A 144,179-nucleotide genomic window follows, 5' to 3' on the forward strand; every position below is an offset into this window, starting at 1 on the left:
TGACCCAATCAGAGAGAGAAACACAGACAGTGGGCAGGGCCAAGATGATTATATGATTGACATCAAACTGTAGCAGCAACGTTAGTCATCTAAGTTCTGTGTAGATATTAAATTTAGGTATTAATACCAGATTTATGTATCACATCACATTTTTTGTCAGCATGTTCTGCACAGAACCACCAAGTTTAGGTGCATATGACTCTTATTATTATTAATATGTTTGAGATAAATACAAATTTTAGCACACATTAATTGGCAGCAGAAGTTGATATAAAAGGCTGTCCCAAACACAATCAGTACATTTGGGACTTTTGATACATTTTAGGTTTTTGTACGTTTAAATAAAGCTATCTTTTTCCAGATTCTGATAATGTAATGTTAGTCAAAAACGGTTTGGGAAGTGATATTCGATTCAAATAAATGACATGTGCCGTAATGTGTTTAAAAGCTTTAAAGCTGCAGTAAAACCCCATTCTAACTTGTACAATGTGATTGGTTGTATTAATGAACATGACAGTGGCATTAGGAGGATAGAGCCTGTGGAAGCTTTGTTGTGATGGCAGCAATTATTTCCTTTGCAGGTTTAAGGCATATGAGGTGTGCTCATCTGTCCAACACACTTCATTAATGACAACTCGCCCGCACACAGTTTTGTACACGCACTGTGTGTATAAATGTCAGAGGTTCTCCTCCTCAGAGGTAATTAAGTAGCTGCTGCAGTCACTTGGCTGAATAACAAACATGTCCATCCAGTCTCTTGTGTGTCATGCGAGGTACAGTCCAACACTGATGATTGTGATGATGATGATAATGCTGAGGGTGAAGATCATCTGGAGGAATCAAGTCCTTCAATGCATTATAATTATCTCTTTTTAGTCTTTGACTCTGGCGGATCTTTCTTTGCTTTTTGCGATGAGGCTGATGTGTGGGTTTTGCTCTTTTTGGGGGTGGAGTCCTGAGGTTTGGATTTGGACTGAGACGGGCAAGGAGGTCTGGGCTGCGTTTCATTGGATGCAGGCTGTCGGCGAATGCGCTGAGGCGAGGGGCTGTCGGTGCGAGAGGAGGCGTGGCCCCGAGGGGAGGTGCTAATGCTTCGGGTGGCATTAAGAGTTAAAGTACGAGTAATGGTACGTGTGGCGGTCCGACTTCCCTGCGAGTGGGAGGGGCCTGAAGTTGGAGGACGGGGTGGAAGTGTTTTAGAGGGGCGGAGCTGAGGTTTAGGCGGCTGCTGATGGATATTTGTGTGCAGACTTGCAGACTTTTGAATCCTGGGATTGACAAAACTGTTGGTTCTGTTGGAGAGAAGAAAGAATGAGTCATATCACTCAGAGGTATTATAAGATAAGCAAAATCTGAGGTTCAGTATACACAATTTTACCGTTCACATTACGAGCAAGAAATGGCAAGAATGAAAGCATATTTTATAAACGGACATCCAAAGGTAATGATGATCTTGCGAGGGACCTGTCCTAAAATATAAAGGCACCTACACTACCAGTCAAATGTTTGGAAACATTACTATTTTTAATGTTTTTGAACAAAGTCTCTTATGCTCATTAGGGCTGCACTTATTTCATAATAAATACAGAAAAAAACAATAATATTGTGAAATACTATTACAATTTAAAATTATGGTTTTCTATTTTAATATACTTTTAATATAATTTCTGTGATGCAAAGCTGAATTTTCAGCATCATTACTCCAGTCTTCAGTGTCACATGATCCTTCAGAAATCATTCTAATATGCTGATTTGATACTCAGTTATTAGGAATGTTGAAAACAGTTGTGTTGCTTAATATTTTTTGGAACCTGTGATACTTTTTTCAGGATTCTTTGATGAATAAATGGTTACAGCATTTAATCAAAATATAAATCTTTAATATTACTTGTTATCAGTTTAACACATCCATGCTGAATAAAAGTATTAATTTCTTTCAAAAAAAAAAGAAAGAAAAAAATGACTGACCCCACAATTTTTAACGGTAGTATATATATTGTTACAAAAGATTTCTATTTTAAATAAATGCTGATATTTTTTAACTTTTTTATTCATCAAAGAATCCTGAAAAAGTATCACAGGTTCCCTTTCAGTCGGTCACGTTCGACGTACGTCAGTAGTGACCGACGAATTGGGATATCGCTTAGAGAGCCCTATCATCTTCGTGTAAACTAAAACAAGCCAATGGAATTGGCGTGCAATATTTGCATAATGCGCACCGCCCCCGACAGGTGTATATAAATAGGAAGCAGATGCAATCGCACTCTGTCATTCGCTTCGGAGCCATTCACTGGTGTCCTGTTCAGAAGACTCCTTTCTTCGTTTGTTTTATTCTAAAACATTGCCTCAGAAGAGGATTTACAGCGAGCTTTCAGTGCTGGTGAAGAGGGCACGTTCAGCGAGGTCGCGAGTGTCCGAGGAGCTGAGCTATAAGCTCTAAAACTGCTGTTTTCACAGCAACACAAAGAGTGTGTGTGTGTAGCGATTTGGGCCGGTTCCTCTGTGTGTCAGGGAGTGGTGTACCTGACACATCGCGTCGCTCCCTGGGTGCTTCAGCACGAGTGAGTTGACTTCCCCTTCTAAAAGAGCTTTACAGACGAACCCTGACAGTATGTCATTTCGTCTGTGCGTTACTGGGTGCGGTCGTTCCCTGGTCCCTGCTGATGGGCACAATCGCTGCATCTCGTGTTTGGGCATTCTGCACGCTGAAGCAGCTTTTGTGGATGGTTCATGTTCCCATTGCGGGAACATGACCATCGCGGTGCTGAGGTCGAGGCTCTCCTTCCTGAAGTCTCAGGAAGCGGGAGTCCCCTCTCCTATGCCGCGTACGACCGTTTTTTCCGGCCCCGGGAACCGGAATGACGGTACGGCGCTGTATAGGGAGGGCGACCTGAGGATAACCTCGGGCCCCTGCCGCCTCATCAGCACCGCAACCCATCATGCCACCGTTGGTTTCCGCTGGGCCCTCTACGGACTGTCCAGCCGTTACCTTTGGTGTGCCGGCGGCGGATCGGATGTCGATCGCTGCATCGGAAGGTGAGCCTGAGTCCTCGGGGGAGGAAGATTCGGACGCGCTGCCGCCCGGGACGGTAGCGTTGCCCGAGTTGGATCCCGAGCTCACGGCTGTGCTCTCCCGGGCCGCCTTGTGCGTCGGGCTTGAGTGGAACCCTCCACCCTGTCCCGGCCCATCTCGGTTGGACGACTGGTACTTGGGGGGGGGGTCGCGCTGGTCAAATCCAGCGTCCCGCCCCAATGCCTTTCTTCCCGGAAGTACACGATGAGGTGACCGGGTCTTGGCAAGCTCCGTATGGGGCTCGTACAGGGCCTGGTCCCTCGTCCGCCTTCACCTCCCTGGACGGCGGGGAAGCCAGGGGATACGCGAGCGGTCTGTTGCGATGCAGTTGTGTCCAACGGCCGCTGGCTGGCGCGGTGAGCCGCGTCTCCCGTCCCAGGCCTGTGAATTCTCAGCCGGTCTGACTGAGAAAGCTTACAGTGCCTGTGGGCAGGCTGCCTCTGCCCTGCACGCGATGGCCCTTTTGCAGGTCTATCAGGCAAAAGCGCTGTCGCAGATGCCCCAGGAAGGTCCTGACCAACAGCTGCTTGGGGAGCTGCGCACTGCCACTGACCTTGCCCTCCGGGCAACGAAGGTGACAGCGCGTTCTGTTGGCCAGGCGATGTCTACTCTGGTAGTCCAGCAACGCCACCTCTGGCTGACCTTGGCAGACATGAGGGAGACCGACAAACATCGGTTCCTGGATTCCCCCGTGTCTCCGGTCGGCCTTTTCGGCGACGCGGTGGAGAGCTGTGCCCAACAGTTCTCCGCTGCACAGAAGCAGGCTGAGGCTATCAGACATGTCATGCCACGGCGGTCCGCTGCTGCCTCCACCCAGCCGCCCGTGGCTCAGCCTCAGCCCGCTCGTCGCCGAGGGCACCCGCCTGCGTCTTCCTCCGCCCCTGCTAAGTCGGCAAAGCAGCAGCCTACACCAGCCAAACAGCAAGGTGCCGGTCGCGGACGTGGTGCCCAGCCCGTCTCTGCCAACCCAGGTGGCAAGTGGTCGGGGAAAACTCGGCCCTGAGACGGGCGACCTGGAGCGGAAGGTTCCTGCCCTTTGGGAGAGTATTCCATCTGCTCTCCCACCCCCGGAGGAGGGCCGGGGGGATTTTGTGGCGGCTGTCCATCTACCGCCGCTGGCTCTCCGGAGTCCAGCGGTACCCACTTTGCCACAAAAAAAAAAGTTTCCTCAAACTCCAGGTCACAACTAGGTGTGTCTGCCAGTGTGCCAGGCCCTGCCTCGACGCTGGCAGCTCCCTCCCCATTCGCCAGCAGGCGGCAGTGTGATGGTGCAGACCGCGTCCCGTGCGCCGTCTCCCATGCACACTGCTGCCTCGCAGAGTCCGACCCCACTCCGGGCCGCTCCCAAGCCGTCCGAGTCGGGTCCCTCTCTGCCTTGCTGCCCCACCCCCGGTGCGTCTGTGGTGCCTTTGGTCCCGCTGGCTCAGTGTCTGGAAGCGTGGATAGCGCTCCCCAGCCTGTCCAGTTGGCTCATTCGTACTATCAGACTCGGCTATGCGATTCAGTTCGCCCGGCGTCCCCCGGTCTTCAGGGCTGTCCACTTCACTCAGGTGTCGTTGGACAGTGCACCTGTTCTCCGGGCGGAGATTGCTGTCCTCCTGGCGAAGGATACAATCGAGCCGGTCCCTCCAGCCGATATGAAGTCGGGGTTCTACAGCCCCTACTTCATTGTACCGAAGAAGGGCGGTGGGCTACGGCCAATCCTGGACCGTCCCCAGGATTGGTTTGCAGCAATAGACCTGAAGGACGAGTACTTTCATGTCTCGATTCTGCCTCGACGCAGACCCTTCCTCTGGTCTGCGTTCGAGGGTCGGGCATGTCAGTACAAAGTCCTACCCGACATGGTTTTAGCTCCCAGCCGGTTGGGTCTTCAGGTCAACTGGGACAAGAGCTAGACTCGGTCGCACGGACTGCGCGTCTCACCGAGGCGCGCGTCCAGTCAGTGTTGAACTGCCTGAGCTCGGACAGTGCAGGACAGCGGCTCCACTGAAAGATTTTCAGAGGCTCCTGGGGCATATGGCATCTGCAGCCGCGGTAACGCCGCTCGGATTGCTTCATATGAGACCGCTTCAACACTGGCTCCGCGGCCGGGTCCCGAGATGGGCGTGGCAGTGCGGCACGCTCCGTGTCCCCGTGACACCGAGCTGCCGTCGCACCCTTGTCCGGTGGTCGGACCCTTCGTTCCTGCGGGCCGGAGTACCCCTCGAACGAGTGTCCAGGCACGCTGTGGTCTCCACAGATGCCTCTGCCAAGGGATAGGGGGCCACGTACAACGGGCATGCAGTGACAGGTCTTTGGACGGGGCCTCAGCTGCATTGGCATATCAATTGCCTCGAGTTGCTAGCGGTTCGTCTTGCGCTGGCCCGCTTCAAGAAGCTGTTGTCAGGCAAGCACGTTCCAGTCCGCTCACACAGCACTGCAGCCTTTGCGTACATCAACCGTCAAGGTGGTCTACGCTTCCGTCGCATGTCGCAACTCGCCCGCCATCTCTTGTTGTGGAGTCAGAAGGATCTGAGGTCCCTTCGGGCCAGTCGTGTCTCAGGTGTGCTCAACCGTGCAGCCGACGAGCTGTCACGGCAGCCTCCACTTGCGGGCGAGTGGTTGCTCCACCCCCAGGCGGTCCAGCTGATTTGGCAGCATTTCGGCGAGGCCCAGGTAGACCTGTTTGCCTCCCCGGAAACTGCCCACTGCCAGTGGTTTTATTCCCTGACCGGCGGCACGCTCGGCACGGATGCCCTGGCACACAGCTGGCCCCCGGGTCTGCGCAAATATGCGTTTCCCCCAGTGAGCCTTCTCGCACAACTCCTGTGCAAGGTCAGGGAGGACGGGGAGCAGGTTCTGTTAGTGGCTCCGTACTGGCCCACTCGGACCTGGTTCTCAGACCTCATTCTCCTCGCGACAGCCCCTCCCTGGCCGATTCCTCTGAGGAAGGACCCCCTGACTCAGAGACGGGGCACCCTGTGGCACCCGCGTCCCGATCTATGGAACCTCCACGTGTGGTCCCTGGACAGGATGCGGAGGTTCTGAGTGATCTCCCGCAAGCGGTCGTAGACACATCACTTCCGCTAGAGCTCCTTCCACTAGGAGTCTCTATGCGTTGAAGTGGAACCTGTTCGTCGAATGGTGCGCCTCTCGTCGAGAGGACCCCCGATCATGTTCGGTCGGATCCGTGCTTTCCTTTCTGCAAGAAGGGTTGGAGGTTTCTCTCCCTTCAGAGATCAGGTAGTGAACCTGCAAGCGCTGCCCTCGGAGGAGGCAGACCCAGCCCTAGCTTTGCTCTGTCCCGTCCGCACCCTGCGCGTTTACGTGGATAGAACGCAAAGCTTCAGGACCTCAGATCAGCTCTTCATCTGTTACGTAGGCCAGCAGAAGGGAAAGGCTGTCTCCAAGCAGAGGATGGCCCACTGGATAGTGGATGCCATCGCCTTGGCGTACGAATCCCAGGGCGTGCCTTGCCCGCTCGGGTTGAGAGCCCACTCCACCAGAGGGGTGGCCTCTTCCTGGGCGCTGGCTCATGGCGCCTCGCTGACAGATATCTGTAGAGCTGCGGGCTGGGCGACACCTAACACATTCGCTAGGTTTTATAGCCTACGTGTAGAGCCGGTATCCTCACGTGTACTCGCATCCACTAGTCGGTAGACGTGTTGTACCCACTCTAAGTGTCGGCTTGCAATGCCATTCCCGCCACTGGCCGGATACGTGCATACTTTCACTCCAGTCGTGTTCCCCGCTTGGCGAACCCTGTCGAGTTCCTCCGCCTCCCCCTTCGGCTCGAACATTGCGGAGTGTCTGATGCCAGGCCTACATCCGTCGCTGACGCTGTCTGTTGGCTGGGGCCCATATGTCGTGACCCCTCTACGTGAGCGGTCCCATATGTGTATTTTCCACGGTTTAAAACTCCCTACGGGCCGAGTCCGTGTCTTTCCCCTAGCAGAGCCAGCTCTGCTGTCACCTGTCAGATGAGTCTCCCCCTACCAGGTGGAGCCATCCCAGGGACTCCATATGCGTACTGCCCCCCGGGCCAGTCCATGTGTGTATTTTCCACGTAAACTCCTCCCCCATTGGGTAGGTAGTGGTCTCCGCAGCGTCCCTTACGGGTTCGCTTCCCCAGTGTGTCTAGTTTACTTAGTGGGTATTGGTTAGACAGCAGTAGACTCTCTCGGTGTAAGCTCGCCCCCTTCACCGGCAGCCGGTGCTATGGGCGGCTGAGCTTGCGCTGGGCACTGGAAGGGGTTTCGTAACTGTGGCGCTTTAGTTGGGATCCCAATTCGTCAGTCACTACTGACATACGTCGAACGTGACCGACTGAAAGGGAACGTCTCGGTTACGTATGTAACCCTCATTCCCTGAAGGAGGGAACGGAGACGTACGTCCCGTCACCACAGTTTCTGTACCCTCGCTGTAGCGCGGACACCAGTTGTCTCCTCAGCGAAAAACAGAGTGCGATTGCATCTGCTTCCTATTTATATACACCTGTCGGGGGCGGTGCGCATTATGCAAATATCGCACGCCAATTCCATTGGCTTGTTTTAGTTTACACGAAGATGATAGGGCTCTCTAAGCGATATCCCAATTCGTCGGTCACTACTGACGTACGTCTCCGTTCCCTCCTTCAGGGAACGAGGGTTACATACGTAACCGAGACGTTATAAAATAATATTAAGCAGCACAACTGTTTCCAACATTGATAATAAATCAAATCAGCATATTAGAATGATTTCTCAAGGATCACGTGACACTGAAGACTGGAGTAATGATGCTGACAATTCAGCTTTGCATCACAGAAATAAATTATATTTTAAAGTATATTAAAATAGAAAACCATAATTTTAAATTGTAATAATATTTCACAATATTATTGTTTTTTCTGTATTTATTATTAAATAAATGCAGCCTTAATGAGCATAAGAGACTTTGTTCAAAAACATTAAAAATAGTAATGTTTCCAAAATTTTGACTGGTAGTGTATATATTTTGTATATATTTATGTACAGTATGTTTTTTTTACAGTTTATATGTGTGTAAAATATTATCCTGAAAATGTTTTCTTTCTATAAGTTACTATAACCCACAATTAGAGAGTACTGTTAAACCTGGAGAGAAACATAAAACTATAGCTAATACTTATTTAGTTATATATTAATCATACATTTTGGTATACGTGTATTTATTTTTTATAACACTCCAATGTGACCTCCTTGACTCCAGTTTACAAAATAATGTACACTACCAGAAATGTACAGTAATAGTCAAAAGTTAGGACACACCTACTCACAAATAATTGGAAAAAAGGAAAGGGAATTATGTACTGACAATAAAGGGTCTGACAATCAAACTGCACTGCCCACAAGGCTATCGGCTCTGACTGATATATAAATACATATATGACAAACACATATTCATAGGCCTTTAGATGGAAAGGCTTTTAAGATCATAAGAAACTTAAATTCAGTCAAGTGTGCCCAAACATTTAAGTGAGATTCAAATGAATCTCAGATTCAACTGAATCATTATAGATAGATTCAAATTAATCATTTCTAAATTGCAGTTCTGTTCCACCAACCTGTATTGAATGAAAGACACGGATCTCTGGGTTTGCGGGGCGGTCGTGTCCCCCAGTTGGTCAGAAGGACCGCTGATGGGTGTGACTGGCCGAGGGATTCTGCTCTTAATTCTCCCGTCTGCTCCTCTCTCTCCTCTCACAGAGTCGTCTGACTGGTGGGTTTCATCCTCAGATGCAGTGGTGGAAAGTGTCGGGGAGTGCGAGGAGGCGGAGCGAGAACGAATCAGGTGCGTTTGTTTACGCTCCAAAACAAGGCGGGCCAGCTGTTGTTGTCGGCTTTTGCGAGTTCGCTGAAACTGCTCCTGACTCGTCTGTGATGACTTGTCTGAGCCCGTTTCCTCCTCCGACATAAGCACAGGAATACGGCTCCGCCTCTGTGCGAGTGGCTTTCTATTGGGGGACTCCACCTCTGGTGGAGACATGTCCTTCTCATCCTCCACCTCTGCATCTCTGTTTTGTTCAGGGGTGAGAGATGGACACTCTTCCTGCTCCTGTTCCCTTTGCAGGTCTACTCCTGGCACAACACCTTCTGGTCCACCTTCCATTTTGGTTTCTCTTGAGACTTCTTCCTCAATAGCTGTATCGTGTGGCTCAGCTAAAAACACAGTCTCTGCTTTTTCTTTTGCTTTTACTTTTTCTTCAGCCTGTCTGCCATTCTCAACTTCACTTTCTTCCTTTTTCCTCTCATCCCCTTCCCTTTCCATTGTAATCCTTTCACTTTTGCTCTCCTTTTGCTCTCGTTCACTGACCGCTTCCCTCTCCTCTTTCTCTGCACCAGTCTCTTCACGCTCATTAGATATCAGCTCATCCATTCCGGGCGGCCGGTGTCTGGCTGTCATGACATTGAGATGTGACGTCTCAGCAATATGGATGAAAGTGCGCTCCACCTTGGTGAACGGCGGTGAGCAAGAACCGCTGGTGATTACGGCTGCAGACGTCATGACGATAGGCCTGGGCTCGGACTTAATAACAGAGGAGAGAGTCCCGGGTTCAGATTCATCCGGCACGGGTCGCTCTCCCTGCGGCGTCAATGCGGCCAGTGTTCCCTGCCCGTCTCCAGGTGATACCTGCCCGTTACCAGCAGACACGAGCACCAGCGTGCGTGAGCCCTCTTCCTGGTCGTGGTCCCGGTGGGCAGGTGCAAGTAGGGTAGACGCAGCACCCTCTGGGCTTCCCTCACTACTGCGAGGGCTTCCGTCACTGCCAGAACCTCCGGTCTTTGCACCCTCCTCTCTCAGATCTTCAAACATCAACACACCAGACACAAAGTCGACTCGCTTCATACGCGTCTGAGAGGAAGACGGAGAAGGTACGGCCACTGCAATCTCCTGTAGCAATGCAAGAAAAGAGATTTAGTAAATTAGTAAAGTAATTATAAAAGAGCTGGAGAAGTTGTGATACAGTTGTGGTTAGGTTTTCAGTAAATGTTTACATTAATAAATGCTGATGGATATTTGTTCCCATCATGCACAGTCTGGGTTTTTTAAAAGAATACAGGTTCAACACCATTGTCAAATGGTGAAATTAATTTAAAATGTAAATTTACTAAAATTTTCATTCTAATATGCTGATTGAATGAAAACCATTGTACTGCGTAATATAACTGAAACTGAAAATATAACAGAAAGAACTGCAATGTAACTCTACGAACTGTGATTTTTTTTTTCAAGTTTCTTTGATGAATTGTTCAAATAAGTATTAGTATTTGAAAAACAAATATTTTGTAACACTATAAATGTTTTGATCAATTAAATCCTTAATGCAACTTCATATACAACTTTTAATTAATTTAATGCATTATTGCTGAATAAATGTAAAAAATTTTGTTCCTCCCAAAAAAGTCTCATCAAGCTGGTATGGTAGTGTATCTATCTATCTATCTATCTATCTATCTATCTATCTATCTATCTATCTATCTATCTATCTATCTATCTATCTATCTATCTATCTATCTATCTATCTATCTATCTATCTATCTATCTATCTATTAAAAATTATATACAAATTTTTCATATATTATATATAATCAGTTATTATAATACATAATAATTAACCTTAATTATTTATTATATATTAACATTAGCATTAAAATCACCATCATTTAATCATTAAAAAATTTTACTTTTGATGAAATTAATGCATCCTTGTTGAATGAAAGTATTAAATTTCTTTAAAAAAATGCTTAAACATTTTGAACGACATTATATATATAAATATATATATATATATATATATATATATATATATATATATATATATATATATATGGTAGTATCTGTCTATCTCTCTATCTATCTCTCTCTATCTATCTATCTATCTATCTATCTATCTATCTATCTATCTATCTATCTATCTATCTATCTATCTATCTATCTATCTATATATATTGAAAATTATATATACAATTTTTTCATATATTATATATAATCAGTTATTATAATACATAATAATTAACCTTAATTATTTATTATATATTAACTTTAACATTAAAATCACCATCATTTAATCATTAAAAAATTTAACTTTTGATGAAATTAATGCATACTTGTTGAATAAAAGAATTCAATTTCTTTAAAAAAAAAAACATTTTGAATGACATTTTATATATATACACAATGTATATGTATGTGTGTATATTATATATATATATATATATATATAATTAATAATATAGTTTTATGGCTGTAAAATAAGACTACAGAATGTAAAAACAAACAAAGAATTTTGTTTCAGATTGTGAGAGAAGAGACCACTCACTCATCAATCAGATTATTTACTTGTGATTTGGTTGTATACAAGCTTTGCAGGATTGTCTTTTTTGAATAACATACATGGTTAAAAAGGCACAAAAGTCCATTTTACAGTGTAATTATTTTTTTTTTTTCAAATGATTTAGCCCATTTGTGATTTCAAGTGTAGACTCAAAGACAGTGCTCAGCCAACAGTATGTACAGCGATGGACACACACAGAGCCAATGAAACAGAGGAATGTGTTAGTACAGCAGCATGTTCAGCTGTCCAAAGAGTTACGGTTTTACAAAAGCCTAAAATACATGCTTGTTCATATTACAAGTCTACTATACAGTCCCTATTGCGTTTATTGCACTAGCTATTTCGTGAAAGACTCTTGCTGTTGAAGTTTGACCCTGATTCACACATGTAATGCTTCTATAAGCAGGTCTGGGATAAGCTGATGATGACTAACATTTATCAGCAATAAAAAGTCCAGCGTATGATAAAAATTTTGACTCCGAAAATTCTTTAAAATTGATTCATAACAATACTGATCTGTGAGAAGCTATCTAAATGGTTTTAGACTTTTCTCAATATGTTATTAAATAGATAAAAGAATACATTTTAACATTTTTTTCTATACAAATAGTCGTTGCTAAACACTGTTGGACACTGCTCAGAGCTCAAGGGTCGTCTCTGGGGAGTTCTGACAAGCTCATATTTTGACTCAGTTAGAGACAGAGAATGTGAGAGGTCATGAATGTTGAATGGCATGAAGCAGGACTGCAATTAAAAAGACATTTGGCTTGAGTGAATAATGAATTTAGCATAAAACATGGTATGACATGTAACACCACTAAGATTCAGAAGTAACAGACAACATTATTTACAGTCTCTCAGTAAAGCAGAGAAGAAATCTGTGAAACTTCCTCTAACCTTCCTCAAACTATATGTTATCTCACATTGTGAAAACCGGTACTCTTTAAATTTTGAACAGTGTGGAAACTACATTTTCTGGGCAATTATTTTCTTCATCAGAAATGTACAGAATTTAAATACCAATAAAAAGATATTTGTCATGTCAAGATTAAATGTGTATAAACACTGCCTTTCAAAAGTTTGGGGTCAGTGTGGTCAGTTAATATTTTTATTCAGAAATAATGCATTAATTGATCAAAAGTGACAGTAAAGACATTTATAATGTTACAAAATATTTCAATTTTAAATAAATGCTGTTCTTTTGAACTTTTTATTCTTCAAAAATTCCTGAAAAAAAAATGTATTACGGCTTCCACAAAAATATTAGGCAGCACAGCTCTTTTCAACATTCATAATAATAATAATAATAAGAGTTTCTTGAGCACCAAATCAGCATATTAGAATCATTTTTTTAAACATGTGACACTGTGTAATGGCTGCTGAAAATTTGGCATGTCATCATATGAATAAATTACATTTTACAATATAATAAAAAACAGTTAATAATTTCACAATATTACTGTTTTTACTGTATTTTTGATCAAATAAATGCAGACCTTGTTGAGCATAAAAGACTTCTTTCAAAAACATTTGAACATATCACCAACCCCAAACTTTTAAACTGTGGCTTGCCCTCATTAATTCAAAATCTTTGGGATGCAGAAATCCATTTGCTAACTATTCAGTTAATTTACAGCTGAGGCTTTTGTGTACATATGTACAGTCATTCAGTCTGTGCTCATCTTTTCCGTTAGGAAGACATTTGGATCAGCTGTCTCACACAATTCAGACTCTTCTGAACATACACATTACAGTACATTGGTGATTCCAGATAAACAGCGGTTGGGGTAAATTGCATTAAAACACCCAAAGCAAAGCAGCACAGATGGGAGCCAACTGCTATGAACACTGAGTTCCAATATTACATTAATAATGAATGGTATCTTCATTCATGTGTTTTTTCACCATGTGTTTCAACATTCATGTGTTTTTGTTTGTTGCAGTTGGCCCAGCAAGGCAAAAGAAGATGATTCGCATATGCATCGATATCCAGCATTGAGTCATATAGCATTTCTACAGCAGGAAATTCAAGTGAAACATTAATACACTGACAAACAATCAATCTTTTGAGTTCCTCCCAACAGATATGTATATATCTCAACTAAACTGAGGCTGGAGGACTTTACAATACAGATAAAGCGATGATTTCAATAATGTGTTAATGCTACTTTATTTTTCATAGGAAGTATCTAACACTGTGTCCTAACCAGGCACAACCAACGTGTATGTCTGTGAAAATGTGACACAATCAGCCAATCAGAGCTATTGTTTTAATGTTAACTAAAATTAAAACTATTCAAATTAGAAATAATGATAACTAATAGAAATAAATGTTTAAGTTGAAGTAATAAAAAACTAAAATGGAAATAAAAAATAAAGTTGAATAGAAATACTTAAAAAAATCAATAAAAATACATAAAATTACTAAAACTTAAACAAAAATTTAAATAAAAACAGAAAATATTAATATAAGAGCTAATTCAAAACATTAATACTATAATAATATGTATGTATGTAAAAAATGTCAGTTTATTGCATCGAGCCTGATTACAACACAATGTATGATCTAATTTCTATGACGCCTACACTGCACTTCTGCATTCAAAAGCTTATTTATGCATTGATTAATGTGACTATTATTATTTTAAACATAAACACTAATGTAGAATGTCAAGTCTAGGGCCAGGTACAATAATGGCAACATTCATTTGCTGAATGATAAATTATAGTCAAGTTCAAATATCTGCATATGTGCATCAAACCGCTAATGCATGTGTGACAAAACCCAAAGAAAGAGGCTCAGACTTTCTTTTACGCTCCTATTGCCTTGAGCTCTATTGCACTTTGATATATAATAATATATTTACTGTATCTCTATTCCAGAACTTTAATAATTTCTCAACTCACTATTAGTCAAATGTCTTAACATAGAGGATGTTGTGTTTATGTCTTTCTTGCCCTCAGATAAGCACTGCTTAAGTTCACATAGAACCTAATATCGCTCTGAAAGCAATATGCATATGTTTCTGTAATACTGACATAAAATAATTATCTTTAAATATCTTTTTATAGCTAATATGGAAGACAAATGTGATATCAGAATTAATCTACATGATCAAAAGTATGTAAACACACACCAAACCCACATTCATTCGTTAAGCATATAATTTTTTTTAAACCATGGCCATTCATCAAAAAATGTTTGGGAGGATTTTGTACGGCTGTATGCTTGATTTTATAAACCTGAGCTGCATTTAACTCCACTTTTAGACATATATTAGAAAACTTCCTCTTGGGGAAACCCTGCCACCATTTTGAAACTTCATCAAGTGAGTGAGGAAAGTGTACAACAGCCAAAGCATACATACAGGCCTATAAAATGGTGCGTAAAACAAGTTCATTAGGGGGCCAAGCACCTCAGAAGAAAATTAAAAGAAAGGGGACATCAAACCAACTGCAAAAATGAGTAAAAACATTTGGAGACGATTTTGAGCAAAATCGTTCAAAGCCCATAAATACAATCACTTGTATTGTGACATAATTTATTATTACTTTTGACCAATAGGTGGCGCTGACACCAATTTGATCAGGTGAGGTCAATGTTGAGTAACAATTACACACATAAAGTTTGGTGTCAAATCTTTCCAAAGATACAGCCTCAGATGCAGTTTGGAATTATGCCATCAAATTTATTACGGTATATGAAAATGGTTTCGTCTTCTGACAATAAATCCATAATTAATCAAAAACTATTAGCATTTTTTGAAATTTCATTATACTTTTTGACCACAAGGCACTGTCTTAAAACTCTTTGAGTACCTCCAGGGAATGGTGCCGATGACACATACCATGATTTGTGGACAAAATGGACAGAAGTTATAAGCAAAAATATCCAATTTTAATACCTCCTGACCACTAGGTGGCACAGTGGCAAAACACTGTAAGTTATGCTTGTGATTGAACAAGCCAAGGAATCAGAAGAAAATATAATTTTGTTTCTAGCCCTTACGATTCAAAAGTTATTAACATAAATGTGAGTGCAAATTTTAACAGTTGGTGGCGCTAGAGAGATTGAGTTATAGACTCTAAAATTGGTGTGGTTAATGTTCAGATTGTCCTCCATCTGTGTGCCAAATTTTTTACCTTCTGGTTCTATGGGTTGCCATAAACCCAAGAGCAGAGGAGGAGGAGAAAGAAGAAGAACAACAACACTCACGAATACAATATGTGCCTATGCACCTTTGGTGCTTGGCCCCATTAATAAAATCAGCTCCACGGCGGATTCCAAGTGATTAAGGGCTTAGGCCATTTCATTTAAACACATTGCAAGGGTTCCGCCAGTAGTGGGCACTCATGAAACGTAAGCAATGACATACATCCGAGTGAATGAGGGCATAAAAAAGTGGACTTAAATGCAGCCTTGTTAGAAAAGGATGTAGCTGAAACAGCAAATTCATTAAATAGAAATGTGTGTCCACATACTTTTATCCATGCTGAGCATTTAATTCAGGCCTATAACTCACACAATGGACAACTCTTTCTCTGTCTTTCTTCACTCATTTTCTCTTCTATAAACTGAAAACACTCAGCATGAAATGCCATAGGATCCAAGCAACTGGATTATTTTGTATGTCCAAACCCTTTGAATCCTGTACATGCTGTATATGATTAATGTCACACTTACTCTCGGCTACACCAAAAAGAATCTCTATATTAAGAGATCCATCAGTTCACATTCTGCTTGCTTAAGAAAGCCATTCATCCCGCCTGGAGGTGCATGTTGTGGCATCTGACAGGTTCTATATGTGCTGAAATCATATTGATGTGAACAGACTTTGCAAAAATAGCTTAGCAAGCACTCACTGTCCCTCTGCGAACACACAGCAGGTGACCGCACCCTTTTTAAGGATCTGCTTTTGACCGACATTCAACCTTGAAAACACAACACTATCCAGCCTGCATTACATCTGTCCTCTTACACAGAATATGACGGTGTCCATGAGAATCTAAGAGGACAAAGCAATTAAAAAAAAAGATATTCTCGTCACTTTAGTCAATGTGCCCGTTCCACCAAACAGCAGCTCTGCAAGAAACATCCTCCAAAGAGGTAAAAATGTGTTTTTGTCTTCGTGTTAATTTGTTTTTATGCTTTTCTTTTTTTACAAAATATTTAGTGTACAGTGTCTCTATGAGTAAATACATCTTACAGCATTGTTTTGGAGAATACAATATAATACAATATCATTTCTCTTTCTCCAACTGTCCCGAGACAATTCTGTCATCATGTCTTTCCAAACCTGTTTGACTTTCTTCTGTGCAGCATAAAAGAAGATGTGAAAAACTTTGATTTTGTCCATGCAATGGAATACAACGTGGTCCAAAACCTCACTGACTTTTGGACATTTTTCAAAATATCTTCTTTTAAGTTCCACAACAGTCAAAGGGGTTGGAACAACACGAGGGTGAGTACATGATAACAGAATTGTAATTTTAGGGTGGACTATCCTTTTAATTTAAAATATCCAACAAAACATTTCAGTGTAGATAGAGAGCGTCTCATATCTCGCTTATACACACACTCTCTCTCACACACACTCAAATCTCATAATCACAGACCAAGTTTATTGCCCAAGCTTCTGTAGTGATTTTTTTTTTTAATCTATGGGCACAAAAGTGGGCACCATGCTCCTCTTCTATTAAAACGGCACCACATGTGTGCATCTGTGTACGTTGATGGTGGGGGAATCACGTCTTGTTCATAAGTTTGGCCAGCATTTGCTGAATGTGTAGGCGTGGTAGGTTTAGTACAGAATGCCGGGCTCTGGGGTTGCCAGGCAACAGGGGCATGTGTCTGCGATGGGCGTGGCGGTGGGCGGGGCTGCTTTCAGCTGAGCGGCTGCGCTGAATGGCCGCTGCCCCGAGGGCGGGGTCGTGGGGGAAGTGCTCCGTGTCCATGGTAGCGGAGGAAAACACGTACGACGCCAGTCTTCTCAAATGGGCGGGCCTCGGGAATGAGTGATGTGGGTGTGGCCTGTCCTCCTCCAACTGAAAAAGACCAATAAGAGTGGAGGAAAAGAGGAATCAGGCTGAGGAAAAACTAAAACGCGAAGTATTGAAAAAACGTGTTTTTTGTATTTTTTATGTGTGATGTGTGACGCACACACAATAACACACCAATAAAAAACAAGAGATATATACGATACATTATATCAAATGGGTGGTACAAACACATAGATGTGCTGTAACTCGTTCAGAGGACAAGACCAGCCCACATCTGTCCGAACGCTAAAGACAGAATTGATTAAGCTTACTTGTGGGTGAATGTATGTTCTACAAGTTGTGAAAGAGCCAATGTGTGCACACAGACCCCTGGACCACCAAGGTGAACGTGATTTCATCAAGTACAACAGGTTCCTGGATCAACGTATTTGTTGATCCTGGAACATTACTTCTGCACCAGTGTTATTCACCTATCATTTCCCTATGATTTTATGGATAAGATATGGGTAGGGTTAGGTTTAGGGGTAGGGATAGAGTTAGGACTAAATTTTCAGACAGAAATGTTGTTCCAGGATCAACAAAATATGTTGATCCAGGAACATGTCTTACTTGGCAAAATCACGGTGATCATATGACCAATGAGCAAACTAAGCTTGGCTGTGAACTGTTGAGCATGATGCGCACACACACACACACATACACACACACTAGAACCCTAAAACATGCAACTCAACACGAATGCATAAGCTTACATAACACACATATACTGTACATCTGGGGGGCGTACAAACACTCATATACAAACAATATATGCTCATTTTTTTGCAATACAAGTTATCAGAAGCTTAAAAAAGCCTTTCTTGTACTGGTGATGCCATTATGTAAAAATATTCAGCAGCTAGGAGCAAATGCTAGTAGTATATCATAACACTTCTGGCTTAAACAACACAACCTAAACACAAACACACACACATATATAACAGCTCCTACCTAGTAAGGGATATTTGCGGTTTCAAGTGACTTTCAAGATGTCAAAAACTTCTTAACAGAATCTTGTTTAAATAAGGTTCTGTTTATTAAAATTAATGCATTAGGTATTATGAACAACAACACTTCTATGTTTTTTTCATAATAAATTAATATGTATGAGGTCAGTAAGATTTTTTTTTTATCAAACATTCAGCTTTAGAATTAAAGTATTGTTCATTGTTAGTTCCTGTTACCTAATGTAGGTAACAAAGGTTAACAAATGAAACCTTATTGTAAAGTGTTACCATATACAGTCGTGCTCAAAAGTTTACTTTACCCTTGCAGAATCTGCAAAATGTTAATTATTTTAACAAAATAAGAGGGATCATGCAAAATGTGTGTTATTTTTTATTTAGCACTGTGCTGAATAAGATATTTTGCATAAATAATGTTTACATATAGTCAAAAAAATAGCTGAATTTATAAAAATGACCCATTCAAAAATTGACATACCCTTGATTCTTAATATGACTGTTTTTATGATTTGTGATGGTTGTTCATGAGTCTCTTGTTTGTCTTGAACGGTTAAACTGCCCAACATTCTTCAGAAAAATCCTTCAGGTCCTGCAAATTCTTCAGTTTTCCAGCATCTTTCGCATATTTTAACTCTTTCCAGCAGTAAGTATGATTTTGAGATCCATCTTTTCACACTGAGGACAATTGAGGGACTCAAACACAACTATTAAAAAAGGTTCAAACATTCACTGATGCTGCAGAAGAAATCACAATGTATTAAGAGTCGGGGTGTGAAAACCTTTGAATTTGAACATCAATATAAATTTTACTTCATTTGTTTTTTCCGGGAAAAAACAAATGAAGTCTTCTGTAGCTTCCGATGGGCAGTACTAAATGAAAAAGTTAGATATTTAAAGGTGCCCAAGAATGCTTTTTCACAAGATGTAATATAAGTCTAAGGTGTCTCCTGAAAGTGTCTGTGAAGTTTCAGCTCAAAATACCCCATAGATTTTTTTAAGTTAAATTTTTTAACTGCCTATTTTGGGGCATCATTAACTATACACTGATTTTGGCAGCGCCGCCCCTTTAATTCGCCTGCTCCCTGCCACACCAGCTCTCGACTATATTACAGTGCATTTACAAAGTTTACACAGCTAATATAACCCTCAAATGGATCTTTACAAGATGTTCGTCATGCATGCTGTATGCATGCTTCGAATTATGTGAGTAAAGTATTTATTTTGATGTTTACGTTTGATTCTGTATGAGTTTGAGGCTATGCTCTGTGGCTAACGGCTAATGCTACACTGTTAGAGACATTTATAAAGAATGAAGTTGTTCATGAATTATACAGACTGCAAGTGTTTAAAAATGAAAATAGCGACGGCTCTTGTCTCCGTGAATACAGTAAGAAACGATGGTAACTCTAACCACATTTAACAGTACATTAGCAACATGCTAATGAAACATTTAGAAAGACAATTTACAAATATCACTAAAAATATCATGCTATCATGGATCATGTCAGTTATTATTTCTCCATCTGCCATTTTTCACTGCTGTTCTTGCTGGCTTACCTTGTCTGTGCACAGATCCAGCCGTTAATACTGCCTTTCCTTGTCTAATGCCCTGAACATGGGCTGGCATATGCAAATATTGGGGTCATACATATTAATGATCCCGACTGTTACGTAACAGTCGGTGTTATGTTGAGATCCGCGTGTTTTCCGGAAGTCTTTTAAACAAATGAGATTTATATAAGAAGGAGGAAGCAATGGGGTTTGAAACTCAATGTATGTCTTTTCCATGTACTGAACTCTTGTTATTTAACTATGCCAATATAAATTCAATTTTTGATTCTAGGGCACCTTTAAACAAAATAAGACAAATTTGGACATCTTTATCCTGTTCAAAAGTTTTCGCCCCCAGGTTCTTAATGCATGATGTTTTCTTCTGGAGCATCAGTGAATGTTTGAACCTTTTTAATAGTTGTGTTTGAGTCCCTCAGTCATCCTCAGTGTGAAAAGAAAAAAAAAAAAAAATCACACAGTCACTGCTGGAAAGGGTTCAAATATGCAAAAGATGCTGGAAAACTGAAGAATTTGCAGGACCTGAAGGATTTTTCTGAAGAATATTGAGCAGTTTAACCGTTCAAGACAAACAAGAGACTCATGAACAACCATCACAAATCATAAACAGTCATAGATCATCAGGTAACCACACACAGTATTGAGAATCAAGGGTATGTCAATTTTTGAATGGGTCATTTTTATAAATTCAGCTATTTTTTGACTATATGAAAACATCTTTTATGCAAAATATCTTATTCAGCACAGTGCTAAATAAAAAATAACACACATTTTACATGATACCTCTTATTTTGTTAAAATAATTAACATTTTGCAGATTCTGCAAGGGGTATGTAAACTTTTGAGCACAACTGTAAAACATTTTTATTTTTATTTTTATATTTTGTAATATTTTTTTACATTACCTTATTGACCCAAAACCTCTGAACTATAGTGTATGTACAAATTAACATTAAACTTGATTAATAAATTCTGTACCAAATGCATTTACTAATGTTAATCCTTATTTTAAGTTGTTACCATTTTATTTTTGAACCAATTATTTTGTATCCGTGAATTCTGTTATCCCAGAAAATGTCATATTTGACATGTTTATTCACACAGATGAAAAACAAAAAACAAAAAAAAAACAAACACAATTCACTAATTTTCTCAACGGCAGTTATAACCATGCCAGTGTACAGATTAGCCAGGTGTTGGGTACTTAGAAGCATGTAGTCTTTCTCTAAAAGGCTTTTAAAATCAACGTGAAATAAAAAAAATTACCATATTTGCTTTTAATACTTTAAAGTATTAATCTTGCATGTTATTCTAAAAAAGCCTACATAATATGCAATAAATAATAATTTGTTTATCCTCTGATATGACATTCTATTTATTCGATTTGCTACAGATATTTTTTTTTTGTTAAATATCCTATTTTACTCAGATACGCCACATCACAGAACTAAAATGAGCTGTGTACATGTTGACTTTGACGATAACAAGGATGTACTCGCAGACCACTGGAGTGTGATAAAATGCGATAAATTATATATCAAACTAGACTAGACAGGTCACCCAAAAAAAAAAAAAATTCACGTCTTTCCAATCCAAACCCCTAAGACTTTTATCCAAGTCTTTTGAAAAGATATGACTGCTTTATATGATGAACAGATTTAATTTAGGCTTTTATTTACATATAAACATATATACATACTGCACATTACATATAATAAGCATGGAAGCTCATGCGTCAAGCACTAGAACAAACCTCATTGGTTCTTGTGTGTGCAAGATGCATGAAAACCAATAAATTAAAATTAAAATAGATTCATTCATCCTAAATTAAATCTGTGAAATCATATAAAGCGATCATATCTCTTCACAAGACTTGCATTAAACAGCTAAATTCATATGGTTTGTTTTATGACCCCTTAAAGGGTTAGTTCACCCAAAAATGAAAATAATGTCATTTATTACTCACCCTCATGTCGTTCTACACCCGTAAGGCCTTCATTCATTTTCAGAACACAAATTAAGATTTTTTGATTAAATCCGATGGCTCAGTGAGGCCTGCATAGACAGCAATGAAATTTCCTCTCTCAAGATCCATAAAGGTACAAAATTTTATACATATTTAAAACAGGTAGCAGTTCTACATTAATAATATAAAGCGACGAGAATACTTTTTATGCGCAAAAAAAAAAAAAATATATATAACGAATTTTGTTTCGAAATCGGCCCATTATTATATTGTTGAAAAGTCATTATTTAGTTTTTTTGGTGCGTAAAAATATTCTTGTCACTTTATAATATTAAGGTAGAACTATTGAACTCACATGAACCGTTTTAAATATGTTTTTAGCACCTTTATGGATCTTGAGAGAGGAAATGGCATTGCTTCCTATGCATCGGATTTCAACAAAAATATCTTAATTTGTGTTCCGAAGATTAATGAAGGTCTTATGTGTGTGGAACGGCATGAGGTTAAGTAATAAATGACATTATTTTCATTTTTGGGTGAACTAATCCTTTAATAACTATTTTGGATCTGAAGTTTTGGTTACCTGGCATTTCAACCGAGGGACAGAAGCCTCTCAGGTTTCATTAAAAATATCTTAATTTGTGTTTTGAAGATTAACCAAAGACTTAAGGGTTTGGAATGACATGAGGGTGAGTAAATGATGACAGAATTTTCATCTGTGAGTTCCCTTTAATCTTTCAGAAGGCTGTTATCAGGGTGCTAACGATCATCAAACATATAAAGTGATCAGGTTCACTCGTACACGCACACGTCCACATATACACACTCTGGTGTGACTTACCGGTCCATCAGGTCCAAACGGCTCCGACTCCCTCCTTCTTGGGCAGGTATGAGGCAACGTGTGACAAGGTGAATGGATGGGGCTCGGTCCCGCCCCCTCCTCCTCTGCTACAATCATCATCCCACGTTGAGTTTTGGGTCGTACCACAGCCTCAGCTCCACCCATCCCGTGCACTCCTCCTCTCCTTCTTCTCTCCTCGTGATCCTCAAGGGGGCGTAATTCCTCTGGTTCCTCATCTGTGGTGCCTGAGGTGGTGGGCTCTGCCCCAGGATGGAAGTCTTTCAACTCTGTTTCTTTATCAATCATCACCCACTCCCTGCTGTCAAAGTCCTCCTCTTCTGCCAGCGGGACTGAGCGGATAAAGGCATTGCTGTGGGCCTCCTGGTCACCGTCTGCAGAGACATCATGGCGGCCACCAGCAAGTCTTTCTCCCTGTCCAGCGTCTAAAGAGAGCATCTGAGCAGGCTGGGAAGAATAGACATGCCTGGATGGAGAACCCAGCATGTCCAAACGAGAGCTGCCACAAAACACAAAGACTGAGAATCAACTAAACAACAATACATTTAATAGTATTTAACTACAGAATACTACTGTGTAAAGGTTTGGGGTCAATAAGATTTTTTGATTTTTTGGAAAGAAATTAATACTTTTATATTTAGCAAGGATGCATTACATTGTGTTTAATTTAAATTGCATAAATCAAAGGTCACAGTAAAGACATTTAAAAATGCTACAAAAGATTTCCATTTCAAATGAATAGAAAGAATTCATCAAAGAATCCTGAAAAAAAAGTATCACACTTTCCATAAAAAAGCAGTATAATTTCTTCTCAAAAAGCAGTTTCAATTCACAGATGCTGCCCGAAATATCAGAAAAGAATGTTATGGTACAAAATTAAAACTTTACATTCTCATTCTTCACATTAGATTGAGTGACCTTAAAGGGTTAGTTCACCCAAAAATGAAAATTCTGTCATTAATTATTCACCCCTGTAAGACCTTCGTTCATCTTCGGAACACAAATTAAGATATTTTTAATGAAATCCAAGAGCTTTCTGTCCCTCTACTGAGATCCAATGCAATTACCACTTTCAAGGTCCATAAAGGCATGAAAGACATCATTAAAGTTCTCCATGTGACTTCAGTGGTTTATGAAGCGATGCGAGTGCTTTGTTTGTGCAAAAAAACCCATAATTTATTTTGTTATTACAAAATAATATTATCCAAAGAGTGTTCATCCAACAACGTGAGCTCTAGTGTGACCACAAAATGCATACATCGTGATGCTCTTGTGAACACTCGCGGATGTACGGGTGAGTCTGAATACAACACGCATGTCGTGATGCTCTCGAGAACGCGCTTGCAGATCAATATTTTCATAAATAAAGTGATACCTTAAAAGTGGTAGTTTGCATTGGATCTCTATGGAGGAACAGAAAGCTCTCAAAACTCATTAAAAATATCTTCTTTTGTGTTTCGAAGATGAATGAAAGTCTTACGGATGTGGAACGACACAAGGGTAAGTAATTAATAACAGAATTTTCATTTTTGGGTGAACTAAACTTACGCTCACACTGTCAGTTCAAATCAAATTTTTAGCATATCTGATTGAAATCTGATCAGATTTAGCAAGTGTGAACAGCAAAAAAAAAAAAATTCACATGAAATGCAATTTTTATAAATCCTTTTTAAAGGATTTGTTCACTTTCAAATTAAAACTTCCAGGATTATTCTCCTTATAATGGACTTCAATGGCCTCCAAACAGTTGAAGGTCAAAATAACAGTTTCAGTGCAGCCTTAAAGGGTTAGTTCACCCAAAAATGAAAATTCTGTCATTTATTACTCACCCTCATGCCGTTCCACACCCATAAGACCTTCATTAATCTTCGGAACACAAATTAAGATATTTTTGTTGAAATCCGATGCATAGGAAGCAATGCCATTTCCTCTCTCAAGATCCATAAAGGTACTAAAAACATATTTAAATCAGTTCATGTGAGTAAAGTGGTTCAATATTAATATTATAAAGTGACGAGAATATTTTTGGAGTGCCAAAAATAACAAAATAATGACTTATAAAGTGATGGCCGATTTCAAAACACTGCTTCAGGAAGCATCGGAGCATAAATGAATCAGTGTATCGAATCTGCTGTTCAGAGCGCCAAAGTCACGTGATTTTAGCCGTTGGCAGTTGGACATGCGATCTGAATCATGATTCGATACACTGATTCATTTATACTCCGATGCTTCCTGAAGCAGTGTTTTGAAAACGGCCATCACTAAATAAGTCGTTATTTTGTTTTTTTTGGTGCTCCAAAAATATTCTCGTCGCTTTATAATATTAATATTGAACCACTGAACTCACATGAACCGATTTAAATATGTTTTTAGTACCTTTATGGATCTTGAAAGAGGAAATGGCATTGCTTCCTATGGAGGCCTCACTGAGCCATCAGACTTCAACTAAAATATCTTAATTTGTGTTCCGATGATGAACGAAGGTCTTATGGGTGTGGAACGGCATGAGGGTAAGTAATAAATGGCAGAATTTTCATTTTTGGGTGATCTAACCTTTTAAAGAGTTTTAAACGATACCAGACGAGGAATAAGGGTCTTATCTAGTGAAACGATCTGACATTTTCTAAAAAATTTTTTTAAATTTTATACGTTTTAACCACAAACGCTCATCTTGAACTAGCTCTCTTCTTCTTCTTCTCTATTAGAATTCCGGCAGTGTAGACACTGCTAAGTGTATTACTGCCCTCCACAGGTCAAAGTTTGAATATGCTAAATATGCTTGTGCAAGTATATAACAATTAGTTCAAACTTTGACCTGTGGAGGGCAGTAATACACTTAGCAGTGTCTACACTGCGGGAATTCTAATAGAGAATAAGAAGAAGAGAGCTAGTTCAATATGAGTGTTTGTGGTTAAAACGTATATAATTTTAAATTTTTTTTAGAAAATGACAGATAATTTCACTAGATAAGACTCTTATTCCTCATCTGGGATCGTGAAGAGCTCTTTGAATTTTAATTTTGACCTTCAACCGTTTAGAGGCCACTGAAGTCCACTATAAGGAGAATAATCCTGGAATGTTTTCCTCAAAAACCTTAATTTCTTTTCAACTGAAGAAAGAAGGACATGGACTAGGGTTAGTTCACCCAAAAATTAAAATTCTGTCATTTATTACTTACCCTCATGCCGTTCCACACCCGTAAGACCTTCATTAATCTTCAGAACACAAATTAAGATATTTTAGTTGAAATCCGATGGCTCAGTGAGGCCTCCATAGGGAGCAATGACACTTCCTCTCTCAAGATCCATAAGTACTAAAAACATATTTAAATCAGTTCATGTGAGTTCAGTGGTTCAATATTAATATTATAAAGCGACGAGAATATTTTGAAGCGCCAAAAAAAACAAAATAACGACTTATTTAGTGATGGCCGATTTCAAAACACTGTTTTATGAATCATGATTCAGGTCACGTGTCAAACTGCGAACGGCTGAAATCACGTGACTTTGGTGCTCCGAACAGCAAATTCGACACACAGATTCATTGTGCTCCGATGCTTCATGAAGCAGGGTTTTTGAAATCGGCCATCAATAAATAAGTCGTTATTTTGTTTTTTTTGGCGCTTCAAAATATTCTCGTCGCTTTATAATATTAATATTGAACCACTGTACCCACATGAACCGATTTAAATATGTTTTTAGTACCTTTATGGATCTTGAGAGAGGAAGTGTCAATTGCTCCCACACCAAAAATATTCTCGTCACTTTATAATATTAATATTGAACCACTGTACTCACATGAACCGATTAGAATATGTTTTTAGTACCTTTATGGATCTTGACAGAGGAAGTGTCCATTGCTCACGGAGCCATCAGATTTCAATAAAATATCTTAATTTGTGTTCTGAAGATTAACAAATGTCTTATGGGTGTGGAACGACATGAGGGTGAGTAATAAATGACAGAATTTTCATTTTTGGGTGAACTAACCCTTTAAGCTACATTCAGAAACAACGGCACGGAATAAAGCCACACATACAAGCTTATACTACATTTCTGCTGCTGCCTCATAAGACACAGTAGTCAAACACAGCAGCTACACATTGTCAAGTTGTTAATAAGACAACATCTGTATTGCAAACCTCTCCATGTTGTGGCTGTTGTTGTTTTTGGCAAATGCCTACCAACACAACGCCCTTGCCATAAAAACCAATGCAGATATTCCAGAAAATGAAAGAGCAGCATGGACACACAAATCGGATCTGGACAGTTGCGGTACAATAATTTTAGATCATATTTCAATCAGATACACAAATAATTGGATTTGGACTGACAGTTTGAACATAGCCTTAGAAAGCCATTTTAAATGTCAGCCAGAGGGATAGAGTTATAAATGTTACCGTTTATCTCCACCGTCTCCTCTATCCTCTGCAGCAGACAGGCGGTCTGATTCTGGGCTGTTTACTCTTCGGTACCTTGGAGGGCGGGCCTGAGCATCTGCTTCTCCACCCCTTGCTGGGGAAACTGACCTCCCTCCTCCTGCAGGCTCCTCCCCATCCTCTGATGCTACTTGCGTCTGGGAGGGAAAGCAGTTTTGAACACTAAATTGATCTAAAATCATGTTTCAAACTAATTAGAATAAAATTAATTTGAATAATTGGGCATTGTACATAAAAAAATAGTACCTTACTGATGCTGATCCTGAGTTTGTTACGATTGAAGTCCGTTTCATCCCATCCTTCCCCAACAGGTGGGGCAGGAGCAGGTTCGCTAGGCCTGCTGGGTATCAAAGCAGGCGGGGCGTTCTCTTGGTCACTCAGGTGTTCATCTTGCAGAACATCATCAGTGTTTTCTCTTGGTAGCTCACCAGGTACCGGTGTCACATTCACCACCCTAAGAGAGACAATTCAAAGCCATATCAGAATCACAGTCAAAACAGAGTCAATCCAGTTTCATTTCAGAGTCCAGAATCCCTTTCCACTGAGGAAATGGTCTGATACTGTTGTAAGCGTGTGTACATAATCTTACCCCACGATGGCAGCAGTCTGCCGTGTGTTTTGTTGTGGTGGTGTGTGTGTGCTGGTGGGGAGGGACGTATCTGTTCCAGATTTTTCCCAGTCATATGGCTCATTTTCTGTTATCACCCTCTCTTTCATGCTGTTCTCAAATACTGACATAAGCAACTAGACCAGAAGAAGGAAAGAAATTTAGGAATTCATTTTTCACTCAAAATAATACATTTGTAAATACTATGTGTATAAATATAATACAATTGAATCAATATGCTCAATAAACTGTGTACAAACATTCAGCAGTTGCAACTGTTGCCACACACTCACACACTTGTATATGTGGTTTACGGGAACTCTCCATAGGCGTAATGGTTTTTATGTGATACAAACTATATTCTATCCCTTTAGACCTACACCCCTAAACCTACCCATCACAGAAAACTTTTTTGAATAAAAAAAAAAAAAACCTTCATTTAGTGTGTCCTTGTAAACCATGTTTACGTTGTAATACCCATGTCATTGTACACATTTGTGTCCTCATAAACCATTTACAAGAACACAGACACACACAAACAAAAATCCACTGAGGAGGTAAGGCCACAAGTGGGTTATTAGAGATGTGTGTGAAGGGTTTACCTCATAATCAGGTTTGGTGTAGTAATCTAAATCCAGCACATGGTCATAGAAGACATGAAACTCAGCAGGCATGTGTTTCAACAGCATCCTGTGCTCATAGCGCTCTTTAATCTGTCCCACCTGCTCCTGTTCATCAGACACACATTACAGACACAATTAACAACACTGAAATATGTTAAACAAAAGCTCTCAAGGCTGAGAAATTAACAAGGGTTAATTCACTCAATTCAGTTCCATCATCTTCATAGTCCCTGGATAAAATGAGTGTAATCTTACCTTATCTTTTATCTTTCGCCATGGTAACTGTCCAACAGTAAACTCTACCAGCATATAAAACAACGACCACAAATCATCATGACGACCCATTTCCTTTTAAGAAGAAAAAAAGAGTTCTTGTTGTAGCTTATTCTAGCCCAGAATCATCCACTTAGACACTGCATAAAGCCAATAAATAAGTTTTTAAATTGGCAAACACAGCCAGTGCTTGCCATTTATGTGCGTGATATGCTTTAGACAGTAAGTGATGGAGTGTGTTCAGTCTGTGGCCGTCCCCTCTGAAGCCGACACTACACTTACCTTGTTTTTATGAGCGTTAATCGAAGCGTAGCGTACTGTTCCTCTGAACCCAGCCACTGTCCTGGGCTAAAGCAGAACATTTAAAAGAGTCTCATAATAAGAATTCATATCACTTTCATTATACACTTTGGTTGGAATAAGTAAATACATAATAAAAACAAAGCAAACATGGAAAGGAACGTGGAACGGCAGGAATCATATATGTTTTAGCTATGTTTTTATAACTTTTTGGGGATTCTTAGCCTCAGTTAATTGAAGACATGTACAGAAACTTTATTACATAGAGGAAGTAAATGTGTAGGATGCAGGTACAGTGAGAGACGGTACGGCATGGGTGTGGATATGTCCAAAGGGGGTATGTTGCAGGATTCAGCATTTGAAATTTAAGGGCACAACCGTTAGAGAAGAGTGTGTAATTTTCAAGATAATCTTTCCAAGATCTTAGAAAACTCACAATATGACTGTCGCTATGGTAACAGGGACAAACATCTTGCGGGGGAGCATGCGATTCAACATGAGCCAAAACAGAACTGCAAAACAAAACTGAGAAAAGTGAAACATAAAAATGAATTCAAACACACAAATAATAAAATTCATTAGTGAAAGGCAAATTAAAAGAAATAATAAATAAATAGGGATGCATGATATATTTTGCACCATATCAGTTGAGATTTTTATTTATTTATTGGTATCAGTCAACATTGGATATGTAATTGTGCTTGCTCATCTCTCATGTTTTTACAATTAGATTACCTTCGTTGCTATTTATAAAAACTCATTTAATAACACTGTCAAATGTACACTTAAGCAAATCTTAAAATGAATGTCCATTTTACTATTTTACATTATTATGTGATGCCTAAGTTTATTATAATTTTTTAGCCAGAAATGTAATATCAGTGCATCCCTAGAAATAACTCCGGAAACATAAAGAATCACAACTAAATATAAAAACTGCACATGCAAGAAACAAATGGGGAAAATGTTGCTTTTTATAAGTTTTGTGCTATTTCCACTGAATTATTATTATTATTATTTTAAATTGAACAATTTTTAAGTGAATACAAAGAAGGAAGAAGAAATTAAACGGAATACCTACCGGCCGCACCTCCCCAGTTGTATTAGTGTACTGTCGTGCCAAACCAAAGTCCAGCATGTAACACTTCCTACAGGTAGACGGCAATCGGCCCATGGCAAAATTAGACTAAGGATAAAAGAGAAACCAGCATCAGCTGACAGAACCCAGGTCAATTGATTGGGAAAGAGAACAGACGCTAACAGCGAGCCGTACAGGTTTAATGTCTCTGTGCAGGAAGCCCACAGAGTGAATGGCTTCAATGGACTCCAGGATCTGTTTCCCCAACCGTAGAGTCGTGCTCATACTGAACGTCCCTCTAGGCTGACTCCTCCTGAGATCAGCGAGATTCCTTCCCTACAGAAAGAGAGAATCATCTGCAGTTTCTTTCACACACATATAAAACAGAAGAAAAAAAATACTGTACCTGCAACTGCATGACAACGTAATTGAACTTGTCGTTTCTTCCACATCCAATAAATTTGCAAACATGATTCTTTCCTGCACAAATACAGAAAGCAGTAATGTCACAGATACAACTTTTTTGTGTAGACTGTGGACACACACATAGGAAACACATTCAGAATGCAGGTACAGACAGAGGCGGTGACATTTGGAATTCCAGCGTGTTCTCCATGAAGGTTATAAAGACACGTGAGAGCGAGAGAGTGGAGAAAAAGAGAGGGAGGGAGAAAAAAGTGTGGTAATCCCACTTTCCTTCAGTTCTTCACGCTCATTAATTCTACAGACTCCCAGTGGTATGCCTGAACTACAGCTGAGGCAAACTGCCTTGACAGGCATGAAAGTCACAGTCTGTGTGTGTTTCATGTGAGCAGCACATCTGAAAACATTATGATGGGCATATTAACAGATGAACAGTCATATATTTTTACAGATCCTGCTTGATGCCACATTATCTAAATACAAATATGTACTATACCATTCAAAAGTTTGAGTAAGATTTTTGTAATGTTTTCGAAAGAAGTCTCTTCTGCTCAGCAAGGTTGCATGTATTTGATCAAAACTACAGTAAAAAACACAAAATTGTGAAATATTATTAAAAATTAAAACTTTTTCCATTTTAATATCATTTAAAATATAATGTATTCCTGTCAGGCAAGGTTGAATTTTCAGCTATTAGTGTCACATGATCCTTCAGAAATCATTCTAATATGTTGATTTGGTGCTCAATAATTATTTCATTTCATCAATGTTAAAATATTTTTTTCAGGATTCTTTGATGAATAGAATGTTTTATTCATTTATTTGATGCTAATAGAAATCTTTTGTATCATTATAAATGTCTTGATCAATTCAATGCATCCCTCCTTGCTGAAAAAAAAATCGTACTGACCCATACTTTTGAATAGTTACACCTCGATATATATATGTGGCATATGCAAGTAAAAATTAGCTTTGACATATACATAGAACAGTCTCGCCAACTGGCCGGTAACTTGAGAAGGAACAACATTACCACAAAATACACTGTTTTTATTGAATTGCAAGAATGATAATGTGACCACTGCAGATATTATATGAACAATGAATAAAAAACAAAAACATACTGTTATGTATTCAATGGATTTGTGTTTAGTGTGTTTCGTTAACTGGACTTTTAATTTGATTTTACCCTGTTTCTGCTCCTGCTCCCTGTCCTGTGTGCCAGTTTTGTAGTTTTTGTAGTTTTTCTTGTTGATTACAGTTCTTTTCAGTTGATTGTAGTTCTATGATTGTTCCCAGGTGTATCTTGTTTGCCAATCACCCCCTTGTGTATAATTACCCCAGTGTTTCTCATGTTTTTTTTCTGGTGTTGTCTTTAATGGATATATTGTGTTTTCAGTTCTGTTTTGCCCCTGGTTTGGATTTACTCCGGTTTTTGCCTGTGTCTCCTGTTGCTTGGATGTTTTCATGTTATTTTGTTAATAAACTGCTATACTGCACTTGGATCCTCCTCTTCCTCGTTTCTGAAACACTCTGCGTTACACATACTGTATACAAGCTGCCTACTAAAGAAAACAGTGAAACTCAGCCCTGAATCAGAAGAAGTTTGCCAAGGATACCTAAATGTTGTTTTATGACACATATGTTGAATTTTCCTTACATTAAACCACTAAAACACAAATATAAGGAACAAAATCACAAAGTGTCTTGGAGATGGATGAGAAGGATGCTGGCTCGACTCACATACAGTATGATGCTGCAAGTGACACAATGACCTGTGCTGTTTGTCAATAGCTGACTTGAATATAAAGGACACAAAATGCAAACACATTCTCTCAGTCTCCTCACCTTGTAGTTTCTTTAGCACAGCAACTTCCATCTTTAGCACTTGTTTGGGCTGTTGGGCGGATTCCACTTTAAGAGCCACATTCTCCCGTGACAACAGGTCGCAGGCCTCATATATCTCCCCGAACCCGCCACCCCCAATCTTCTTCAGCTGAATACACAAACAATAGCAAGGTCAGTCATGGTAGAGCATTGATTTAACCTGTGTGTCATCTATCTATTCCACATGCTTTTGAGTCAGAACTGGTCTCGCACAATATATGCTTTTAAATACAAAGGTTCCAAAGGTGGTTTTCACAGAAATGCCATAAAAGAACCATTTTGAAAGAAATTTTTCAAAGTGTGAAGTACATATTAATAACCTAAAGAACATTTTTCCACTATAAAGAAACTTTTGTGCAATAAAAGGTTCCATGAATGTTAAAGCTCCTTCATGGAACCACAGATACCAATAAAGAAGCTTTATTTTCAAGAACACTATGAAAAATTCATAAAAAAAGCTTTTGTGGATTGTAACTGGCTGGACTTGTTTTACATGCATAAATTGAGAGTTATTTGAGCTGCTCTAATCACTGAACATATTACTAAACTCAAGAAAGATATAATTCAATTCCATGCAATTCAATTCTAGTAGCATTCACTAAACATATTGATTAAATTTGGTTTTTAACATGCTTTAACGCATGAGTTATGACAGGATTAAGTTTAAGCCACTAACGAATGAGTCACACTCTGTTTTAAGGACTGCCACAATCCCCATCAAAGTTATTATTACAGTAAAACAGCCACAAATCATTTCTGAGGACATCTGCTTGAAGGAGAAATGCTATGAACTGGCGCACAACCAAATGGTTTGGGAGAATTTTGGAGAGAAGCCAGACTGAGTTGATTTGAAAGCATCTGCTGTCATATGTGGACCATTTTGTCCTGTGCGATTAAGCTACAAAGGCAACTTTGGGCATCTTTATTCCACGAACACACTCACACTTAAATATAGACAAATGCACACTTACCACTTTCCAGCGCTCTTTCACCAAGCAGTTGGAGGGCAGGATGTCGACCTGCTCCCCCGCCCCGTTCATGTTTTCGTCACCGTGGACAACGGGCCCTACACACTGCATCGGCTAGCCAGCACTTTACCAAACCCTGCCATTTACCTGAAACACAGTGTGCACAAACACAACTGCTAAACTCGCATGCCAAAAAAATTGCACAGTGGAGTCCAAATACAATTTTTTTTTCATTAGAAACTATAATTTGAGTGAAAATTTGAACAGAAAAAATGACATGGATTTGAAAACGCTTTAGTATTTGGTATATTCTCATTTTGTGCAAAAACTATGCAAAATCGTTCATATTCCTCATTCATTTTACATAATAACTTTTCTATATTTTAACATAAACTTTCAGAGTATTTCCAAGTTTAAACCCTGAAATGAAAGTAATAATACATTATAAAATAATGATGAATTGAAAATGGAAACTTAAGGAAAATCATCATCTTTAAGCTTTGAATGCAAAATAAGTATCCACAAACCCAACACAACTGACAACCTAACAGCACTGTGTCCATCAGAATGAAGAATACAATACAGACACGAGAAGGAACAGACATATGTTTCTCTGGAGGTCATTATCTGGGCTTGGGCTTTTTTCCATAATCAATGATCCCCTTTTAAGGTCATACAAAGGCGTGCACTGCAAAAATGTGGTCAAAATGACATACAATTCATTCAAACAGTCTTAAACCATTGTTGAACAGGCTGTTTACCAAAACAGGAATAAAATTCTCTACAGCCTCTTGGAGATTTCTGTAATGTCTGCAGAGTATCAGGTATCCACTAGAGCTGGTCAGACACAGAGGCCCTATCTGTCAGAACTGGACTACACCCTTAGGCACGCTCTCATTATATTACAAGCACTTATTAACCTTATAAAATGGAAACAGAGCTAATTTTTGACTTGAGTCCAGTTTATATTTGCATGCTCTGTGTATGCTTAAATCCTTAACACATTTCAGAACTTTCTCTCTGTTTACCGTTATAAAACACAATCACTCTCACCTTCTAAATTGAAGCTTATCTCGAAGGAATGCAATGGGTTATAAATGGATCTAATTAATAAAACTGAAAAGACTCTCACCTTAACCCTTCTGACACCTTCATCTGAGAAAGTTAATGCATAGCCATGTAGGTATTTTAGGGAATACCGCGTCTTATTCTCCACCCTTAACATTCAGAACAGCAAATCAGGATGGCATTTCAGTATACATAATTATTCCAATCTATTGACTTATTTTACGATACAATGGATTGCTCAAAAACACATATAAGGTAAACATACATATAAGGTAATGCTTTAAAAGTCAGATAAATGTATCATTTATGCCAAGAATGTACACTAATGTTATGGCAATGTAAAGTAAAAACTAGCAGCTGTGGTTGCCAGAACTTACAAACATAAAAAGGTGATGTTACAAGCACTAAGGGAGGTCATGATGGTCGTTGTATTTTACTCTCCCTAATTATATGGCATTACATCAAATAACTTTTATAGTACGCATTAAACAAGTAGTAAACATTAAGTAACAAATAAGCAACAAAAGCATGATGACCTTTCTAAATAAAATCTAAACTACTGAGACATTCATGCAAGGAATTATGGAAATGCCTATTTATTCATAAATTATTAAAAATAATAATTTTTAACAATGCATTACTGCAAGAACACAAGTATAACAGAGTTATATATAATACAGAATTTCACTGTAAATCATAAGATAATTCATACTTTTTACTTAAAAAAATTCAGTATTTTAAAATAAAATTACATATATTGTCTTTTAAAATATAGTAACTTTTTTACATTATAACTTAGATTAAATACATTACATTATATAATGCTATAATGTTCAATCAAATGGTTTGAAATGTCTTTAATTGTGTTTTATGTTGTATATCTTATACATAGACACTTGGTAAAAAAAAAAAAAAAAAAGAAGAAACTGACTTTATTATTATTAGATCAAGTGCAGGAACCAAACCAAAGGATAAACCTCAGTCTCATGGTGCAGCAGGCTCTTCACCTGTTAGCATGGAAAACTCATAGCCTACACTTTAACTAAATGATAATGAGATTCATATTGCATAAAGCATTTGCTGACAGCACTTCATTATTCTGACTTAACTAAATGTCAGGAGCACAGGACTGCGTGGGCTCAGCCTCCTGACATCTTCAGCTTTCTCCGCAGTGCCAAAGGATCCGTCTGAACGGACCCCACCCAAACACGGTCTGGTCCAATGAGCAGCCCTGACGGCTAAGCCCCGCCCCAAACCATCCATTGATCACCGTCCATTGGGGCAATGTCTAACCATCAGCAGAACATTCCCCTGCTCGAGCCTGAAGCGAAAAGCACTTTGGGATATGTCGTTCATCAATGAGACAATAGACATAAACGGCATTGGTCATTGTCACCTGAAAAACTACAACTCCCACTGACAGGCCACGTTAGCTATTGACGTACAGCTGCATTATGTGGCATGTAAATGTAAATTATTCATGATTTTTCTTAAGCATAAATAATATATATAAATATGGGTGAGTTTCTATTTTTGACTCGGGCCCAAGTGTCTTAATAGTTTGTCAAGACCGTGACAGATTTTGTTTTCGCGTGCCCGGTTGGGCACCTGCGCCAGCGCAGCATCACTATTGACAAGGTGCCAACATACACGGGACAAGCTGATTTCTACTGAGCAGCGCTTTGTCCAAAAAATCACTTGGCAAACAAAAAAACAATCTACTAACCTGTTCTTCTGTCGTCGGAGTAAAATCTCAAACTGAGAGTTTAAGGAGAGCCGCATAATTCCGTTGGCGCGAGCGATGCGCCTTTCCCCCTTGTTGATGCTGCACCATTTTCAGCCTCCTCTGCTCCTCCGCTCCTGCACTGATTCAGCATCGCACGGATACTCCCACTATGCACCGCGCACATGCGTGACAGAAGACGGCTGTTGCGTAGCAACCCAAAAGGCGTGAATCCCCTCATCTGCAGACTTCAGCCATTGAGGAAACTCCTTCAGAAACGTCTTAATAGGCCTACTAATTATAAAGAAAACAAAACTAGTTATAAAGAAAACTTAAAATATATGTTATGAAATTGGTGTTAAATTATGTTAGTTGAACAATGGCACAGTATTTATCGTGCTCTTGAAAGGTGATCCTGAGAAATGCCCTTCAGAATACAGAAAATAAACAATAGGAATGTTTTCTCTAGAATATGAAGAGAAAAGACACTGAATCTGGCAGTCTGTAATCATCAGGTCACCTTTATGGAAAGAAAATATATTTCCCTATATATGAATGATCAATATGTTACATGATTTAACAGTCTATTTAAAAATATACAAAAAAATATATTGCGCAAATATAGCTATCACAATATACTGAATAATACATAAGGAATTCCCGCTTTTCATATATTGAAAAAAATATGATTATATATTTACTAATGTATCATAATGTATGTAATTTTATATTCAGTAATATACTTCATAATATATAGATTTATGATATGGCACTGCATGCATAATATATTGCAGATATATTAACACACATATGGTAAAATATATTATGTAATACATTTCTTATATTTTATAATAATTTACATTTTAAGTGTTTCATATTTTCAAGTTAGTTAACAAAAGCACACCTGCATGTACTAAAGTTTCTACCAAAGAGACTATCACTAAGCTATAGTGTACTTTAACGGTATTCTTATCGGTACTTTTTGTTTATATATACAGTAATATAATATAATATATAAAAAGAGCTGAATTAACTTTGCTTTATATTATATAGTGTCCGGCATTTTTGGTCTTTTATTTAAGATACAGTAAGAACATGAACAAAGAAACAAAGTAAAACAAACTGAGAAATACAATAAAACAAAGATACAAATGAAATAAAGTGCTTTAATTTGTTCATGTGTTCAGGTAAGTAATATAGGCCTAGCCTATAAAAGAAATCTAAGTAAAGTAACCACTGCATGGTTTTCACAGTATAAATTAATAGATGAATGCCTATTAAAGCTAACTATATTCAGATGAAGAGCTGTAAGTGATTTTCTCTTTGCATTTTGTTGTTTGATTAACACTGATGGCACAATCGTCAGAAGGTGACTGCTGTCACTTTAAGACAATAGATATTAACACACATCGGATTTTCTCCCAGCTGTTCATGTACACTTACGATATAAACATGCTTCCACATCTATCTGATCTCAGCAAACACATGGAAAATTTACTGACAAATGAAAAATCTAATTAATGAAACATAACAATGATAGCTTAAGGGTTACACTTCTGATAACTTGGATTCTAGCTGGACTGCTGGTCAGTTTTTGGTCCATGATGATCCATCAAGCTAAACATGATCAAAAATTGCATCAAATTACATTTAAAGGTGCCATAGAACGTCTTTTTAAAAGATGTAATATAAGTCTAAGGTGTCCCCTGAATGTGTCTGTGAAGTTTCAGCTCAAAATACCCCATAGATTTTTTTGCCTATTTTGGGGCATCATTAAATATGAGCCGATTTAGGCTGCGGCCCCTTTAAATGCTCATGCTCCCCGCCCACGGAGCTCGCACTTGCCTTAAACAGAATAAACAAAGTTCACAATAAACACAGCTAATATAACCCTCAAAATGGATCTTTACAAAGTGTTAGTCATGCAGCATGTCTAATCGCGTAAGTATGGTATTTATTTGGATGTTTACATTTGATTCTGAATGAGTTTGATAGTGCTCCGTGGCTAAAGCTAACATTACACACTGTTGGAGAGATTTATAAAGAATGAAGTTGTGTTTATGAATTATAGACTGCAAGTGTTTAATAATGAAAATAGCGACGGCTCTTGTCTCCGTGTATACAGTAAGAAACGATGGTAACTTTAACCACATTAAACAGTACATTAGCAACATGCTAACGAAAAATTTAGAAAGACAATTTACAAATATCACTAAAAATATCATGATATCATGGATCATGTCAGTTATTATTGCTCCATCTGCCATTTTTCGCTGTTGTTCTTGCTTGCTTACCTAGTCTGATGATTCAGCTGTGCACAGATCCAGACATTAATACTGACTGCCCTTGTCTAAAGCCTTGAACATGGGCTGGCATATGCAAATACTGGGGTCATACATATTAATGATCCCAACTGTTACGTAACAGTCGGTGTTATGTTGAGATTCGCCTGTTCGCCGGAGGGCTTTTAAACAAATGAGATTTATATAAGAAGGAGGAAACAACGGTGTTTGAGACTCACTGTATAACATTTCCATGTACTGAACTCTTGTTATTTAACTATGCCAAGATAAATTCAATTTTTAATTCTAGGGCACCTTTAAATTACATCAAATATTATTTTAATGTGTTTTGGGGTTGTGGCACTACAAAAACAAACAAGGCTGAATGCATTGCTTTTATCAGTCCTCCATAACATAGTCTATCTACCAAAAACTGGTCCACTTTTGCAGTTCACCCTATTGATGTAGCCATGTCTCTTATTATCTCCCTTCCTCAGACCACAGACATTACAAAAGTCAAATGATAAAACATGCCTTTCCATACCAGACATATTCAACTTTTAGTTAGTATATACGTTTTAAACTCATGAAGATAAATAACAATTTACCTCCTGAAATTTCTAATGGGTTTTTGGTTTCTGTGGCTAACATTTCTTGTTTTGACCCTTTTCACAGACGGTCATGACGCTTTTTAACGGTCATCAATATCGTAAATTCTTCAAAGTTTTTTATATTTTCATTTTTTTAAAAACGTATGTAGGCCTACATTTATAAGACTATACTTTGTATTATATTACTAGTTAACGCTGCTGTGAGGGTGTGACGGTAAAAATAACATCTTTCTCTCTTCTGACTGCCGTTATCAATCGCTCTCTATTTTTTTTCCTCTTTTTTTGTGAAAAGTGTCGTATTTTGGTATTTTGGAGCAGAAGTGTTTTCTGAACAAGACCTACAACGCTTATCGTTGTGGTCGATGTAGTCTTAGGCTACTTTAGTTGGCCTACAAATTGACGTCACGCTCGCCCAGCAGGTTACCCCCAGGTCACGTGATTGCGTTCACACGCGTGTTTCCTCCTGCAGCTGCGTTCCAAACGCAACTGTGGCTGAACGGAGGTGAACATGGCCGATGTGTCGGAGAGGACGTTACAGGTTGCTTTAGTCGTTTCATTTGCGGCGGGTTTTGTCGCAGGCTGGCAGGCAAACAGAATGCGAAGAAAGTTCTTGGACTGGCGGAAAAAGCGGTTGCAGGACAAACTCGCAGAAACACAGAAGAAGCTAGACCTGTCATGACAGATACAAATTATCACGCAACCGACCTGGTGAGACATGCGCCTTTCATAATTTTAGAATAAATGGCTTACGTTGTTCGCTGTAACCGGTTTGCTCTTTCATTTTCTAGTACCTTTGGTCATCAAGGCCTTGAGTTCACAAACAGAATGAGTCTGTAGCAGCACTTCAGAGCGCTCAACAGGAATAAGCCTGGGATCAAAGACGGGCTGGAGAAAAGCAATACAACTTTCAAGGACTTTAAACACTGAGCTAAATGTTGTATTTAAAGGTGTTCCTTAATTTTTGTTAAAGCCATAAATCACACTGTTACCATGTCTGTGCTTTCTCCTTGTCTGTGGCAGTTCAAATAAATTGAAATATATTTTAATAACTGTTGACTCAGTATAAAAACTAATATGCACATTGTCACATTTAGCTCACTTTTGAGACATATCCAACAAATGTAAGCTGAAAAGTGAGCAACTGTATTTCCTTTATTCATTGAACTGACAGAACTTCAAACCAAGAAATGACTTAGGGAAGTTACTGGGACATTTTTGCGTATTTATATTGTCTATAGAAATTTCCATGTCTTTTCCACAAGCTTGTAATATTTTATTACATAACTTTTAAGACCTGGACACAGTTCAAATTCCCTGATATTTTCAAGTTTAAAGGGAAGCTGTTCATGTAGAAACTGCATGTTAAAGTCTATAGTTTTCCTTTCACTTCATTTCCTTCAGCTAAATGGCAGAGCTGTCAGTCCACTGCAAGTTTTACAAACAAAATATTTTAGTCACATTTGTAGATTTATGTATTTAAATGTGGGTCTTAAAAGAAACCTGGGATGTGGAAGACATTTTCAGTAAGCATATTATTTACTAGGCTATATTATTTAGGCAGAGCCATGGGTGGAGCGTGAAGTACAGCGAGCTTTCCCTCTCCTGATGTAATTTGGGTGTAATGGGTGGAGCTGGGAATTCCAACCACACCCTAACCCTACCCTAACTATAGACTGTAACTGTCCCTCCACCCATTATATCCATAGAGGTGGAGCTGGACTATATCATGTTCAATCCTCGACGTCCATGTGGCTCTGCAGTGATCACCACTTGTTTTTCCAGGAAACCTGTTTTACCAGATTAGACAATCACAGTCGAAGCAGGAGGTCCTGTCATAATGAAACTGTACTGTTTTCTGCATCACAAAACGAGTTTATAATAATATACATGCAAAAACGACTTGGGAAATGCTTTCTGTTATCCTATTTTTATGTATAAATGCTTTAATACTCACTTTACCTCACTTTAATCAGTCACCACTCCTATTTAATTAAAACAGCATACAAATCACAGATGAATCGTGGATTTGTTTAAGATATAACAACCAAAAAAAAAAAAAAAAAAATGAATGACTTCTTACTCTTCAATTATATTGAACTCTTTAGCAAATAGTAGATTTTGATTTGTTTTTATTGATTTTTAGGTATAAAAACATTAAAAACGTGGTTTAGACTAGTCAAATTTCTTTTATGCATATGAAAAAAATAAAAAAATAAAATTAACAGATAAGTCTTCAGATGATTTCAACCTGCATTCCCTGGACTCTCGCGCGCAGTGATGAGGTAACAACAGCGCCATGTAAATGTTTCCTAGCAACTTTTCCGGAGCGTCTGTCATGGCGTCGCCGATGCGTTTTGTTGCAGTAGATTTGAGCACTAGTGATATGTTTCTTTAAATCTCGCACTAAAAATATCGTGTATGATCAAACTTGTTGTCATATTGTGTTGAAGACAAATAGAAAATGCCTCCGAAAAGGAGAGGACCACTTCAGACGGTCCAACGAGAGACGGATGACATCAAGAGAAAGGTTGATATGACCGGAGCGAATGTTTGTTCGTTTGCTAGTGCGCATTAGATTTTTTTTTTTTTTTTTTACAGTCTATGGATTTAACATTAGATGTCTACTATTGTCTGTCCTGCAGGTGGATGCTTTGGTGCAGCAGGCTGCCAAACCAGACGCGTCAGATAGGACGGAGACCTTTGAGAGGTACAGAAGACTTCTATCTGTTGTTTTTGAACGTTTACATAAACTAGGTTGAATAACGAGTAACGTTACTTTGATTTCTACATATATCCAAGGTGATTTGCAATGCTGTTTGTATTTCAGGTGCAAAGAGTTACAACGTGCAGTGGATGAAATTATAAATACTCTGAAGAAATTATCAAAAGTAATATCTCTATTCATGTTTGTGAACTTGGATTGTCAATACATCTTACACCAATTGATATATAAATATATAATACAGTGCTGGGTAGTAACTGATTACATGTAATCTGGATTACATAATCGGATTCCAAAAATGACATTTAATGTTATATTTCAAAATACTCATAATCAGACTATTTTATTGATTACATGTTATTCCCTCAATGGCAGTAAATTATTCCAAATTCATTGATTTTCCCCAATACTTTTTTTTTTTTTTTTGATATTTAAAATTTTTCTTTCCAAAAAGGTCTACTGCTTATATATAATCAGAAGGTCTTCCAGGTTTGTGGAATTGCACAGACAGACCATGTGACTATCACTGAAAACCGAGACCCACACAGCAGTTAATCACTGGATTTACAGTAATCGTTTCACTTTTAAAAAGTGTTTTCTCAACATTGCAGCATTGCATGTCTAATCAGCTCCTGATGAACACATTTCAATTATTATTTGAATGAATCACTCACTGAGTCATTTAATCATGTATTCATGTCTTTGGAAGTCTTTTGTCATTAAAACTCATTAAAATGTACAAATTTACATCATTTTATATTTACATGCAATGCAGACATTCCCCAACTTTTTTTGTCAGCTGAACCTCCTGAAATTTTAAGTTAATAAGTTAGGCCAATAATAAAATTAAAATAATAATAACAAAATTAAGTTCACGGTTCTCTGATAATGGTCACATGACATGCAGGTGATCAAATAAAATCTATATTTTTATCTTTTTCATTAAGTGTTTTATTTTGATTGCTTTTTATTTTAAAATAATTTATTTCAAATGTTACATTTTTATGATTTAATTATGTAATGGCTAAACTCACAAAACCCAGTCTGGGAAACCCTGACTTAATGTAATATTTAATACACTTCATGTTGTTGACATAGAATGAAATATATTTTCTTTTTCTTTGTATTTTTAAATCAATATGGTACAAGAATATCCTATTCAGATCAATGTGATAAATGAGTTTAGTTAAAAGTAATCTAAAAGTAATCAAAAAAGTAGATTACATTACCATAATTATGTAATGTAATGGATTACGTTATTAACTACAATTTTTGTCATCTAATTTGGAATCAGTACAATTTGTAAGTAATCTACCCAGCTCTGTATATATATATATATATATATATATATATATACATACATAAATCTGTGTTTCCAGTAGAAGTGCTTAATAAATTTCATGGAGTTACATCACACACAGTAATTTAATAAATAATTATTAAATTATTTTATTAGAGAAATATATATTTTATATATATATAATATATATAATATTATTTCGTGTGTAGGCAGATGAGCCGGCTCCAGTGGGGAACTATGACCAGTGTAAGAGGGACGAGGAGAAGCGTTTGTTGACTTTACATGAGCGTCTACAGTCTCTAGGTTTTCAGCTGCAGCCTCCGGATGATGAGTATGTAACCTCATCCATTAATTCTAACAGAACTTACAGCCTTTTCTTGCATTCTATTACACAAACCATTAAACCATATTTAGATCTACCTTTATGCTTCTGAGAAGTTTTTCCAAACAGTACTAGAGTCTATGTTTCCTGGTCATAGGATGGCCGGACCTAGTTCTTCCCAGACAGAACAGGAGAGCGATGAGGAAAATAGTGATGAAAAAGATGAGATCTCTGAGGATGAAGATGCAGATGAAGAAGTGCATGATGATGATGATGATGATGATGCTGACAGTGATGACGAGGATACAGAAATCGGTCAAACTAGCACAGGACAGGGACCTGTTTCCTATGTTGCTATTAGTGCGTTTACAGGAGAAGAAGAAGGGGACCTCAGCATCCAAGTAATAATCTTAGCATCTTTTTTCTAGTTGTTAAATACTTGAATATAAGTTATTTTCTTGCACTGACAAATGTGTCTTTATTTTTTTGTGTTGTTTCAGAAAGGAGAGGTTTTGAAAGTTCTCTCTAAGAATAAGGATGGATGGTGGCTGGCTCAGAACTCAAATGGTCAGAAGGGCCTGGTGCCTAAAACCTTTCTGAAGGTCTGTATAATATCACATATAACATAATTACATATAATTATAATATAATTATCATATTTGATACATCAAGCATTTATGGCTCATATAGTCTGATATGGAGAATATGGAGCTCACACTCAAGGTGGGGAAAAATAAATCATTTTTATTCAGTAGCAAATATGTGCATTTGGTGCAGTTGCTGATAATTGTATGGCCAAAAATAAGATGCAATTCTGATAGCTTATAATGTTAATCAATGAGATTTGTATAACTACTTCCATGAAATGCATATAAATATCATTTGTAGCTATATATCTCCCAATAATATGTCTTAGTGAGATAATATTTAAATGCATATAAACAAGTTTATCAGCATTTTGTTTTGTCAGTTTATTTAGTGTAAATTTGGACATGAAGATTAGAGGAAAAACGCATTTGAAATCTTATATTATTTATTTATAATGTCTTATGGATTTTATTGAAATGTTCACATTATGCAGTTTAAGTGTATTTATATTGTACTTTTACTTTGTCTGAATCATATTCCAGAACAGTCAGGGGTTGGTGTAGCTTGTGCACTTTTATAAAAATTCTAATTAATTAAATGAAATCAAAATCAAATTAATTCAACTAACAATTAATTCAAAAACAGTTTGCAATCAGATAGCAAATCAGACTCTGTGTTTAGATAATTAACATGGATGAAGTAGATCTGTAAATGTATTTTAACTGTGCATTTTCAGATGTCTTCTCCGCAGGATAGTGAGAGAGAGAATGAAGATGATGGGGAGAGTGAGGAGGAACCGGAGGAGTCTGACATAACGTCCAGGTGATATTCCCTCTCTCTCCACTAGATAGCAGCATTGTTTTCACATTCTGTTGTGTTTTGTTGCATGAATGTGCTTTTTTCTTTATTAAAGAGCAGTGACTATAGCTCACAATATCTTTGTTTCAGTTGAAATGAATTAAACATAAGTTTGAGTTAATACAGTCATTATTAAAGAAAATTATTAAATGCTTTAATCTCTTTTCCAACTAGCAAAACATCCAACTGGAACACAATCCGGAAGGCTGTTACTGAGGTATATTCTGTTTAGATAATTACACCCTTAAAGTCAACATGAAATCAAAATAGACATTTTTTTTTAAATGGAATATTGCAGTATTTATTATAAATATTTTATCGATGCATATCATTTATTTAAATTAATTTTCCCCTGGTAATCTTTAATTAAATAACTTCCCCTTTTCTCTGATGACGTGTTTATCAGCACGGGGGCGGGACAACCTGTCACTCACATGAGATCACAGCAATAGCCAAACACAACGATCCAATGAATACCCAATGTCAGAATCAAGTCATGCACTACATTTTTTCTTGTTTAAGAAGCCATTTTACTCAGATATAATTATGTCATAGTAGTTAAGGCCACTTAATATAAAGTGGGACTGAATTTTCTTCCCTATTATGTACTTACATTTAAATTAATCATTTAATACAGTGCACTTATTGTGTACATACATGTCTTTACATTGTACTTATATTTTAAAAAACACCTGCATTTAATTACATCTGTAATTAATTTCTGTATTTACATTTAATAATTACACTGTTGACCCATCCCTTACCTTACCCCCACCCTTAAACCTAGCTTTATCACCAAAGCTTTCCCTAACCTTACCCGTATCCCACCTCAATAGCAGCAAAAGTGTTTTGCAATTCAATATGAACCCAATAAGTACAAAGTACTTATTTTTTGATGTAAGTACATAGTAGTTAAGGCCACTTAATATAAAGTGGGACCGAAAATTCTATCGCAACTTCCATTATTATGCCGCCTTTAATAACCTAAATATTAATACACCCATGTTTATAATATATTATTGTGTGTTGTGTCTGCAGATAGATGCTACTGATGTGCTGTCAGCGATGGGTGCCATCCCTCCAGGCTTCAGACCTTCCACTCTCTCCAGACTCCTAGAGGAAGGTCACTATCTGTGTCTCTATATTTTGCAAAACCTATAAATGGAAGCTTAGTTACCTATAATGCAGTTTGTGTGATTTATACTACATTATATTATAACATCTGGTAATAATTCATATTTTATAATAATCTATTATACTTGTATTATACATTGTACAGTTTGTATGTGTGTTTGTTGATCAGGGACATCTTACAGAGCAAGCCACTTCATTCAGCCCAAGCTTAGCCAATCACAGCTCTCCTTTAAAGATCTCCATATGGACCCAGACACAGGCAAGGTAGCATAGCTAAAAATAAAGCCTAAAATAAGACCTGTAGCTGTAGTTCGCCCTTTTTTAAAAGAATGAATTTTGTCAGATAAAAACCTTAACTAATTTGATTTTTTTTGTTCTTCCCTCATATTTAAAAAATATAACAGATCTTCTTCATATTTTGATGGTTTAATCAAACTTGTCAAAGGGGATATTTGTTTTTAATGACCCTACATCACTTTTGGTCACAAATATAAGGAATGTGTTTGTGTCCAGGTTCACGGGCGCCCGTCTAGAGTGAGTTTAACCCTGACCCTGTGGAGTTGTAGAATGATCCCACCCCCCGGGGTCGGGTTGCAGGTGCTCAGCAGGCACGTTCGGCTTTGTGCTTTTAACGGAACCCAGGTAACACACACACACACACACACACATACTGGTGGACCTATAACCAGAATGATTGCCCCTTTATGATCTTAAAAGAGAGATATTTACATACAAATGGAAAAGCTTGAGCAATGATTCTGACATCATGTGTTACTCATGTGGAACAGTAATTAGGGTGGAACCATTTGAAACAAACAAAAAAAAAACAAATAACAATGCATCATGGGATTAATGGCTGGGGTGCCTGAATTAAAACAGTTTCAATCCAAAAGCATGAGTGTACAATACTTGATGGCATATTTGAGTGTAAACAATTTAATCATTTTATTCCTTGGTGTCTGGGAAGTATTTGTCTTTCGCAACTCTGGATTTTTTTTCTGTACACCATAAAAGTTCATTCTGTTTGATTACTTATCAAGAATTTAAAATATTCTGTAGAGGTGCATGTTTATAGAAAATAATTGGAGTATTATTGTGTAATGTCCTACATTCACTGTGCACAGTTCATCTTTTCTTTGACGTTTCTGAATGAGTCAATTAAGTCATTGTAAATGGCAGAACAATTATAATGCACATTCAAAACCCTTTTGTCTTCCCAACATTTATTGTAAACCGATGTCGTGTGACAAATGCTGTGTACATGGTTCTATTGTCTCTATCTCTCTCTCTCTCTCTCTCTCTCTTTTCCACCTGTTATGTTTACTTTAAAATCAGGTTTTGAGTAACATTCACACAGTCAGAGCCACTTACAACCCCAAGAGCCCCAAGACCTGGAGTTTTTCTCCACGGGTAAGACTAAAGTACATTTAAACACACATAGACGCGTGTCCAAAAGTCTGATGCCACATAAAAAATATGCTATATAAAATCTAATTGAAATTTGGAATTAAAGGTTAAAACCTTAAAATCTTAAAAGATTTAACAATTTTGAAACAAAGAAATGTTGTAAATTACAATTAATAAGACATATTTAAGGTTTTGCACTACGTCTAGGTCAGTAAGTAAAGAAGTAAATATGTGATATTGATCACGTGACTCTTTGTACAAACTGTAAGATGTTATTGCTTCTATTGAATCACAGATGATTCACAAAATGGTTGTGAAGTTTGCGTAAAAAAAAAGGACAAGCCAAATACAAAACCATTCTAAAATTCATGTTCATTTTTCAATTAAACTTTTCAATCAAATTGTTATACTGTACAATACAGTTCTGTAATCTAACAGTTTGTCATTTTGTATTTATTCCTGTATGTGTGTATTGTAGATGACTGGGATGCTTCCCTGCCTACTGGATGGAGACTGTTTTCTACGTTGTGACTCTGAATCTCCTGATCTTGGAATTCTGTTTGAATTGGGTGTAACCTACATAAGAAATGTGAGCAGCAGTATATTGCAAGAATCATTCTTATCATTTAAACAGTCATATGGCAGTACCACCCAACTTGATCTAACCTCAGAAAGACAAAAGAACTCGTATCTCTTACCCTCTTAAATATTTCCATAAATACACACAACAATCTCTATTAAAGAGGCCATGTTATGCCCTTTTACAAAGTCTTGATTTTGTTTTGGGGGTCTACTAGAATAGGTTTAATGCTTGAATGTTCAAAAACATCATTTTTCACAGTTTTTACATTGTTGCAGCAACACTTCCCAGTTTGTCATTAACTCTGTTTAGTTTCTGTCTCTATGAAGCCCTCCTTCTGGAAAGCACATTACTCTGACTGGTCGTTTGGACCAACGAGTTGTGATTGGGCAACCGCTTTAAGTCTGAAATGTTAGAGATGCCACGCCCCTTACCACAACAGCGAGTTTTTAACACACTACTAATGCAACTCAACCAGGAATCGCCCCTTTTTTGCTTATTCCATTGGCAGTTATTATTTAAATGGGGGATATTATGATGTGTATGTTACCAGAACAAAACTCAAGACAAGAAACGAGGTGGTTCAAGGAGTTCAGAAACAATGCTTACTGATATAGAAAATAACTCAATTTGGAGTGGACTTTGTGCTTTGTAACTTTGCAGTCCATTTTCATGCCTAAACAGAAACATTACACACTAAAGTTGAAAGTGTAAAGAAGCTTAATAGGTCCTCTTTAAAGGGATAAAATATTAAACTTTGGGAACCAAACAACATTGGAGCCCATTGGCTTCCATTGTATGGACAAAAAACATTGAGACATTTCTCAAAAAGATCTTATTTTTATTTCACAGAAGAAAGAAAGTCAAACAGTTTTGAAACAACAAGTTCTGCTGGGGTAAAAATGTACGTGCTCTGTTTCAGTCCACAGGGGAGAGAGGAGATCTCAGCTGTGGCTGGGCATTCCTTAAACTGTTTGATGAAAGTGGAGCCCCCATTGCTCTACGGTACACACACATTCACTTATTACAATATGATTGACCCACATTAATAGTTCCATTGTTTCATTACATACTTGCTCACAAACTATACGCATGTGTGCAGGACACAAGAGCTCACTATTCATGGTGGCACACCATTTGAGAGAGACACTGATATGGATACCACATCTACCAAGAGAGGTAACATTCTCTCACAAAAATACTCACACACTCTGTCACACACACTCTTTCACACACTCCTCTCCTCTCCTCAGGTTATCCCACTGGTGTGTTTCAGCAGATGTTGCTGTCCAGGAAGATGCCTAAACTTGTTGTTAAGATCAAATCAGTAAACACACGCAGCAGACTGCTTCTGAAGTAAGAATGCCTTCACATTAGAGTAAACATTCATGTTCAGAAGAATTTTTTATGTTTTTGATGCTCTTATGCCCACCAAGATTGCATTTATTTTATTGAAAATACAGTACAGTACAAACAGTAATATTGTGAAATATCAATTTTAATATAACTTTCTATTTGAATATATTTTAAAATGTAATTTATTCCTGTGATTGGAAGACTGAATTTTCTTCTGCCATGATTCCAGTCGTCAGTGTCACATGATCCTTCAGAAATCATTCTAATTTGCTGATTTGACGCTCAAGAAACATTTCATATTATCATCAATGTTGAAAACAGTGCTGCTTAATAATTTTGTGGAAACCATAATACATTTTTTTTCAGGAATTTCTGATTAATAGAAACGTCAAAAGAACAGCATTTATTTGAACTAGAAATTTTTTGTAACATTATAAATGTCTTTACTGTTACTTTTGATCAACTTAATGCATCCTTGCAGAATTTAAGTATTAATGTCTTTTAAAAAAATTGTACTAACCCCAAACTTTCAAACGGTAGTATGGATACTTTGATTTTTATTGCAAACTGTAGGATTCCATATTGATTTTTTATTATTCATGAAAAAGCAACTATGTTCTTGTATCTAATATTTCTTTTCCTAAATGTTTCATAAGTCTGCTGCCAGACACTATAGTAGGAAGTCTGTCCACAGTCCACCTCCTGGCAACATATAGGCAAATACTCGCTGATGCTCTTCTACTGGACAGAGTAACCATGTGTAATGCAGGTAACGCACACATACACATTCCGTTGGATTTATGTAGTTTTGTCTTTATGTGTATCTAATGTATCTAAGGTTCCTGTGCACAACACTATATGCACTTTTTTGGGTAGGAAAGGGTCTGGCATGAAAGCAAATGTAAATGCAAAACATACATATAAATGGAAATAAGAATGTAAAAGTGAATGTAAATAACTAGCCTGGTTTTGTGTTCTGCAACCTAGATCTGATCTGCAGCTCAGTTCTAGCCTCCTTCCCTGATGTTCTAGATCAGCCAGACCTGATGGATGCGTTTAGGGTGAGACTGGTCACATAAACACATGTTTACTTAGCATTTACTAAATGAGAACACACCATAAACCTTTATTTTCATTTCTATATATATACAGTGCCTTGCGAAAGTATTCGGCCCCCTTGAACTTTGCGACCTTTTGCCACATTTCAGGCTTCAAACATAAAGATATAAAACTGTAATTTTTTGTGAAGAATCAACAACAAGTGGGACACAATCATGAAGTGGAACGAAATTTATTGGATATTTCAAACTTTTTTAACAAATCAAAAACTTAAAAATTGGGCGTGCAAAATTATTCAGCCCCCTTAAGTTAATACTTTGTAGCGCCACCTTTTGCTGCGATTACAGCTGTAAGTCGCTTGGGGTATGTCTCTATCAGTTTTGCACATCGAGAGACTGAAATTTTTGCCCATTCCTCCGTGCAAAACAGCTCGAGCTCAGTGAGGTTGGATGGAGAGCGTTTGTGAACAGCAGTTTTCAGTTCTTTCCACAGATTCTCGATTGGATTCAGGTCTGGACTTTAACTTGGCCATTCTAACACCTGGATATGTTTATTTTTGAACCATTCCATTGTAGATTTTGCTTTATGTTTTGGATCATTGTCTTGTTGGAAGACAAATCTCAGTCCCAGTCTCAGGTCTTTTGCTGACTCCATCAGGTTTTCTTCCAGAATGGTCCTGTATTTGGCTCCATCCATCTTCCCATCAATTTTAACCATCTTCCCTGTCCCTGCTGAATAAAAGCAGGCCAAAACCATGATGCTGCCACCACCATGTTTGACAGTGGGGATGGTGTGTTCAGGGTGATGAGCTGTGTTGCTTTTACGCCAAAAATAACGTTTTGCATTGTTTCATCTGACCAGAGCACCTTCTTCCACATGTTTGGTGTGTCTCCCAGGTGGCTTGTGGCAAACATTAAACGACACTTTTTATGGATATCTTTAAGAAATGGCTTTCTTCTTGCCACTCTTCCATAAAGGCCAGATTTGTGCAGTATATGACTGATTGTTGTCCTATGGACAGAGTCTCCCACCTCAGCTGTAGATCTCTGCAGTTCATCCAGAGTGATCATGGGCCTCTTGGCTGCATCTCTGATCAGTCTTCTCCTTGTATGAGCTGAAAGTTTAGAGGGACGGCCAGGTCTTGGTAGATTTGCAGTGGTCTGATACTCATTCCATTTCAATATTATCGCTTGCACTGCTCCTTGGGATGTTTAAAGCTTGGGAAATCTTTTTGTATCCAAATCCGGCTTCAAACTTCTCCACAACAGTATCTCGGACCTGCCTGGTGTGTTCCTTGTTCTTCATGATGCTCTCTGCGCTTTAAATGGACCTCTGAGACTATCACAGTGCAGGTGCATTTATACGGAGACTTGATTACACACAGGTGGATTCTATTTATCATCATTAGTCATTTAGGTCAACATTGGATCATTCAGAGATCCTCACTAAACTTCTGGAGAGAGTTTGCTGCACTGAAAGTAAAGGGGCTGAATAATTTTGCACGCCCAATTTTTCAGTTTTTTATTTTTTAAAAAAGTTTGAAATATCCAATAAATTTCGTTCCACTTCATGATTGTGTCCCACTTGTTGTTGATTCTTCACAAAAAATTACAGTTTTATATCTTTATGTTTGAAGCCTGAAATGTGGCAAAAGGTCGCAAAGTTCAAGGGGGCCGAATACTTTCGCAAGGCACTGTAAATGTAAGTATAGTAACTACAGTCTAACTTGAACCCTATCCTTAAAAGAAAACTTTTTGCATTTTTAGAATTTATTAAAACATTATATTATTATTAAATTGATTAATTATTAAATATGTATTATCATTAAATATAATAATTATATTAATTAATAAGAATTACTAAATATAAATTATTTAAAAACAATAGTATGTAATAAGCAGTGTTGGGGGTAACATATTACAAGTAACGTCTCGGTTACGTATGTAACCCTCGTTCCCTGAAGGAGGGAACGGAGACGTACGTCAGTAGTGACCGACGAATTGGGATATCGCTAGAGAGCCCCTATCAGCTTCGAGAGAACTAAAACAAGCCAATGGAATTGGCGTGCGATATTTGCATAATGCGCACCTCCCCTAACAGGTGGATATAAAAAGGGGGGCAGATGCAATCGCACTCTGTTTTTCGCTGAGGAGACAACCGGTGTCCGCACTGCAGCGAGGGTACAGAAACTGTGGCGACGGGACGTACGTCTCCGTTCCCTCCTTCAGGGAACGAGGGTTACATACGTAACCGAGACGTTCCCTTTCAGTCGGTCACGTTCGACGTACGTCAGTAGTGACCGACGAATTGGGATCCCAACTAAAACGCCACAGTTACGAAACCCCTTCCAGTGCCCAGCGCAGGCTCTAGCCGCCCGTCGCACCAAGGGGACGGAGAAGGGGGCGAGCTTACGCCGGGAAGTCTACTGCTGTTCCGATATACCCACTAAGTAAACTAGACTACACTGGGGAAGCGAACCCGTAAGGAACGCTGCGGAACCACTACCTACCCAGAGGGGAAGGAATTTACATGGAAAACATATGGACTGGCCCGCAGGGCAGAACGCATATGAGTCCCTGGGATGGCTCCACCTGAGTAGGGGGAGACTCATCTGACAGGAGAAAGCAGAAGCTCTGCTAAGGGAAAGACACGGGCTCACCGTAGGGAGTAACCGTGGACAATACACATATGGAATCACTCACGTAGAGGGATTGCAACATATGGAACCCAACCAACAGACAACATCGAAGATGGATGTTGGTCTGGCATCAGACACTCCGCAATGCCCGAGCCGAAGGTGGAGGTGGAGGAACTCGACAGGGTTCACCGAACGGGGAACACGACTGGAGTCAACAGATGCACATATCCTGCCCAGGGGGCGGGAGTGGCATTGCAAGCCGACACAAGCACAGGTTCAACGCGTCTACCGGCTGGTGGAAGCGAGTACACGGGAAGAACCAGCTTACACGTAAGCTAAAAACCCTAGCAAACGTGTTGGGTGTCGCCCAGCCCACAGCTCTACAATCTGTCAGCGAGGCGCCATGAGCCAGCGCCCAGGAAGAGGCCACTCAGGTGGAGTGGGTTCTCAACCCGAACGGGCAAGGCACGCCCTGGGAACATAAGCCAGGGCGATGGCATCCACTAACCAGTGGGCCATCCTCTGCTTGGAGACAGCCTTTCCCTTCTGCTGGTCTCCGTAACAGACAAAGAGCTGATCTGAGGTCCTAAGCTTCAAGTTCTATCCACGTAAACACGCAGGGCGTGAACTGGAAAGAGCTAAGCTAGGGCTGGGTCTGCCTCCTCCGAAGGCAGCGCTTGCAGGTTCACTACCTGATCTCTGAAGGGAGTGGTAGGAACCTTGGGCAGATATCCAGGCCGGGGTCTCAGGAAGACGTGAGAATCCCCAGGCCCAAATTCCAGGCACGATTCGTCGACCGAAAATGCGTGCAGGTCCCCTACCCTCTTAACATGAGGCCAATACAACCAGGAGGACGGTCTAAGAGACAGTACTTTTAACTCGATTAATTGCAAAGGCTCAAGGGATGACGCCGAAGTTAGCTAAGAACTAAGGTGAGATCCCTAGAGGGTAAGGAGGGTGGGCAAGGAGGAATCAGTCCCCTCGCCCCCCTCAGGAACCTGATGGTCAGACCGTGTTTCCCCAGGGCTTGCCATCAACTGCATGGAGATGTGCAGCGAAGCGGCAACATACACCTTGAGGGTGGAGGGAGACAGCCTTCGCTCCAAGCCCTCTTGCAGGAAGGAAAGCACAGATCTGACCGAGCAAGATCGGGGGTCCTCTCGTCTTGCGAGAGGAGCACCATTCAACGAAAAGGTTCGACTTCAACGCATAGAGGCTCCTCGTGAAGGAGCTCTAGCGGAAGTGATGGTGTCTACGACCGCCTGCGGGAGATCACCCAGAACCTCCGCATCCCGTCCAGGGACCACACGTGGAGGTTCCACAGGTCGGGACGCGGGTGCCATAGGAAGCCCCATCTCTGAGTCAGGAGGTCCTTCCTCAGAGGAATCGGCCAAGGAGGGGCTGTCGTGAGGAGCATTAGGTCCGAAACCCGGGTCCGAGTGACCAATATGGAGCCACTAACAAGACCTGCTCCTCATCCTCCCTGACCTAGCACAGGAGCTGTGCGAGAAGGCTCACTGGGGGAAAACGCATATTGCGTAGGCCCCGGGGCCAGCTGAGTGCCAGGGTATCCGTGCCGAGCGACTCGCCGGTCAGGGAAAACCACTGGCCGAGGGCAGTTCCTGGGGAGGCAACAGGACTACCTGGGCCTCGCCGAAGTAGTGCCAGATCAGCTGGACCGCCTGGGGATGGAGCCGCCACTTGCCCGCAAGTGGAGGCTGCCGTAAGAGCTCGTAGGCTGCACGGTTAAGCACACCTGGGACATGAGTGGCCTGAAGCGACCTCAGATGCTTCTGACTCCATAGCAAGAGATGGCAGGCGAGTTGCGATATGCGACGGGAGCGTAGACCAGCCTGATGGTTGATGTACGCAACGGCCGCCGTGCTTGTCCGAGCGGACCAGTACATGCTTGTCTGACAGCAGCTCCTTGAAGCGGCCCAGTGCAAGACATACTGCTAGCAACTCGAGGCAATTGATATGCCAATGCAGTCGAGGCCCCGTCCAAGACCCGAACCGCATGCCCGTTGTACATGGCCCCCCATCCGGTGGTAGAGGCATCTGTGTGGACCACAGCGTCCAAGGGGTACTCCCGCCCGCAGGAACAAAGGGTCCGACCACCGGATGAGGGTAGGGCGGCAGCTCCGTGTCACGAGGACACTGAGCGTGCTGCGCTGCCATGGCCATCTCGGGACCCAGTCGCGGAGCCGGTGTTGAAGCGGCCTCATATGGAGCAACCTGAGCGGCGAAACGCGGCTGCAGATGCCACATGCCCCAGGAGCCTCTGAAGTCTTTCAGTGGGGCCGCCATCCTGCGCTTGAGCGAACTCAGGCAGTTCAACACCGACTGGACGCGCTCCTCAGAGAGGCGCACAATCCAGGCGACCGAGTCTAGCTCGAGACTGAGAAAAGAGATCCTCTGCCCGGGGGCGAGTTTGCTCTTGTCCCAGCTGACCCAAAGACCCAACAGGCTGAGGTGAGCTAAACCATCTCCCTGTGTACGCACAACTGCTTCGCGAGCTGGCCAGGAACAACCAGTCGTCGAGGCAGTCGAGAATGCGAACGCCCTGTTCCTTGAGGGGAACAATGGCCACCTCCGCAACCGTGTAAGGCGTGGAGCGACAGGGCCAGCCCGAAGGGTAGGAGTTTGTACTGACATGCTCGACCCGAGCGCAGAATCGAGACATGAAAGTATGCATCCTTCAGGTCGAATGCTGCAAACCAAACCCCGGGACGGACGCACTTGAAAATGCGCTTCTGCATGAGCACCTTAAACGGCAGCCTGAAGGTACCGGTTCAAGACGCGCAGATCCAGGATTGGCCATAGCCCACCGCCCTTTAGGGTACAATGAAGTAGGGCTGAACCTGACTTCAAATCGGCTGGAGGGACCGGCTCGATTGTATCCCTCGCCAGGAGGACAGCAATCTCCACTCGGAGAACAGGTGCAATGTTCAACGACACCTAAGTGAAGTGGACACCCCTGGACGCCGGAGGACACCGGGCGAAATGAATCGCATAGCCGAGTCTGATAGTACGCATGAGCCAGCGGAACGGGCTGGGGGCACTAACCAGGCCTCCAGACACCGAGCCAGCAGAACCAAACGCACCACAGACGTACCGGGGGTGGGGCAGCGAACCAGAGTACGGGGACCCGACTCGGGCGGCGTGGTAGCGGCCCAGAGTGTGATCAGACTCTGCGAGGTAGCAGTGCGTATGGGAGACGGCACACGGGGCGCGGCCTGCACCAACACACTGACACCTGCTGGCGAGGTGAGAGGGGGCTGGGAGTAGCAACGCGGGGCGCTGCACATCGCCAGCCACACTCTTGGGACGTAGAGGATCGGAAAACAGTTCTTAGTGGGTACCGCTGGACTCCGGAGAGCCAGCGGCGGAACAGACCAATTCTCCACCCGGCCCTCCTCCGGGGAGAAAGAACCGTTTACGTCAGCTCCAGGTCGCCATATCTCCAGGACCGTCTCCCGCTAGTCAGGTGACTGCGGGTTGAGCGGGCTGGGTTCAAGGCCAGTTTGTGAGATGAGCGCATCGAGAAAGCACACTTTGACGACGGCACATCCCAGCAAGACTCGCCAGGGGTGTTTCTGGACCACCATGGTGGACATTGTCTGGCCAGGGGCCTGCGCTTTGATTTGCATCCTGCGTAGCTCAACCCCGACTCAGAACTACCCACATGCAATGAGTGCTTTGACCTACTGCAGACTTGCCAGGGGCCAAGACTCATGCAGGGCAGAGGTGGTGTGCCCGTAGCACTGCCACCCCACCCTAGGGGGTAGTGAGAGAAAAAACTTGTAGTGCAGATTATGACCCTCTTGGCGTTCCATATTAACGCCAAAAAAGGCCACAAACTGCCAAGTTTTTTCATGCACATCCGGGCTAAGCCAGGGGCGCGGCAAGGCGAGTACGCGTCGCACGACACCCCCAGGGGCCCGGGAAAGCATGGTTGCCAAGTCTGAATCCGATTCGGCATGAGCACGCCACAACCGTGGGACGCTCAGCCTCATCTTCATGTTCAGAGCCCAACAATACTCTCTCCAATGTAGCAGTCGACATCTGATCCTCTGCTGGAGCCCTGACTAAGATGTTAGGTCCTCCATATTTAATTTTAAGGAGGACCAGCAACACATGCAGAAGCTACCAGCCATGTTGGACAGTGAACGTGGCCGCCCAACTGGACGACACACGGCACCCTGGGCACCGACGTGGCCATGTATCTAAACATGATCCACCCACGAACATAGTCACAACATGTTTGCGATGCACTAGAGGAGTGGGGGGCCCACGGAGAATGAGTCGGCGGGTATTGCCCCACTGTGATCCTCTGGTCACCCAGGCTTATTAACCAAAGTAGCACTTTTCTGATTCAGAAAAATAACTAGATCGGGGAATAAGTGAGGGGACTCCACCTCATTAAAGGCAGCCGAGTCTCGACCGTGCATCTAGAGCGCCAGACAGCGCGCAGGGTTGCCGTGGCAACGCGCGCTGTCAGCCGGCAATTCGACGGCACACGGCGCGCTGAGCGCTCAAGCCCTTACGAGAAAGGCGAGCAAACAACGCGCCGACGTGGACATATTTCCATAAGAAAATATGACCACCCACAAACACAGTCTCAGCACGCTAAGCAGACATGAGAGAAAGTGATCGTGGCCGTCAGAGAGGATAGGAAACGACCGCCTCCAGAAACGCACAGACAGAATGACATCTTGAAAAAGACGCAGTGTCTGTCTGTGAAGCTCTTTTAGAAGGGGAAACTTCAGCTCTTTTGTGTCGAGACACACAGGGAGCGTCACGACGTGTTTAGAAAAACACAGGAGGAACCAGACCAAATCGCAGACCAACCAGTGGAATTACAGCGGAACGCTGGGAAAACATTGGATGTTTCCACCCGGCTCACTCCAACTCGCGACCTCGCTGCAGGCGTCATCACACCAACACAAGCGCCGAAACTTCTTCAGAGGCTTGAAGTTCAAACAGCCGCAGGACACCAGGTAGGCTCCGAAGCGAAAGACAGAGTGCGATTGCATCTGCCCCCCTTTTTATATCCACCTGTTAGGGGAGGTGCGCATTATGCAAATATCGCACGCCAATTCCATTGGCTTGTTTTAGTTCTCTCGAAGCTGATAGGGGCTCTCTAGCGATATCCCAATTCGTCGGTCACTACTGACGTACGTCGAACGTGACCGACTGAAAGGGAACTGGAGTTACATAAACAGACTTAATTTTTAAGTAAGTAGTAAAGTACAGTGCACATGACGCAAATTTCGTCATCAAAACTGTATTTTTTACGCACAGGTTGCAATTGCGCATTTAAATTTTATTTGCAGCAATTAGTTTATCCACAAGCACATGTCGATTTACAAGGTAGTTGAAGAAAACCTGCATAAACAAAACAGACCGGAACGCATGCAAGCTACAGCGACAATGGAGGCCTATATAAACTACAGATTGTGCGATGAGGTTAGAAAATACCCTCATTTGTACAACTCTAGCATGAAAGAATACAAATATATTTACATGGGTTGTAACTCGTGGTGAAAGATTGCTCAAAACTGCACATGCGTCGAACGCCTGTATTGCGTACGAGTCAAGTGAAGTATACTTTGCAAGGCTGTGCGTTCAAAACGAAGTATACCCAGGGCTTTAGAAGTGTTAAACTTTCTTCTCCTGCATCCTATTCTTCTGCAAACCAGAAGGCAGCACAGCTGAAAGGTTTGTTTGAGCTGTGCCCTCTACTGTACATGCACAAATTTGCATTTCCGTCAACCTGATACATTTCACTTTTAGTCTAAAAGGGCCTTTAAATTGGCCAAAAATAGCACTTTTTTTTTGTTATTAAAAAAACAAACAAACAAACAAGCCTAGTCCAGGTGAGAAAAGGGTAGCTCAAAAGTAACATAATGCATTACTTTCCATAAAAAAAGTAAGGCCGTGTGTCCACCTAAGCGTTTTTTCCAGCTTCGAGCGTACTTTTTCAGTTGTTTTCAATGGGAGCGCCGCGTTTTTTAAATGCCAGGAGCGTAACGAGGCGCTGAGCGTGTTTGTTCAACTTTGAGTAAAACGCTGCGCTCATCACTGTCACTTTTTAGCCAGCCGTCCAATCAGAGTGAAGGAGGGGCGGGACAAATACAACTCCGACCAACTGTCACATTCTTGCTGTACTGCGACATCAACAAACAGAAACAACATGGGTGAGAAATTAATATTGCTGGTCTCCGAACATACATAGCAAGTAATTCCACATTGTGTGAACATCTTTAGCCTGAAACAAATTACCGTCAAAATCCGTTATAAGTAACAGTGCCATGGATATTCCGTATAATAGCAACAAAGCGTCTCAACGGAAAAAAACGCTACGCTGCAGAAGCGCTCTCAAGCGCTCACAGACGGGCGTTTTAAGCAGAGCGCCTAGCGTTTTCAGCTGGCTAAAAACGCTCTGGTGGACACACAGCTTAACTAATGCAGTTAGTTACTTTTTTAGGAAGTAATGCAATATTTTAAGGCATTACTATTAAAAGTAACTTTCCCCAACACTGGTAATAAGTAATTATTACTTATAATAATTAGGGCTGGGCGATATATCGCATGCGATTGTCACGCGCATTTCGTCAGTAAAGCCGGTTCCGTGATTGCCGCTAAATCGCCATCACCTGCTTTCAAATAGAGCGCCATTTAATAGACAGAGCCGTAGTTCACTGACAAGCCACGCAATATCGCATTCATTATCGAAGGCGATTCATCTGTGATATGAACGCGATATTGCGTGGCTTGTCAGTGAACTACGGTTCTTTCTATTAAATGCCGCTCCATTTGAAAGCAGGTGATGGCGATTTAGCGTAATCAGGGAACCGGCTTTACTGACGAAATGCGCGTGACAATCGTATGCGATATATCGTCCAGCCCTAATAATAATTATTATTACTTAATACTAATAGTATGTTAAATTATTAATAATTTTAAATAAAATGGAATATTAAATGTAACTATAAAATATATTATTATTTAAATTATTTTATTGATTTTCCAGTTGAGGACATAACCAAAGGTTTTTTTTTTTTTTTTAAGGTTAAATTAACTTCTGAGGACAAAACTGTACCATCACATACATGGGACTATAATACGGAGTAGACGTTATAAAATGTATTAAACTTGAACCTAATTTTACAGAAATCATGGACCGAATCAGAGAGTAACCTGAGAAGATCCGATAAGGTAAAGGTGTATGTGATTGTGTGTGACACAATTGCCACAGTACTAGGATGTTTATTCATAAAGTGTTTAAAGTGTTTTATTCATGCTGTCTGCATACAATGTGTTTCTGTGTATTGCAGAGAGATATCAATGTGTTAAAGCAGATGTTTGCGAGGATTTATATGGGCAGTGTATTTCAATTATTATACTCTGCGGAAATGCCCGCTCCCTGCTGGGCGGACGAAGAAGTGGAGTCTCAACGTGCTCGTATCATATACAGCCCTTCCCAAAAAATCGCAGTAGAAACTATGCTGTCCTCCCAATGCTCACATCAAGCCTTTGACATCACACAGGTCACCTATGACCTCATCAGCAGAGTCCAGCACTGAGTCTAGAGACTGACCTATCACATGGTCCTCCAAAAGATAAGTGTCCAATATCAAAGGAAAATGTTAAAATTGTATTTTTTTTGGTCATTTTAAAATGCATTTGAATATTAAAAATACAAATAAAACAGTTTAATCTTTCACTCCCTGGCCAGAAAGCTTATTCATAGTTATGTTGATGAGGAAATCTTGCCAAACATACTGTGAGTGTGTGTGTGTTTGTGTGTGTGTGTGTGTGAGTGAGTGAGTTTTTCCTTCTTTCATGGATTTGTAAAGCACCCCATGACTGCCCGTACCTTAAATAGTGGCCTATTTTTAAGTGCCACACCTCCTGAGTACAACTCCTCCCTTTTTCTTTTTCTTGTTGTTTCTCACACATACACATAACTACACGGTTTAAGTACACACCCCTCCATCTTTAACAGAAGACTGTTTGAACACATGCCACTCCTATAAAACATTTTGCACACTTAGAAACTAGTTCCCATTCTCTCTGCGTCTGACACACCACCTCACCCATCCATTCTGAGGTGTGGTGTCAGATATTTACAAAGATGGAGACATGAATCAGCATTAATTGTTCTGAAAAAATTATAGTATTATCACTGATGGGAAGAGGTGTCTTGCATGCCAACTGAGAGTTTAGTCTTATACTGTATTATATAAGTCAGCTGCTCACACGTAACATGTTTCTGAATGTATTCACAAATAGTTCTGCAACCACCATAGACAATGAGTGGACATATTTCCCCAATATCCAAGTAGAGGCTGATCAATAAAACTACAAAACTACTTATAATTTACAATCAGTAGCTAAACTGCAGGCAAGCTACTGATTAACATTACAAACTACTAACACAAGTAGGAAATTACATGAATGTTTTTTTATGATATAATTTCAATCAGAGCAGCTGATAGAAAATGAGCTTTTTAGCTAATGTAAATGTTAACTACATTAGCTTTTAGCTACATTAATTACTTTATTTTTAGTTGGTTAGGCCTACTCCTTGAGACTTTGATTGATTCTGCAGTAAACTGCTCCAAAAACTAGTGTGCTGCCTACAGAAGGAGCATTTTAAGGTGTCATAGGCAAACTTCTGATGCGAAGACTGTTCAAAAAGGTAGATAACTTTATTATGCTAATCTTTAAGATACTTTTTTAAATTATGCTGACCTTTAAGATACACACTGAATGAGGCAATCTCAGAAAGCATTGCAACAAGCTCAGGGAAAAATCTTACAAAATAGTTGAATTTATAAAAATAGTTATCTAAAATGTGATCATTTAACCAATATTTATGTGTGCTGTGTATTTAATGTTGTTAGCTTAGCAACATGCTAATGTTAGAATGCTCTAATTGTGCTTTAAGGAATAGTTTACACAAAAATGAAAATGCTGTCACCATTTACTCACCCTCATGTTATTCTAATCTTGTATGACTTACTTTTGTCTGTGGAACATCTAAAGCAAAAACAGTTGAAACATTCTTCAAAATATCAAGTTTTTTTTTTTTTTTATCTTTCAAACTCCTCAAAGCAAGCTTCTGACTAGGCATGTGACGGTATCAAATTTTCATGTTGCGATTAATTGATGAAGCTTTTATCACGGTATACGGTATTATCACGATATTAAAATAAGTTGCAAAACCATTTTTGTCATAGTTTAACTGGTTTAAGAGCTCTTTTTGTAATAAAACAAAAACAACTCTGACTGAAATTTTCAAACAGATTAAAATGCAAAAGAAGGCTATAAAGAACAACAGATAACACTTTACTCTATTTAATGCATTAACTAAGATTAAGCAATAGCTACATTTGTTACAGAAAGTGTTATTTTTTGTTAATGTTAGTTTAGAAACACAACTGATCATTGTTAGTTTTATCTCAGGTCCATTAAATAAGTTATTTTGATTTTAGTAATGTTATTAAATAGTAACTAAGAAATTAACATGAATTAATAATAATGAATACTTTATAAGTATTTTTATTGTCAGTTTAGTGATGAATTCATGAATTAACATGTTAACTAATGAAGCTGTATGTTTTCAAAGTTTTACTGAACAATAACAAATAATCAGAACATTTCTAATCATTAGGGCATGTTGTAGTTCAGATTAAAATATAAAAAATGTTCAGGTTTGAAAATAAATATTCTTTTAAGTCTTTTTTAAGCATTCAGTATTTGGTGCTGTGATGAACAACACTGAGATTACAAAAAAATGAATGGCTGTTTGAAGCATTTTAAAAACTTCACTAGCGCAGTTACTTTGTTTGCACGGTTTCCGTGGTAACCGCTGCACGCTGCTGTTCCATCAGCGCCCTCTGCTGTCAGAGAGTGAACGCGCAGTTTCATTCAGCTCGTCTCCTTCACTGGTTCCGCCATGTGCTTCTCGTGCACGTTGGGATTGTTTACATCTGAGCGCGTGTCCTTTTGACGCAAAATACAGCGGTGTTGTGCATTTTATATACGATTGATGGGTAAAGTATTCTTAATTGCCTTATAAAAAATTAATAATTGATAATAAATTATTATTTACGGTATTCTGAAGTGCCGACGATTACAATATCGTGCATATTCATTATCGCGATTTATCGCATTACCGAATATCGGCACAAGTCTACTTCTGACATTAAATACAAGGACAAAATGAACACCTGTCTATTATATTTTCACAATACAAATACATAATCTTAAATTTAAAAAGTTATGTACATTATATTACATTATATAAATAATTATGCTTTAGTCTTTCTGTGTGTGCTGAAGAAAAGTATATTACCAGGAAAGTATTTTTCCCAGTTGGTTTCTATCTCCACACTCCCAGTGTTTATAGAGAAATAATAGAGAACTGGTCTGACAACATTCCATCTTTTAATATTAACCTGCTTGAATTCCACCCTATCCGTTACCAGAGTTTTTTCCCTGATAGTTCAACGCACATCCCGATATGATTGGATGTTACATGTGAAGGTACACCTTAATATAATTTATTCTTCCATCCTCAATTTGTAAGACAACTCAAACAGAAAAGCCTTTATTAAGTTGTCATACGACAATTAATTTCATCAGTGAATTGTTGGGGAAGACTGAGTATTTACGTGTATGCAGGTGTGTCTCGGGCCTTTCTGAAGGGGAGGGATTCCAGGGTGTTCATATTTCACCTCTGCACAGGAAACCCGAGTTAGTAAGATGACACGCCCGGGTGACCGGCTGCTGTGGTGATAGAAAAGCATTGGAGCCCAAAGTCAACACACACACACACACACACACACACACACACACACACACACACACACACACACACACACACACACACACACACACACACACACACACACACACAGTCTGGACAGAGGTGGTAGATGCTAGAGATAATCAACACTTATCTCCAAAAGTTAACACTTTCTTTTAAATAAATGTAAATGACACATTGTGTAAAGTCATACCTCTAGTATAACACAGTCTGTATCTGTGTATAAGTGTGTTCCTGTGTTGATAGTCACTTTAGCTAAAGTCAAATGTGCTTTTATTTAAAAAAAACAGAAGTGTGCTTTCAGAAGTCGCTGTGGGCCCAAAATGGCATTTGATCTGTTATACCTCAAAATCCCAAACCCTGTACAAGAGACATGTTAAATTACTCAACCTTTAGCGATATACAACATGGTTTATTATTTGCAGGCACAATTCCCATGAAGCAATGCTCAAGGTCACAAAGTTCGTAGGTCCTACTTTGCACTGAATCATTCACCTCTCACCATTTTTTAAGGTGAAAGGCATTTCCAGTATTTTGATTATGCATATTATTGTGTTCTATTTTAGGGCTGAAGGATATGTAAAATTAAATGTAAACATAAATGCACAGGTAATTTTTAGCCAGGGCACTATCCGTTTTTCTACAGATTTTTTTCTACAGTGTTTAACTGTATTTCTTGTTATATCTAGCTCATCTTAATTTGAATTTTATCTCACAACAGAATTCCATAATTTCAAACCTGACACCCATGGTGTAAGATTGTGAAAAAAGAAGCTCCTGTGGAGTGCAGCCTATTTTAATTGAGCCTGTATCTATTCAGTGTTTTCATTTGCCACAGTAATGTTTTCAAATATCTTCACAATATCTTGGTCAGCTTAATATAATTAAATCGATTCAGTGTTTTAATCGATTGACAGTCCTATTATTTACACAAAAGTGTTGTGAAGATTGTGAAGCATGGCTACTAGAGAAGCAAAAGATAAACATATCGTTCATAAAAATTTCATGTCATTGTTACCTTAGGTAACCAGATCAGAAGAGAAACAAACAAGTATTGTTTGGAGCTGTGCAACGCTACGAGTGTTCCCATGAGCAACCAGGTGTGTGTATGTGTGTCTTCATCAGACATAAGATCCGCCAGCCACTCAGACAAAGGTAAGTTTCTGTAAGATCCGATCTGTCCAACACACAGCCTCTCACCCTGGGGAAAGAGAGAGTTTGTAAGTGTGTGCGTGTTTGCAGACATCTCTCTCTCTCTCTCTTGAGCCAGCTGATGTGTATCACTATTAGTCTGGGATTGCAAAAGCTAGTGAAATCTTAAATTTTATCACATTTACCATTCTCTCTCTCACTCAGACACACACACAGACACACACACACACACACACACACACACACACACACACAGGCATGCTGCTCTGTTGTTAACTGAGCTCTCGATCTGATGGTTAAACATTCACCTTAATTGTTTCCACACAGTAAATATTTTCTACCTGAAATACCTATTCACTTTATTTGTTCTTTTTTTTCTTTTTCAACTTACTCAAGGGCTCACCTAAATGCATGGTGCTCTTAATGTGTTTTCCACTGAACATCACTGTAGTATACAATTCTGCCTGTGGATAACTTGCTAGTTAAAGTGCATTAAACAATCTTTTTGAATATTTTTAATAGGTGCATAGAGTCAACATAATTTTAACTTTAGAAGACTGCTACAGTAAATTAATTAATAAATACCTGTTGATTAATATTAATTAATAAATACCTGTTAATTAGTTAAAAGTAAGTTCTTTTAACCAATCTTGCTATGGGAAAACTGTAATAAATCTAACAGGATATTTCATTAATTTTACAGTAAAATACTGTTATAATTTACAGTGAAAAGCCATAAACTGACACTCCCAGGATTCCCTGTGACAGCTCTGATGGTTTTTCATTTTAATAATTATGCTGCTGCTTAGTTCCCTTTTGAATGGGAACTCGCATTGGGTCTGGAAGACACTGTGAGGAACGGGAACTGTGAGTTTAACGCGTGTTTGAAGCACGTCTAAATGCAACAATGACATTGGCCAGCGACAGCCCATGATGTCACTACCGGTGCGACACAAGTACAAAAGGGAGCCTTAAAGGATTAGTTCACTTTCATATAAAATGTTCCTGATAATTTACTCACCCCCATGTCATCCAAGATGTCCATGCCCCCTTGAGGTCATGTGTAGAGACTTTATCTTCTGCTGACCAAGGAACACCAAGGAAAATATTCACTGTATGTTAAAAAACATAAATTCAATTACAAATAATAATAAAATACTGCTTCATACATTTTTTTAGTGAGATGGATGGCGGTTTTACTCTCAGATCATTCTTAGTATCTAAGTCTTTGTCGGTATTTGGTTTTCAACAATGTTAGTTGAAAAAAGCCTTCCGCGCATAAGTATGTGGTTGCAAAGGGCATCAACACTTTAAGTGCTTGCTTTGACAATCCTGGATATTCCACCATTGCTGAAGCCCAGAAATCCACCAGTGACTTATTTTTAAAAAGTATTTGTCTACTATCAGATGATAAATCCAGTAACTGTTCTTGCTCTTGAAATGAGAGATGTGGGATTGGAGAAGTGACATCAAAAGGATTCTGAATCCATGTCTAAGTTTGGTCCGTAGGGGGGAAGTAAGTCTGCAGATTTTGGCTGAGCTTGTTGAGATGTTCAATTATGAGGCTTTTGACACAATCACTTAGCACAGCTTCCTGGGATTGCAAAAAATCCTATATCAGAGGATAGCACTCAGTGGAGATTGTAGTTATCCAGTTGGCCCAGAAAACTAGCTTTTTAATAAGTGCTTCAACATTGTCCTGGGTACTGAAAACAGTGGTACTAAGAGACTGCAGACTTAAATTAAATTAAGAGTAGAAAATATGTCTGCCAAATATGGTAGCTTCTGATGTCGTCTCACAAGTGTGAAGACAAGTGAAACAGTTTATGAACAAAAAGTTCCTGAACTTTTATTGCATAAGTGCAAAAAATCAGTGGATTTAACAGACGAGCTTTGATGAAATTGATGATTTTCACAACGTCATTAAGTACAGACAAAAGTTCACCTGGCACGTTTTTCAAGGCTAGGGTTTCTCGGTGGATGCCATTGATTTCGGATTGTCATTGATTTCGCCCTGTCTGTACCAATGCAGCACATCAAGTCAATTTAGTTTACTCTGAAAAAGCTATCCATCAAATTAAAAACACCTTCCCCTGTTGATCATGTGGCAAGGGGATGGCAAAACATAAAATCTTCATGGACTGTGTTCTCGAATAAATAATGGACATACACCAGAAGATTAGATAGATTCGCTCAACAATTCACTCATCAACTTGCAGTGAGAAGAATTCACTGTTTTTTATTCTGCTTATTAGCTGGCTGAGGATGTCAGCAGATATTGAATCAATGCGACGAGCCACAGTATTGTCAGCTTTCTCTCTGAGTATACAGTTTACCATGTCTTTGGCAACAGGTAATCACAGATTTTCTCCAGTTGTGTGGGGCATGCCTCTTTTAGCTATGCGGGACCTTGCCAGATATGATGCTTTCTGTGCATTTTTGGAAGCCTGAAAGGGAGTGAATATTTTTTTTCTTCTTCAGCAGTTCCTGAGGGCTTGAGACTGCTGTTAGCTAAAACTGTGTCGCTGTATTTGTGTTTCTTACTTGACATTTTCTCACTCGTTAATGCAGGCCAATTTCTCTTGACCTGCATACCTCTGTTGAGTTTCTCGGTTCCTGCCTCTTCACCCCGTTCATTATCCTCCGGGTCTGTTTGATCTTTTTTCTTCGTGGTCAGTGCACATCTCCACAGAAGATGTCGATGATGTAGATGGCTCACCCCTATATCTCTTGATTTCTTTATAGTGCCAGTTTTTAACCAAGGTTTTTACCTAAGTTAAATACATAAAAATAAAATTTAAAAAATTTAGACGAAGAAATGGATGACGTGGCTTCCTTTTATACTCAGTTTCCTGAGTGCACTGGTAGTGACGTAATGGGCTGTCGCCAGCCAGTGTCATTGTCGCGTTTAGACACATGCTTCAGACACTGGTCATAACATCTTGTTCCCCTTCTCAGGGAACCAGGGTTACAGGTAATCGAAACATATATATTTTTTGTCATCGGTTATGTACATTAGGGTTTTATATTACATCATGTGTTGTTAAACAAATGTGTACTGCATTATTTTAGTGGGTTGTTACCATGATGTGTTTTGTATTTGTGTGAATGACACTGGGCACTAAGTATATATTAGTATTCACCTCAACTTGTGGAAAAACTACTTGTGAGTCATCATGTGGCTTTCTCTTTAACACGTGTCATTACGGTGGTTGTCAGTATATGATAAAGTTACAAAATGTATTTAAGTAGCAGTGTGGCCTTGTTAATTCAGCAGAAAAGGGCTGTTGGATTTACTGTTTTTTTAAAAACAGGTTTTTACAGGTTGGTCTGTAAATGTTTACATTTTGCTGTATTGTTTACAGAATTATTCTGGCAATCACAGCTGCTAGTTTTTTTTTCTTTTCTGTAAAAATGACAGGATCCATAAAATCTCCACTAAAAAATTACATCCACTAGCCAGTAATGAAATGAATTCAGATGACCACAGAGTGTTCTAGAATTAAATCTTTTGCTAAAAAAACGAGCAACGTAGTGACGTAAAAAAAAAATCTGTTAAATTTATGGTAAAATAACGTATTTCATTAACTGATATAATGTTAATTTACCAACCTAATGAAGTACTAATATCTGTTTTGTACCTTTTATAATACACTGACAGTCACCAAACACAGTGGTGATAAGAGTCACATGATGAATCAAAGTTCATCACAAGCAGCTTTTCCACAAGCTGAGAAGCATAATACTAATATATAGAAGGAGCACACAGTGTCATTCACACACACACTAAACACCATCATGGTAACATGCATGACATTTAAAAATGCAATAAACATTAATTTAACAACATTAGATGTAACATAAAACCCTAATATACATAACTGATTAGAAAAAAAAATGAGAAAAACCAAGAAGAAAGTTATTTCAACGAAAATATATCAAATGTGAAGTGTCACGCAGGGAATTGTGGGAATGTCAATTTATGGTTTTTCACTGTAAATTTTACAATGAATTGTTATTTTTCACTTCCAAAAACTGTGAATTTAACGGTATTTTACCGTAAAATTACATTAAATGTACCATTAGATCTATTACAGTTATTCACCGTATATAGTACGGAAACTTTATGTAAACCAATTGACAGTTTTTCACCGCAGCATTTTTACAGTCTTTTACTGTTAAAATCACAGTCATTTTTTACAGTGAGGTTTTACAGAGGGTTTGTCTTTACTAGACAGGGCAGGAGGTTTTAGGTTAAAATTTTGCAGTTTGAGTTTTTACTGTGCATTTAAGTCAACAGGTTACTCATGGGAAACTTGTTTTGTAATAAGCTGGAGAAAAACAACTAATCAAGAGTATGTTTACGAAGATATGCAAATCTGAAAACTTATGTTCATACAAAGTCTCACTGCTGCAATTCACTCAAATTAAAGAAATACACTGATTTGGTGTGATCATGCAGAAAATAAGCAACACAAAAGCTGTACTAACATAAATTCACACAGGTTCTTTTCTAATGTGGATCCCAAAATCCTTCAGCATCCAATAAAAAACACATCTCACTTCCTGCAGTTAATGATGTCATGAATCTGGCTTTGCATAATGTCTTGCAGCACCTGGACAGTTCTAGCACTTATGTAACTTACATTATACTTTCAGTTTGTGACAAAGTTGTCAAAATAGTTTTGTCAAAGTAAAAAAATTCTGTGTGGATTCCAGCTATATAATGTAAATACAACAGAAGGCAACCAAGCAATGCCAATATTACAGTATTGTCTCTTTGGATTTTGAAGTTAATCTATAATATATATTTTCATTTGTCTTGCTTGCAGTCTGATGTTTCTATTAAAGACAGCCCTTCATATTCTAAACATATATCAAGTGATGTTATGTGCAATATTAGTAGATTTTTAAACTTTTTTTAAAAACTAATGTTGGTACATGCACCAAGAAAATGACATTGTACTGTAAATGCATTGATGAGTAAAAATTTTACATTTCATTTCTAAAGATTTCATTTTTTTAGTATGTTGTTGAAATACTGAATTTGGAAAAATATTTCTTTTCCTGAGATCTAATCTGACCAGTTTTTCTCATCTCACAAAGTGTTCTATAGAACTAATATTTGAATAATGAGAAGTGCAAATATTGCAGAAAACAGGATAGGGAGGGACAGTATGGATAAGGAAAAAGTTTAAGAAGTTTCAGTTCATCTCCTTCAATCTTTAGTACCACACACACACACACACAATGGCTTCTTCAGTGAGCGCGATGCCCAGTGGCACTAAGATTTTCACCACTATGCCTGATATTCTCTTCATTCCAGAGTTTGTAAGTATTCAACCAGTAAGATCAAATCATGCATTCCTTTAATGATCTACAACCTAATTTATTTAATCCTTGTGGTCTTAAATTTGGATGAGTGACTGAATAGTGCTCAGGGTTAAAGGAAGAGTGAAAGAAGAGTCAGAGACATTGGAGATGATAAATCGTTCATGGTGAAACTGCTGCTTTTTTCTAGTTAATTTCATGTGTCAGTTGAGTCAAGGCAGTTATTTCCTATAAATGTTTGGATTAACTTGGCTAATCAAACTTTATTTTGTAACACACCTTGTCACTATGAAACATTAAGAGACTTATGAGAAATGGCATGTATTGTGTTTTTGACAGCTGCTTAAGCAGATAGCTAAGAAATTGGTGTCAAGTCTCACTAGTAGCACTAAACCCTTGCAGTTGCAATGTAAGATACAAAATAGGTTTTTAATATTGAGAAAAAAATGAATTATAGTGAATTAAATTACAGTGAAATGCTTTCTGACTGCAGGTTTCTCTGTCTGTTTATAAGGCTCATTGTGCTTTATTACGGGCCTTTTCAGGTCTATAGGTGCACGGCAGAGGAAAAACAATAAATAATAAATGCAGCTAACCTTAGTTATAACTGTGCCTAGCAAAATTAACAGGCATATAAACTTTGAAAATGGAGGAGAAAACTCTTCACATATCTTTTGTTGTTGATGTTAGAATCCACGTGTCCAATAAAAAGCTATTCTAAGGTATTTTGGTACAAATTATCTTCCATTTGGTTGAAGCCAAATTAGATGCCAATACGGATGGATAACATGACAATCCCTCATTCTTGAGAACCATGAAAACGCAAGAGAAAGGCAATACAACTCAACAAAATAAAAAATAAAAAAATATTTAGAAACCAATGATAGTCTAGAACAAATGTTTCTAAGAATAAAACAGTTTGGTATTGGGAAACCACTTCATGATTATTTGAGTTTTGATTATGGACCTGAATGAAAGAAATAATAAGATTATGAGATAATTTAATGAGACTTTTTTATTATTACTGTACAAGAATTTCAGCATTTTAATGATTTTTTATTACTATACAATCTCCAGACATGTATTATGTATTTTTGAACAACCTGCTAGATCCAGACAAAAATGAGTGTCACATTATTGATGTACATATTGAAGGCAGATCATTTTCTCCCAAAGTTATCCAGTGAAAAGCACTGGCTGCTTGATATTGGAGATATCAGGTGACATAATTTCATAAGAAATTCCTGCCACACCTGTTGATTTAGTTAAAAAGCAGCAGGACTCGCAGGAGTATCCTGCCTAAGCCAGATGATGAGGGCAGAGACACCGGAATAGACTCAAATACCGTATGCAAGCTGCTGTGTGAATGGGACAGTTTAAGATTCACATCTGTTATAAAATACTGTTGTATAAAATGTCAATCTTTGAATGTATCCAGCAAACAGTAAACGTTACTTGAACTTTGGCAAATGTTCTGGCAAGATTCTCTAACTTATGAACATTATTCCAGTAATGTTAATAGAATGTTCATTTAAACTTGTCTGGTCTTTAATAATGTTCTCAAAATCTTAGCACAAAAATGTCATTTATACATCATTCATGGAACTTTTTTTTTCGGAAAAATTTTTTAGTTGGATGTTCGTCTAACATTTTTTAAACATTACTAGCTACTTTCAGAACATACAGAGAACATTTAAAAGTTTGCAAAATGCTCAAATGGAAAGTTTCCTTAATGTTTTCTCTAAATAAAATATATTTAAACATTTAACATTGTTAAATTGTTCAAATGCTATTAAAAATGTTATTAAAACTGGATGTTTTGAACCTTAAAGGGATAGTTCACCCAAAAATGAAAATTTGATGTTTATCTGCTTACCCCCAAGCGCATCCAAGATGATTTTTAACTGCAACCGTTGCCGTCTGTCAGTCAAATAATGGGAGTGAATGGGAACTCGATCAATAAGAGTCGAAAAACTTGCATAGACAAATCCAAATTAAACCCTGCGGCTCGTGACGACACATTGATGTCCTAAGACATGAAACGATCGATTTGTGCGAGAAACCGAACAGTATTTATATAATTTTTTACCTCTAATACACCACTATTTCCAACTGCGTTCAGCACTCGTTTAGTGAGGTCTGATCATGCCCTGACAACGGCAGTGATGTCTCGCGCTTATACTTCAATAAGTGTCAGACATCACTTCTGTTGTCAAAGCAATCAGACCTCCCTAAGCGCGCTGAACGCAGTTGGACATGGTGTTTTAGAGGTAAAAAATTATATACTGTTCGGTTTCTCGCACAAATCGATCGTTTCATGTCTTAGGACATCAATGTGTCGTCACAAGTTGCAGGGTTTAATTTGGATTTGTCTAAGCAAGTTTTTTAGACTCTTATTGATCGAGTTCCCATTCACTCCCATTATTTGACTGATAGACGGCAACGGTTGCAGTTAAAAATCATCATTTGTGTTCTACTGAAGAAACAAAGTCACCTACATCTTGGATGCGCTGGGAATAAGCAGATAAACATAAAATTTTAATTTCTGGGTGAACTATCCCTTAAAGGGAACATTCCAAAATAATGTTTTCATAATTTAATGGGAACATTGGCAAAATGTTTTTATAATAAAATATATTTTTGTTTGCTGGGTAGCCAGCTGTTTAATTATATGACTATTGTAAACTACGGTGGCTCAGTAGCGCTGTCGCCTCACAGCAAGAAGGTCCCGGTTTGAGCCTCGGCTGATCCAGGCATCCTTTCTGTGTGGAGTTTGATGTTCTCCTGTGTCAGCATGGGTTTCCTCTGGGTGCTCCGGTTTCCCCCACAAACCAAAAACATGCAGTATGAGTATGAATGCATGTGTGTAAGAGTCCCAAACCATGCAAGGGTTGGAGAAAGACCCTGTGACCTACCCCAGAAAAATAATCACCAAGAAAATTCATGAAATTCAATTCTCTCGCATATGGCAAGAGTCGGATATGGCTGAAATGATTAATGAATGATTGTGTTTGTAGTCTTATACATGTTTTTATATGAGTGACTTTGTGTTCAGGTTTACTGTGTGTTTGTTTGTTCCAGGTGTTTGGTGGATTGGTGTGGACCCTGGTGGCCTCCACCCATGTGGTCCCAGACAATCCTCTGGGCTGGGTCATGTTCGTGTCCCTTTTCTGCTTCCTTATCACCACTCTTTGGTTCTTCATATTTATTACTGGCATAAACCAAAGCAGCATCTGGCCTGGCTTGGTAAGAAACATCAATTCATGTTTTTTTTGGACATAGTTTTGAAGACAACCATGGTAATAATTTCTGAATTCTCTGGAGTACCACAATATCATCTGATACCATCACTTAAGGTTCCACCACTGTATTTTTTTTGTTCAAAGTTTCTAACATTAATTCAAATGAAGACCTAGACATTTTAATAGTTTATTAAGGGCAATGAATAATAAAGCCCTGGACATGACATATGTTCTCACTGTCTTCTGTTCTATCGTCTGTTCTTTAGGATGTTGGATATCATGCCATTTCCGCATTCTTTTATCTGAGTGCTGCAGTGCTTTTGGCTAATGTCACAATCGGTAAACAAGGACAGGGTAAAGTGTACCAGCTAGACATTGCTGCTGTGGTAAGACTAATTCATCACAGATAATCAAAGTAAAATCTTTATATCACTCATATATGCTCAAGAAGGCCACACGCTACATTAGGAGCAGGGGAGATGTAAACTTTTGAGCAGGATGATCAGTGTAAATTGTTCTTATTTGTTCAAAATTATTTAGTACTGCCCTTCAGAACAAAATAATAAAAATGTACACCGATTGTCCTGTTCAAAAGTTGACAACCCCCTGGCTCTTTATGTAGTCTAGTGTGTAGCCATGAACTTTTAGATAAAATATAAGTAGACAGGTGCCAGACTAATCAAGGCCTAAATGTAGTAATAATGATTGATGTAAATGAACTGGAGCATAGCATAAGGCATGTTTCATTTGTTTACAGGTGATGGCTTTCATTGTCACATTACTGTACCTGATTCATGCAATCCTCTCTGCTCTCCGATGGAAGTCCTCTTGAACCTGATAAACCATATAACAGACTACAGATCGACTGAGAATGTTTTAATGAGAGATATGCAGATGTGCAGAACTGATTTTTACTTATTGTTTAATTTCTGCTGTTTGATGTAATAACCAGGTCATTCATCACTAATCTCTGAAGGTGAACAGTCTGCTTTAGGAGATTAATATTTTTAATTTCGATTCATTATTCATATATCATATTCATTATTCATATCAAATATAAAGTTATTTTACCTGTAAACAATGTTGTTTACATTTGAATGCACAGTGGTATAAAGTGCACTGCTGGATGCTGTTTTTCAAAACTTAGATGTTTTAAACACGTTTCTTCTTGGTTATGCAAACATTAAGGAAACATTCCATTTTATTATTTTGCAAACATTATGGAAATGTTATCTGAATATTCTGAAACATTTAAAAAAATGTTAGACGAACGTCCAACTTAACCATTTCAGAAAAAAAAACTTGAATGAACGATGTATAAATAACATTTTTGTGCATTTTGAGAATATTTATAAAGACCAGATAACTCTGAATTAAGGTTCTATTAACATTACTGAAAGAACATTTGTTCATAACTTAACTTAGGCCACATTCACACAGCAGCAGAATACGGTTGTCAGTGCTATATTTGAGTCATTAATACGGCTACATTTACACACAGTACGGTTATTTACTGGAGTGACAACCGCATTCTACCGAACTCGCACACGTAAATTTTCAAGACGCACAACCGCATTCTCAGGAAAACTCGCGCTGTGTGAACTAAACCGCACTGGACAACTAGTTGTCCGTCATGTCCATACATCTTGTGCTGATTCGGGATCTGAGTCTGCGCAGTAGTGAGCATGAAGTGGAGCCGTGTGCTATGATTCTATGTACTCCCATAGAATCTGTTAGTACAATTTACTGCAGAACAACTCATTATGTAGGTGTGAAATAAACAGTTATGGAAATGTAGAAATTAAAGTTAAAGCTCCAATCTTTTATTTTGTCTCACGTCGTAGAGGTAGAGGGCGTTTATGACCTATATTGGGACCAACCACCTCGGGGCGATCGAGACACTTTGGCTTCACTTTTCAGGACTTGTGTGGCACGCTTGGCCACATCATACAGTGAGCGAGAGCTGGTCTGTTAAGGGGTTTTGTGTGTGGTTTTGCTTTCGATAACTTACAAAAACAGAGATATGAGCTGTGTGTCATCTGAAAGGTCCAGTCACTGTTCTCCACCGGAGTGGTTCCCGTCAGATTTGTGTTCTACACTTGACTCAAATGCCGTGTCATGCACTAGATGCTACAAAGGATGTGAGATGCGAGTGCAACGGTTAAATGTGTCCGGTTAGTGTGTGTTTACATTGAACCTTCTGTCGGTTAATAAAGATTTGGCGTATTTTGCTAATAAACTCTTGGCTCTATTGGACTCTTGTCATGTCAAGACTTTTCAGTTTTATCGCCATCTTTGATATTACTTTAGTCACTGTCGCTATGGTTACTGGTAAGAGAATACGAGCTTGACTTGCGTTGCACATTCATACAGACCGTATTCAAGATGGTACTGTAGGTTTCTTTGTGAATGGGGCATTTCAAGACTCACACCGGAAAGAAAATGCAGTTGTCAGTCCCAAAAATTGACAGTGTGAACGTGGCCTTAGAACTTATTTCTGACATTGTTTCTTGTTGGCAAGGTATCAGTGGCCACTTTCACCAGCAACAGAATAGAGTTTTCAGTCCTGTATTAGAGTCCTTAATATGGTTATGTTCACACACAATACAGTTATTTTCGACCGTGACAACTGCATTCTGTAGCTGAACTCGCATCCATAAATTTTCAGGACTCACATCCGCATTCTCGGAAAACCTGAGCTGTGTGAACAGAACCAAACTAGTCAACTAGTTGTCTGTCAAGTCATACAGTGCGAGAGAGCCGCTCTAAACCCATGTCTACCATGTGTTGCAGGTTTCGGTAACTTACAGCATAGGAGATATGAGCTGTGTGTCATCTAAAGGTTTTAGATCCAGTCACTGTTCTCCACCGGAGCTGGTCCCTCCATCAGTTTTGTGTTCTATGCGCAAGCGCTGTGGACTCAAATGTTCCGCTCTCCACCCAGATATAAAAGCGACTGTCAGTTACAGTTTTTTCCAATTGCTAACACACTAAAATGACATGCACAGCACAATTATTTAAACTGACACACAGAGAGCAAAACTTCTTCTCAAGTCTCCAAAAGTCTAAACACCTTTTCTGTTTTACACACATTTTGCATTTCAAAATAGCACTTTTTAAATTCACTAAATACAGTTCTCTGCATAAGACACAACAATCTGACATAAAGTCACATGTTTGCCATTTCAAAACACTGCCATTCAAAATGACACTACATGAGCTAATTGGCCAATTACATGTGCCACCTGGCCAAACACCTCAGTGGTTAATTGTTAACACTTCAATCATGATGTAAGCACTATGAAAAGACCACAGGTGAGAACCTTTTTTTTTTTACAACAACAATGGAAGACATTGCAGAGAGAGGAAGAGGAAGAGGAAGAGGAAGAGGGAGGTTGAGAATAAGAGGGGGAGGAAGAGTGAAAGGTAGGGGAGTTCATGGCCAAAGAAGACAAACACTTTCAAATGAAATCAGAGCAACCTTAGTAGATCATGTCATCAACCATGGGTTGACAATGCGTGAGGCTGGACAGAGAGTGCAGCCAAACTTGAGCCGTTTTACTGTCGCCTCTGTCATCCGGACCTTTAGACTGGAGAACAGGTATGTAACCAAAATTTCATGTAGTACACATGTAGTATACCCCATGTCATAGTGTATCAGTTGGGTGACACCTGTTTACTTAGTGTATGACATCAGCCATTCATGAACTGTACAAGTTTCCTGTACAATGAACTCTACTGTGGGGGAAAATATTTAGGCTGCATTGTCCAAGCCCTATATATATCTTTATTTTATTTTTTCGAAAGGACTGAGAGACGACACCATGGTGGAGGAAGGGGCCAAATGTTCACCGGGGTACAGGAAGCTGCCATTGTAAACTTGGTTTTGGAAAATAATGAAATCAGATTACGAGAAATTCAAAGCCACATCATCCAAGACAACACCTTATTCAACAACATTCAACGAGTTCGTCTGTCCACATTGGCTCGCATTCTCAAGCGAAACCAAATCAGAATGAAACAACTTTATAAGGTGCCGTTTGAGAGAAACTCTCAAAGAAACAAAGAGTTCAGACGAGCATATGTGGATGTAAGTACTATATTGACTGCAGTACACTACACACAACATTGTTTCCCAGTGTACTGGATAACACCATATTGAGTGATTTTTGTTCTTTGTTTTCAGGGAGTACTGGAAATGGATGCTCATGCAATCCCACATGAGTTCATCTTTATAGATGAGGCTGGGTTCAACCTAGCAAAGACCAGAAGAAGAGGGAGAAACCTCATTGGCCACAGAGCCATTATAGATGTTCCTGGCCAACGTGGTGGGAACATCACAATGTGCGCTGCCATCTCCAATATGCATGGTGTCCTCCACCGTCATGCCAAACTTGGACCATACAACACAGCCCATATTCTCACATTTCTGGACAGACTTCACAACATTCTCATACCACCAGAGCGTATGAATGATGCAGACCATCAAAGAAACCGGTACGTTGTAGTATGGGACAATGTGAGCTTTCATCGTGCAGCCCCAGTCCAAAACTGGTTTGTTGACCACCCAACATTTCTTGTGCAATACCTCCCACCATACTCACCATTTCTGAACCCCATAGAAGAATTCTTTTCGGCATGGCGGTGGAAGGTATACGACCGGCAGCCCTTTGTGCGCATGCCTCTTGTGCAGGCCATGGAAGAGGCATGTGATGAGATTGATGTGGGTGCAATTCAGGGATGGATAAGGCACTCAAGGCGCTTCTTCCCTCGATGTCTGGCAAGGGAAGATATTGCCTGTGATGTTGACGAGGCGTTGTGGCCAGACCCGGCTGTGCGGCAAGATGCTGCCTAATTATTTTTCTTGCCTCTTTTTTTTACTGTAATATATTTTTAGAAATTTTCTTTTTCAGTTTACTGTTTTTTGTAAGAATATTTTTGTTCAGTCCCATGTAAATATATCTGCTGTGCATATGTTGCACTGACTTGTTTACTGTAGTGAAGGAAAAAAAATAAAAATGTTGCAACAGCATGTGTGTGTATCTGCAAATATTTCTGTGCATGTGAAGAATCTGATACATATTTTAGTATTATGGCAAAGCATACTAAAGATGGGGGTGCTTTTCATTATGCCCAACAGTGTGTAGGTGGTTAGGCAAAAATCTGGTAATATGAATGAAGTGTGTGCCATTTCATGCAAAAGTTTGATTTTGATAATGCTCTGTGTAGTTTCGGTTGCAGTGCTTCATTTTGCAGGATATATGAGGTATTTTGCAGTTTGGGTGTGTGGTTTTGTGAATTGTGTTAAGTGTTTTGATAAAACCAGACTAGTTTGAAAAATTGTGTGTTAGCAATTGGAAAAAACTGTAATAAAGATTTGACTCTTGTTGTGTCAAAAAGTCTTTTCGGTTTTATGGACGTCGTCATCTTTAATATTACTTTGGTCACTGTTGCTATGGTTACAGGTAAGGATACGGGCTTGACTCTCATTGCACATTCATACAGACAGCATTCGAAACACTTCTGTACATTGCTGTGTGAACGGGACATTTCAAGACTCACATCAGTTGTCAATCCAAAAAACTGACAGTGCGAACGTAGCCTAAAATGTTTATCTCTAAAGCAAACAAACCAACCTCAAACCAATCAAGTGAAAATGATAGATCCTTAACCAGCCAACTAACCAGCAGAACATTGGGAACACCTCCTACTTTAACTAGCCACCCATCTTTAACCAACAATGGTATTTTTGAGGGGGTACTCAGTATGAAACTAGGCTGAGAGATATGTTTGCACTGCTTCTGCCAAATATTATACATTCTGCAACAGATTAAATCTGAGAATTAGTCTTTTCTGAGTTAGTTTTTGAAGTGTTTATAGTCCTTCAATGCCTCTGACATTCTGGTTATATCACATCTGATGTCCATAAATGTGTTTTAGCTTCAGTACAAGCTATTACTTGTACTGAAAGTGTGTATTTAACCTGAAATGAACCTGCTAAAAATATATCGATTTGGTATATATTTTTTAGAAATCATAATCCATATTATTTGATATCAAGTGTTTTTCAGGAGGTAAAAAAACTGTGAGATAAAAACTAGATATTTCCGTGTTCATCCAAAGCACCATCTTCAGTTGTAAAAACACAGGAAGTAACTCTTGCAAATATATACTCTTAAGTAACATGATCCACGCACATGTAGAAGTCACATGACTACCAAATTGCCCACATAATATGCTTGCCTGAGCTGATGGTAGTGCCTGCCACTTACAGTGGTGCCCCTCCTCCTCCTGTGGTGAAGCACACTTATCTCTTCATTTCGTGGTGTGGCACAGTTTTTTAAACTATATAGTTACCTCAAGCTCCATGTGCACAATTGGTATGCCAAGTTGACCTCTTTTCCCAAGCCATGACTGCATCCATATTCTCCTCTTTCGCTTCCTCCTCTTTTTTTCCAGCACACATGAAAACCACAATTGCCAAAGTGTGATTCATCTTGCTCTATTTGTTTAAGATTAGCGCATGCTGATGATGTTTTATTCTTCTATACTAACTTGCGTTGCAGCCAATGATTCAATAGGCATCATCATCATACAGTATATGTTGTACAGTGTGATTTGTTATAGGGGTGTAATGGTACATGTATTCGTCACAGTTTGGTTCATGCAGTGACACAATGAATACAGTCACAGATGATCCACACTCCAATCTAGAAGGGGGCTCTCTCAGTAATGCAACGCTGTTTGCTACTAGTAAAACGAAGAGATGACCATCGTTATGTTTACATGTAATCTCTCAACCAGTGTTTCAACTGTGGAAAGATATCAATAAAACAGCCTGAGAATAATATCTCACATAGCATTATATCTACCTTAGGCATTTAGTGTCTACAGCATGTTAGTTCACTAGAGAAATTAATTCCAAAGAGAACTTAATTCCAAAGAATTAAGAGAACTTAATTCCAAAGTACTGATGTCCATGCATTTTTATTTATTAGAAGACCATGAAAAACTAGACACAAACAAAAACAACACAGTTTTACATACAAAACCACTAAACCCCAAAAAACAAATAAAGGATGTACAAAATATTAACATTTTTACAGCGTTTGTCTGGTAACCAGCAGGAGAATGGTCAGGAGCACTATAACGTGTGTCTGAATTCACGTATCGCCATACCGTTGACACCAATGCTTCCTGGTTAAGTAAATCAGGAAGAGTCACATGACATTCAATTTAGACAAACTGTGAGTTCAACAATAATGGAGTACAATACCAACTTTTATCATGAAATTATGAAATTGACTCACATACACAGAAATACACATTTAAATTATAAGGTTATGAAAATAATAAAAATAAACATTAAACCCTGAGATCATCAATATATGTAACCCACAGCTGACCACCCAGCGTCAGCTACATGCACTATAAGCCTAGTCATTATTATTTACTTAACTTGTTAATAATGTCTTGATTTTTTTAATATATGTAAATAAATGTCATAAAAACAAGTTATGACAGCCACTGTCTAAATGATTATATTTAAAAAATGAATTGGAGTAGAAAATTAACTATATTTACAGTAGTCAACATTTGAAATGGATCAAAAAAGTTCATCAAAGTTGTCCTAAGAACTAAGTTGTCTTAAGAAGAAGGTTTTAGGACAACTTTGATGAAAGGTTTTGATCCACTTCAAATGTTGACTACTGTAGATTTAGAAGTTTATGCAAAACCTACCTTGTGTACAATTTACATGTTTATTATTATTATCTTAATGTTGATTATTATATCTAAAAATAAATAGCAACTGAATTTAATAGTTTGGGCTCTGTTAATTGTAACCTTTAATGTTATAGTAATGTGTAAGTAAGAGCTCCCAATATAGTTTACAGCCTTTTCAGTCAGCTCCCTAGTTAGTCAGGGCACTGATCAGGGAGTGGGCCACATTCATTTACATGATATACTGATTCACGACCTAGGAAGCAAGGGAGCTTATTGAGACGCAGGGTGGGTCAACATAAATCTGCATTGAACAGAAAAAGGGACCTGTTCTTCTACATCAGGGGTGTCCAGACTCGGTCCTGTAGTGCCACTGTCCTGCAGAGTCCAAAAACACTTGCCTGTAAGTTACTAGTATGCCTAGTTAGACCTTAGTTAGCTGGCTTAGTTAGCCTTGGTTAAACTCTGCAGGACAGTGGCCCTCCAGGACCGAGTTTGGACACCCCTGTTCTAAGTGGATTACTCAGTTATATGGATTTTACTGCTGACGATTTGACGTGATCCAGGATCGTTAAGTTCTTTGAAAGCTCATCCCAGAGTTGGCAACAGTTCCGTAAACTCTAACCTAACATGCTCGGGAGCAGTCTTATTTCCTGTAAACAGGATTAGATTGCACCTTTTGAAGTGGTCTGTCCCAGCCACTGCTAATTTATTACAACAGTACCCTATTGAACCAGGGACAATAATGATTTAAAATGATAATAATTTAAAAATGTATTTGAAAATGATATTATGATGTTGTGTAGTCTATCATAATATAGACACATACAGATTTACTGAGATTTGTGAGGGAATAATTACCAAATAATTTTATGTCGTGAGTTAGGTTGGTCAGTTGGTTGTTTCTTTATAAAGGTCCAGAAATTCGGCAAGTTTTTTGTACGTTGTGTGATGTTATAATTAATATGATGTCATTACAGTACCATGTTTCCACCAGCCAATCAGTGCATTGCTGATAATAGTTTCAAGCATCAATATATTTGCCCTATATTATATTTCAGAACAGAACTAAAACAGAATATACATGGGCTTACAGTACACTTCCACTTGTGGTTTCCTATTTCCCCCCACTTTTATGGAACAATTTAAAAATGGAAGTTTGTTCTCCCACATCTCCTCCCTAGTAAACTTGATGTTTTTATCCACTGAATTGATATGCTCTGAGAATGAAGCTAACTTCTATCTTTTGATCTTCACACATGTCATCCACATATCTGAACCGATGGCTTGGGACCTCCCGCTTATAAGTGACCAAAGCTTTTCTGTCTACCTTTTCTAAATACAGGTATATACAAACATTCATGCTTCTTGGTAAAACACATCCTTGTACTTAATGGGGTGTTCAAACAGAATTCCAGCAACACACAAACCCCTTTCAGCTTCAGTTGTGTCCAGTCTCTCCCTTACAACTTCAACCACCTGTGCTGTCGGTACATACATGAACAATGACGTGACATCACAGGACACCAACGTCTCGTCTGGGTCCAAGGAAAGTCCTCCGATTTGATCAACAAAGTCCTTAGAGTTTTGTATATGTCACTCCATCTTACCACCCAAAGGAGTTAAAATGGTAGCTAAATATTTTGCCACATTATATGTAACAGATTTAATACTGCTCACCACTGGTCTCAGTTGAACACCCTCCTTATAAATGTTTGGTAATCCATATATAGAAGGTGTGGTTTCTCCAGGGTAATGGTAATAATACAATTTGCAATCTATCATTGTTGCTTACAATGACTGTAAAAAACTGATAACTTCTTATATTTACCAGTGGGATCACCTCATGATAGTCCTCCATATTCAACACCACTGTACATCTTCCTTACCTGCTGGTAGTACTGCGATATTCTGATCCTTACTTAAAGAAGTTAAGGAGTGTTTCTCCTGTTTACTCAGATTAGAAGGTGGTGGCTTAGCATTAGACAAAGTTATGTAAACTACACAAAGCTATTTGGCCTCTGTTTCTGGGATGTTGCTACTCCAAATAGCAGATTTTGTTGCAGTAGAGTTTCGGAGAGGCTCGCAATAGCCCCACCCTCCTTTCAGAGCGCTCTTCAAAGATAAACATTAAATTACCTCATGTCTCAAAACACATAACATTACAATAATAATTAAAATGAGCAATTTACAAAGCTCTTACCAACTGACTGCTGCAGATTAATTTCGGCATTGATGTTGACACAGAAACAAATAAATCCAAGTCTGAGGACGTAAACAGCTCCTGGTAGAAGGTCATGGGTTGCCATCTCACGACATGCCATGAATGCAGCATAAGCTTGTTGTTTTGGTTCAGGAGGAACTGTAAAAAGCAGCTGCTGTTTGTTTGTGGCACATGGTGACTGTCTACAACTCTGCATAGTTTTACGGAATTGGGAGCATTGTCCCGCGTCCCGCGTCCTGCGTCCCGCAAGACGTATGTAGTGTCCTGCATTTCGGTTATGTCTGTATTATTATTTTTTTTTTCATCACTGAAATTACAATACCAGGGTAAGAAATATAATAAAAACTGTGGCATTTAAAAATCTATTTGGGCAGCCATCATGTTCTAGCTGTGAAAATAACTAACTAAAGCAATGGTAGAGAGGTTTTCCCGCTGATGACAAATGAGCGGACAGCAAAGGAATAAGTGCGGGCCTCAACGTCGGTAAACACAGCTACACCAGCAAAAATTGAATCTCACATACTGGATAAGAACCTCGGGCCAGCTGCTCAAAGATGCCCAAATTGATGATTTAAAGCATGTAATCATCCACCCTCATGGCAAATAATTCCAACGAACATGCGCCGATTCCGTGGAAGCTCAAGCACCACCCATCGAAATGGTCAAGCAAAAAATAAAAGATAGAAAAATGAATAGATTCACCGATCCTCAAAACAATTGTTTGTTACAGCTCTAAATACAGGATGACTACATGTTTTAAACAGTTAATTGAACAGGTTGATAGTCTGATATGATGTTACACCAGGGCCGGTTCTAGACATTTGGAGGCAAAATTTATGTTGGAGGCCCCTGATAACTCTTCTCCCCTCTTTAATATTTTTACATTGTCATAATTTTACCATTCCTCTCCAAATTAATGTAGAAACAACTTAAAACAAAAAAATGTTTCCTTAAATAAATGTATCCATATCTATTAGACAGGTAGGAAATATATAGTAATTGAATAAATTTATCGAACACTTTATGCAGGGAAGATTATTAATTAAACATAAGCCAATTGTCTCTATTGCCTTTGTTGTTTGATTAACATTAATGACAGACATCACAGCAACTGGTTAATTAGGCTGCTGTTACTTTAAGAGCTGCTTCTGCCAAACATCACACGGATCTGACACGCATCTCATTTTCTCACAACTCTTTAAGTTCATTAAAGACGTTAATTAACTCTTTTAAGACTACTCTTATGAAGATACTCGACAAAACAGGCATAATTCTCTGTGTTATTGTTTGTTCAAGAGTGAAAGGGAACTTGATATTGGTGCGCATCTTTCTGTCTTTTCTTTTCTGTGAGTTGTGTGTGAAATGCAGTGCACATAATTAAAAAAGTAATTAGTTATAGTTAGTTACTCACAAATAGTAATATTAATAACTGAGTTACATCATTATAAAAATAACTAATTACCAGGGAAAGTAAGTATTATTTTACTCTTTTTTTTTATAAAAAAAAAAAGGAAAAAAAAAAGTCAAATAACTTGGAAGGCCCCAATATTAAAGGTGCCCTAGAATTAAAAATTGAATTTATCTTGGCATAGTTGAATAACAAGAGTTCAGTACATCTAAATGACATACAGTGAGTCTCAAACTCCATTGTTTCCTCCTTCTTATATAGATCTCATTTGTTTAAAAGACCTCCGAAGAACAGGTGAATCTCAACATAACATCGACTGTTACGTAACAGTCGGGATCATTAATATGTACGCCCCCAAAATTTGCATATACCAGCTCATGTTCAATGCATTACACAAGGGCAGAACGTCTGGATCTGTGCACAGCTGAATCATCAGACTAGGTAAGCAAGCAAGAATAGCGAAAAATTGCAGATGGAGCAATAATAACTGACATGATCCATGATATCATGATATTTTTAGTGATATTTGTGAATTGTCTTTCTAAATGTTTCATTAGCATGTTGCTAATGTACTGTTAAATGTGTTTAAAGTTACCATCATTTATTACTGTATTCACGGAGACAAGAGTCGTCGCTATTTTCATTTTTAAACACTTGCAGTCTGTATAATTCATAAACACAACTTCATTCTTTATAAATGAATGCATGCATGACGAACATCTTGTAAAGATGTAAAGTTAAATTAGCTGTGTGAACTGTTTTATGCTGTTCAAGGCAAGCGCGAGCTCTGGGGCGGGGGAGCGGGAGATTTAAAGGGGCCGCAACCTATATATATCAGTGTATAGTTAATGATGCCCCAAAATAGGCAGTTAAAAAAATGAATTAAAAAAAATCTATGGGGTATTTTGAGCTGAAACTTCACAGACACATTCAGGGGACAGTGAGCTTAGTAGACTTATATTACATATTTTAAAAAGTTCTAGGGCATCTTTAAATAAGTTAAATAAATGAAATGGAAATGAAATTTCTCTGTACTGTACTATACGTGTTGGTAGCCATTAAAGAAAACATATTTAGTTTAATATTTATGTTTAAATAGGCCTATTATAATGTTATTTTTTAAATGTAATCTATTTGATTATGAAAAGTGAACAGCATGAGTCAGGCCGTTGTGGCAGGGCCACCTTCAGAACACGGAACAGACGTGTGTTTGGCTCTTTTGACTCGGACTGCCCATCAAGGCTTTGCCAAGCCAACATCACATTTTGATTTCAAACTTTATTTTCTAGTTATTATTATAATCTGCTCCCAGGCGGATTCCCTTCTTGCACAAAACTAGACGCGCTCTCTCTCTCTCGCTCAGTTATTTCAAACTTTGTCCTCCTGCATGTGCATTCGTGAATCTAGAATTGTCTTCTCTCTGTGATTTAAAGTTGCCAGAAGCACAACATTTTAGTGTGGGCACCCACTGGCAGAAACATTAATCTGCGCAACGAATCAATATTTAGCCTACATAGCATAATAGTAGTAAATTTATCTGTCTCAGACTGGTCCTGCATTGTCCCACAAAATTACATCTACTCTCCTTCAACAGATCAGTAGTCAGGTGGTCACTCAGATGTAAATACATATGTTGACAGGAGGGTAGGATATAGGACTTGCAATGATTGGGTGAACATTCTTTGGTCCTGAGACTTCCACAGAAGGTATGTAGCCTAAATGTTTAGCACTTCTACTATTGATTAAAATCAATGTGGAGAGAGTTTCAACAAGTATAGCAAAAAGTGTTTATAAAAAAAATTGCCTACCATGCTACCTTTAATTCCACTGGAACCTTGTCCGGTGCATTTGCAAATTTCAAACCTTTAGTTAAAACTTCCATCTCTGGCTTGGTGAGTTCTTTATCATACAATTTCTTCACCCATTTACAGGAAATGTTCATCAAACCATCCAACCAGTTTCTGCAGTAGCCTACTGATTAATGCTGGACCTCACCCTATTTTTATACATGTTTATTTAAAATTATGATGTTGACATGGCTGAAACTGCCCTAGAAGAGAGAGGACACTCCTTGTCCTTATCAACTGTATCAGTACACCAATAATGTTGCCACACTTTGACTCCAACTTTATTCACTCATAGCCAAACATCTTTCTTTCCACAAGTACTTATAAGTCGAGTCTTTCTGTATTTGCGAACACCTGAGCTGACTGACCTGTTCAGTATTACTTAACCCGTTGCCACACTGCACCCACATACACAAACCCCGCTTTCCTCAACATCACAACCCGCTCAGTGAAAGTGGAGCGGCCCGCTGCTCTCCTCACGTAGGGTGTGTCTATACAGAGCAGGTTTTTCAGGTCTCAGGGGACATTGAAAAGACGCGGCCGTGGCTCCGTTACTCCAGTCATTCCTCTAGCGGATAGCGGGAGCGCGACAATGGCAGCGGCCACACAGCAGATGTCGAGTCTGCCCAGCGGATTCCGGATCTGTACCACTGCACCGGACATACTCTACCTGCCCGAACTGGTGCGTGAATGGAACATTTAATGCTAAAAATGGGTTTATGCAGTTATTGTAAAATATCGAATTGATATGGGAGCCCTTAAACCAAGTAAGAAGCTTTCAGAATATTTCTTTCATTTGTTAGCTTCGTCATATTTATTTCTTAATCTTTTTCATTTTTATTTTTCGTTTTTATATTTTTGCGTTTTTATTTTTACGTTTACTTATGTATTTTGTTATTTAGGCTAAGTATTTTTTTTTTCTTCCAATTTTAATATCTGAAGAAAAGGAAAATGGAAAAATGAGCAAAGCGAAACGTGTAAAATAGCAAGCCACTTTTTTAAATTTTTTTTTTATTAGGGTTTCCACTGATAGCCTGTAAGTTGGCGGAAATTATGGCGGTAAATAATTCTGCGGGGTAACGTTAAATAGGCTGTTTTAATAGTTCCAGGTCAAATTTGATACGTTATTTGTTTTAAAAAACAGTACCTACCTCCATTTAGTTTTATGTATATTAAATAAGAGGCAACGGTTGGAGTAGGGAAATTAAAATATTTTATTTTATTTTTTTAAATTAGGTTATTGAATTTTTAACTATTAGAAATTTATTAGGCCTATATTCTCTTTTTGTAATTATTTTATATATTTGTACTGTAGGCTACTGTAACTGCGGGTTTCTGGTGACACAAGGTCTCAGCCCAGCACCTCCACAACAGCAGCATTTGACACCAAGGTTAATGAGGGACACACAATAGGCTATACATAAGCCTGAATTCACCTGTAACGGTGGCTCAAAGGATGGTGTTTGAAAAGAGGGAGTTTGTTTTGTGGTTCTGGTCTGAGCTTAGTAAGCTTTGAAGTACATGAACGTGATCTCAGGCCATGTAGCCTATCAGTGGCTCAAGTGAAAGGCGAGATGAGTCTGTGTTTGTGGGATTAGTTTAAGAGACGGTGAGTTTGCATGCTTTTCCATCAGTTCTTATCAGTTGGCCATTTAGATAATTTTAGATTTGGTAAACAAACTCAGAGCGGGTGATATAGTGTTGCTATCGATGACATTGGAAATTAGATGAGGCTGTTAACCAATCAGAACCGAGTATTCCAGATATATATTTGTTATTTATTGAGGATGATCAGCTGTGTGCCTACATTACAATTATGCTGTAGCCTAATAGTCTTTATGCCGATTGTCACATGAACAAACAGCAAAACAGGTCTCAACGTCTCATTATATATATAGATAAGTGGACGCAACCTGTTTTTTTAAAAAATAGGAAGTTTGTTGTGCATAACCTCCAGTCTCAATCAGCTCCCTACTTCAGTAGTCAGGCACTGATCAGAGATTCATACATTTTAAGGGGTCTCAATCGCAAAATTCTTCCAGTGCACTGAAATGTTGACTGTCCAAAATTGCATACTATCTTGAGTAGGTACTTATTTTGAATAAGCAATTACTTTAAGAAGTACATTTTGTATTTGTGTGCATGTAGTATGAATGTGTGTAATCCTGATGTAGCCTACTGTCATTATCATGTGGCATATCAGCGTAAGTAATTTTCACAAATCTTCTCCCATGGCCTCATGCTTCGACGTCACTTTCCCGCCGGAACGCACTCCCTCAGCTGGACTGAGTGGCAAAAGAACCTGCTGCATGACTGGATTTAATAGGAGAAACTGTGAAAACGCTAGTAAAACAAACAATTACACTAGAGGTTGGGCTCGAAAGTACTTCTTACAACTTGTCAAATAAACCTAAACCATGGATCAGCAGAATGGATTGTGTTTCCTAACATTTATATGTGCCTGATTTCGATGAGGGTGAAATACATAAAGCAAATCTGACTGTGAATATTTTATATAACAATATAGGTAGGTTTAAGTCAGAGTAATCACTTATATCTATATATATCATCATATTGTCCAGCCCTAAAACATAATGTCAGAAAGATATCAGTTCTGCTGTTGTTCATAACCAATAGTGATGTTGTACAATGAGGACATTGTCATGTCACCGGAAATAGTAGTGCATTCAAGTGGAAAGATTGTATTTACGAGCTGAACGCACATGAATACCACCACAATTTTGTAAATACGAGTGGGGAGCTCGGGATTATCTTTAAGCCACGATCTGAATGAGTTAGGGGCGTGTCAGTGAGAAACATGGCGAAATACTACAATACTTATAGGTATTTAGCAGTGACATTGTCAGCCCAGATCCGGCCCACATCTGGTACACATGGAATCCACATATACCAGATGTGGGCCGGATCTGGGCCAATACTATGTTGCTTTCTGGGAGGCTTTTCTATTTACAATGAAGCTGATTCCCAGCAAAAAATACAATATTATCATAATATAACAATATAATATGTAAGGATAAAGTTTACAATGGCTTCATATATTAATTAAAAACATAAAAAAGCAACATACAACCAATGCACATTCTTTGCTCTACATTTTCTAGAAGAAGAAGTGTTGTTATCTTGTGTAATTAATTTAGAGAAGGCACACCGCCATCAATCTCCGATGAAAGTGACTTGAACGCACATACCGTCGTAAACACGACTTCCCAAGAGGACTTGAATGCATACCTCAATGCAGAACATGAGATCCAGGGGGCGAGGTTGGATCCAGATCCAACTCCTCCCACTTTACATATCCCTAAACCAGGGGTGTTTCCTCAGAGGAGGCAAGGGAGGCAGTGCCTCCTCAAAAAACCTAGGTGAGAAAATAATCGATATTACAAAAATAAAACAATGCAAATGTTACAAACTTTGACATTAAAAAGTGTAAAAGTCACTTGTTTTTCTAAAGAAACACTGTCAAACAGCGACACCCGCAGCTGAAGTTACAGTGTGGAGTCCTCGTCTCTTGTGCCTCCCTTCTGCCAAACACTATAGAATAACACAAGACATGTCACTCGTATTGTTTTGAATGGGAGAAAGTGTAACGAGCAATAGAGTGCCCCAGGGATGACGCGTTTTTGTAGGCCAACCCGGAAGTTAGCTGCGCAGGGGTTCCCTCGACTGAAAGCCTATGCATTTTTCCCATAGACTTTTGGAAAATCGCAGAAAATAAGGTCTGTGTTTAACAAAGGGTTATGACACTTACACGTTTTGTCTATCAAGATAATCTTTACAAGTTAACACAACATTTATAGATTTTGAAGCCTAAATAAAGTCGTCAGATATAAAAGGCTAACAGTAGGCTATAAACGGACTACAGCACACCATGGTCGCGGATCAACGTCGTCACCACCAAGCGTCCTCAAACTTTATTTAGAAAACAACTCTATTTAAAAACATGCTCACTGATTATATATGCGCTGTGTATGAATACTTATCCACTTTTTCATGAGAAATGCTGTCCAAATGTCCTGTTTTTAATGATGACGTCTAAAGTCCCAGCCAAAGGAAGTAGTCCCTTTTAGCAATTTGTTAGCAACCGCCGATTTTAAGACACAGTAAAAGTTTAAAAAATCACAAGTGGGTTATAACTAGTGTGTTTTATGTCATAGATCAAAACGTGAAAGTTTTTAGAGGCTTTGTTAACCAGTGCACAGACCTTATTTCAGGCGATTTAGCAAAAAGCCATTCAAAAAACCCATAGACTTTACGGCGTTGGAACCAGAAGTCCTAAAATGCTAACTCGCTTCCGGGTTTTGCATACAAAAACGCGTCATCCCTGGGGCACTCTATATGGCGGAATATGTCCCGCCTTCAAAATAAGAGCCAATCGGCGACTGGTAAAGTCATCGCGTCACTGCAGCGGCCGTTAGAGTGAAACGCCCGAGAGGCGTTTCAAAGATGGCCGCCGAGTGAAATGACTTGTCTTAAAGGGACTTTGCTTCAGCTCATAGAATCAAAACAGAGCCTCCAAAGCGTGCGGTGGGGTTAGTGGGGGGTAACTAGAAATGAATGGGGGAAAGTCACGTGAGAGGAGGCAGTGCCTCCATTGCGCTATGATTGGATATAATACGATTACGATTGGACATGATTGGTTAGTGTGATAAATCCCGCCTCTTGTTTTCGTGCGTGTTCTCATCGAATTGGCCTGAAAGAAGACAGTGATGGCTTTAATGAAAAGACTTTATTTCATGTCAAAATCAAACTCAAAATGACCTGAAAACATGATGACCCTCTCAGGTTTTTTTTTTTTAGTGAGCAATCAGCGTGGCGAAATTAAAGGTACATCTTCATTTTTTTTTCTTGCATGTCATGTGCAGGGCTCTGTAGTTTATAAATAATATATATTATTTAAATTGTTACTGCCTTTAGTTATTATTTTGGAATAAATGTAAAAATGCATAAAAACACTAACTTGATGAAATTTATACTTGGTTTTAATAAATAGAACATTACTTAGTGTAAAAATACAGGGACATAAATGAGGACGTTGCCTCCTCATTTTAAAACACCACCGCACACCACTGCCCTAAACCTACCCATCTCCACCCCTGAATCTGGATCCATCTCCTCCCACTTTACATTTCCCTTAACCTACCTGTCTCCGCCCCCTGGATCTTGTGTGTTCTGCAGTGAGGGGCTACTGGGAAATAGAGTCATCAGTGTCCCAATGTGCAGGCAGCCAGAGTCCTTACTGTCCTCCTTACCAGTGCCTGTGTACACGAAATACTAGGTGTGTTCGATGTGAAGCTGATATGCGCAGACCGATTGTTATAAGACATTAAAGTGCCGCAAGAGCGATTTGAAAGCATACAGATCTGTCTCTCATGGTACTTTAATGTCATACAAAAATTAGTCTGTGCAGTGTTGCTTCAAGTCCAACACACTTACTGTTCCACAACCTAGGGAAGCTAGGAAGACGTCATGCCCACTGATTACACGAGACCAGAGAAACTCTTGGGGTTTGTTTTGTGTACAGACAAGTTAAATGGAGTGAGTTTATCATTAATGTGTGTTAATGAGAATGAGTGTTAACTGGCTAATTATCTAAATTGAAAAATATTGTCGGGTTATATGGTTGGTTGCACTATGGGCATGCAAAAATTACCATGTTTGCACGTGTGTTTGTTTAACCTACAGGTGTTTGGAGGGTTAGTATGGATTCTGGTGGCGTCCACACTTATCACACCGAACAACCCTCAGGGATGGGTGATGTTTGTATCAGTCTTCTGCTTTGTGATGACCTTCCTCTGGCTCATCATCTTCGCCTGTGGAGGGCACAAAAACAGCAGCGCCTGGGCTACAGCGGTGAGTAGAGAACAGATTATCGTTTGTGTGTCATTGGCACCTCTAGTAAATTTTTACTGGGGTGGCCAGACCGGGACCTTAAAAATCATAGGGTGGCACACTAAAACATACACTGGAAAAAAGTAGTTAACTACAATAAAAGTTTTGTGTACTTTGATATATATATATATATCAATCAAATGGACTGGCTTTGATGGTGTCTTCTGTCTGCAGGACTTTATTTATCACCTTATAGCGGTTATATTCTATCTGAGCGCCTCTGTGATCCTGGCCAATGTGACCATAGGCATGAAAGATGCAGCATCATTGAAGTACTATCAAATCGACATTGCAGCTGTGGTAAGCACAAAATACACACACTTTGTTGCTATCTGTATTGTATAGTTATTTTTTTTCCCATGCTCATTTCCCCCATTTTTATATTTAGATTAACGTCATCTAACACTCATTTAAAGTTAATCTTTAAAAATACTAATCATTCATAACATTAAATGTAATCTTTAGCAAATCTAAAAATGAATGTCCATTGTTTGATGTTTGATGGATTTTTGTCCTCTCTCTCTCTCTCTCTCTCTCTCTCTCTCAGGTGTTCTCGTATATCGCCACATTGCTTTACTTCATCCACTGCATCCTTTCTGCTGTGCGGTGGAAATCCTTCTAATCAAAGAATCTGATCAAAAGGAAATCATTTTGACATAAATTGAAAATAAACACTGTAAAACCACTGGGGCTGAGAAAGACGAATCTCAGTGCTCAGTCCTGAGCGCCCTCTACTCAAAAATCACAGCAATCATGATGGAATAATCCCACTTACACTTTTCATAGATTATCCTGACTTTATTGCTTCTGGAATGATTATGTTCTTATATTTGGGAGAAGGGAAACTTTTATAAAATGGTATCTGTACTAGAAAGACGATGCTCAGTGTAGATCCAGGTGAAGAAACAACATGTGGGTTTTTGTATACTTCTTGTATCTTTTTAACAGATAAATCAATTTTTGTATATTTAGCTACTACACACAATGAACAACATATTTTAATAAAAGAATATGAACTAGACAGAATCCCCTGTGTGATTATGTCTGATTATGTATGGCCTGTAAATATTATGCATTTTCATTCAGGCAAATATGTCAATCTTAGTCTCAATATTTGAGATTGTCCTCGCTGCAGAACACAAGATCCAGGAAGCGAGGTTGGATTCAGATGATGATGTTGAATGCATTTCTTGGATGTGAGAGTCAAGCTTTTGAAAGTAGTATTCAAGTGTCTGAACTTTCAATTAATGTAGGGAAAGTCTCACATCTAGCTGGTGTGTGTAGCTGAACACTATACTCTCACACAATTAATGCAGTTGTCCTCACAAGTTCAAGTATGGCTGATATTTCTGTGTTACAAAAGTCATATTATCACAGAAGAACTGGGATAAAATGTTACAGTTCGGATATAAACTGCGCGATGTCTACGTAAACAATCAAAATAGAGTAAATCGCCTTTACAAACTAACATGGCGATTCAAATAATGAATACATAGTAACGCCACCAGATGGCGACAAGTGACTGTTAAAAATGTTTTAGTCATCGAATCATTCATTCAAGATATTTAAAAAACGCTGAGTAATCCAGTAAGGAAACAAGAGAAGTACTGTAATTGTAAAATGTATATATATATATTTTTTTTTAATTTACTTTAACAATTAACATTTTGTCAGAGCCTGTAGTAAATTACATGTTATTTTATTAAGTTGTCTGTTCAAAATCGTGGGAGAATCATGATCTCTGAGCAACATCAAAATTAATCCGTATATTGGGGCGTTTTGAACGGTTTGTTTTTTCATTCTAATAAAACAAAACTCTAAAATACATAAGACCTCTCAACACTATTTTTGAATTTGATTATTGTGTCAGCTAACTCTATTATAAAGCTGTGTGTGCAAATCGTTACATATACAGTAAAAAAGTAAAGTACCATATAAGGGACCATTCACACAGAATGCATTTTTGCATTTCGCTGTGCTTTTTAAATTTTTTTTCTATATAAATATGTGCTTAATGGATACGTTTGATCATTGTGCTCCCATCATTTGCAGCATCTCTCACATTTTTAAATGCCAAAAAGCATTCTGTGCATATGGCTTTTTATACAATAAAACAATAAAAGCTGACATGTAAAATGGTTTTACTGTAGATTTATTGGTGCTTTTAAAGTCATGTGTAGGTAAGTGAGAACAAAGTCTACTCATTCACTTCCACGCTCCTCTTTCATGGGTTAGCGACACATCAACACTCATTTCTGGGGGTATGTAGCACTTCTGGACTTTTACTGTTTGGTGAAATGCTAGTTTAGCAGCATGGTTCCAATCCAAGCACCGGCCCCAACACTCTCCCAAGAAAACAGTTGTCAGTTCTGTTTTAGAGAGTCAGCCTGCAGTGCGTTTTAGCAGGACATCATTCAGATCACCAGATGGTCCTTTTAACCCCTGCCCACACTGATCTCTTAATGCCCTGTGCAGCCTTCACGTCAGCCCAGTGCAGACGCGTGTTGGGCACATCGTCCTCCACTTCAGGTTCCTTACGGGCACCGAGGTGTGGTCGTGCCACCACGATGGGCAGAGGGCCCTGTTCGGCCCTGAACTCCACTACATTCAGCTGCTTTTTATCAGCTAGATCCTGATGAGTCTCCTGTAGAAAGACAAGGGGAGAGGAAGTCAGTTATAAGCCTGAAAAACAAAACAAAAACAAATAAAAAACAGTGATGGATAGTTTCCTGTGATCATGCAAACTTAAAGGTGCTAAAAAGGATCTTTTCGTCGACTGAGAAACCAAAGACTGTTACTGAGTTTTTGAAATGAGCCCATGTGTAAGAGAAAAACCCCCCTCCTTTACAGCTCATTTCAAGGGAACGCCTCCCAAAGCTCGTGCACGAGTATTGGAACACGAGTGTTTACCACCGGCATTTGCTGTGTTGTGTTAGTGGATTCATTATGTCGGACTCACCGCAGGTAACTCATAATCTGCAGTTGTTACTCCTGTCTCCTGACAAAAACACTGCATGCGGCGCCTGTGGAGTGTGGAAAGTTACTGGAGCGCGCAGCCACGCTCGTCTCTCACAAGGAACGTCACGGCAGTGATTGACAAGCCAGAGGGCCAGTCGTTAACGCGATTGGCTGATGTTTTTAAGGCCCTACCTCGTGCACAGATGATATTAATATTAATTATATCATATGTTATATTATTACTTTCAGCGCGCCTAATAAACAGTCTTTTATCAGTTAGTAAAGACAGTTTCAAGTAATATTGCAAAAATGTATAAAACAAAACATCCTATTTAGCACCTTTAAGGTCCTAGTGAACAATGGATTAGTCTGTAGTGATCTCTCGCTCTCCCTCTCTGCACAATTCCCACTTCTTCTGGGATCCAATCAGTGAGGACTAACGATTGCAGTGGTGACTGGAATTACATTTATTTATCCTGAACTCTTTAAAACTTTTTTGCTTTGATCACACATTTGAGTAGCATTTCAGATTAAATAATTCACCTTCTACTAGTTTATTTTAATTAGTGGTGGGCATAGATTTTTTTTTAATCTAGATTAATTTTGGAATTAATCTAGATTAATCTAGATTAAAATGGCTCTTTTGAATTCTGACAAGACATTCAGAATATGTGAGATACCCAAATTGTCCCTGCGTCCCAATGTCCATACTATCCATCCTAAATAGTATGTGAGATTAAAATAAGTGTGTCCCAAAGCATAGTATGTTGAAAAGAGTATGCCAAAAGTCCCCGGATGGTCTACTATTTCCGGTAGATTTTCAAAGTGTGGATCTGTGCACACTATAAAGGCTAATATTGCCCACAACCCATTGCGCGTTGGACGAGGATTCAGTTCAGAACTACAAACACGAGTAAAAAGTGTTAAAAACTACAAAACATGGCGAATATGCACGATCGACGCTGAGAGGTTGTTTGAGTGACTAATAATCAGTTCAAACTGATAGAAAATATTTATTTTAATGTTATCTGTGTTATTTTTCATCTGTAAATACCAATGTGGACTTTTATAAAGATCTGATTGGCCATTAACTTTTAAATGCATCATTATGCATTAATATGAGGAGAGTTCTCCACATGAAAGACCCGCGACTGCAGATCAACATGGTACTGCATTTCACTCCGATACGGTATGAAATTAACTAAATGAAATGTGGAGGATGTAAGATGATATACAGGCCAGTTTACGGTGACTGGATGCGGCAGAGAGCAAAGACGCAATTGTATGGCGTGATAGTATGTCCCAAAGCTTGTCTACTCTTTTGCTACACACTCAAAAGTAAGTACTTTTTGTTCCCAGAAAGAGTACATACTTTTAGTGCGTAGTATAAGTAGGCGAATTGGGACCCAGCAAATGACTAAAAGTAATCCGCCATTTTGTCCGACAAAGCATTCAGGAGTTAGAAGATTAACCTCGGTGGAGTTAAACTTGAAAAATTGTGTATATTGACATCTTTCCGCATTTTAAACAACATTGATTCTCATATTCATTCATGTTTATTTGACGCTATAAATGGACTAGTAGTAAGAGATGATCGGTTTACGAGCCTCTTGAGCTGAGGCACTACTGCAATCTGTCACGACCATGGTCACGACACATTAAAGAGCAACAAAACGGTTTTTATTGTTTAAAATTCTTAAAAAACTACACAGTTTTAAAGCTGGGACTTTGTTTAATATCATAAGTAACCTGCTCTGTCTTGTCTGTCGACGTGTTGTCAGTGTCCTCTTTGCTCCGCAATGTATTTTTCACTGTGTGTGGCGTGACAGCGCCATGGCTTGTCGGACAAAGCAACAGTAACTAAGAGGGGCGGGTCTTTGCGAAGAGTCAATTCGGGTAGGTATACATCCGCGCTAAAATATCAAGGTGAAAGTCATCATAGCTTGCGTAGTATAGACCCAGCTCCCAACCCAACTTTGAGAATAGATTAACGGTGATATTTTTTTTATCGCCCGATAAGAGTCTCAAGTTAACGCAGCACGTTAACGCTGATAACGGCCCACCACTAATTTTAAAATAAATTGCTTTAAAAAGACTGCACAATAAAATCTTGTTGTGAGAGCTTACACAGTAACAAATAGATGACTGGCCCACCACTTCAGCATGTTTCCTGGAACAACATTCCCATCAACCATCAATCTGATTTTACTGTCAGAGTAAAGAATGGAGTAGGGGCTTGAACAACGTTGTTATTTACCCATAATATGTTTCTGATTTAGGAGGTAATTAATGGTTGGGGTAGAGATAAGGGCTATCATGACATCAAAATTTCATTAGTTAACATTAAGATTAAAATGTGATGGGGTTTCTTGTTGAGATGAAAAGCTGTCTCGTAATATTGCCATGACAGAGTGTGAAATTAGGATAGAATATGCCACCGCTACATTTACATTATGCCTGTCATTTTGCTTTTTATAGAAATAAAAACCATTTAATTCAGTTGGATAACAATCGCTTCGATTCAATCCAGCTCATCCAACACAAGCAGCAGAGTCCTACGTAGTGAAGCAGGAATCAGAGTTCACAGATCATGTGATGAGAGTAAGTGACAAGATGACTGACAAGACCACGACTGAGGATTCATTGCTCAACAGAGCCTTAGCATCTGACAAATTTCTTATCTTGAAGAAGCTCATAAATTATGTACTTCTTTTGTACATAATTATGTAGTTCTGAGGTCTGAAGAGACTCGTACAGAAGAGAAGCCAGTCAGCGGAGTTTGTGGCAAAACCTTTTACAGTGCTTGAGTACTGTTGTGCAGACTATTTATCTAGTCATGTATTTCATCATTGAGGATTTCTTAAAAATACTGTGTAAATATCTCGTCTCGTTCCGTGAACTCAATCTCGTCTTGTGAGCTAAATGTCTCGTCACGACCCTAACATTTACCAGTTAAATCTCAGTAATCTTGACAATACAGCAAAATGAATATTTAAACCGGTTAAATATTAACATCTAAATTTCAACAATGGCATGTAGTCTTCAAGTATTTTTCAGTAAGTAGACATAGCTAATATTTAAGCAAATAGTCAGTAAATAATCTACCAAAGATGTTGAAGCAGGTACACAGCATACTTGGCAAAATCACGGTCGCTACATCAAACAAGTCACTGAGACGTGTAAAATGACTGATCTGATAGGTTATGGTACTGTTGTAATCTCTCACCTGATTGGCCAGGCCATGGAAGAGAGCCCTGGTGATGTTGAGGAGGTTGACCGAACCTTCTACTTTTGCGTACATATCCTCTATCCCAATCAGTTTACAGAGAGTGATCACCGCCCGATGACAATGCAGACCATAACCTGATAGACAGAGAAAACAACAGAAGGAGAAGGTAAAGATCTTTTACAATTTTTCAATGTTTATTTAGTTTTTTACTTTTGAAAACAAAATTCAGTTAAGACATTTTACTCTGACTTAAATGGCACAATTTAATAATAAAAAAAAAACATTAAAGATATAGTCCACCCAAAATGAAAATTCTGTCATCATTTACTCATCCTCACATCACTCTATAACTGTACTTCTATTGTGAAGAGAAGATATTTTGAAGAATGCTGGTAACCAGCTTCAATTCCCATTGATTTCCATTATATTTTTTGTCCATACAGTGGAAGTCTGTTTGGTTACCAATATTCCTCAAAATATCTTCTTTTGTGTTCCACAGAAAAATACAGGTTTAGAATGATATTAGAACAATTTTAAAAACACATTACAAGACAAAGTGAGTCTACAGATGGGAAAGTTGGCAGAACAAGTTCTCTGCGAGTTCCCAGAGTTGGTCCAATCATAACAGCTCCCAGCAGGATTCGTTACTAAGGTGTCAGAGGTGAAACGTTGACACTGAGGATTGAACTCATATCTCAGTTACCATCAGCCCCATCTCAAATATGAAGATCATAATTTCGGCTCTGATGTCTGGAATGAATTAAATCCATTGTGGCTCAGGCATGAAAGTAAATCTGATACTGTAGGTGGGTACTGTTCTAGAAGACATCTGCTTGACAGATTGAAATTTTTCCACTTTATCAACATGCAGTACTGACTGACGTCACAAGTGATGCACATAGTCACAAAATAAGAGATCGTCCCCCTCAAAATCTGATCCAAAGTGGGCACAGTAGATGTATGCTACTACTAGATCTTAAAAACAAGTAAACGGGTCCTAACTGAACAACAACAACATGAAACAAAGTTTTGGATCTGGAAATGTAATGCATGTATGTGGAAACACACCCCTGCAGATTTTCTTATTTGAAACAAATCATACAGCAAAACATATACGACTATCTCTGTAACATACTGGGGACACAGCTTTGTGTGCGAGTGTGAGGTCAGGCCAGTTACCTTTGTTCTGTTTCTTCATTCTGAGCGTGGTCCTTTTAAACTTAGACTCAATGTCATGATATACTGCACACGAGGATGAAAAGATAGACATTAACAACACATAGGAGTAGGAGGCTGCAATCTAAATGTCATATGAAACTTTCTCTTTCGAGTATAACTCTCTCATTCACTACTGTTCAGAGTCAGTAAGATTTTTAATGTTTTTGAAAGAATTCTCTTATGCTCACCAAAGCTGCATTCATTTGATTAAAATACAGTAAAAACAGAAATATTGTGAAATATTATTACAATTTAAAATGACTTGTTTTCTCTTTCAATACATTTTAAAATGCAATTTATTCCTGTGATGCAAAGCTGAATTTTGCAGCAGCCATTATTCCAGTCTTCAGTGTCACATGAACTGTGATGCTGTGGAAAACATTTGTGCTGCTAAATATTTTTGTGGAAACTGTGATACATTTTTTTCAGGATCTCAAAAGAACAGGATTTATTTGAAATAGAAGTATTTTGTAACATTATAAATGTCTCTACTTTTGATCAATTTGATGCAATAGTGCTGTAAAGTATTGATATTTCTTTAATAACAAAATCTTACTGACCCCAAACTTTTGAACAGTAGTGTATATAAATGCAATGTAATATCAATAAATTACATAGAAAAAAATCGCTGAGGATAAATGTAAAAAATATTTTGTGTTCCAATGTGTATCTCTGAAATCAAAAGCATTTTTGCAATTTTTTTTAATAAGAGGCATTATTGTAAATTTGATTCAAATGTTTAAAATAAAATACAGTAAAAAGTGAATATTAATATTAATGATGTTGCTAAAGGTTATATAGCCAGCAAAATCAATGTGAATATATTATGAATTCAGTCCAGCAATAAATGATGAGAGCTGCGACAGCCGAATTATTCTCTCAAACTGCACAAGAGCACATATACTGAAGAGATTTACAATGTCTTTTTGTTATAAGATAGTCAGTGACGCACGTGTGTAACACTCGCATGCACACACAGAGCAGAGTGTGACTCACTGGTATGGTTGTTGTATCTCTCGATGTAGTAGAGATAATGCATGGCTCGGTTCTTTGCCTGTAAAACAAAGCAGCGTGTTTAATGTCAAGATGATTTCACTGTAACCTGATTTGGTGGCTCTGACACAGATGCTTAAGGTTCAAATCTTATAAGTGTGTCATGGGAACTGAGGAGTTATTGAGCTCACAGCCTTGTTCTGTCATTATTATGCCCTTGAGCAAGTCATTTAACCTCAGGTTGTTTCAGGGGGGAATTGTGCCTGCAATAAGTGCCCGTTTTGTGACTTTGGGTGAGTGTGAATTAATCTATGCATGTCATGCGGTGGCTTACTTTTCGAAGTGCGGTGTTCTTGTCTGCTGCTTTCCCCAGTGCAAACCCTGCAGAGAAGCAGAGAACAAAACAGCTCATCGACACTGATTATGGCCATTGTATTTTTCCCAGCTGCATATTAAACTACTGCATTGTTCCATATACTTTCTGAACAACTTGTTGAGGCTGCTTTAATGAAGAACACCTGCTGTGAACACACAAGGCTTTCTTCTATTTTCTGTTTGTATGTGCTCACTTTATGGAGGACAGGCATGGCAGAGTGTAAGTTATTATTGATAATATTATAACAATATTTTATATTATTATGAATAATAGCACCTTCCCAAGTTTGAAATTGCTAGACTAGTAATAACAGAAAGATAAAACCAATATACAAAATACAATCATAGTAAAAAAAAAAAAAAAAACCATATTGCATGATATATACTGTATATAAATAATAATGATAATTAATATGATTACTGTTATTCATAATACATTAATAATACATTTTTATTTATAAAGTATTATTGTGTTTTTATTCATATTATATTTTGTTTATAAATCCATATCATTTTTATGATATGGATTGGCATGTTATTTTCATATGAGTGAATTTAAAGTGCCCCATTATGAATTTTTGAAAATTACCTTTCATGTAGAGTGTAACATAGCTCTAAGTGAATGAAAACATCATGCAAAGTTTTAAATCTGAAAGTGCACCATATATAAAGTTATTGTCTCTTAAAAGTAAGAGTCGACTCTGAGTCAATTAAACGAGTCGTTTGTAAAATGAATCCCAAGCCATTTCCTTGTGACGTCACAACGAAACATTAACATATTTCCCGTCCACTTATTGCGCGTGCAGACGCCAAGGAAAAATATTTTTTTTAACAATACCACAGCAGTACAATCTTTTGTTGTGTTCCCATCATTTTACTGACGACTGTTTCTCAAACATTGGGGAGTTTAATGCAGGATTCACAAAACGCTTGGTCTTAAAATATGGATCAATGCCCAGTTTATTTGGACCAGCTTGCTCCTCTGAATCTCAACGTGTAAGTATGATTAATAATATTTTTTAGCGATCGTTCAGAATTCGTAGTGTTGTATGCTATGTTGTGTAACGTACACCCTAGTCCAGGGCTCGTCAACTGGCGGCCCGCCAATCATCTTCAACCGGCCCGCGGCACCTCAGTCTCCCTCCTCCTCTTTTCCTGCAGTACGGCTCAATTTGGTTAGATACGTGGCCGCAGTGGCGCCTGCAGCTGTACGGCTATACACGCACTATGTTTGTACTATGCACGCTCCTACCACTGACCTGAGAAACATTTTCCGTGCAAATATGTCAGCAGTTATTATGCGTGTCCCGTATTTCCGTCGACTTTCTTTTCCGTGAATTGGCCAAACGCACTTGCATAACGATCTGCAACGATTTGTATTCATTCTGACTGCTCTGTCACTGAACAATCTGTAGTTGTTTATCAGTCAGTAACAACAACAGAGCAAATAGCACTGTTTACATGTGTATCAATAGTTTACTTTGAACTACGCAGCACGGCCCAGTGGATAACGGAATGAAAGCTTAAAAGGAGCTGCGTTTATTCTCGGTCACCATTATTAAACAGCGTTGCACTATCAAGTGAGATTTGCGTTTCAAATCGACACATACCTCTCGGTTACAAACTACAAATCACTCAATGATTAAACTAGTTTTAAATGGAGGAAACAGCCAACATTCCCAACAAGACTGATGAGGAAAACATGAAAAAACGTGCCATGAATGAAGGTAGAAGAATTTTAAATCCCAAAATCACCACCCTTATGAACATTTACCATGAATTAATTGTAAATTACCATGGTTTGTGGAAATGTGAAATATTTATATTGAAAACTATGTTACAGCCAATTATATTGCAATATTTATTAGGTGGGTAGGGGAATATATAACTCATGTCTTTGTTAAGGTGTAGTTTGTACCTGTGTTTAGGCAATTTTTTTATAGGCCAATATAACATATCATAATATAATATAATTTGACAGTGGTAGTGAGTAGCCATGTATGGTTTTACCTGTGGTTAGCAAGTCTCAATGTGAGAATATTTTCATTTAAGCCTTATAATGTTTTTATTATTATAATAGAGTGACGCTCTGTATTGTAATAGGATGTTAAGATGCTAGTCTATGCTAACTAGTTGAATTATTCTCTCTGTAAACAGTAAACACCCATTGTAATGTCAAACAATGATGTAGACATTTTTTTACTATGTTAAAAGTTATGACGAAAAAGTCACATCTGGCCTAAATGTTTATCTTATGTTAGAGGTTTTTAGCTTCATTTGGCATTCTGATACAGTTCCCACAGGTGCACCTAAATAAAGAATAACAGCAACACTGCTATCATGCCTTATAAATAACGTGACACTTACCATAGAGAAAGGTCCTACTCCAGAATCAGTTTCTGGTTGATCGATTACTTTAGACATTTCATCGTCGGACTCGGGCTCAAATTGATACGGTAAAATCGATGCCATCTTTTCTGTCCATACATTGTATACAAATGTCTAGTGAATTAATAGCTGTCATTCAGTTATGGCGATGGGCGCAAGGTGTGGACCAATCACAAAGGATTGGGCCATCTGACCAATCAGAGCAGTGTAGGCTCAAGGAAAAGAGGGGTTTAGAGAGACTGATTCTTTGAACTGCTTCTAATGAACCATTTACAAACTGAGGTGAAATTAAATATATATTATGAGAAAACTAAAGTGTTTTTTGACCTTGCATGCATGTAAACCTGTTGTAGGAGACACCCAAAACAATATTTGGAACCTTAAAAAAGGCATAATAGGGGCACTAATGCTAAAAATGCTGAAAATAACATTTAAAAAAAAAAAGGTATACAAGACCCAAATCCAGATTAAGGCATTTAGCCTTTAGAGAATCATCATTAAAGGTGCACGTGTCCAGATTTACCTGCAACTCCATTTCCATTGCCCACAGCAACCAGAGCACTGATGGATCTCTTCCTGCTCTCTTTGGCTGTGACGTTAAACACGCTCTTGACCTGTCAATCAAATGACAAACATCACACATGATTGCCAATAACTGGAGGGGATCAATTTCTGTACATGTACTTCTTTAAAGTAACCAGCAGGAGGCAGTACAAACCTTTTGGAACAGTCTAATATGCTACATACTGCGCTCATTTTCTCTCTCCCTCTCTCTCTCACACACACAGGTTTGTTTTGCTATCAAAGTGAGGACATTCCATTGCTGTAATGGTTTTTATACTGTACATACTGTACATTCAATCCCCCTACACTAACCCTAAACCTACCCATCACAGAAAACATTCTGCATTTTTAGATTTTTAATAAAACATTTTTAGTATGTTTTTAAAGCTATTTTAAATATCTCATGAAATGTTACATCTCTCAACTCATGAAATGTCCTCATATTTCATGCTTACGTCATAATACCAGTGTAATACCCATGTCATTATACAAATTTGTGTCCTCATAAATCACAAAAACACACACTCTCCCTCTCTCGGCTGCAGATGTGTGTGTGTAATTGCATAGTATAAAGTACTTATACAGAATAAAAGCATTCTTGCTCCTGCTCCTTACTGAAGTCAGTTATGTAACGTTTGCTGTAGGAGTATTATTGATATGATGAGATCTTAGTGCTGAAAGAAAAAGCCACCCACTGGTAAGAACTAAACATGTTCAGAGGAAGTTACAAGGTGGATTTCAGACTGTTCAAAGAGCTCAAACACAAAAGTTATATAGCTAATTATGTTCTAAAGCAGCCATCAGCAACCTTTTGAAGTGCCATATCTTATTTCATTATTATATTCATCTGTCGAGTCATACTCTTATTCTGCAGAACTATGCATGCGGTAGCGTCTCCTCTTTATTTTACATAAAGTATTATTCTGACAGCTAAAAAAACCCTGCATCACTCAAAGTGCCACTGCACAACCCACTAGGCAGGTTACATGGTTTATCCACACTGTATAGTTCATTTGGACTGTTTGGCTTTCATACAGTTCATAACTAGGTTGTGTGAGGATAAGGATTACTACAAGAGGTAGTTCTGCATGCAAAGATGAGGGAGTTTAACATCTCTAAATTATACAGCTGATTTAAAAAACAAAACAAAAAAAAAAACAGTATTAAACTCTCTTGCTCACATGCCAATGGTTACACATTTTCATGCCAATGCATAAAATTGCCAAGGGTGGTCCTAATTAAATATTCAGTATCATTTAATTTCACATGCAGTTATTTTTTTTCTGTTTATCAGTGATTCTGATGCTTTTGTTCACTTTTTGAAATCCAACTTCATACAATTAAACTCCACACTTTCAGTAAGATCATACTGACCACAAATGATCCGTTTACACTGTACAATGCAAAACTAATTTTACTACTTAGTCATTATTTTTTCCTAAATACAGTAAAAGGTTTATCAATAAATGGGTTATTTCTAGAATCCAAGTATAGAAACAATCACCCACAATCCCATTTGCATCTCTAATGCTCCCAGGTTGAGGTCCTCTGCTTATGTGCATCCAATGAAGAACATGTGACTATATTAGGTGCTATATTATAATTTTCCACTGTAGTCATTTGCTTGGTTTCTAGATCACTGAGGTCTCGGTAATGGGACAATCTGCTGTTCAAATGGCAGCACTAAACGAAAATGATGACGGGGCACTAAGAAGAACAATGTTTACTTAAAAAGAGAGGGAGAAATGGGTGAGTGTGTTTGTGTGTTTGTGTGTGGGGTAGGGGGGAGATTACCACCTGCATTTTGTCAGTGTGATGCTAAAAACACATGCCATCTGTTCAGACTGCTTAGACAAACACACACACACACCTTCAGTAAAAGCAAAACATTTTTCGTCTGAAGGAAAACCGAACACAAACAGTTCCAAACAATGACAGAGGGTTTTATAGACACAATCTGCTCATTAACTGTACTTGGTCTAGGTCATGGCATTATGCAATCACTACAACCGTTGTCCTAACCTGCAATTATCATTTTAATGAAATGCAACAACTCCACCTCTGTATGCAGCTCAGGGACAAGAAAATGCATATGAATGTGTTTATCTTATGCTGAGCAGCCAGTACAAATTACATGTACTACAGCCTCACAACAAAGATATAATGTCAGACATATTAGTGAACCAAGATTATTAATTCTAGTTCTTCAAATTCCCCTTGTAATTACAGTAATTGTTTCCTATATTGTTACAAATTTGGGCATCTCAGCGCTCACTTTGTACCTTCTACTACTTGCTAAGAGAGCATAACACAATATACACCACTTTGGTGAGAAAATTTAGGAAAAAAAATAAATGATGCATGTGTGTCAATTTAATAACTTTTTTTGTATTAAGGATTCTAGTAACTTTATTGTATTTACAAAAACTACTTTGGGACTGCTATTTAATAGCCTTACATTAAAATACTGTTTATTCATCAGTGTTAGTGATATTCTTAAATTTAAGTGTATGTTAAGTAAAGTGAGATGGTACTTGTGTGTGTTAACAAATTTTTTATTAAATAAATTAGCTTGGTTCAAAATCCTAAAAATTTGAGCCATGGTTTAATGACCATGGGAAAATGTGGGTCCCATGGCCAAAGAAGTTAAGAACCACTGGCGTAAAGTATACCAACAATTCAACCTTGACTAGAGTGTAAAATATTCATAATGCAAATTTGTAAGTAAATGGCTCTCTTTATAAATGGGCCATTGATTTATTGGTTCCCACAATTCATTCAAAACACGAATTCATTCAGAAACATCATGTCGCTCAGAAAAGCACAATCGTTCTGCTATGACTTTATAGGTAACAAAAACAAACAATCTTGTGTCTAAAATATAACAAAATGTAACTCCCCATTTATTGAATGTTGTATAAAATCAGTATCACATTTGCACTCGTTCCCTATTCCCTATATAGTGCACTATGTGCCATTCACCATATAGAAAACAGTAAATGTGTGAACAAGTGACCGATTGGACAGAAAATCTGATGAAAAGCTGAAGTGCAGGTTGATATCAAAATCGCTGATTCATATTGGTGGAAGTGAGAGACTGTGAGTTTTGAATGCTTGTATCTTCTAAATGCAGATATTGTCATTGTTTTGGAGCACACTAGCTTATAGATAAGGCTAACATATTCATATTAAAAGCCAAAAACTTACCTTTTTATATCAGGGGGACTTTAACTATATCATATGATATTAAAATGAGACAAAAACTCATAGGGGGCATGTTTGCCCCAATATCTATATTTTTTGGGGCATATAGCTGCATTCAAAAGGCTACATCATGCAGTGAGTTGTTGCCCTGCATCATGTTCGTCACCATCAATTGTATGAAATGCCAGATGACCTACGTAGGTCTTATAATGTATTATAACTGTGGTTACAATTATTCACAAGACCATACAATGCAATATAAGGTGCATTACAGTGCATTATTTAAAAAAAATCATTTAAAACACTTTTATAATGCATTATATATATAGTGTAAAACCAATAGTGACTGTACTGTAAAGTCTGCCGACAATGTCAATTTTGCGGTGTAAAATGTATCTAAAGAGTAGCGTCACAACAACATCAGTGTAATAAACTTGACAATATAAAGTGTGGCACTGTGAAATGGTGTGTAAGATGCAGGGGAATGAGATCATTTAACTATTACAAGACATAAGGGAGGCTAAAACTGTAAAAGTCTTCCTCTTGCTTTAATCTATCTCCATAACCATTCCATCTTTTCATCACTCTCCTCTAACTATGAGCCATATCTCTTGCCCTCCTCTGTCTGTCTCGCTCTCTCAGTCTTGCTCATGTATCATCCGCTCTAGAGCGCTATGGCTCTCTTCCCTCTCTTTTGGCAGACGTTGCGTGTCCTTGGGAGAGGTTCTTGGGTTTACAGGAAATATTTGGCTTAATTAACGTGGCTTTATAAGTACTTAGGCTCTTTCAGACTTTATTCGTTCCTTCTCTAGGACACCCTAGAGACAGCGAGATGGAAGAAGGGAAAAGCGCGGCACTTTAAATGCATGTCTGATAATGTCACCAAGCTTTTCAGAACTACTTCAAATTAATCTGCATCCACTGAGATGGAGGTCCTGGAGAACTGCAAAAAACTCTTCATTTCTGTGCAAGCCCTCTAGTCTGTCTGTACTGGGTTCTCTCATAAGCTCTGGGGGTAATGTGAGGACAACACGCCACCATGTGCCCAATCACATGCGATATGTTGTTCTCCAGACTCAGAGCTAATGTGCTGGACACTGCAAAAGACTGAGGGGGTCTGACTCACAGTCTGTGCTGGTGCATTCTAGTCACTTTTGCCAGCGGCCCTAAAATGTCAATCAAAATGACAGTACAAGAGAGATGGGGAAAGACAGAACAACAAAATAGTTCTGTTCCAAAAACCAGTGAGCTGTCTTTGTAGGCAACATTTTAAGGCATCACGGCAATGCACTTGACGTGAATTCCGTTCCAAAAGGTAGGTAACTATTACGCAGCTTCCTAAAACACAAACTTTTGGCAGCATCGCAAGCAACCTTCACAGAGAAAGCAATCCTATAATGCACTGTGACAAACTCAGTGGAAAAATAAATCCAAGGTGGATTTGATTTAGTAATTATTGAATTAATTCAATTAACACTATGGAAGTATGTTTCCACCTTACATTGTTTAGGGTTAGATTTTCTTTTTTGAAGGAAATTACTCCTTTTATTCACCAAGCTTTAAACACAATAACTTGATCAAATGTGGCAGTAAAGACATTTATAAATAGATTTCTATTTCAAATAAATGCTGTTCTTTTGGACTTTCTATTCATCAAAGAATTCTGGAACAAAAATACTATTTTACACAAAATATTAAGTAGTATAGGGATAATAATAAGAAATGTTTCTTGAGCAGTAAATCAGCATATTAGAATGATTTCTGAAGGATCATGTGACACTGTAGACTGCCGATGCTGAAATTTCAGCTTTTATCAGCTATAACAGGAATAAATGATTTTAATATTTTACAATATTACTGTTTTTACTGGATTTCTGATCAAATGCCTTGGTGAACATAAGAGACTTCTTTCAAAAACATTTAGAAGATTTTATAGACCCCAAAGTTTTGAACAGTATAATCAAAATATTTTATTTATTTATTTTTACTCGAGGCAGAAATGGGATTCCATACAAAATAAAAAGTATTAACTAAAACAAAAACTTAAATAAAACCAAACTATTTCTCCCAAAGTCTGCATGTGCTATGTATGTTTAAACTTATGAAAAAATCACATTGTTCCTCTCGAGTCTGTACTGAAATCCACTGATTTTCCCGTACTGTGTATGACATACACAGTTCCTGCCTACAGTATGTAGTGTTCCAAGTCATTTATGAGCTTCATTTAAGTTAAGAGGCTGGCGTGTAAGGCAGCTGTCTGTGTAGCCACCGAGGCAGATCACTAGATTTTAAAACACAGCTAGAGAGAGAGAGAGAGAGAGAAATCACTTCACCTAAATCGTCAGCCTTCAGTCTGATTCCTTGCAGTGTTCAGATTGGAAAAGAAAAAAGCTTTGGCTGTAAAGCTGTCCACTTCTTTGGCAACAAAATTTTATGGAAATGAAAGAATCGGAGGACAAAAGAAAGACAATATGGCAAATGCAGTAGAGTGAAAAGAGAGTAGAGTGAAAGAGAGACGAGGACCCGAGGTGAATTGCTGTACTGATTTCCTTTCTAAACTCAGCAACATTTCTGCCAAATGAGTCTTATGGTGCCAGCCAGGGGCTCTACACAGAGATTTGTTTATCAAACGTTCATTGTTGTGTATAATTAGATAATTCTCCAGACACTCCACACTACATGATAATTTGTGCTGAGCAGATTTTATGCCCCAGCTTAGGAGTTCAAGAGAGTGGTTCAGAAGCTCTGAGATACACGCATACAATCACACACGAGGGAGATGCACACACCAAACAACAAACATGATTCTCCTGAATTCAAAAATGATGAAATGTTGCAAATATCTCCAAAGCACATCTCTTCTAACATCTCTTTTGACATCATCACTAACACACTAGTTCTGTTCCAAACCTATTCAGCTACCTACCAAGGCAGCATTTAAAGCCTTTTCTCGACATAAAAGCTGTTTCCAAATAGTACGCAAAATTATGTTGCCTTCTGAAGCAATTTACCTAATTTTGGTAATTCTAAGGCAACGCAGTGTGTATCCTTTGTGGATTAAGCAATCCAAAAATGCACTGTGACGACCTCAGTGAAAAGAAGCCAAGGGAAAAATTAAGTGTTACATATATTCTAAAATGTAATTTATTGCTGTGATGGCAAAACTGAATATCCAGCATCATTATTCCAGTCTTCAGTGTGACATCCTTCTGAATATACTGATTTGGTGCTCAAGAAACATTTCTTAATGTTATCAATGTTTAGCACTGTTTATTTAATTGGCATCTTTTCTATTGTTTATTTGTGATATTGCTTTTAGTCTGATTATTTGATCTCATTTTATTACAGACTGTTTACTTGACTTTAAATTATATTAAATTTATGTAATGAAATATACAGTGGGTATGGAAAGTTTTAAGACCCCCTTAAATTTCACTCTTTGTTATATTGCAGCCATTTGCTAAAATCATTTAAGTTCATTTTTTTTCCTCAATGTACACACAGCAGAAAAACACAGAATTGTTGACATTTTTGCAGATTTATTAAAAAAGAAAAACTCAAATATCACATGGTCCTAAGTATTCAGACCCTTTGCTCAGTATTTAGTAGAAGCACCCTTTTGATTTAATACAGCCATGAGTCTTTTTGGGAAAGATGCAACAAGTTTTTCACACCTGGATTTGGGGATCCTCTGCCATTCCTCCTTGCAGATCCTCTCCAGTCCTGTCAGGTTGGATGGTAAACAATGGTGGACAGCCATTTTTAGGTCTCTCCAGAGATGCTCAATCAGGTTTAAGTCAGGGCTCTGGCTGGGCCATTCAAGAACAGTCACAGAATTGTTGTGAAGCCACTCCTTCGTTATTTTAGCTGTGTGCTTAGGGTCATTGTCTTGTTGGAAGGTAAACCTTTGGCCCAGTCTGAGGTCCTGAGCACTCTGGAGAAGGTTTTCGTCCAGGATATCCCTGTACTTGGCCGCATTCATCTTTCCCTCGATTGCAACCAGTCGTCCTGTCCCTGCAGCTGAAAAACACCCCCACAGCATGATGCTGCCACCACCATGCTTCACTGTTAGGACTGTATTGGACAGGTGATGAGCAGTGCCTGGTTTTCTCCACACATACCACTTAGAATTAAGGCCAAAAAGTTCTCTTGGTCTCATCAGACCAGAGAATCTTATTTCTCACCATCTTGGCAAACTCCATGCGGGCCTTCATGTGTCTTGCGCTGAGGAGAGGCTTCCGTTGGGCCACTCTGCCATAAAGTGATGGTTGACTTTCTACAACTTTCTCCCATCTCCCGACTGCATCTCTGGAGCTTAGCCACAGTGATCTTTGGGTTCTTCTTTACCTCTCTCACCAAGGCTCTTCTCCCCCGATAGCTCAGTTTGGCCGGACGGCCAGCTCTAGGAAGGGTTCTGGTCGTCCCAAACGTCTTTCGTTTAAGGATTATGGAGGCCACTGTGCTCTTAGGAACCTTAAGTGCCGCAGACATTTTTTTTGTAACCTTGGCCAGATCTGTGCCTTGCCACAATTCTGTCTCTGAGCTCTTCAGGCAGTTTCTTTGACCTCATGATTCTCATTTGCTCTGACATGCACTGTGAGCTGTAAGGTCTTATATAGACAGGTGTGTGGCTTTCCTAATCAAGTGCAATCAGTATAATCAAACACAGCTGGACTCAAATGAAGGTGTAGAACCATCTCAAGGATGATCAGAAGAAATGGACAGCACCTGAGTTAAATATATGAGTGTCACAGCAAAGGGTCTGAATACTTAGGACCATGTGATATTTCAGTTTTTCTTTTTTAATAAATTTTCAAAAATGTCAACAATTCTGTGTTTTTCTGTCAATATGGGGTGCTGTGTGTACATTAATGAGGAAAAAAATGAGGAAAAAAAAAAGATTTTAGCAAATGGCTGCAATATAACAAAGAGTGAAAAATTTAAGGGGGTCTGAATACTTTCCGTACCCACTGTATATAATGAAATGTATACATTATATTATATTCATTGTGAGTATCATAGTGTTTATAGCAAAAGCTAGTTTGCAACAATCATCTGTAGAACAGCCTTTATAAACGACAAACATCTAAAACATATTTAAGCGGGGAAAAAAACTAAACAAGTACATGAAATGCAACATTATGGAAACTAAATGTGCTTTTAATGCAGTTTCATGTTTACAAAATGCATGGTTCTGTTGGTACTCACCTCTATCACACGTGAGTCAAAATCTTCGTAAGTTTCTAAAGGGAAAAAAAGGACAAAGCAAAGTCACAACTTTTTATAAATGACGATAAACACCAAAGGTCATTAGCACAGGTTGAGATTGCTGAAAAGGGCTCGCACAGCCTATTTGTTTTTGATCAAGGACAGCAAATGTGTTAAATGAGATTATGTGAGCATTCTGTTATGACCTCTAACCCCAAGGCTCTGTGGTTGCTGCAGTAACTCATTACAGGTGTTTCATTTTGCTGGCAAGAGACAAGCATATTTCCTCGATTTAAAGGAGGGGGTGTTGCTGTTGTGACTCAGGGGTGAGAAGTTGTTGGAGCAGATCTAGACATGATTTAGACTCGAGGCCTTACAGTCGCTGGGCAATCCATCACCACGACTACAAGAGATTGCACCTACATCCCATCGGCCAATCAGACAGCAGGAAATCCATTGTCGTGGCAGAACAGAGATGAACAGCTGTGTAAATTACAAGGAGATTGCACTTTCTGCATCTCGTTTTGCCATGTCTGAGTGTGTGAGTGTTAAAGCAACCATTGTATGTAAATGCAGGCTTTTCACCATACATCTTACTATTTGGCCAAAGAGTGTGTATACACCCTTTTTAATCAAAGTGTTTGACTATTTCAGATATATTCATTATAAATAAAGTATACATCCATACATCTCGTTGACCAAGCATTTTCTGTAGAATGGGACAAATCAAAAAGCCGTCCCCCTGCACACACCTCCGTTGGGTCCTGGATCCAGCGGGCCCAGGCTGATCCCACCCCAGGAGTAGCCGGTCCAGCCCCTCTCTTTCTTTATCTTGGTCTTCCTGCGTTTTTCCCATTCATCCCTCTGGCGTTGCAGGGTTGCTGCCACCTCCTTCTGCTCTGCCTCCCCCCGTTGCGAGGGTTTCTGGACAGACCCATCCTTATATACCGGAGTATTCAGACCGGGCCACAGGTAGCCAGCACGACCTGAAGAGGTCACAAGAAACCATTTAAGTGGATGCACTCAATGTTACTATAGGTTCATACCTTCTTTCAAGAAAAGCCTCTATGAAAGAGGGAGAAAAATAAATCGATAGATTCCCCTGAGGTTGTTTTAAGTGAAAATAAATAACGCCACACAATAACTGTGGCACTCAGTGAGTGATGTCAGCTTAGAAGAAGGTTAGATTCCAACAGCAGATATAAACCTCTAAACTTGAATATGAGCTGTGATTGATATTCATTAACTGGTATAATGGGCGCAAACACCTCAAGAAATGCTATGGACTAAAATGGACAGCTAATGGTTATTGCTCCATTTTATTCTAGTGTTGGCCTTAAATCTGTCCAAAGAAATCCAGATCTGGTGGGTAATAAAAGTAGTTCTTTTTTTAAGGAGTTTATTATAAAAAACAGCATTTTCCTTAATGTTTGAGGTTTTTTTAAACCAGTTTTGATCACAGTAAAGTAAACTTTGAAACTTGAGTTGGCACTGCCGCTGAAGTTGTCACGTATTGGTATGATACATCTTCACAAAAAGTCTTTTCAAAAACACAGTATCATTATTTTTGTGTTAACATTTAAATGATCAAGAATCATAATCTCTATTTTAAACAAAAACATTGTGCTTCTCCATTTATTCAGAATCGTGCTGCTCTAATGCAAACATACCTTAAACGTTCACTACACAAGCTCACTCAGTTCACTCAGATAACATGTATGCTGTAAAAACAGGTCATTTACTTGCCTACACTTAATAATGCTTAGACAGTATTTCTAGTGAATGGTTGTGTGAACTATAATGGTAAGGATTAGCTAATTATAACAGAGATAATTTACATATAGAGGTCTTAAAGTAGGAAATAGTATCAAAAACAGCCTGTTCAATTCTTTGGGTGAGATAGTGACATAATGACCATGTACACTGTTTAATGGTTTAGGGTCAGTTAGATTTTAAGGGCCAGATTTACTAAACAGGGCAAATTAGTGTGAGCGCAATTCCTAAAAAAGCGCTAATAGGAGTGGAAAGCTCTGCGCATGATCTACTGACGACGTGTACATAAAAGGATTAGTTCACCCAAAAATTAAAATTCTGTCATTTATTACTCACCCTCATGCCGTTCCACACCCGTAAGACCTTCATTAATCTTCAGAACACAAATTAAGATATTTTTGTTGAAATCCGATTGCTCCATGAGGCCTGCATAGGAAGCAATGACATTTCCTCTTTCAAGATCCATTAGGTACTAAAAACATATTTAAATCAGTTCATGTGAGTACAGTGGTTCAATATTGATATTATAAAGTGACGAGAATATTTTTGGTGCGCCAAAAAAACAAACAAATAATGACTTATTTAGTGATGGCCGATTTCAAAACAATGCTTCAGGAAGCTTCGGAGCGTAATGAATCAGTGTGTCGAATCAGCTGTTCAGAGCGCCAAAGTCACGTGATTTCAGCAGTTTGGCGGTTTGACACGTGATCCAAATCACTATTCATTATGCTCCGAATCTTCCTGAAGCAGTGTTTTGAAATCTGTCATCACTAAATAAGTCGTTATTTTGCACACCAAAAATATTCTCGTCGCTTTATAATATTAATATTGAACCACTGTACTCACATGAACCGATTAAAATATGTTTTTAGTACATTAATGGATATTGAGAGAGGAAATGTCATTGCTGACTATGGAGGCCTCACTGAGTCATTGGATTTCAACAAAAATATCTTAATTTGTGTTCCGAAGATTAACGAAGGTCTTACGGGTGTGGAACGGCATGAGGGTGAGTAATAAATGACAGAATTTTAATTTTTGGGTGAACTAACCCTTTAAAGAAGCAGCCAGATCATTTCCATATTGACTAACGGATTCTACCAGTTAGCATCTGGTTTAAAACATGCTTTTTTGGGGCGGTAAATAATGGCGCAAATACCAGTAAATTGACAAGAGCAAACCTTAGTAAATCACCTTTGCATGATTCATTTAAATACTCTCCTCCCATAAATTTTGCATCTGAAAGGGAAATCCTACAAATGCATATGCAATAAGTTCAGCCGCATAAATGTGTCCACGCTTTTTCAGCACTATTTTTTCATTGTGTGTCATTAGTAAATCCTGACAGTAGTTTTTTAACAGCAAAGGAAGGTTTGCGCTGGTGTAAATCTGTAAATTAGTAAATATGGCCCTAAAACCTTTATTCAACAAGGAAGGAAGCACTAAATTGATCTAAAGTGACAGAAAAGAAATGTATAACGTTATAACAGATTCATACATTAGTGCTATTGTTTTGAGCTTTCTATTTTTCAAAGAATCCTGAAAACAAAAAAAAGATCATGGTTTCCACAAACATATTAAGCAGCACAAATGTTTTCAACATTGATAATAATAAGAAATGCTTGCGCACCAAATTAGCATATCATTCGAATAAATCTTAATATTTTAATAAATTCTTTAATAATTTACTGGATTTTTGATCAAAATAATTGCAGCATTGGTAAGCATAAGAAACCACTTTCAAGAACATTTATGAGTGGACTTTTAATGCAATAAAAATGTAAACAAAGACTCCTTAAAATGTTTTAGTGTGTTCTATCAATGCTGTGAAGCAGGCAAAGGTGAGATGATATTGTGGGTAGGATGTACCTTCTCCAAGGTTTTGGCCTCTGTTGAGATCTCTCTTCATTTTACGTTTGGTTCTCTTTCCTCTTCCCTTTCTGGCACCAGCACCGGACTCGGCTAAGACACCCCGCCAGAGCTCATCAGCTGTCACTAAGTGAATAAATGGATGTGAATAAAATTACACACACCTACAGCCACATCACTAACAGTCTATTAACACTCAAACATGCTCAAATAAGGTGAAGAATGAATAATATACCCTTAGTATTGTTTCAACCTGTGTATTTAAATAACGACTGAACACTAAAAAGTAAATTTCAGCTGTTGGTTTTACCATGCAAGTATGAACTTTCATCCATATTATGTGTGTGTGTTTAGATGGGTTGGGTAATCTGGGACGTAGGGAGTTGTTTGATGTTGTTCTGATTTAATTAGGACTTAATTAGATGAGACCGAGAGGCCTGCAAGACCTAATGAGGCATCCGATTCCAACAAAAGCAGTTCAAGAAATATCATAATTCTATCTGACAACCAAACATCCCCAATACACACCGATGCACATAAAACTAAAGCATTCAAAAGCACACTCATGTTGGTACACTCAACCACACCATCTGCAAGAGAGATGCTGAAGGCATATCCCTATGCAGTTCTAAAAGTTAAAATGAAGTTTTTGGATGCACAATTGTCTTTATAATTATAACATTTTCTTAAGCTTGCATTATTTTAATGAAGACAGCTTATATCTCAAAGAGCATGTCATTATAAAAGCAGACAAACAAAAGAGATGAGGGAACAACCATGGTTGCATATATTAGAATAAAAGAGCAGATGTTTTTGTTTAATTCACTCAAATTAAGTCATATTTATATTCAGATTTCATGGTCCAGCAAAGATGGTTTGTGACTTTGCAAAACACTGTCTGTGCATCACTTCTACAATATTCTAACTAACAAGATTTATGTAAGCAAACCATGCCCCATGACTTGTATATGTAAAACATATAATTGCTACCATCTGAAGATACTAAAAATACTCGAGACTGGAGAGTGGACTGTAGGCCAATTATATGCTCCTGTTCGATGACATGGAAAGAAAATATATATATATATTGACTTGTTTTTGCATTGTCTATTCAATCATCTTCCACACTAATGTAATACCTAAAATTATTTTCAATTTAATTTAATTAGAGGGCCTTCATTTCATTAATCAACGTATGACATAATTAATTTTAAAAATTATAATTTTACAGACCATTTGAAAAGCTATACTTGTACCATACTTGTAAAGCTGTGCTGAGATTGCGCTACGAGGATTATAAACGTGTCAACTGTCATTCAGCAGATCCTTAAAGCAACAGTACCTGAAGAGATCATCTAAAATCATCTAAACAAAGCATATCATAGCATGCTTACATTTGTTGAAGAAGCTTGAATGTCTGTTCTGCTGCAGGGCGGCAGTGACTGGAGCATACTGGGTAGGACTGCGTCTTGCCAAGTGGGAGAGGTGAGCAGCACCCCCTAGAGATCTCAGTGCTCCAACACCTGTTAACAAAAGAGACAGACGGCAGGCCATTTCTTGAAGTGTGCATGAAATGGAAATTGCGATAGTCTTTTCTTCTCTATTGTGACATATATGAGAGTGAAACGGCTTCTCAAACACGAGAAAATGTAGGGTGGAGTCTTGATTTAGTCCATCTGGAATTTATTATGGTTTGCTATTGTGATTGACATGTGAATGACAGCTTGCCCCACCTTTGCAGCAGTAAACACATCATCAGAGATGTCGCTGATGGAAAGTTATTTTGAATAAAAATGACAAGTGCAGATGAATTTTAAAAAAATAATGATGTGCGCACAGATAAATCATTTATAACAAATACTGCTATCTCCAATAAAATATAAGAATTGTCAGTTTTGATTTCATGGTGACTTTAAAGGTGCCCTAAATTTACCTTGGCATAGTTGAATAACAAGAGTTCAGTACATGGAAATGACATACATTGAGTTTCAAATTCCATTGTTTCCTCCTTCTTATATAAATCTCATTTGTTTAAAAGACCTCTGAAGAACAGGCGAATCTCAACATAACACCGACTGTTATGTAACAATCGGGATCATTAATATGTACGCCCCCAATATTTGCATATGCCAGCCCATGTTCAAAGCATTAGACAAGGGCAGCCAGTATTAACGTCTGGATCTGTGCACAGCTGAATCATCAGACTAGGTAAGCGAAAACAGCGAAAAAATGGCAGATGGAGCAATAATAACTGACATGATCCATGATAACATGATATTTTTAGTGATATTTGTGAATTGTCTTTCTAAATGTTTCGTTAGCATGTTGCTAATGTACTGTTAAATGTGGTTAAAGTTACCATCGTTTCTTACTGTATTCATGGAGACAAGAGCCGTCGTTATTTTCATTATTAAACATTAATGACAACTGAGATCCTAGTACAACTCATGTTTGTACGGTCTGACAAGCAACAGTGGTAAACGACTATTATAAATCATACAGTGTGCAGTACACTCGGCTTAATGCTATCACTCGCTACATTTTGCATGGCACCTAACTTTTTCTACATCAGTTTATTTTTGCTACAAAAGAAGCAATATTGCCATCTACAGGGCACTGAAGGTTCGATATCTTGTGTGTTTTGCTCTTACTCACCCAAACTTGTCAACAAGGTTACTTTACACGAATGTGAGTGCATTAGCAGGTAGTTGTGAATCGCAGGTGCTTCATACATGAGATGCTTGGAAATACATAACCGAAACCAGCAGGTAGGGCTGCACAATTAATCAAATTTCTAATTGTGATTACAATTACAGATGCCACAATTACATAATCATTCAAAGGCGCATAACATTTTTTTTTTAAAAAAAATCTACTTACATTATTCTACGTGCTTAAGAGGTGTTTTTTTTTCTCTGTTTCTACGGTCTTTCTACAGGTTATCTTAAGTTTTTTTCCCATTGTTTCAATTTTAGTTTTGGTATAACATTATAATACCATGCATATATTTAACTTTTTTTTATTTAAAGAGGAAACCAAACAAATGTATAGTTGACTTCTGAGTCTTAATGCTGTAGAAAAACAATAAGAGTGTTTCAGGAAGAGTGTTTTCAGCTTGTTTATTTTCAAATATAAATATGGCATGCAGTTGCTTCAAGGGCAATTCCATGCAAAGGTCATCCTTACCATGAAAAAAATTAAAAAGTTTTGACCAAAAGAACAAAACTTTCACGAACACGAAAAATAAAATAAAACAAATATTTTATGTTCTGTGGAGAGCCAACCCTTCTTCATTCAGTGGGAAGTATTACATTTGCTTCACACAGTGTAATTCACAGAATTCCTACAAAATATGTTGACACCTAAAACTTGGTAGCTTTTTTTGTCACATCCGTAATGCATGTATATTTCCCTCATCTAATATATAAAACGATTGTATAGACAGACATTTTTCTAATGTCTAGACTCCTTTAATAAGTGACTGATGGTTCAATATGTTAGTATTAAATGCATTCTCTGAGAATTTATATTTCAAGTTTTGACTGAAAAATAATATGTCCATAATGCTGGAATTGCCCTCAAACAATGGTATAAAGCTGTTCACAACATCATTATATATATAAATTGTGATAATCGTAATGAATAATCGCAATTACAATTTCAAGGGAATAATCGGCAATTATGATTTTTTTTGTCAATCTTGCAGCCCTACCAGCAGGTCCAGTGCAAAGTAGGCATTGAGTCAAAGCCTTTGACTATTAAATTTTGACTATTTAAATTTACTTAACATTATTTTATGTATCTGTTATACTGAAGCAACATTTTTGAAGGCTATTGATTTACTTAGGCCCTTTTTGCAATAATAGAACCTAGTGCTGCAACAACGCATCGACGTCATCGATTACGCCGACTACGGAAATACGTTGATGTGCGTGAAATGCGTTGACGCGTCACATTGTGTACATGCATCTTGCGTAATGGCGGCTTCTTCTCCTGGGAATGGAGAGAGTTCTATTCTATCACAAAAACCTAGACCACGATTATCAAAAGTATGGGAATACTTTAAACGGGCCAAATAAAATGGTCCTTTACGATGGACGAGTAGGACTGGGCGATATATCACATGCTATTGTCACGCGCATTTCGTCAGTAAAGCCGGTTCCCTGATTACCGCTAAATCGCCATCACCTGCTTTCAAATAGAGCGGCATTTAATAGACAGAACCGTAGTTCACTGACAAGCTACGCTATATCGCATTCATTATCATTATCGATTTGAAAGCAGGTGATGGCGATTTAGCGGTAATCAGGGAACCGGCTTTACTGACGAAATGCGCGTGACAATCGCATGCGATATATCGGCCAGCCCTATGCACGAGCACGCGGGGTGTGACGCGAGATTAAAATGTGACGAGATTTCTCGTTGAGGAGAAAAGTAGTCTCGTGACATTGCCATGACAGAGTGGTTAGGATGATTAGGAAAGTATATGCCACCGCTACCTTTACATTATACCCCCACTGTCGTTTTGCTTTGTATTTAAATAAAAAACATTTAATTGGATAAGGGTCGCCGCCGCTCCATATTCACAGAGTACGCGCGATTGCTGAAAGTGAAAGTAAACGCATGGGCACATTCAAACGAGATTTCTGATGAATACAGATATCTCTCAATATGAAAGCTATCTTAGGCTGGGCAGTGTAGTTGTAACAATCTCTTAGCTCTGTATCAAAGAAAAAATTGGTCTTATTTGCACTTTGAATATTGAGAGTGCGATTATGGTTGTACTTATTGTAAAGTGTTACCATAAAAATGAATAACAGTTTTCTCTTTATCTTATTAAACACAAACAATAAGGTTTCATTTGTTAACATTAGTTTATGCACTGTGAACTATCATTAACTAACAATGAATGACTTTTTTTTTTTTTGCAAGATGTAATATAAGTCCTACGTGTCCCCTGAATGTGTCTGTGAAGGTTCAGCTCAAAATACCCCATAGATTTTTTTTTATTAATTTTTTTAACTGCCTATTTTGGGGCATCATTAACTATGCACTGATTTTTTCAGCACGGCCCCCTTAAAGAGATGCGCTTTCTCTGCCACACGAGCTCTCGACTATATATACATCGCATAAACACAGTTCACACAGCTAATATAACCATCTAATGGTTCTTTAGATGTTCGTCATGCATGCTGCATGCGTGCTTCGAATTATGTGAGTAAAATATTTATTTAGATGGTTACTTTTGATTCTGTGTGAGTTTGAGGCTATGCTCTGTGGCTAACGGCTAATGCTACACTGTTGGAGAGATTTATAAAGAATGAAGTTGTGTTTATGCATTATACAGACTGCAAGTGTTTAAAAATGAAAATAGCGACGGCTCTTGTCTCCGTGAATACAGTAAGAAACGATGGTAACTTTAACCACATTTAACAGTACATTAGCAACATGCTAATGAAACATTTAGAAAGACAATTTACAAATATCACTAAAAATATCATGATATCATGGATGTCAGTTATTATTGCTCCATCTGCCATTTTTCGCTGTTGTCCTTGCTTGCTTACCTTGTCTGTGCACAGATCCAGCCGTTATTACTGTCTTTCCTTGTCTAATGCATCGAATGGGCTGGCATTATGCAATTATTGGGGTCATACATATTAATGATCCCGACTGTTATGTAACAGTCGGTGTTATGTTGAGATCCAAGTGTTTTCCGGAAGTCTTTTAAACAAATGAGATACTGAACTCTTGTTATTCAACTATGCCGAGTAAAATTCAAATTCTGATTCTAGGGCACCTTTAACTAACATAAAGATTAATAAATACTGTAGCACATATATTGCTCATTGTTTGTTGATGTTGGTTAATACATTAATGTTAATAAACGAGACCTTATTGTAAAGTGTTAACATTTTTATTTATACTGTTTTTATTTCTACGATCAGTTTGTGGAAAGGAGTTCAGTTAGGAGGTCAAAAGTTGTAGAAGCTCATAAATCACATGAGAAGTCAGTAAATGTTAAATGTATAAATGTTGAAATATTATATTAGAAGTTGTACTTATAATTTTTTGTAAAGTTATCCAAAGGATTCATTAGCTAATCAAAAAAAAAGAACACTAAATTAATAAAAAAGTAATAAAAATAATCGTTAGATTAGTCGACTAATCGAAAAAATAATCGTTTGATTAGTCGACAGAAAAAATAATCGTTAGTTGCAGCTCTAATAGAACCGCAGAACCAGAGCCATACATCACAGCAGTCTGAGGACAAAGCGCCAGGCCAGCAGTCTTACATCGGTGTTGGTGTGGAGCTTATAGCATCATTAAGTGTATGTTTAGTGGTTGGGTAGAGTTAAGAGGCTGTTGTGTCGATTGCAATATTGAGGTGTTTAGTAAGTTTTATTTCGACTTTAGAAAATAAATGTGATTGCTCTCTTCACAAATCAACCGTTTCTTGTTTTTCACTTGGATGTCTCTTAGTCCTGATTCCTGACTAGTGCATCTTTGAACCTACCTTCAGTACAAGTAAATATACTTAAGTACTGTTAAAATCAGATACTCTAAGGGCTAGTTTCACAGACAGGGCTTAGATTAAGCCTTAGTTAAATTAGGACATTTAAGTAGCTTTTATAAACATGGCTTAGAAAAGAAAAAAAACATCACTGGTGTGCATACTGAGACAAAACAATGGCACTGACATATTTTAAGATTTGTAGTCATTTTCAGTCTTGGATTAGCTTAAGCCTTGTCTGTGAAACCGGGCATAAGATTTTTACTCAAGTCGTATTAGTACTGGTGACTTGTAACTTGTAATGGAGTCATTTTCATTGTAAGGTATCTGTACTTTTACTCAAATATGTTTTTCAGGTACTTAACACTAATGATAGAAACAAAAAAGCCCAAACATATGATATGGAAGATTAAAGTTTCTGAAACAGCAATATTTAATACTCTAGCCATAATACAATAATAACATGGAAACCTTCCATACTAAGCACTGCTTACATGAAGTTCTCTACATAATGTCATCTCAAAACTCTCAAACTTCATATTTAGATAATATAAACGAGATTGTGTGCACAAGATACCAAGTGAACATACGATAACATAACTTCAAATTTCAGAGATCAGTATGACACATAGATATATCTATGAGTATGACAGATGACTGACAGCTCTGGCAGGGATGTCTATGGTGGTATTTAGGCCAGATATTTTGTGCTACCTATGTGATGATACGTCATTTTAGAGTTATGTATTTACTACAAGATTCTTATAAGACAAATAATCATTTTACTTCTGCTCTGACAGGGACCGCTAGCATGTTCACACTAGTTTTTCTTCTAACCTCTTATAATCTACACACTCTTTACATAAGCTCTCACCAAACTCAAAGACAACCGCCAATACTATCAATGCTGTTAAAAAAAGAGTTCATTTACAAGAGTTATTAATCAAAACGCACCTTCAAATGACAACCGGAGGACACAGCACAGCCTTGTGACCGCCGCCATGTTCGGATGCTGAGGGGTCCTTGAGCGCGAGCGTGCTGTTCAAACGTGTGCCTGCCCAGAATTACAGGAAGAGTCGTTGACATAGGTCGTTGATCTTTGATAAATTACAATTCATTTTTTTTTTTTTTTTTTTTTTTTTTTTTTTTTTAAAGAGAATGGCAGTTTCAGCTTTTACAGGGCATTTTCAAATACAATAAGGAATATATCGAAAATCTATAGTATATTTGTAGCAGAGTATAGCCTATCTGATTAAAAAAAACATTTCACATTTTGAATAGCTTCATTATCTTCAGAGTGGTTAAATGTACAATCACTGGGTGCCTTTGTCAACACTCAGTGAGTAGCCTAAGACATAGTTTAGTAGCCTATAAAGTAAACTGGGTTTAGAAATATCGACAATAGGACTTTCAGGAAAGAAATCATGGTTTGGAACATAAAAGTGAGTATTTTTATGTAATCCTTTTTTAATGGCTATTTTATCAAGCAAATGTTATAAGTACTTGGGCTAATGTTGGATGTTTAAGGCCACGCATGGAATTACCCAATCAAAAGATAAAAATGTAAGATTTGCATTGAAGAGCTGAGGGCTATGATCTGGAGCTCTCTCCAGGACACGCATTGATGTCTGTGCTGTCTTCTGGGACATTACACCCATCTGCGCTCTTCCTGTGATACAGCATTAGAGTGGAGAATTGACACCTGCATGCTCAGTAGAGACGACTCATATCAGCAGCTCCATATCAGCTGTAGTCAGACTGCGTCCTGCTCAGGTTGTGTCTGGATCACAAGGGAAACAGCCAAAGAGAGGCGACTAGAGGGTCTGAATCAGTGCAAAAGTGCTCATAAAGAGAAGAAGACATAAAGGGAAATTAATAAGGTAAGAAGCTGTGTCACATTCCACTCCCTAACACACATTTGGACACTAGCAAGGGCTTCTTTTAAAAACTGGTACATTGGTGAATCAGTTAACTGTGGCATGGTTATCAAAATAAAACAAGCCATAAAACAATATAAATGTCAGTACCTACCCGTTACAAAATTGCTGAACATAAATAAACTAATAAATTGAAATAAAATTGGGTCTTTCTAATCTTCTTATATCAACGTAGGGTTAGTGTTTACTAAAACTAAAACCATAGTTATGTAGTTGCCTATTCTAGGCAACATTTATCATTTTTGTGTTTAACTTGAATTTCTAAAATAACTAATACTAAATAAACTAAAACTAATAAATAAAATTAATATATAGCCATATATTTAAAAACCTACACAACAAAATTATTAAAACTTTATCTAAAATTACAGTGAAAACAGAAAATATATAAAAAAATCGAACTATAACTATTAACAAAACTATAAAATACACTACTTAAATAACACTGCTCTAAAAGTACTTTTTATTTTGTTTACCTATCGTGTACATAAGGAAGGAAATATAATTTCAAACGAAACCTGGAAAAAAACAATATAAGCTATATTTTGTAAAAACAGCCTTTGTCTTCATACATTTCCACTTGTGATCCACTTGTGATTGTCTTCTGGCTAGGGACGTGTGGCAAATTAGCTCAAAAGGGAAATAAATGATCAATCATAACTCGTTATAATTAATTATAAAAATCTGGATCAGTTAATAAAATTAACTTAATGTAGCAGAATTAATAGTACAATCAATTAACTCGCATGTTTGTCCTCATTATTGATCATCTATTAAATTATATTTTCAGTCTTTCAAACATTTCATTGTTTTTAAACATTATTTTTGGGACAGCCATGGAAATGGCTCTCTCACTAGGCAGTGCACTTGCTACTGAACTAAGTAGCTTACTGAGACGTATACTCAGAGAAAGAGAAAAGCAAGGGGGCAAGTACAGAGGGTGAAGAACCACTCAGTCAATTCAGCAGGAGAGAGGGACAGCACAAGATAACAGCCAGGAGAGGCATGAATGACAGTATAGAGGGGAAGGAGGAGAGAACCCATACAGAACATGAAAACTTGCTTCAGTGGAAGTGACAGTGTGAACCAGGCTGTCAGAGAAAGGCAGCTGATGGGAAATAGCAGTAGAAAGAAATCGAGAGGACGAGAGTTTGCAGAGCTGCCTGTCGGCTGATAAATGCTGTCTAAAATCTTAGCGTGGTGTTCCTGCATGCATCCAAACACAAGCTTTTCCAATTTCCTATGTGACAGCCCGAGCTGTCGTCCGTGCGACAGGAAACCGATTAAAGAGCCTCTGGAAAGGCTCCGTCAGCATGCTGTGGATGTTTATTAATCATTATATCTGCAGAAGAGGAATAATCTTGATAGATTATGCGGAAGGAAGGAGAGGTGATTGGTTGTGGTGGAGGCGAGTGGCCAATTATAAACCGAACTGTGGGTTTGATTGCTTTCATCTCTCCAACAGCCACAAATCAGCAAGCAAAAACATTTATATATGTGTAAAATCCATTCAGAGTTTTGGTGCTACAATGCTTCAATTTCATGTCAAATCAGAGCACCGGGATGTCTTATTTATGGTCAATCACACTCATTCATGTCTTTGTATGAGTTTTGGTCCTGGATCTCACAACATTCTCAGTGTAATGCAAGCGTTTAGAAGCTTCAGCACATCTGAGGTTGGAGGTCAGGTAAACACAATCTCTTTCAGAAGTACAAAACTTGGTTTCTAAAAGAAAATAAGAAATGTAGAATGAAGAAATCTCAAGTTTATGATGGAAGTCTAGTTCAAGTGTAAAGTTTTGTTGAAATCCAAATGATTAGATACATTTGGTAAATTACCTCCGGTTTCACAGACGAGGCTTAAGCTATCAGACTAAAATGTGTGTTTGAGCTGTTTTAACTGTTTATTTGAATCTCAAGAGCATTAAGTACAAGAAAACAACAATCTCTTCTCTTCCCTGTCATTATCCATACGCAGTTGACGCAGTAAGCACAGTGCAGTGCTTCCGTGTTTACGTCCAAATGCCAGCTCAGTATTGGCTAAAGCTGATCACGTGAGCAGCATGACGCATGCATGTGATGCTGACGCAGGAGCCGGCCAATAATGAGTCGGCGTTCTGACGTAGAACCTGGAAGCGCTGGATGTAAACAATGTATGAGAATGACAAAGAAGAGAAGATATTGTTGAATAAAGTTGTTATTTTCGTTTTGTTTTTCTCGTCGCTTCATAAAATTAAGGTTGAACCACTGCAGTCACGTCGACAGTTTTAACGATGTCTTTACTACCTTTCTGGACCTTGAAAGTAGTCATTATATTGCTATCTATGGATGAGTCATATACCTCTCATATTTCATCAAAAATATCTTAATTTGTGTTCCGTGGGTGATGAACGAATGTCTTACGGGTGTGGAACGACATGAGGGTGAGTAATTAAGGACAGAATTTTCATTTTTAGGTGAACTAACCCTTTAAAAAGAGCCTGCAGAATTGGGAATCACTTGGGAATTGGACTATGCTGTTCGTGTTGTATGTTTTTGATTCAGTTGAAAAAACGGACTCATAAAATCGTTCAGGAATCGGACTACACCAGATGCACTGTAATTTTTGATTCAATAAAAAAGAACCAACTCATACGATTAATTTGTTCAGGAATTGGACTACACTTCTCATGCTTAATTAAGTTAAAAAAAATGACTCATAAGAGATTCATTCATTGGGGAATCAGACTACAATGGCTAAGCTGTATGTTGCTGATAAAAATAAATAGTGACCCATAAGCATCTTTTGGTTGGGATTTCTGACTACATAATTCACTGTATGTTTTGTACGGAAGAGGATTAGGGCAAAGCAATAATAAAAAAATAAAACCATCTCAAGATTAAAGTTGTTAAATTTCGAGAAAAAACTCGTTAAATTTCGAGAAAAAAGTTGAAATAAAATGTTGAGAATAAACTCGTTAAATTACGAGAAAAAACTTGTTAAATTTCGAGAAAAAGGTCGAGATAAAATGTTGAGAAAAAACTAGTTAAATTTCGAGATAAAGGTCGAGATAAAATGTTGAGAATAAACTCGTTAAATCACGCGAAAAAACTCGTTAAATTTCGAGAAAAAGGTCGAGATAAAATGTTGAGAATAAACTCGTTAAATTTCGAGAAAAAAGTCGAGATAAAATGTTGAGAATAAACTCGTTAAATTACGAGAAAAAACTGGTTAAATTTAGAGAAAAAGGTAGAGATAAAATGTTGAGAATAAACTCGTTAAATTTCGAGAAAAAGGTTGAGATAAAATGTTGAGAATAAACTCATTAAATTAAGAGAAAAAACTCGTGAAAAAAGTCGAAATAAAATTTTGAGAATAAACTCGTTAAATTACGAGAAAAAAATTGTTAAATTTTCGAGAAAAAAGTCGAGATAAAATGTTGAGAATAAACTCATTAAATTATGAGAAAAAAGTTGTTAAATTACGAGAACAAATTTGTTAAATTACGAATTTGTTCTCATTATTTAACAACTTTTTTCTCGTAATTTAACAACTTTAATCTCGAGATGGTTTTATTTTTTTATTATTGCTTGGCCCTAATCCTCTTCCGTAGTTTTGTGTATAGATTTAGCAGTAGCGAAGCAGTGATTTTATGTATTTAGTTCAGTGTTAAATCTGCAATGGTGCTAGAATGCATATGCGAGGAAAGTGATCAACATTTGTTTTCTTTTTTAATGTTCCCAACCTTATGATACAATTTGAAATAAATGAAAAATAAAATAAATGAAAATAATCATAAGAAATAAATACCCTATGCAATTCTTGACTTGTTTTAAGTAACCCACTTTGTTTTTGTTGGTGTTTTCATTTACATCATAACCCAGTGTGTACTCAGGTAGTGGCTCTTGTGGTGAAGCTTCTCTGCAGGGACCTGGGTCTGCAATCACACACTCACCAGTGCCACCAAACGTAATTGGCGGCCTCTTGGCTACATAATCATCTGAGATGGAGGCCAAAAGCATGTTCTCTCACCTGTGGGTCCATGCAATCTCTGAAATTATACTGTACCTGTGAGCAGCAATCAGAGTCGGGGAGACAAACTACAGACCACAGATAGAGAGGATCAAGAATGTGTAATTTGATAGATGTAGAGAGATTTAACGGAGTTTAATGGAAACACACACATCTCACAAACTCCCTAAGATCCATAAATTACGTTTTTATCAGTCTAATCACACTGATGAGACACATTACAACATCCTCATTTAGATGGTGGCATTTAATTAAAATTTGTTATGTTAAACTCAATTGGAAATTGCAAGAATGGGTATTTACCACTTGATGCATTTTGCCGTCTGCATTTATGATCATTTGTGGCTTTTTCCTGTCACTTGTAAAAGAAATATAACTGAATTTCCAGGTTGGCCTTCAGAGCAGAGGAGATATTTCTAGGCTAAAGTATCGTGGTGTTTGAGAATGTGTTCTAGCGCGATATTGATGGGCCTTTTACAGAGCTGCTCTCATCAGCATAAATTCTACAAGGCTGCCACGGAAAAGAACATCCTTGAAAGAGCTAGGGCGTCTCGGTGTAAATAAAAACCGACGTTTTCATTCTCAGTGAGGTTTTTTTTTTTTTGGCCTTTGGAGCTTTTCAATTTCCTACACATGCACACGCACACATACACACTAACATAGATGCTTGAGTGTGAGTACACTCACATTCATTTATTTTATTCTGTGTAATACAAATGGCGCTTTCCACAAAGTGCATCTCAGACTTGTTTTGAGAATATCGATATATGGAGCTGCTGTAATTGTGTGCATAGGTAGATGGACAAAGAAGGAAATGTTTGTCCTCTACTCTGTATAATAGACTGACTTATTTCCAGCTGCAGAGCAAAACAACCATAACAAATTCAATAGTCCATAAACATGCAGAAACAATGTTCAGTTGCTTATATCAGTAATGGAATATGGGTGTCATAAAAACAAAGCACAAAATATTTGTTTTCCTCTATAAGTTTCCAAAAATGCCTTCATATATTAGCTGCTTTTATAGTTTAGTTTAATTCTGTACACTGTAATCCTAATAAGTTGGCATAACTCAAAAAAAAAAAAAAAGAAAGAAAAAGAGCTGGCATAACTCAAAAAAATTGAGGTAATGAGTAACAAACTCAAGGATTAAGTCACTAGAACTTTACATTTTGATTTTGTACTACTCAAAGATGTTAATTACAATTGAAGTGATAAATATTGACTAAAATAATTCAATTTGATTGCATAAATCATATTAAAGGTAAGGTATGCAATGTTTTTCATAAACACGTTTTGAGTTCATGTAACTTTTTTCTATTAAGTACAATGAACTTTTAGTAATATTTGAGTGAAATGAACTAATTTAATTCTGAGTCATATCAGAATATAATATTGATTAAAGGGGTCATGACATGAGAAACCAAATTTAACCTTGATCTTTAAAGGTCTTTGTACTATTAAAACATCCTGCAAGTTAAAGCTGCAATCTGTATGTTTTGCCTCTTTTTCACCATCTCTGTTTGAAACCTGCAATTGCAGTTACTGTATATGTATGATTATCATCTTTATGTGGGTTGTGCATCAGAACGGCTTCTCAGCGTGGATGAATCTAATGTTTTGAGGAGTATGTGGCTGTCAGTCACTGCACAGGTGGACAATTTTAGTCTTGAAAGTATGACCAAAAAAGAATTTTCACCGGAAAATGTTATCTGAACAAGTAAGTAACATGTCTGCACACTTTTGTCCTGACCAACTGCGAAAAAAAGCATTACAATAAATTGTTCTACCAATGGTAATTAAATCTAACGAAATTATTATTATTGTTATATTTCGTTCTCAAATTGGTAATGTTAACAACATGACTACAATGCGTTTATTGTGAATTAGCATTAGCATGTGATATAGCCTAGCTGGGACTCGTTCTTTATGTAAACAGACGTGACGTAGTGACGCAAACACGAATGATGGCATGCTTGAATTTCCTGTGGAAACCTACCACCACTCAAATTGGAAAACATATATAAAATAAAAACGCATTTATTTAATAAAGCTTAAAAAACAGCTCATTTTGATATTTAGTGACCTGTGGCATCACACAAGAAAATACATTTGCATATGCTTTGTCTGTAAATGATGGTTTTATAATGTTTTCAAAACACTTACGTCACACCACGGGCAATAGCGAATGGGTGTTGCGTTGATAGGCTACTGTTTCCTATGCAGTGACGTTAGCCAATCATAACAGTGGCAGTTTACTGACTAGCAGAGAAGCCACCCACTTAAAAAAGATGATTCCAGACAGAAGTTCAGAATGAAGGTTGAAAATAATTGTTTTTCTGCATATATTTCTGTTTTTGTACAAAAAAAAAAACTTTATTAATGTTATAAGTGAACCTCAAGGAATATATTAAAATAATTAAAACAATCCATGTCATTACCCTTTAAATGAGAAATGAGGCAAAGTTTGTTTTTGTATATTAGGAACTGATTGGATAATTAAAAGTGGGTGTTTTCTGTTATCTAGGAGGTTGGAGGAAAAGAATTGGAAACTAGGGTCATGTTGCAGGTTGCACCATAAGACCTTGCAGTACTCATCTGACATTTTTTAAAGTCTCAAGTCACATCAAGAATGTCATCTGGGATAGGCCCTTAAAGAGATTGGTGCAAAGGCCAAAAATCCAGTTCAAAAAGGTGGTTGCAGAGGCAGAGCAAGTTATAAAATATTGATAAAAGATTACAAAAAACTCCTCCCCCTCTGTATTATGAATGTAAATAGTATAATATTTGACTTCATACTGACTTACAGTATTTCACAATTGCTAAAACACTAAACCCCATTCTCTGAACCCAATGCTCAGTGGCCTAAACCCATTTGTCGAATCAGTCACTTTGTAGGCAAAACCTTAAACAAGTTCAGGTAGTTAAGACACTGTTTGCAAATCTCATCCACTCTTTTGCAAAACTCTAAACACATTCTTACTCACTAAAACACATTTTGCACTGTGTTGCAAAATGGTAAATACATGTGGCATTATAGGATGAGAACTGAACTAAGCTAGCCTAGATGATGACATCACTGTTTTCTGCAGAACTGCTTTATAGAGGAAAATAATTACAGTAATTTACATAATAATTGATGGTCTTTTCAATGTAAGTGAATCAACACTGAACTGACTTCAGCTGAACAATAACACTATTTTCTTTTAGAGCTGTACAGCCAAAATGAACCCTATTTGCATTACTGATCATCATGTACCTGTTATCACTGTAAAGCTGCTTTGACTATACTATACTATACTATACTATACTATACTATACTATACTAGACTAGACTAGACTAGACTAGTATCTGTGTAGTATAAATTGCAATTGAAATAAAGGTGACTTGACTTGATTTAGGCCGGACCCAACATGAAGACGTGATGCTGAAGCAGAATGAATCTCTTACTGACTCCGAACTTTGTTTTTTTGTGTGTGTGTGTGTGTGTGTGTGTGTGTGTGTGTGTGCTTTTGTTTATATTACATTGTGGGGACCAAATGTCCCCATGATGTAATATAAACCTGAGTTCACCTACATCGTGGGGACCAGCCAGCGGTCCCCACAATGTAAATGGGTTTATAAATCATATAGAATGAGTTTTTGTGAAAAAGTAAAAGTTTGCACAGTTTCCTGTGAGGGTTAGGTTTAGGGGTAGGGGCAGGGTAGGGGGATAGAATGTACAGTTTGTTCAGTGTAAAATGCATTGAAGTCTATGGAAAGTCCCCACAATTCACAAAAACAAACATGTGTGTGTGTGTGTGTGTGTGTGTGTGTGTGTGTGTGTGTGTGTGTGTGTGTGTGTGTGTGTGTGTGTGTGTGTGTGTGTGTGTGTGTGTGTGTACTGTATCATGCTTTTCATTTAGAGTTTTCTTTGACCTTTTAGTCATTTGCATTTAGACTGCTGTATGTTTGCAGTATGTAAGTACTGTATATACAGACATTCAATACTATATAATATTGAATATAATACTGTACTTGCAGTACATACAGTATACTTTAAATTCACATTACTTGTGATTTCTATACATTTTATGTAATGGCAAAATGTGTTTACTGTGTTACAATATACTTTTTTTTTCTTCTGTAACCTCATGTTCTGGATGTTGTGTTTTCCATTTTTTAATGTAGTGTCTAATGAATGATCTGTATGTGTTTATATTTTGCTTAATGTGTGTATGATCTGAAAGCTTTGTTTGATTTTGCCATAAGAGTCAGAAGTTTTGTGAAATTAGTTTGAAGATTGTATTTGTGTTTAATGTTTTGAGAAAATGAGTGATGGTTTCAAGAAATGTGTTTTAGCAATCGTGAAATACTGTAAATGCCTCAGTCAAACAAAAGTAAAATTAACAACAGTAACAATGCACTAAAATAGTACATAGTTCTGAATAATTAAAAAAGAGTTTGAGAAAATTGCAGAAGGCACATGAATAATTAAAAAGATTCAGTGTCAAATGAAATATTTATGAGGTCAGATGACGTAACTTTAATTGGTGGGAGTTTTAAGTGGAAATTTGACCTCCAAAAGAGGTTGGCTGAGAGAATATTGAAAGAAAGAGACATGAATGAGAAGTTTGAGCATAGAATTATCAACTAATGAAAGTGAACCACATTTTGCTTACAGACAAAGCTCTCTCTCTCTGTTTCTGTTTCTATTCTATCAAACTAATTTAAAGTTCTAGTCTATATTACAGAAAAGAGAGAGAGAGCAAGAGAAATAGACAGAAAGAGAGAAAAAGGGAAGGGAGAGAAGCAATTGTGCAAAGAGGGAGAAAAGGAAGCAGACATGCAGTTACAAGGCAGACAGGTGGGAGAGAGGTGACCCCTGTAGAGAGCAAATGAGGGAGCAAGAAAAGAGGGGAGGAAAGCAGACCATTACACCAACAGCTGATTTGAAATGACAGCGAGCAGAGCACAGATAAATGAAACAGGAGAGGAGGTGACCCTGTACTGTAGTGCGCACACATTTGTGTGTTTGTTTTTCTGTCATGGTGGGGACTTTCCACTGACTTTCTTGTTTGTTTGTTTGTTTTTCTATACTCTTATAATAATAAAGGTTCCAAAAGGGGGTTTTCACAGCGATGCCATAGAATAACCATTTTTGGTTCCTCAAATATCCTTTCAGTGAACATTTCTTAAAAGATCCATTTTTTCTTAGTGTGAAGAACATTTTACGGTGTGTTCACACTTGTAGTTCAGTTCGTTTGGTTCATTTGGTCTGGACCAAAACAGAAAAAAACATTTAGTCCTGGATCGATTAGTGTTTAGATTGACAATCAATGAACCTAAAGGCATAGGGATACATTCACAAGCTGATTGGTCGGATTTTATAACGTATTGCCTATTTTGAGGTGGAACTTAGGCCTACAGAACATCCAAAACAATGCTGTGTGCTGAAGTAAATGCGCACACATTGTGCATGTGTAGCCTGCATATGATAGTATTTTGGCCAGCTGGGAATTCGTGAAGAGCTTATAAAATGTGTAAAGGAGTCAAAACAGTGGCGGGAATCTGCTGAAACGATCTGCTGCGTGGAGACTGCGTGATGGGCAAACTCGCGACTATGACGAGAAAAACCGATATGCGTGAGGATTCTGTCCTTTTTAGGGTCTCTTCTTCCTGTTTTTGGTTCGTTTACATGTCTTTGGTCCATGTTGCGTTTATGGGTGCGTTCACACTTGTAGTTCGGTTCGTTTGGTCCGGACCAAAGAAGAAAAAAAAACATTTAGTCCTGGTCCGGTTAGCGTTCACATTGGCAATTTTATCACCGTACCAAAAGATACCGAACCTAAAGGCATAGGGATACATTCACAACGTGATTGGTCGGATTTTATGACGTATTGCCTATTTTGAGACGGAACTTACCGAACATCCAAAACAGTGCTGTTTTCTGAGGGAAATGCGCTCGTTGTTTGTGCGTAGCGGTGCGTAGCCTGCATGTGATGGTATTTTGGCCAGCTGGGAACTCGTGAAGAGCTTATAAAATGTGTAAAGTTGTCAAAACACCGGCGGGAATCCATCCGTCACACACACAAATGATCTGCTGTATGGAGACACGCGTCTGATGCATAGGTCTGATGCCTGTGAGGGGCAAACTCGTGATTATGACAAGAAAAACCGACATGCGTGAGGATTCTGTCCTCTTTAGGGTCTCGTCTTCCTGTTTTTGGTTCGGTTACATGTCTTTGGTCCGTGTTGCGTTCATATATCATTCGAACCGCACCAGAGTTCGTTTGGAAGCGGACCGAGACCCATCTTTTCAGCGGTCTCGGTCCGCTTATTTGGTGCGCACCAGGGTTCGGATGGCAGCGTTCACATATGTTCAACTAAACCGCACTATCCGAGCAATCGCACCAGGGTTCGTTTTAATCGAACCAAACATGACAAATGTGAACGCACCCTATATATCATTCGAACCACACCAGAGTTCGTTTGGAAGTGGACCGAGACCCATCTTTTCAGCGGTCTCAGGGTGCGTTCACACCTGTCATGTTTAGTTTGATTAAAACAAACCGTGGTGCGATTGCTCGGATAGTGCGATTCATTTGAACATATGTGAATGCTGCCATCTGAACCCTGGTGCACACCAAACAAGCGGACCGAGACCGCAGAAAAGATGGGTCTCGGTCCGCTTCCAGACAAACTCTGGTGCGGTTCGAATGATATATGAACCCAACACGGACCAAAGACATGTAACCGAACCAAAAACAGGAAGAAGAGACCCTAAAATGGACAGAATCCTCACGCATGTCAGTTTTTCTCGTCATAGACGCGAGTTTGCCCATCATAGGCATCAGACACGCGTTTCCACGCAGCAGTTCATTTGTGTGTGTGATGGATGGATTCCCGCCGCTGTTTTGACTACTTTACACATTTTATAAGCTCTTCACGAGTTTCAAGCTGGCCAAAATACCATCACATGCAGGCCTCACTACACACACACAACGAGCGCATTTACCTCAGAAAACAGCACTGTTTCGGATGTTCGGTAAATTCCGTCTCAAAATAGGCAATATGTCATAAAATCCGACCAATCACGTTGTGAATGTATCCCTATGCCTGAAGGTTCGGTATCTTTTGGTTCGGTGATAAAATTACCAATCTGAAAGCTAAAGGACTAAATGTATTTTTTTCTTCTTTGGTCCGGACCAAATGAACCAAACGAACCGAACTACAAGTGTGAACGCACCCTCAGTCCGCTTGTTTGGTGCGCACCAGGTTTCGGATTGCAGCATTCACACATGCTTAAATGAACCGCATTAACAGAGTAATTGCACCAGGGTTCGTTTTAATAGAACCAAATATGCCAAGTGTGAACTCACCCTTAAAAATCTAAAGAACATTGTTCCACTATAAAGAACCTTTTGTGGAATGGAAAGGTTCCATGGATGTTAAAGTTTCTTCATGTAACCTATAGATGCCAGTAAAGAACTTTTATTTTTAAGAGTATACTATTGCTATCATATTTTCAGGCCTAACTCTTCACAGAAACCATTTTGCAGTTTTCATGAAGAACATTTTTAAATTAGCTTTTGAGCTTTTTCCCCAAATCATTGTTTTTATTTATTTATTTTATTTTATTTTTTTTTTTGAATGAATTATTACTACATTTCAGTAGCTTGTGTCTTATTTTTCTTTTTCTAAACATTTATATAAATTATTACCATGGGTGATTTCAGGTTTTACCTTCAGACACACAATAAATTATTGATTTACATGACAAGCATTATTTTTGCTTCTCCCTGGTTCCTCCTCTAAACATATGGAATGAGATTACAACATGAGGAGAAATACATAAGGGAGGAGAAAACAAGACTAGAGAAATGGCAGGATGAAGGTGTTTCAGAGAGAGATAGATATGTAGGACATATCGGCATATAAATCAGTGTAATTCAGCATGTGGCATAAAGCCTGGAGCAGATGAGCAGTGTGTCCCTCATTTCTCTCTCCACACTGCTTATGTCATCCCACTTTCTCCAATCCTCCATCAACTGCTCCCCCCAAATCTTCAATCCAATCACTCTCTTCCATTGAAAAAAAACTCAGATAACAATATAGTGAATAAACTTAACAGTTAACACCCAATACAAATCCAACATTGACCGATATACGTAATATATTGTGCACCTCTTTCTCCTTTTCCTCTCTCTATTTTAATACTGGGGCCCAGTCAAAGTTGTAGCTGGAAAAAAATGTGCTTGAAAAGATTCCCCCTCCATTATTCAAGCTTGCATTCAGAGGTTATTACGTTTTATGAATTATGAATGAACCTTAATAATTTAGCGTCACATAAAAATGGTTCAGCATTAACATTGAGCACAATTAGCTAAATAAGAGCAAAGATCCCACAACAACTCCTCTGAGATTACATGTGTGTGTATGTATGCTAATGAGCACCTTTATGAATGAATCTCCAGAGAAATTGGTGTGTTCATATGGAAGTGTGTGTGTGTGAGAGAGAGAGAGGGAGTATGTGAGAGAAACAGCGTGTGCAAATCAGTTTGAATATGCATCTTCATGATTGTTCAAATGCGTTAGGTGGAAAGTGATTTCCTTATTTCTCTTTCCAAATTCTGCAGTTTTTATCCTTTTATCCCTGTGTGAAATATTTACTTGGTTATTCAGCACATCTGTCAACCAGCTGAATAAAATTCATGCATTATTCAATGCTTTCATTACAGTCTTAAAGGGAATTTAAATACATTAAGCCAGATAACATTATCCTGCATGTAAATATCTGCAGTACCTGTCAATTATTTAACTTAATGTACATTTTACTGCATTTTCTCCTCAATGCTAATGAGAGTTCATTAAATGTACAGGGTTATAATTTAATGTGTTGGAGTATGAGCAGATACACAAAGGAAAATTATATTACCGTAGGTTACTTGGCAGCTAAAGCAAAGGTTATTGACCAGGAATATCAACCCTGTGCATCCAGAAATATGAATTTGTTAGCTCAGTTGACCTATTTAGCAGCTACAGCTGTTGGTCTAATGTGAAGTCACAATATTATGAACTTTGTAATTTGCATAATATTAATACGCTTTATGAATCATAATTGCATAATGGACATTTTCTTGTTAGTAATGTGATACTAATTTGCAAGCATCTTAAACATATTGTTAGGAAGCTAACAATTTGCTTGTTTACTTGTCCGACCCTCAAAACAAAAATTAGTTTGCAATTAATTAGTACTAATGCAATATAGAGGGAATTTATCTTGAACTAACTTTTATTTTTCTTACTTTGGCAAAGAGTTTTAATACTATTTTAATTGTAGACCGCTATTAATTGCATACATTTATGCTTTAAATAAATACAAATAATTACATATTTGAAAAGGTTTCTGAAAATACGTTTTTTTTTTTTTTTTTTTGCTTCTTAAGTAAAATCTCATTATATTTATCTTACCTTTATCATTAACATTATCTTTATCATTATTTTTTTTCTTTAAAACAATAGAAAATACTGATAATATAAAATCTTTTTGAAGTGTACAGTTAGTCTGCTTGGAAACACCTGGCAACTGAAGTAACTACATAGTGTTTGTGGTAATCTCTATCACTTAGTTACCATGGAAATGAATTAGCAGACAAACCTACTCCATTATTTAAAAAACTCGCACACACTTTTCATTAGTGTTCACCTTTCACCAGACAAAGGGAAGAAGGGATGTTTGTATGGAAGAGATAAACAGAGATGGAGGGTGTATTGGAAGGAGAAGTGAAAGCGGGACTATGTGTTTGTGTAGATGTGTGCGTTTGCTGTACTCACTTCCATTTATCTATCAGAGCCACAAACAAGGTGCCAAAATAAAACCAACGGCCATCAAGCATGTAGCACAGAGACAGACTTCACTCCACATCACTGGATGAGGGCCCTCCACTCACTTTATTATACACACACACACACACACACACACACAGAGCGAGAGCGAGAGAGAGAGAATGGCTAGAAATGCTTTCTATTAAAATCTTTAGATTAAGATTTAGATCTTTAGTCTTTCTATTAATGCAATATAGCCGTCTATGGACTCCCAGTGGCAGTTTAGTGTTAAGTAATCTACAAAATATAACATGTATGCACTGTTAAATGTCACTGTAGATTTAGCACATAGGCTAACTGTAAAAACCTACAGTACAATACTGTATTTTTATATCACTGTAATTTGTATTGCTTTCTGGGTAATTTTGGTTGAGCGGGAACATTTTAAAGTATATTTTAGTGTTGCTGTAACTTAGCTGTAACTTGGCTGTAATATGCCAGGCAATAATACAGGATTGCTGTAAACAGCGCCCCCTGACTGACGTCAGAACACAACTGCAGCAGCTCACTCACGGATACCTGGATGTCTCACTCAGTCGATATCTGGAAGTTTGGTAAGTTAATTTTACATTTTATAATTAGGTTTTAGGATTTAACGCTATAACTTGTATAAATGATAACTTGTGAAATTACTCAGTGTGTCGAATCATGATTCAGATCGCGTGTCTAACTGCCAACGGCTGAAATCACGTGACTTTGGCGCTCCGAACAGCAGATTCGACACTGATTCATCTATGCTCCGATGCTCCCTGAAGCAGTGTTTTGAAATCAGCCATCACTAAAGTTGTTATTTTGTTTTTGTTTTTTTTGGCACTCCAAAATATTCTAGTCGCTTTATAATATCAATATTGAACCACTGTACTCACATGAACCGATTTAAATATGTTTTTAGTACCTTTATGGATCTTGAGAGAGGAAATGTCATTGCTCGATATAAAGACCTCACGGAGCCATCGGATTTCAACGAAAGTATCTTAATTTGTGTTCTTAAGATTAACGAAGGTTTTACAGGTGTGGAACGGCATGAGGGTAAGTAATAAATGACAGAATTTTCATTTTTGGGTGAACTAGCCCTTTAACTTAGGTGTCTGTTTCCTGCTTGTCCAGACATTTTCAAATCTAACTCGGTGAATTACATCTGGTTTATTTCGACCAGACCCTGTGATTGTTGAAACGCTGAAAAGACAAATCACTATGGTTTTCGTGAGTTTTATTTTGTTTCTGTCGAGTTTGAATGTACTGTGTTTTACAATGGTCTGTGAGGTAAAATTGCTGCATTTGCTAAAGTCTAGGTTTGAATGATCATATAATAACAAAAATGTCTAGCTCCGCTTGAGGCTTTAGATTTCCATCTTCAGGGTTGATTCTGACCAGGAACCTGTTAGCAATATCATACCAGTCAATAAATATGCTCTTCATTTTTTGGGTGAACTAACCTTTTAAAACATTGTATTAAAATGGCTAATACTTACAGAAAACTTATTCCCAGGCTGCAAAGACAACTGGCCCACACTGTAGAGCTGTAAGAAATCAAAATACATTTTATTCATTTTATGTTACTTGTTGAGGTCGTATAAGCTAACAAATCACTGTATTTCATACACTCCAACAATACATCTTTAGTATAAAAAAAAGCAAAAAATTGGCATACATTGGTCTATGTTGACTAATATATCAACTCTGATATATATATAATTTTTACTGTTATATTATATTATATTATATTTTGATAAATGTATTATTTGAGAGAAAATGTCCAATAAAAGAGGGGCTGCAGAGATAAACACAAGTAGTATTTGACTGGTCATGTGATCTCAAAATGTCTGCCACAAAATACTGTGTGTACATTTCAGGGGACAGAATGTGAAATAAAAGCAGTATTAAGAAAGCAACTTTTAAGAGTGACCAACGGCTGTCACAAAAACAGCATTTACTGTATTTGGAGATCTAGTATTTCACACTGCTGTCATTAAACATAATCAAAATAATAAAACATTTACCCAATATAAAATGTAGTATACACATTTATCCAATAGCCTATAAAATGTACAAAAAGTAGGGATACTGTGAATTTCACAGTTAGCGTAGCATAGCGCCTAATGACCTAAACAAGGGTTTGCCAGCTTTTCCAGCTAGATAAGACTGTAATAAAGTTATAAAAATTGTCACGGTTGCTGAGAATAATAGCTGCAGCAGTTATCCTATTTTAATCTATGTGCAGTTATATCCTGTCTTTACCAGCAAACAAAACCTGTAAAAGTTCATAACAGTCAAGCAATATCACACAGCGCAACAGTCCTGGTGGGTATTCCAGAAAGCACGTTATGTGACATACCTGGGTTTGTTTAAAAGTAAGTAAGCAGATAACCTCAACTTTCGGTTCCAAAAACGGAGGTAACTTTCATAGGGCCCTATGAAATCCATTTTATTTTTTCCCAAATTCTGTTTTTTCCATTTTAATTTTTCTGGATTCCGTTTTTTTCTGTTTTATTTATTTTTTGACTCCATTTTAATGGTTAAATTAAATGTTAGTAATCAAAAAGCATGTCTGATTAATTGAAATAATGAATCTTGTCCAATTTACCAACAATTTAATAAAAGTTTAACAAAAAAAAATACATTTTTTAAGGGCCCCATGATAATTGTTTTATTATTTCCCCTCAAATTTTATTTTTACCAAATTCTATTTTCTGGATTCCATTTTAATGGTTTAGTTCCATTTTAATCAAAAAGCATGTCTAATTAATTGAATTCTTAAAAACAACAATATTTATTAATTAAAAAATATATTTTTATGATTTTTTCCCCCCCAGAAGTTCTGTTGTGTATTTAAATTTTTCTGGCAATCAAATGAACTCATACCATTTAATTTATCTTTTAATCATGAAATTCAACTTTTTTGTCAAACAATGTGCTGCACAACAGAGCTTTACTGTTAAAATTAAAACATGGAAGAAACACTGAGATTATTGTTTAAAAATATATTTTAATAATTTATTGTTAAATTAATTTATCTAAATTCTAAACAGTAATAGGGTGTTTTCACGACGCGTCATCAATCCGGAAGTCGGCCATGCTGGCGGTACTGAACGTAAACAATGCCACTGAACTGAACGGAGCTCGCAAGTTTCGCTGATTATTGCTGCTGAAAATGGTCAATTATTGTCGTGTTTTGGGCTGTACTAATCGGTCGGACCGGGAAAAACATCTTGAGTACTACAGACTGCCAAAAATTTTAACAAATCAAGGAGAAGAGTGCAAAAAACTATCTGAGGAAAGAAGGCGTTTGTGGTTGGCCAAACTGAATCAGGATTTCCAGGGCAAGAATCTTGACAACATTCGTGTTTGTTCAAATCATTTCTTGTCAGGTAGGTGAAATATTAAGCTAAAAACTAATTTTGCTGTGTAATAGTAGACACTCATATTGACATTACGTTGCTGTTTGTTAAATTCTTGGCTAAAAATTTGATTCAAATCTCATTTAATAACCTACTCCAATTTTACAAGACTTATTTTCTGAAGACATAATTTACAAGACATATTTTCTGTAAAATGTTACTGAAATTTAGTTAATGGTGCTATATTTACCATCATTGTATTCTAGGTAAAAGGTCTGACCTGTACAAGAAGGATGATCCAGATTGGGTGCCAAGCGTTAATATGAGAGGAAAGCAAGAACCACAGCCACCTAAGGACTCACTGACATCACGCTACACACGCCGTGTGAATCGAGCCCAGCAGAAACTCAAGGATGCTGCTGCCCATTCTTTGCTTCTCATGGACACACCAGATGATGATTCTGCTACAAGTGACTATGTCGGCGATAACATCTGCAGTGTAGGAACTCAAACAGAAATGTCTGGTGATTTTATTGATTCTATGACCAGTGAACTTCAAAATCTGAGAACAGAAAACATTCAGTTGCGTTCTTGTGTTGAAAATGTGTCCTCTTCCTATGACCAAAGTGCATTTGAGGGTAAAGATGAAAAGGTTTTATTTTTCACTGGTCTACCTACATATCAGATTTTGTTAGCACTATTTACATACATTAGTCCCCACCTCCCTGTGAAGAAGTCACTTAATGCATTCAAGGTGCTAATGCTGACATTAATGAGATTAAGGCTTAATGTTTCTACAACATTTCTGTCTTATGCATTCAACGTGTCAATCGCCACTGCATCTAGGGTATTCACTGATGTTATTGATGTCATGTTTATTCGGATGAAACCTCTTGTTATATGGCCAGAAAGAGAACAGTTAGTGAAAACCATGCCAATGCAATTCAGAAAACAATTTGGGAAAAAATGTGTCGCTATTATCGACTGCTTTGAGGTCTTTATAGATCGTCCATCTAACCTTATAGCCAGAGCAGAAACATGGTCATCCTACAAGCACCATAACACAGTCAAGTTCTTAATTGGTATTACACCACAGGGCACAGTCTCTTACATTTCAAATGCATGGGGAGGAAGAGTAAGTGACAAGTACATCACGGAAAACTGTGGCTTTCTGGACAACATTTTACCTGGTGATTTAGTTCTTGCTGACCGTGGCTTTGATATTCAGGACACTTTAGGTTGCATTATGGCTCAGGTAAAAATGCCAGCCTTTACCCGTGGGAAGTCGCAGCTAGCTCCAGTTGATGTAGAAACCACAAGGAAAATCGCTCATGTTAGGATTCACGTTGAACGCGTGATTGGTAGTGTGCGCCAGAAATATTGTATATTGGGGGGGACATTGCCAATTGATTTCTTGATGAGAAAAGATGATAATTTTTGTACAGTAGACAAGATCGGACTTGTCTGTTGTGCTCTGGTGAACCTTTGTCCATCAGTTGTTGATTTTGACTGAAGTTGCTTGTTTTAGGCAATGTTGGTAAAAAAATTATCTTTGTGATTTCATTGTAAATATTTTAAATAAATTGTAAATAAATAGTATTGTTTAGTACAAACACATAGTATACCAATGTCCTTAAAACAACACAAATGTATTAAAAGAGCAACAGAACAGTTGGGTATGCAACAACTTTTTACTTTTTTGTATGATGTACAAATGATATGAAAATGTACTCAGTTCTAAAATAAAACGGTAAGAAAAGTTATCAGTGTGAATTGCCTAAATAACACACATTAAATTTTCAAAAGGAAATAAATAAAATAAATATTAAAATAAAACTTTGAGCTTAATTTAAACAAAGTGCTTAAGGAAAAAAATGCACTATGCTTGACTAAACTTAGGCTGTACATCACAGATGTAAATGAAAACGTGAAGCTACAGCAGGGTTTACTGCATATAACAATTTTTTTTTTTTACTTGATACCTTTCTTTAACCTTTTTGGAAG

At 38.1% G+C, this 144,179-nt stretch overlaps 7 protein-coding genes across 10 annotated transcripts; 5 read left to right on the plus strand and 2 right to left on the minus strand.

The window, feature by feature from the left end:
* Positions 1 to 862: 862 nt before the first annotated feature.
* ttbk1b (tau tubulin kinase 1b) lies at positions 863 to 33,514 on the minus strand. The gene is made up of 14 exons (XM_067367793.1): positions 33,407 to 33,514; positions 32,397 to 32,544; positions 30,532 to 30,605; positions 30,321 to 30,461; positions 30,129 to 30,233; positions 29,030 to 29,095; positions 28,730 to 28,822; positions 28,454 to 28,579; positions 27,834 to 27,988; positions 27,491 to 27,698; positions 27,206 to 27,381; positions 22,789 to 23,305; positions 8,637 to 9,964; positions 863 to 1,292 (listed from the first exon to the last, which is right to left on the minus strand). Exons 1-14 carry the CDS (start codon positions 33,512 to 33,514, stop codon positions 863 to 865), a joined length of 3,675 nt encoding a protein of 1,224 aa, XP_067223894.1.
* A 6,017-nt stretch (positions 33,515 to 39,531) lies between these two features.
* LOC137007059 (mitoregulin-like) lies at positions 39,532 to 40,100 on the plus strand. The gene is made up of 2 exons (XM_067368340.1): positions 39,532 to 39,795; positions 39,876 to 40,100. The coding sequence occupies exon 1, from the start codon at positions 39,596 to 39,598 to the stop codon at positions 39,764 to 39,766; it is 171 nt and encodes a 56-aa protein (XP_067224441.1). The 5' UTR covers positions 39,532 to 39,595; the 3' UTR covers positions 39,767 to 39,795; positions 39,876 to 40,100.
* Positions 40,101 to 41,397: 1,297 nt separating this feature from the next.
* On the plus strand, positions 41,398 to 65,924 carry nphp1 (nephronophthisis 1). 2 transcript variants are annotated; one of them, XR_010892500.1, is made up of 21 exons: positions 41,398 to 41,614; positions 41,730 to 41,794; positions 41,915 to 41,975; positions 43,319 to 43,440; positions 43,589 to 43,832; positions 43,932 to 44,033; positions 44,756 to 44,841; positions 45,052 to 45,094; positions 45,916 to 46,000; positions 46,181 to 46,275; positions 46,525 to 46,653; positions 47,347 to 47,421; positions 47,897 to 48,007; positions 48,921 to 49,003; positions 49,101 to 49,177; positions 49,252 to 49,354; positions 50,011 to 50,123; positions 50,342 to 50,415; positions 60,228 to 60,272; positions 60,392 to 63,818; positions 64,915 to 65,924. XR_010892500.1 is itself a non-coding variant. In XM_067366854.1 (20 exons), the coding sequence occupies exons 1-20, from the start codon at positions 41,549 to 41,551 to the stop codon at positions 60,638 to 60,640; spliced, it is 2,028 nt and encodes a 675-aa protein (XP_067222955.1). In that variant the 5' UTR covers positions 41,398 to 41,548; the 3' UTR covers positions 60,641 to 65,924. The 2 variants fall into 2 exon arrangements, 1 of the variants encoding a protein (XP_067222955.1); XM_067366854.1 differs by having other exon boundaries at positions 60,392 to 65,924.
* A 3,026-nt stretch (positions 65,925 to 68,950) lies between these two features.
* LOC137006234 (myelin and lymphocyte protein-like) lies at positions 68,951 to 78,907 on the plus strand. 3 transcript variants are annotated; one of them, XM_067366857.1, is made up of 5 exons: positions 68,951 to 70,374; positions 73,456 to 73,620; positions 73,883 to 74,002; positions 74,374 to 77,706; positions 77,803 to 78,907. In XM_067366857.1, exons 1-4 carry the CDS (start codon positions 70,294 to 70,296, stop codon positions 74,446 to 74,448), a joined length of 441 nt encoding a protein of 146 aa, XP_067222958.1. In that variant the 5' UTR covers positions 68,951 to 70,293; the 3' UTR covers positions 74,449 to 77,706; positions 77,803 to 78,907. The 3 variants fall into 3 exon arrangements, with proteins under 3 accessions (XP_067222958.1, XP_067222957.1, XP_067222956.1); XM_067366856.1 differs by lacking the exons at positions 68,951 to 70,374; positions 73,456 to 73,620; positions 73,883 to 74,002 and having other exon boundaries at positions 74,450 to 74,592; positions 76,410 to 77,706; XM_067366855.1 differs by lacking the exons at positions 68,951 to 70,374; positions 73,456 to 73,620; positions 73,883 to 74,002 and having other exon boundaries at positions 74,450 to 77,706.
* An 8,237-nt stretch (positions 78,908 to 87,144) lies between these two features.
* On the plus strand, positions 87,145 to 94,405 carry malb (mal, T cell differentiation protein b). The gene is made up of 4 exons (XM_067366631.1): positions 87,145 to 87,499; positions 92,521 to 92,688; positions 92,902 to 93,027; positions 93,275 to 94,405. The coding sequence occupies exons 1-4, from the start codon at positions 87,410 to 87,412 to the stop codon at positions 93,347 to 93,349; spliced, it is 459 nt and encodes a 152-aa protein (XP_067222732.1). The 5' UTR covers positions 87,145 to 87,409; the 3' UTR covers positions 93,350 to 94,405.
* Positions 94,406 to 94,854: 449 nt separating this feature from the next.
* On the minus strand, positions 94,855 to 124,074 carry mrps5 (mitochondrial ribosomal protein S5). The gene is made up of 11 exons (XM_067366630.1): positions 123,975 to 124,074; positions 117,901 to 118,029; positions 116,507 to 116,632; positions 113,617 to 113,850; positions 112,865 to 112,899; positions 104,412 to 104,502; positions 101,460 to 101,506; positions 101,129 to 101,186; positions 100,094 to 100,156; positions 98,912 to 99,048; positions 94,855 to 95,371 (listed from the first exon to the last, which is right to left on the minus strand). The coding sequence occupies exons 1-11, from the start codon at positions 124,021 to 124,023 to the stop codon at positions 95,147 to 95,149; spliced, it is 1,194 nt and encodes a 397-aa protein (XP_067222731.1). The 5' UTR covers positions 124,024 to 124,074; the 3' UTR covers positions 94,855 to 95,146.
* Positions 124,075 to 141,712: 17,638 nt separating this feature from the next.
* LOC137006848 (uncharacterized) lies at positions 141,713 to 143,922 on the plus strand. Its single transcript, XM_067367969.1, has 2 exons — positions 141,713 to 142,205; positions 142,442 to 143,922. The coding sequence occupies exons 1-2, from the start codon at positions 141,989 to 141,991 to the stop codon at positions 143,686 to 143,688; spliced, it is 1,464 nt and encodes a 487-aa protein (XP_067224070.1). The 5' UTR covers positions 141,713 to 141,988; the 3' UTR covers positions 143,689 to 143,922.
* Positions 143,923 to 144,179: the final 257 nt, after the last annotated feature.

This window comes from Chanodichthys erythropterus, chromosome 18 (genome assembly GCF_024489055.1).
Source record: "Chanodichthys erythropterus isolate Z2021 chromosome 18, ASM2448905v1, whole genome shotgun sequence".
NCBI lineage: Eukaryota > Metazoa > Chordata > Actinopteri > Cypriniformes > Xenocyprididae > Chanodichthys > Chanodichthys erythropterus.

Coding starts and splice junctions, on each gene's coding strand:
- ttbk1b (XM_067367793.1), bottom strand. CDS start 33,514: ATGCAGTGTGTAGGGCCCGTTGTCCACGGTGACGAAAACATGAACGGG. Junction 30,606..32,396: donor TGTGCTAAAGAAACTACAAG/GTGAGGAGACTG, acceptor GTATTTGTGCAG/GAAAGAATCATGTTTGCAAA. Junction 27,382..27,490: donor TCAGGATCAGCATCAGTAAG/GTACTATTTTTT, acceptor TTTCCCTCCCAG/ACGCAAGTAGCATCAGAGGA.
- LOC137007059 (XM_067368340.1), top strand. CDS start 39,596: ATGGCCGATGTGTCGGAGAGGACGTTACAGGTTGCTTTAGTCGTTTCA.
- mrps5 (XM_067366630.1), bottom strand. CDS start 124,023: ATGGCGGCGGTCACAAGGCTGTGCTGTGTCCTCCGGTTGTCATTTGAA. Junction 118,030..123,974: donor CCTCCGGTTGTCATTTGAAG/GTGCGTTTTGAT, acceptor TTTTGTTAACAG/GTGTTGGAGCACTGAGATCT. Junction 113,851..116,506: donor AGGCCAAAACCTTGGAGAAG/GTACATCCTACC, acceptor TGACCTCTTCAG/GTCGTGCTGGCTACCTGTGG.
- LOC137006848 (XM_067367969.1), top strand. CDS start 141,989: ATGGTCAATTATTGTCGTGTTTTGGGCTGTACTAATCGGTCGGACCGG. Junction 142,206..142,441: donor TTCAAATCATTTCTTGTCAG/GTAGGTGAAATA, acceptor ATTGTATTCTAG/GTAAAAGGTCTGACCTGTAC.
- malb (XM_067366631.1), top strand. CDS start 87,410: ATGGCAGCGGCCACACAGCAGATGTCGAGTCTGCCCAGCGGATTCCGG. Junction 87,500..92,520: donor TACTCTACCTGCCCGAACTG/GTGCGTGAATGG, acceptor TTTAACCTACAG/GTGTTTGGAGGGTTAGTATG. Junction 92,689..92,901: donor GCAGCGCCTGGGCTACAGCG/GTGAGTAGAGAA, acceptor TTCTGTCTGCAG/GACTTTATTTATCACCTTAT.
- LOC137006234 (XM_067366855.1), top strand. CDS start 77,320: ATGAACTGTACAAGTTTCCTGTACAATGAACTCTACTGTGGGGGAAAA. Junction 77,707..77,802: donor TCAGACGAGCATATGTGGAT/GTAAGTACTATA, acceptor CTTTGTTTTCAG/GGAGTACTGGAAATGGATGC.
- nphp1 (XM_067366854.1), top strand. CDS start 41,549: ATGCCTCCGAAAAGGAGAGGACCACTTCAGACGGTCCAACGAGAGACG. Junction 41,976..43,318: donor CTCTGAAGAAATTATCAAAA/GTAATATCTCTA, acceptor TTTCGTGTGTAG/GCAGATGAGCCGGCTCCAGT. Junction 49,004..49,100: donor GGAGCCCCCATTGCTCTACG/GTACACACACAT, acceptor GCATGTGTGCAG/GACACAAGAGCTCACTATTC.